Source organism: Phragmites australis, chromosome 6 (assembly GCF_958298935.1).
Source record: "Phragmites australis chromosome 6, lpPhrAust1.1, whole genome shotgun sequence".
Taxonomy (NCBI): Eukaryota; Viridiplantae; Streptophyta; class Magnoliopsida; order Poales; family Poaceae; genus Phragmites; species Phragmites australis.
The window spans coordinates 36,421,212-36,559,677 of NC_084926.1; the positions used below are offsets into that span (position 1 = coordinate 36,421,212).

Here is a 138,466-nt window from a genome sequence, read left to right on the forward strand (position 1 = left end):
AGAACCGATACTGATACTTACTATTAGTAGTGGTTTATGGCTATAACTAGCACTGATACTGATTATCAATGTCGGTTCATGGCTAGAACTGACACTGATATATCAGTGCTGGTTCGTGATTAGAACTGGCACTGATACAATCACTATCAGTACCGGTTCGTATCTAGAACTGGCAATGGTGTATCAGTACCGGTTCCAGCCAATAACCGACACTGATAGTGACAATCGGCGTCGGTTCTTAGCTCCTCAGTCATTGTTCACACGCGAGAGTTTAAGAACCAGCACTGATACATCTTCAGTAACGGTTACTGTTGAACCGATATTAATGGGACATTACATATGTGGTGTTCTGTAGTAGTGGAGGTCATTGATTTGCGAAACAACGGTATCACAGGCTAAAATTTAGGACTACATTTGAGACTACTCTCCCACATCCTTGTACGAGTTGTCATTATCATACAACTCATAATATTTATTTGTTCCATGCATAAATTAACAGGTTATGAAATTACTATGAGACAGCTAAAAAAACAATCTATAATATGAGTTGCCTGTTAAATCGTCTTAAGATAACATGTCAAAGTATGAGACGGCATAGAAGACGATATCAATGTACTTTCTTTTACACACATTATTTAATTACTTCATTTTATGTGGCATATGAGTTTTCTGCTATTATTCTTGGTAGTTTTCTGAACTTAATTAGTAGAATTAGTGAGTGTGACAAGACCATTTAAAAGGAAAGCGAGATTACCCAGGAGGGAAAATTACAAATGTGTCTTGATAGTGGGGTTGAGGGGTCGGCGAGCAACCAAGGGCTGGGTTTCCTTGAGAGAGTTAGAATAAGGTTTCGAATCTGGTTTCATCATATGTTTTGTTTTCGTTTAGCTGTTGTGGGGCAAGGTGAAAAACGGAGAAGATTACCGGAGGTGAAAATAAGGACTTGGTTGTGTTTTTTTAGTAATTCTTTTATTTTCCTGGGACCTCTATGTAATATGGGATGTATTTTTATTCTATTTTTAATACAATTCTTGTCCGAAAAATATGAAGAATATAGACACCCGAAATTGGAGTCAAAATTGGCTCAAATCAAGGTAGTGGGAGCGTACACACCAAGAGATCTCTTTGTGTCCAGATCGATCTTTTTTTTCGGGTAATCAAGGACCATTTTAATTATCCATGCCGGCTTATGATTTTGTAAATGAGGGCGAGCCCAAACTTTTCTTTTTCCCGTTGATTTGGCTTTGATGCCATTACATTTCACATTACAACAAAATGCTTGACCTAACAGAAACTAACGGCAATGCCATAAACATTAAACACCTGACGGAGGAACGGCATTAAAGCAGCAAAATCTCCGGTAAGGGCAGTTTGAAGAACAGGGTTACGTTTGTGTGGCAAATACATGATTTCTTTTTCCAAGATGAACTTGGTGTCAATGACCAGGTTATGCTTAACGACCAGGTCCGGGAGCATCTTCCATGCTTTCCAAGATGAACTTGGTCATGTGCAAGGCCCGGGGTCCAAAAGCGGCTCAAAGTCTACTCACATATTAAGGGTCTGTTTGATAGAGCTCTCTCTGATTCAAATTCTCTACGGGGAGTGATTCTTTGGAGTAAGTGATTCTGTTGCTGAAAGTAATTCTCTAGTAATTCTCTAAAATAAAATATATGGAGGAAGTGATTCTATGCGGGAAATGAATCAGTGGAAGCTGCTTTTTTCAGCTCCCAACTTTTAGTTCATTTCAAAGAATCACTCCCATAGATTCCACTCAGGGAGCTAAAAGCTGAAAACTGTTGTTTGGTAGAGCTCCCCCTGATTTCAGCCAGAAAGCTGATCTGGGAGCTCTGCCAAACAGACCCTAAGTATATCGGAGTGCAAAGGAAGCTCAAGCCTACTTAATTATTACACATTTCGTTTTTGCTTCGCGTAAAAGGTTTAGCCCAAGCTGCCACTCTTCGAACAACTTTCTATGGGCCTGTTTGGCATAGCTCCACTCCCTGATTCTCTAGCTCTAGCTCCTGATTCTCTGGTGGAGTGATTCTAAGTGATTCTTTGGTGGGAGTGATTTTGGCTGATAATCGTTTGGCAAGCTGACTGTGAAGTAATTCCTAAAAGAGAAGATTATGCTGGAATTGTCCATAGTACCCTTGGTTGTCTAAACTAATGTCTGCAAGACATATCATGTACAGGGACCAATTTATTTGATACATTTATGTAATTTTATGTGTAAAGACCAAACTGTGACTACAGAAATTCGTCATATAAAATATATAAAGTGCATACATTAATTAATAATAGATAACATCATATTGTACGGTACAATCACAAGATCCAAGGTTCCATATATTACAACAAAATGTCCAAAAGAGAACAAAATAATCCCATACAATGCAAGAAATTATGCCCTAGATAAAGTGATTGCCCTAGAAAGGTCATCACGGAATCTATCCATAGTCCTATCGTTGGCTTGTGAGGTAGACACATCCGAGGCATTGTGAGAAGGGGCATGTTTCCTATACCTTGTTGGTATGGTGGGTACATAATCTGGGTCCTGATCACATCTATGAAAATCGTTGTCAAGTGTATGATTTTCACGGATAAAATTATGGAGACACATGGTAGCCGCAACAATCATCTTTGCTTCACCATCGGATAGCTTGGCATCTTGAGAAGAATTCTCCATTTCATTTTCCATACACCAAATGAGCGCTCGACAACATTACGAAGACTTGAATGCAAATGGTTTAAGACTTCTTGCTCACCACTAGGCGCCGGACCGCTTCTCCAATATGGAACATGGTACCTTTGACCTTTATATGGTGATAAGTATCCAGGTCTATTTGGGTATCCAGCATCAACAGCATAATATTTTTCTAACACGAAGTTGTGCAAAGTCAATATAAAGTGTTGACAGAAGAAAGAATGAATGATATGAGACAAAATCACCAAGAGGGGGATGTGGAAAGATATCTTCATCAGCTTGAAGAGCATTATAGAGAACAGTAGTGTCGTGCATAGAGCCCGGTTGACCAATAGATGTATAGGTGAAGCGCATGTCAAAATCAACCACCGCCATCACATTCTGTGTTGCTTTACCGGACCTCCCAAGATATCTAAGAAAATCTTTTGGAGGTGGTGTTGCACTAATATGAGTCCCATCAATATCTCCAATGCAATCTTTAAAGTGTGGCCACATCCTTTGATCATTTCTTATCCTATTGTTCACATTATAAAAGTTTGGATCCGCCACATCCTTTGATCATTTCTTATCCTATTGTTCACATTATAAAAGTTTGGATCCTTAGGTCTGATATAATGCTTGGACATGCCGACTACACAATTTAGAACCTCAAAAAAATTCCTACTAATTTTCTCCCCATAATGCTTAAATTTGTTCTGAACAGCACCATTTGACCAAGAATGACCACATGTGAGGAGAAATATAGCAAGTGATTCCATAGAGCTCATATGAATAGAGGAAGTTAACCCATAGTCCCTCACCAATATGTCATGCAATTGGTAAAAGAGAGGTGCATCCATTCTAAACATCCTATGGCTTTCACCTGGAGTGTTCAATGTTTCCATTAGCCAAGCAAAACCAAGTAGCTGTGAAGTCCTTGGCGGATTCTTGTCATGATAGGTTAAAAAGTAATTGTTTATGAGACATGCAGTAAGAGACAAGTTTGATTGATTTTATCTCATAAGTTGCATGACCCTCATATCAAACAATTCGTCCTCTTCTAATTCACTGCCATCCATATCACTTTCAGAAAAAGACATTTGTATAGTAGCAAATAAGGAACAGATCATTACATTTGACCACTAGGACATCAAACAAATAAATAATAGGTCATTACACATACATGGATATGAGAGGCTAACAAACAAATAAGTACCAGATAATTAAAGAACACATGATAGAAATAACTAATAGGTCTAGAGAAAAATTAAAGAACACATGATACAGATAAACATACAGCATGCATGTAACTCACAAGCTTCCACTACTTAGCCCTTCTTGTTCCCAGTCATCCCACTCATGCTTCATTGACAGCCAATTAAAGCGTTCCTCGGGCGTATCCAATGTCAAGAACATCTCTCTTTCAGTTTTCTTGGTAAATATTTGAGTTGCAATGAAGTGCTCTTTTGTGCCAGCCGTAGCACCACATGCCTTCACTAATTCAATTATATCTTTTATGGAATAGCTAGGTGTGTCTAGTGTTCTTGCCAAGACAATAGATTCACAAGATGCAGTTGTTCTCTCATTCAATTCTACAATTTTAGCCATCTGTTCTTGCATCCATTGTCCTCCACTAGTCTTTGCTTTTTTAACCTTCTTTTTGTCAACCACACGACGTCTTTTTGCTTTAGAACTAGAAGGTGTGCCATCCTCGCCATCACTATCATCATCATCGTCCATGTCGGCATCCTTATTATTGTCATCTTCTGGCTGTCCTTCAGTACCTTGGGGTAGGTCACCACTAGTTGGGGCCCAATGATCATCACCTGTGTTCCGAAGATCTTCAAACATGACAGACAATTCATCTTCATTTTGAAGTGCTCGGTCTTTAAACTTGGATATGCCTTTGAATTGCTGCACACATAAAAGAAAAATGTCAGCTATATATTTACACAAACACATACATCACAAGTAGGCATTGACAGAAAACAAATACACTATAAACTTACATTGTTCGTCTTCTTCCACCACCAATCTGGAGCGGCATACATTTTCTTTACAGGGTCCCAGCCTGCCCCTGTTTTTCTTCCTAATTATTTCCAATTGCTGTAGTCTTTCTTCATCTTGTCCCATTTATTCTTGAACTGCAGCTTTGTATAAGTTAACCTAGTCCTCTCTTTGAACTGTGCAATTACATTATTGTAGCCTTGCCTGTTTAAGTGGGATCCCGATCGATTCTTGGCCCTAACTTGCTCGGCAAATAACTCACAAACTATTTTAAGGTTCTCATCACACCAATCCGCACTATCATCCTTCATGGTGCTGTTATTACACAAGCATGAGCAATCAAATAATTGCATGATAGGAGCATGTTGTCTTCAATTACACAAATCAAGCAAGATTTATTTTCTGAATAGCATCTATAGCACTAGATACTATTTTTTCCAGCAAGATATGGACCAAATGCATGCAAGTGCTTGTCTAACAACTTGACAGGGATATCAAATTCATAGTTTTTTTTATACTGACAGCGCTAGTAAATAGGATCAAATTTTCTACACCACAAATCTATACAAAAAGCCTGCGTCATGCCTCCTATGCATGGATTGGCTTATCTACCTACCAAATCAAACCTTAAACAAATATTATTCTTGCCATGGCCTACGGATCTGAGTGAGAGAGGGAAAAGCAGGGCCTCACCTTTGGCCTGGAGAGGAGTGCTCGGCTGCAGCCTGGAAGGAGATCCTGGGCTCCTGGCAGTGCGGCCCCCTAGCGGACGGCTGTGACCTGGAGACGAGAGGATAGCGGTGGCTTTGACGGGAGCGGGTGCTGGCAGCCTGTAGGGGAGCAGTTTGAGGCTAACCTTCACACAAACGGACGACAGTAGCCTTCAGGTGAGCGGGTGACGGCTTCCTTCAGGTGGCAGCTGGTCGACAATGCCGGCACAGGTTGGGGCGGCGCACGCTGCAACCCTAGTCACCACTCCACCTTCAGCACAGGTGTGAGCCGTGGGCGGCGCAGGATGCGAACTGGTGGGACTTGGGAGGATTGGAGATTTTTGCTGTCTATATACTAGTGGCAAAGGTGGGTAAATAACTCTGAACTTGAGGCCTAGGTTCGTAATTGGAAGGGTGGGGAGCAGGTGGTGGAGCGGGAGAAGCAGGTTTTTTTCACTCTCAGGTTCTAGTACAAAACGGGAGAGCGATTCACGTTGATTCTACTGTGGAGCAGCCCATTTTTTTGCTGTTTGGCTGACCTAGAGCGATTCTCATAGAGGAGCTGGAGCTGGGAGCACTACCAAACAGGCCCTATCTAAGTTGCATCATTTTTAAGCTCAACTTCCGATACTAAACCCCCTCCCCCCTCATGCACACACACAATCCTTCCACGCAATTCAAACCAGGCCGGGATGTCAAGTCATGCAACAAGCAATAAGGTGTAAAGTGGCTAAATGGGCCGGGTCAAATGGGTCAGCACGAGGCATATCCATTTCGACCCGGCCTAGGCATGACAGCTAACAGGCTGGGATGGCACGGCACGACGGCCTGGGCTAGAGCCATGGCACGGCACGGTCCATTTAAGTTTTTATATTTTTGTAATATTTTATATAATTATTTAGATCTAATATCATATAGAATATATGGTGCAATGGTAGTGTACTTGTTGGGGAAAGGCTTGGACCTACAAAAGAGCTCATGTAGCAAAGCAGCCCATGTAAATGCTCAAGGACCTCTTTGTAATATTTGTACCCTACTAAGGGGTGGAGAGGAAGTTTCACCTCACCCTCACATATATAAAGGACCCAAGGGGTCAAGGGTAGGGATTCCTCCCACCTCTACTCTCTCTCTTTGCCTGGAATAAACCTCTTTGGCATTGTAGCTGAAAATAGTTATAACAGTTGGCGCCGTCTATGGAGATCGAACCCACGACAACGTGTAAAGCCCCCGTCTTTTTTTTCCTTGAACTAACATGCATAGATAAACACCTTCGTGTGGGCTTTCTGCAAGACAAGCCTCTATTCGCTCCTCGTGCGGGGCCTCAGGTGCCCGCCTTCGGACCAGGCCAACCATGCGTGCTGGACTTCAGACCGGGCCAGCCTCCAGACCACGCGTGCTGGTCCAGGCCTCCGGATCTCGCTTGCATCGCGCATGGGCTAGGTGGGCTTCGCAACCTCGCGCGTGCGTCTACATGTTCGGACCAAGCGTGCTTTGCTCCTCATACGTGAGCCATGTTTTTCGGACCACGCTCATGGCTGGTGAGGCCTAGTCAGCCTTCGGCCAGAGTGATCCTTCCTTTAGGCCTTCGGACTGAGCTCACGGCTGGCGAGGCCTAGCTGGGCTTCGGTTGGCGAAGTGGGTCTTCAGCCGGTGAGGCCCTGTAGACCTTCGAATGGAGGCTCAGACTTCGATGTGCGAGGCGGGCTGGGCTTTGGCTGGCACGGCATAGGCCTTCAGCGCGGGCTTCGGCTGGCAAGGACCCAGCCGTGCTTCGGCTGGTGCACGAAACCTTGGGCTGGCGAGGCCCATTCGGCCTTCGGCGGGCGAAGGCCCAGCTAGGCTTCGAATGTCGAAGGGCACGGATAACCTTCGATGCCTAGTGAAGGGTGCGGCCTATGAGGTAAGCCCACATCCATCCCACCGGCTATTGTGTGTTAAATTCACAAAAAGATTACCGTGCGGTGGATGTCCTACCATTGCACTACACACTACGAGAGAAGCAGAGACAGCTCCAGTTTCTCAGTTGGGCGCTGTCCAGCTTCGTGCGCACATGTTTATTTTCCGCACGCTTGCATTATGTGTGCATCAAAGCACTAACATTATTCGCAGGTGCCAAAGCATTTACTTTTATGCGCACGACACGTCTATTAGCCGAAGTGCTTATTTTTTGTGCATTTGTGTTACATATGCACCAAATTAGTTACTCAAATATTAACCTTCGTGTGCTCGCTTTACATACATGCCGGAGCATGCTATTCTTTCAAATGTGCATTTGCAGGATTCTTAACCTTTGCAAAAATATTTATTATTCGTGTGCAGCTCTTTACCCTTCGCATGAGGAGATTTGTTTCTCAAAGTGCAGGATATACCCTTCGCGTGAATGAATAAACAAATGAGAGCTCTTTACTGAAGTATTTATCTCCACATGCATGCATCGCATGTATGTCGAAGCCCTTATTTTTCACGTGTTTGCGTTACATTTGCATTGAAACACATATTTTTCGCATAAATGCTGAAGTATTCACCTTCTGCGTTTGCATAGCATAAACGAGTCGAGTACTTGTTTTTACCTTTCGCAAGTATATATGGGTTTTTATTTTCCTCTTGAGGTGCTATTTCTCCCTCCCATACAGGTACTTACCCTTCGTATGATATTGCTCAATATTACATGCTGAAATGTCTACTCTTCGCATACTCGCATTGAAGGTGATATGCTCTATAGGCAATCATAGAGATGATTGTATCACATGTCTATGTTCATGTACTACTGAATATTATGTTATTCAAAGAATGAATATCGTTTACATTGATTAGCAAGTATATGACTTGTTCATTAAACTCTTTGTTTATATCATAATGTTATTCTTAGTCGATCCCTAGTCACATATCATTGTGATAATATATAAGACCAGCACATGTACTTATTGATGATCATGTTTCTTGGATCATGGGTATAGAGATACCAGGTTAATAATATGGATATTTCTGTTAGAGAACATGATGTTGGATAGACCCACCTTAAGATATTGTTAGTATTGTTATTTATGATGTGCTATCAATTGTTATCTCAAATGGTGTACCTGTAGGATCTCTAGACCTGATATCGTCATTGATTCCCAGAATGTGTAGTGGCATACTTTGAGGCTGCCAAACGCTATTCCATAACTAGGTAGTCATAAAGGTAGTTTTCGGGTTTGTCATGAAATATATCGTGGGGTATGAGCGATCAAGATGGAATTTGCCCCTCCTTGATAACGGGAGAGATATCTCTAGGCCCCTCGAGGTAGTTGGATTGAGAAAGTGCATGGCCATGCCAATATGATTAAAGAGTTAATCGTGATGAATCCACTACTTGATCGAGTGAATGGTCGGGCTATCACAAGGGTGGCACGTATCTCGCCTTAAGCTTGCCTGGTATCATGAGAAGAAGGGATCGGTGCATGTGTATATCAAGGTTCAGCCGATATGATCTTTAATGTATACTCGAGAGTCAACATGTCCTGCTAGGGACCGCTATTGATTTCGGTTTGGAAAGAGTTTGAGTCGTAACCATTTCTATATGAACCTAACGGGTCACACACTTAATAGGTTAGAACAAAACATGCGAATTGGATTCGTATATAGGTTTTGTTTGGATTGTGATCCATTAGAAGTTAGAGTCCTAAAGGGCTTCCAACGTAGGAGCCTATTGGCGAGCTCTATATAAGAAGAGGTGTAGGTAGGGTGTGCTGAGGTTGAGCCACTCCGAAACCCTAGCCGCAGCCTTCCACACGATCTTCCAAAACCCTAGCTGTGCGTGCGGTGCTAGCACATCGGCGCTTGGCATTTCTGCCCAGTATGTGTGGATACCGTAGAGGTGCTACGGCTATTGTGGCGCTAATCTTCTCATCGAGAAGCATGACCACCTTGATCGAAGTTAGTCGAGAAGCACGACCACCTGCTCAGAGTTGGTCGAGGAGCATGACCACCAACTCGGAGTTGGTCGAGAAGCCTGACCACCTGCTCGAAATTGGTCGAGGAGCATGACCACCTACGCGGGGCTGGCCGCGGATCTGATTGAGAAGCTGTTTGAGGATTTTAACGCGCACGACGTTAGATTGGTCTACTCCAACTCTTCTTCTGCTGCACTGCGCGTTGAGCGGTAACGATCTATGATCTCCTACTAGCATGATTTTCTGGGTGAATGCGGTAGCAAAATTTTGTTTTAGGCTAGTGTATCATACCCGTTCCCCAACACGCATCACATGTGCGCGTATTGCACGCGTGCCAAAGCATTTACTCTTTCGAATACGTGTACTAACCCTTCGCTCGAGGAACCTCATTCCTCGCTTGCAGGTTTTGGCCCTTCGTATAGGGTCTTTACCCTTCGCTTGAGAGTTCTAATTCTTCGATGCATCAAAGCATCCATCATTCATATTTGTTTTATTTTTTATATGGAAAAAATATGCTTCATACATCACATTTATGTGCCGAAGTGTTTATTTTTTGTGCATTTGCATGAATACATACTTCGCGCATATATATGCTTCACACGTTTTGCATTGTATAAGTGCATCGGGATATTTAGTCTCCGCGTATGTTTACTTTTTCTTTATGCTTGCATTACAGATGCATCGAAGCGTTTATTCTTCACACAGTTGCTGAAGTATTCATTTTATTTATGCTTGTATTACTTATGTGCATCGAAGCAGCTATTCTTACCCTCTGCGCGTGCGAAGCAAGTGTTCTTCAGGCGCTGGCATTACATATGCATCAAAATGTTCACCCTTCGCTCATATGGCGAAGCTTTTATTTTTCACGTGCTCTCGTTACATTTGCGTTGAAGTACATATTCTTCACATGAATACGGAAGAATTATCTTTTGTATACTAATTACATAAATGCATCGAAGCATTTGTTTTACGCATATGCAGATTCTTACCCTTTGCTCAAGGGAATATTTGTTCCCCATACATAGGGTTTAACCTTCGCATAGTTGTCGAGGTGCTAATCTTCATGGCGCTTGTGTTATTTACATGCATCGAAGCACCTCTTCATTGTGTATACAAGTGCCTCACCCTCCGTGTGAGAGAATATTTATTCATCATGCACATGTTTAAGCCTTTGCATGAGAAGACTCTTATTGTTCATATACATGAATTTTAAATCTTTGCAGATGGGGCTTATCCCTCATACCGAAGGTTTTATCCTTCGCTGCTACATTTATCATTATGCCGAAGCGTTTACTCTTCGATTGTACTTTTCGTGCATCTATTTAACATATGCACAAAAGACGGGGGGCTAAGAGTGCTTGCCCCCGTACCGAAGGTAAAAGAGACCTTTGGGAACAAAAAGGCGAAGTGTTGCTTGACGTTAAACAAAGGCAGTGCACCTCTCGACTTAAAACAAAAGACGGTGGCTAAGAGTGCCTGCCCCTCACTGAAGGCAAAAGAGACCTTCAGGAACAAAAAGCCAAAGTGCTGCTTGACCTTAATCAAAGCCAGCACACCTCTCGACTTAAAACAAAAGACGGGGCTAAGAGTGTCTACCCCCACACCGAAGGTAAAAGAGACTTTCGGATTACATTAATGCATTTAAGTATTTATTCTTCATGTTCACATACCGAACATACATTGATTATAATGTGTATTTCATCTCTAGAAAGGGGTGCGAAGCACCTATTGTCCTACATGATAGGAAGTCGAAGTGCCACTGGTCCTTGGGTAAAGACAGCGCATCAATCGACTTAAAAGGCGGGCGAAGGCCCAACAAAGAGGACCGAGATACCGGTCAGCTTCATGTAAAGGCAACGCTCCACTCGGACCTCAAACAACAAGTCTTGAAGACACGGCCCTTTGCTTTCCGAGAAGCCAAAGATCCTTTCGTACACGGTGCATTGCCGACCACCTTCGTCGACAATGGCTACTACTTCATCCATGTTGGCACCTTTGATATCGACTCATCGTCACCTTCGGCATCGGCATCGGCATTGACTCAAAGTGAGTCGCCCTCACCTTCGGCTTCAACAGCGTCAATGAGACTCTGAATGGAGTCTCGATGGCTTTGCCCCGTATACTTCGACTAAAGGGGCCTTCGGCCACGTCCACTTTGGCCACACCGACGACTTCGCCTCCGTTGACTCCTACTACGTCGACCAGAGGGGCTTCGGCCACAACGACTTCGCCTCTGTCGACTCCGACTACGTCGACCAAAGGGGCTTCGGTTGCGACTACTTCGCTTCGGCCGCGATGACTCCGTCTCCGTCGACTCCGACTACGTCAACCAGAGGGGCTTCGGCCGCGACTACTTCGCTTCGGCTACGACGACTTCGCCTCTGTCGACTCCGACTACATCAACTAGAGGGGCTTCGGCCGCGATGACTTCACCTCCGTCGACTCCGACTACGTCGATCAGAGAGGCTTCAGCCACGACTAGTTTGCTTCAGCTGTGACGACTTTGCCTCCGTCGATTAGGCGATGACTACGGCTGCGACACCTTTGATATGTCGACTTGGACATCGACCAAAGGGCCTACAACACACGACTTCGCCTTTGGCGGCTTTGACATCGATAGAGGGTCATTGTCAATGACTACTTTGCCTCTGTCGACTCTAACATCGGCACAGGGGCTTTGTCTTCGTCGACCATGGCGTCGACCAGAGGGGCTTCACTCACGATGACTTCACCCAAGCCGACTTAGACTATGTCAACTACGTGGCATCTTTCACCACTCACGAACACCGGCAAAAAGGGGCTACGGGGGCACCTGGATTAAAGTCTCATCCTGGGTCCCAAGAGTTTGGTTGGCGCACGTAAGCGGAGACGCAAGGACACCATGGACTTCGGTGAGCCGCGATAATAGTCTTCAAACTTGACCACCTACGTTGAAGCTGCTTCCGTCGAAGACTCGGCAACAGTTTTTGCCGAGCACTTCACCAAAGACCCCTTCGTCGGAACCCCCTTCACCGACCAGGATGAAGAGGAACCTTCAACTTCCACTAGAAATAGTTCCAACAGTAATTGACTCCCAAGCAGAAGGTCGTGTGTTCGATTCCTGGTGAGTGCGATTTTTTGTGAATTTTCTAATTTTTCACAGGCTGATGGGTTGATGAGCCAAAAAAGGCCATTGGGCCTATCGTGACATGGGCTGGCACGGCACGACCCGATTAGCTAACGGGCTTAGTCGGGTCATGGTTAAACGGGTCATGCCTAAATGGGCTCGTGCCGTGCTGGGCCCAGCCGCCCATTTGGCCAACTCTGATAAGGTGGTTAACTAGCAAAGCATGGTGTTGCTTTCGTCTCGATGCGTAGTGACACTATTAACTACAAAGAAAGCGTGGTCTATTCAAAACCTAACCGTGAAAATAATTATCTCAGTTGGTTTTCCACTTTAGGAGTCGTCAAATTATCACAATAAGTTACAAATGCATTATCCCAGTTGGTTTGTAGCACGAAACGATTGAGATGATATGGGACATTATCACAGTCGAATCGTGATACAAATCGACTGGGATAATACCTTTTTCCAATCGGTTTCCATTACAAATCGATTAGAATCATGTGGGGCATTATCAGTCGGGTTTTCATCTTAACCGATTGTACTGTGATAATACCAGTCCTATTTAGTCACCCTTCTTCCTCAAGCAACAATGATCTGAATAGTGGCTGCTCGGGGTGCTCCTCCATTATGTTGGTGCTATAGGGCCAAATTTTAGAAAAGGAGATGGAGAAGGATTAAAATAAGTGATCTACCTAGCTTATTTTAGATCTACTTTGATTGGCTATGTGTCCGTGATTTGTATGTGTTTGTGGTCTGAAATTGTGATGTGTATTTGGTATGAAATTAAAAATGTAAATATGGCCGGATACATCGCAGTCGGTCAATGCATAAAACCGACTATGATAATGATGACTACAGCCGGTTCTAGTACGAACTATAATAATCGCATGTTATCATAGTCGTTTTGTTTTAATCTGTTTAAAAACCAATTGTAATAGGGGTTATGAACCGACTGTTATAGTGTTTATGTGCTAGTGTGACCTCAATATGCACGTAAATATGCATGATCCTCCATTACATAGATGTTTGGCTGCAGCTAACATGCACCTCAATTAAGGCGATGCTTCGTGCACAAGCTCGCTTAGATGAAGATTGTGGCTATTTCTTTTTCAAATGCAAGGCTGCAAGAGCGATCTGGAGGAGCATGGACATGGAGAATTGCCGTCTAATTGCATGTTGAGGCAAAGAAATTATGGAGAAAATATGGGGAATGGAACAAGCAATACAACTGAAATGCATCACCATCCTATGGTGTTGGCGGTCGATGAGGAACAAGGTAAATTCTGAGGAGAAAAAACTAAATGTTGGTGAGGTATGTAGAGCAGTCACTTATCACCTTTCATAGTTTCAAAAACTGAAGAAGACCACCACCAAATTTCAACTACATTCAGTTTTGTCGCTGGAATCCCCTACCTGAACAGCTATATAAAATCAATGTGGATGGTGGCATGGTGCTTTCTTTCCTCAATCACATAATTCTGGCTGGGGCTTTGTTGTGCGCGATCAGTCAGGTGAAGTTCGAGTGGCAGGGGCAGGTAGCTGCCCAAGGCTGGCGAGTGCACTCCACGCTGAAACGGTAGCATGTTTACAGGATCTGAAGCAAGCGGCGATTATGGGAATGGAACGGGTTATTATGGAGACGGATGCGTCCAATCTGGCTAAAGCTATGGAAAGTGATGAACTGGATCGGTGCGAGCTGGGTGCACTGTTTCGAGAGATCAGAACACCTTTAATGTGTTTGCAATTTTCAGTTTGTAAGGCTCAGTTTGCCCAAGGGCATGTAATTGCGTTGCTGACAGTCTAGCTACTTTTGGGGTCAGTTTACAGGCTAATGAGCCTTCAGTGTGTGGGTGGAGCATCGAGCGTAACACCCGAGTTTGTTTCTGCTCTGGTCTGGTCTCAGGGCTAATGAGCCAGTCGTTAATGGAATCGTGAATTCCGTCTCAAAAAAATATAATAACAATGCGATGCTTCGTGCAAAAGCATCAGTTCTACACGTCTCGTGGATCCATGCCGTGTTCTTAGCTTCGGTGCCCGTGCCGCGGTTAACACAAGTTGATCAGCCCATCCACCTCGAGACCGTCGTTGATTCGTTGTACACATATGGAGCTACGACTTCGTTTCTGTCAGGTCACAGGAGTATATATCTTGAGAACAAAGCAACATCCTGTTCTCGTTTTGACCGATGCATATATTGCACCGTACGATCCGATCGAGAGAACAATTAACCACCCTTCAACGCATGCGTGCGTGGCACATTGCCACATGCTAGCCATAGTAGTTGTTTTGAGTGATACCTACTCAAAGAGGATTCCACGAACTCGGATTACTTTCCAGGCTATATATAAGATCATCTTCAATTATATTCCTTTTATTCGGTTCCTTTCTTGAATTTCTTTTCCGTTTCTATTCCTTCTATTTTCTCTCATCTTCAACAGTTTTCCTTCGAAGGGAATCGCGAAGGGAAAGGAGAGAGAATCCCGTTCTGAAGGAAATGACTTTAGGAATCCTTTCGTAACGGAAACCATGAAAGAAAACCGTTTAATAACAATAAGTAAAGGATATTGATCAATAATTTTCAAAAGTATAATTCGTACCATGTTGCTCGGACCCTCTAAGACGTGATAGAAGGGGTCATGTGGGTGCCGACACTGAAGAACATCGGTGCACGTCTGACGGCCGAGATGACTCGGCGTGTACATCACTCGTCCTGGGAGACGGCCCTGCTACATCTGTGGTAGATCGGCAGGAGGTGAGTTTCAGGGCGCGCGTCGTCTTGTCGAAAACCCGTCTAATGAAGCTCGCAACATCCGACGCACTTAGGTGATGCCCTTGCCGGACGCGGTCCATGGCAGCAGCTGCATCCCTATTTACATCATAAATGATATCTGTCTGCGGATACGAACAATGGTGAACAATTAAAGTATACGGTTATGTTCATTCAATATAGAGTACGGACTTCAAAAAATGACTTACTGTTAAAGCGGCGTCCTCGTCCCAATGCACCGGGTATGTCTCCGTTGTCGATGCGACGTGGCCCCGGACATCATCAGGGGTGTAGGTGACACGAGTCCGCGTACGAGGTACGTACCACCGTAGGTACTCCCTAAAGTTTCCCTCGGTGTGGGGACGCGCCTCATCAACGATGTCCTGTAGCGCTTGGGCCCATGTTGCCACGTAAGGGGCCAAGCGGTCCGCCCAGATGTGGCCAGCTGGCTGGCCTTTCCGCGTGTACCTGCATTGAAACCACGGTAAATATAAGTCAAACTGAAACGAAGGTTGCTCAAACTAAAATTTATCAAATGTACCTGTGGACGTGCAAGGGGACTGTACGGATGGGGACGAGCGGGAATGCCTGGTGACGGCCAAACTGCCGCATGATGCGCTGCGGTGAGTACTCTTCGACGTAGATGTCGAAGACAAGGGGCGCCTTGGTGAGCCAGTACTCCTCGTCACGGGTGCACAAGGGTGACAATCCCAACCCTGCACGTGTATGAACGGACCGAGCGTTGTATGGCTCCCATACCACATCGTTAGGACGTAGCCTGTCAAACTGGGTACGAAAATGCTCGTATGCGCTGCGAGGCTGCTCGTGGGCCCAGTGTGACTGAGTGACAAACATCAATACAGATATTTAGAGAGTAACATAGTACTAACGAAACTGTTAATGTAAATTACGTACCCGTCGACGACACCACAGCGAGGCCATTGTTGGTGTGTCTTCGTCCATCTCGCCGTACCACTCCTCTGGGTACGGGGAGTGATCCACCACCGGCCTACCTATGGCGAAATGCTCGTACGACCATAGCTGAAGAAGAAGTGGACACCCGGCAAAAGTGGCTAGCGCCTCCTTCTTCGTGCATGCGTCGCAGAGCGCCCGATACGTCGCAGCAAGAACAGCTGATGCCCAGCTGAACTGCGGTACATCATCTGCATGCGCGTCCGCTATCGACCGGGCATACGGCACAAGGGTCCTCGTAACCAGGTGGCCTTGGCCACTAGTGAACATCACCCACCCAAACAACCAAAGGAGGTAGGCCTCCAAATGTCTCGAGACCGCGTATGCGTTGGCTTGTGGGTGGATGTACGCCGGCTGCATATATGACTGGTGTCAGAAATAATCATTATGACATAATTTGTTAGTAATCGATAGGTTGCATGTTACCGTACCTGGAACTGTAGGATCCACTTCTTCGTTGGCCCTCGTGTATCGGCTAAGAACTCAGGCACGTACGGGGGTGCATCCGCCTTTCGCTCCACCGGCCCAAATCGCTGATGCATGTCGTTCATCCAGTCAGCCTGCATATCGATCACCCCAACCGCAGCTCCCGCGTAAGGAAGGCCTAAGAGGTAGGAGACGTCCTGCAGGGTCGGGGTCATCTCTCCGCACGGTAGGTGGAACGTATGTGTCTCCGGCCTCCAACAGTCGATCAGTGCTGCTATCAGCGACCGATCGAAGTAGAAATGACGGGCCGCAACCTCGGGGTTCTCCGTCGATCGGGCCTCGACCAACCGGCAAAGCGGTAGGAGTCCGGCCGCTCTCAACCTATAAGTATTGTAGTACATCAATAATATGTAACAACAGCAGCGAAATGATATGTAACACTATCAGCTTTTCTAAGTACCTGTGGGTCCAGCGCTCGTCTACCGTCAGCAGCTCTCCGGGGCCTCGTGGGCGAAACACTCCTAGCTCCGTCTGGTGCTCGGCGGATAAGAAGCTGCGATGCTTCTTGTCCACGGCAGGGTCCAAAAGCTCCGAGGTCGAAAGCTGAGCCATCTCTGCATTTGAAAGACATGTACATTAATACATTGAGAAATAAATACAAGAACAACATACTTCGAATGCAAATTAACCATACGCGAAATTAACACATATTAAAATGGTACAAAACTAGCTGACCTAGACAACAGGTGCATCACCGCCTGCACTTTTGGGACAATATTTGTAAGTGTGACCTACTTCATTGCACTGACTGCATCGCTTAATCCTAGGGCCAGCCTCGGATTCATCTATATCGTTACGAATCCGCCAAGATTGTCTTCGGCCCGGTGCGTTCTTCATCTTTCCCAAATCAGGCACATATATTCTTGAAGGCCCTGAGTTACTTGTAAAAGTGTCAACAATGCCGTAACCATACAGCTCCTAGTTCCAGGTGTTCAGTACTTGATCTTTCATGAAATATTGTGACACATATTGCCTTGGAAGCATATGGTGCTCCGCGCACGCAGCTATGACATGTGTACGAGGTTTGTGGAGTAATTGTGGCTTCTGACAACTACATATGTATGTCCCACTCCTTAGCACACACTCTTGAACATGCCGCTCACGTCTACCCCCCTCCGACCCTTATCCCGACACAGGACACTAAACCTGTGCTCTGTTGTGCCCTCTTGATTTGCGCGATGCATGTGGGCCTTCCTATTTGCCTTCTCCATGTACTCACATAGCATCCGGCTATAAAGCATACGATTGTCCTCCATTACAACCTTAGCAGCTGCAAACCGATCAATGAAGTACTTGCAGGTGACATGCAAAATGCCTTCTACAATTCCAACTAGTGGTAGGGATCTTATTCCTCGCATGACCCAGTTATAAACTTCTGCAAGGTTTGTAGTCATTACTCCATACCTGGCACCACCACTGTCGTACAGCAGAGCCCATTTTTCATTCGGCTCATTGCATATCCACTGTGAAAAGCTCCTAATAGATGAGCCCGATCTCCTTACAATCTGCGGAGTATCGGTTGGGAGCCGACCGAGAGCTATTGGTTCCTCACGGTTAGGTGCGGTCTCCGCAGTTTGTTTAAGAGTCAGTTCATCAAGTCTTGCCCATAATGCATTGAACTTACGTTGCTGGTTCTGACTGCACAACTTCTTGAAGAGCTTTATTAACTCTTTGTTTTTAAACTGTCTGTAGAAGTTCGCACCCATATGGCGCATGCACCACCTGCTTTTGAGATCTGGCCACTGTACTGGTACACCCCGTCGCACGCTACCGTGTTGCATATCCAGCAAAACCTGCAACAATCCTGCATGTCTATCATGAATGAGACACACATCTGGTCGGTCAAGAACAATTGCATGCTTCACCCGCTCTAGGAACCAATACCAATTGTCCCCATTCTCACTCTCCATGAACGCAAACCCTAGTAGCAGCACTTGGTTGTTACCGTCGACCCCTATTGCAGACAATATCTGCCCTTTGTACTTTCCAGTTAGGAATGTTCCATCTAGGCATATGATGGGTCGGTAATATCTAAATGCTTTGATAGTTGCACCGAATGCAAAGAAAGCACGCTGCAACACTCTTTTTCCGCTGTACTCCACATCAGTAGAGGGGTAATGCTTGATATCATAGTAGCTGCCTGGATTTCTTGCACAAATTGTGGCTAATTGACGAGGTAGATTGTGATACGAATCTTCATATGTACTGAACCTAATCTCAATAGCATTTTGTTTCGCCCTCCATGCCTTCGTATAATTTATTGTGTACTGGAACCTTTGCTCAATAGCACGGATTATTGATCGTGGCTCATACCTTAGGTTGTCCACAATCTCTCCGTACATAACATTTGCAATGAAAGCAGAAGACAGGTTCCGATGGACGAACTCTATTTCCTCAATATGACAATTATGTTCCTTAACTATTGAGCATTGCCAGTAGTCTGCCCATTTCCCTCTAAATGCGTGCACCCGCCAAGGGCACTCAGGAACCAAGCACTTCACATCGTACTCTCTTTTACTTGATTTAACAACCTTGAATTGCCTACGAAGAGACAACGACCAAAATTTCACAGCATCAATAACTGCCTCTTTTGTAGGGTACATAGCACCCAGTGACACCTTATTCTCATGGTATGGCCACGGTGTCTGGTCAGCCTCGCTAACCACCAACTTCGAAAATTCTTGATCCTGCCACTCTGCAGGAACTGCAGCATTACCCTCCTCATCAGAAGAATCCCCATTGGCAAGGCCTTCCTCCAACTCTTCATCCTCCAAATCCATATCTTCAATGATGCTAGGGATGTGCTCCCCTTCATCAGCTACACCCATCGGCTGCAGGTCTGGAACATCACCAACCTCCTCTCTGGACCCTACATTAGCCGCCTCTGACTCATCTTCCACTGCCTCACTTGGTCCTGCTGCTGCTTCTTCAGAGTTCACCTCATTTTGATCTTTCAGGTACGCCGCAGCTAATAAAACAAGCGGCATGCCACGTTCACAGCATATATCTACATACTGCCTCCAAGTTGATGTGGCTTCGATGGGAACAAGCTCACCAAAGTATCCATGACTAGCACGGCTCAGAACATCTTTCAACTTCAGCTCATATTGCTGCGGATCCAGTTGGAAAAACCACATGAGCCATTTGCACACCCCCACAATAGTCCTTTCATTAGCCTTACTAAGCCCCTTCATAACATGGTGAAATCCAGAGAGATCTACACCGTTGGGACCGTACATAATTTCACCCTCACCATAATATATCTGAAAAATTAATTTATCTCCCATTCCTGGAAACACCCGCAAACATAACACATGTTAAGACAACAAACTATATTTCTGATTATCGGATAAAATAGTTTTTAAATGCTACCCTAGGTTCGCAAATTATCATCTACTGTTGACTCATACGTCCGCATGTACAAGTAATATACTATAAACTATATACTACAAACAACATACTGAAAATAATATACTAAAAATAATATACTACAGGTAACAAATTGAAAATAATATACTAAAAATAATATTCTATATTCAACTATTATCGTGCAATTTTCTAACTAAATTTTACAATTTTCTAAACCCTAGATCTAAATATCTAAAATCTATGTCATATACTACTACTTCACTAATTAACAACAATAAAAAGGATAAAAAGATTAACATGAATTTTTTTTCCAAATCCGCAGCCCAAATACAGCAGGGCTTCGCCGATCTCTCTTCCTCCCCTCTCCTCTCCTCTCTTCTCCTCTCTCTTCTCAACTTTTCTTTTTTTTCCGAATTTTATGGTTTTTTCTCTATTTTTCGGGGTTTTTATAGACTCAGGGCGCAGGGGGCCGGCGCGGGGCGGCGGGCGGGAGGAGCCCTTACCCCCCCCTGAGAGGGCGGTAAGGACCTGAGGGGGCGGTAAGCTGTGGGGCCCGGGCGGGAAGGCATACCGCCCTCTCAGGGGGCGGTTAGCACCCGTACCCGCTCTCTGAGAGGGCGGTGGGCGCCTACTTTTGCAAATCTTTTCGTCGGGAATCTATTTATTTAAATTTAAACTCGAAAAAATAAAAAAATAAAAAAATCATGACAGTAATAGTCTGCGGACCCTTACCTTGTGGATGGGCCCATCTTTAGGTCTTGTTTGGATGCTAGGGAGGAAAATTCATACGGTAATAAATCATGATTACTGATCTGTTTTTTCAATTTCTGTAGAAGCATTTTGATAGACCGTGATGGGATCTATAAAATTATCTTAGTTGGAAAAAAATTATATTAGTTCACCACAACGAAATGGAATTAATTGATCTTTCGGCAAAAGTATATTCATTTTGCTATACTTTCCTAACATTTTTTTGCTAACATATAGTATGGAAATTAAAGCAATGGCTAAAAAGAAAATTAGCTCTGAAACAGGCAAACCGAGGGTCTATTTGGATAGCCGAGACTCCTTGATATAAAAAAACTTAAATGTTCTGGTACTAAAAGTCCTGGGTTAACTCCGCAATAATTTAAACAAGTCCTGGTGCTAAAAGAGTGAAATTTTAGGAAACTCTTCAGGTGTAAATGAACCGTGTTTTGAAATGTGCAAACTCTGATATGAGCAGTCCGACAACATATATAAGAGGTTAGAGAATTTCTATTCCTCGAGAGAATCATCACAGAACTTAAATTTCTCAAAGTATCTATCCCCAATTTCACGTTAGAGGGAGTAAACAAATTCAAACGACAGATGCTGATGAAACGACCCTGAGTATTGACAAGTGTCGTGTCTTGGTGTCACTCACAAAAATTTCACACAAATTAGTTCAGAAAAAAGGGCTAAATATGCTTCTTCGCCTAATGCTTGCACGTGTTAATTAGAAAGCAATCATGCATTCACAAGCTGGAATACTTCTCTCTAGAGGGACATTGCAAGGGGGTAATAATAGTAGTCAGACAACCGACACGTTGACCGGCAGGTACTAAATAGTGGTGGTAGCGGCCGTAATTACGTCCGTAATAACAATTGCGCCCGCAACAGCAGCAACAGAGTATAAACATTACCGACATGAGGTAACAGTCAAAAATAACAGATAAGAACTTAACGTCCGCTATAATGTTTCTTAGACCGCTATAGCATTTGTAAGACTGTTTTAGTGACCACTGTTTGGTCATGGTAGCGGTCTAATCCTAGCATATTATTTATTTAATTTTTAAATTTTAATTTTTAAAATTTTTGTTGTCTTATTACCTTGTTCTATATTTGTATGTCCAAGTTATGCTTCTAAACTCTAAGTTTTCATTAAATAGTACATTTTGTATGATTTTTATGATGGGATAAAGTCATAATATAAAAAACACTAGGTATTTTTCAAATACCGTTATTTGAACTTAGCACCACTATATAATCCGATATCTGCTACTTATTACTCCACCTCGTTGACTGGTAGATACGAGAACGTACTCATCAGAACCTAGGTACTACAGGCAAGGTTTGAACTAGTGTGTGAGTGTGTCTCCCTCGTTTTGAAGAATTCCAAGCATACTTGCAGTTCCATTTCAATGGTCATTGCATGCATTTTTGCGCATAACAAAAGTAACATCCAAATATATAAAAATACGGTAGAAGCAAAATAAGAGTTCTTTTTACATTGCTTGTAACTTTTTTTGCAAAATATACAGGTAAACCTTTTTAAACCAAACTTACGTTGACATGAAGAAACAACAGTTTGAACAAACGCTTGCAACACGTGTATACATACATAGAAGAGGATGCACGGGAATGGTGGTGAGTAGCAGAGGAGATCTCGCTTAGACCATCCTTAACCATATTTTTTTCATTTTGTTCTCTTTTTATTCTCTTTTTCATTTTTATTCTTTTTATTTTTCTCTCATCTCTAATAGTTTCTTTTCGAGCGAAATCGCGAAAGGAAAAGAGAGATAATCCCATTCTGAAGGAAATGATCCTAGGAATCCCGTCGTGACAGGAACCGTAAAGAAAAATCGTTAGAACGCTGAAGAAAACAAAAATCACCTCTTAAGAGAATTCCTTAGGGCTAGTCTTAGATGTGGAGGAAGTTGGCCTGATGCTTCATTTTCGGAGGCCACATTCAGTGCCTGCTCGCAGCTGGCCGCAGCACTTGCACGTAACCGGGATACTGCATCGATCGATCCCATTATCCCAACCTTTTGGTTTCATATGCATGCAGTTGTGGATTAGTTCGTCTGGTGGTGATAGATAGAACCAAATGCCATTGCAGAACTGTGTACACACTGAACATCAAGGGCCTCGTGCACCGCCTCACCGGCAGGTCCGCCGCGCAGGCTGAGGCCGTGCCGAGCCGGCGGGAGGAGTGCTGCCGCTGGTCCGCAAGGCACCAGGCGGGCGGTGAAGTGCGCTCGGCCGCCGCCGACGGCCCCGGGCGCGCTCCGCCGTGCCTGGAGGACACGTACGAGACGGGCGACTTCGCCGAGCTGCTCTACGCCAGAGCGCGCGAACGGCCCCTTTGGGCATGGTGTTGGCTACGGCGATTTCCCATATTGATCGACGGCCATGGTCGGTCGCGAATGGCTTGTGAGAATGAATTATGTACAAATCATTTTGCGAGTAGCCATTCGCTTTCAGTATAGTGTGCGTACAGCTGTACTCCGTACTTGTACCGCTATATTCTTTTGTAAATTTTTAAATTAAACGATAATTTTGGCTCTGATGAAATACTCTGAATCCTGAAACTGAACCGCCTCGATTACATTCAAACATGTGACCAACTCGTATAAAACAAACAGCCTTATGCTAAGATTTACAAAATTCACACTATTCACTTTTAAATTTTGCTACGTCACAGTGACAGCTAATGTACATGGATGAGGATGCGTCAGCAGCGTAACACGCATGTAATCGTTGTATCAGTTGGGCACCATCACGAAAGACAAACTTCACAAATAGTCACCAACAGGTCAGGATTGAAAAATTCGACTCAAGAAATCAGAACAGAGACTCCACTGATAAGATTGATCAATGTTGAAAAAAATGGGCCGATCAACCAATTAATCAGCGGAGTAACTTGTGATCGGTGAGCTTCCGACTCAATTTTATGGTTATCGGAGAGAAAATTGAGATGACCAGTTAATTGGAGTTAATCGACCGACTACTTGTAAAACCATCGTTAATCGGCTAGCCCGAGCAGCCCGCTTAGGGGATTCGCACAGCCAATTGCGCGGCCACCGTCCCTCCAACATTGCGCTGCGGCTCCACCCCCCTTCCTCCCGCACCTCTATGTTGTTGTGCTGCTCCCCCCCGTCTCCTACGCCATCGCCTCCCTCTCTTGATTGACGCTACCACCATGCCTCCACCGCCTCGACACCAACGAGGTAAGCCACCGCTGCCCTGCCCTTTTTCCTCCCTCATCAGAGCTACCGTCGACCCTATCCGTCATCGCTGCCAAACCCTATTTACTGTCATATGTGCATGTGAGGTAGAGAGAGATAAGGAAGGGAGAGAGGTGGGCCACCGGTCCAAAAAGAAAGAGGCTCACCGAGAGATATGTCTATTTTAATATTTTCTTTTTATAACATATCTATTGTAATATATTATATTACTAGATTACATAAAAAATAAGATATATTTCTTCCTGACCAACCAATTAATAGTTGACCAATTAATTCAGTTAATTTCTAATTAACCAATTAATCCCTACTCCTAGCCGGTCAAACACCTACGGATCATCGATTTTTTGAACAATGAGACCATCATACCCAAGAAACGAGAATTTCACCGAAGAACTAAAGTCGAGGAACCAACGTCAAATTATGCTGATGCTCTGCAGTTACGAGATCAGCATTTTTGACAGCGGGTTAAACACCTGATAACCAGAGTGCCTACAGAAGTCTAGCCGCTACCGTATCCTATATATATGCTGTAAAGTCACTGCTGATGGATCAAAGCTTCACTTGATCGACTGATTACATCGAGCATTCGTCGATCTTGCTTTTGGTTAGCTGGAAAGCTGGAATCACCCAGGTACCGCAGGTGCACTGCATGCCAGCCCAGTTGAACTGCCCCAGTAGAGCTTTGCATCCCATGCAATAGAGCTTATGTGAAACATATCCTTCCTCCACTGCAAACAACACACGGTTTACACGAAAATATCAGATGCTTATGATGAATATTCTGTAGCAAAAAAAGGGTTAAAGAATCCTGGATGGGGGAACTAACCATGCTGCATCCATTTCATTGGCTCCACAAAGATGCACATACATTCAGGTTGCTTGTCATCCACATCCACATGGAACCTTTTGCGCGTTTTGAAACTCTCCTCACCCTCACCTACTTCATGGGCAACAATAAACTCTTGAGTTGCCACCATTCTCCGACACCTTTTGCAGCGGTAAATAACACCTGGATCAGAAGTTTGCTTTTCTGGGTTAACATCAGTTTCCGCAACTTTCTCCTGGCATGTTTCCATGGGCTTTTGATTAACCTCCAATCTTGCCTCCAGATCAGCTTGCTTTTCTGGGATAATATCAGTTTCCACAACTGTGTTCTGGCATGTTTCCACAGGCTCTTCATTGACCTCGGATTCTGGCATCTCATTAGGTTCCTTTTCTGGGTTCACACCATGATCTACAGGATTTTGATCAACCTCTGATCCTGGCTTCCATTGGACTCCCGATTCTGGCATCTGACTGGTTTCCATCTCCTTTAAACCACATAATATCAGTCATACAAAATATGCTGACATGCTACAACCCTACGGTACAATATTAATTAGCTTACCATGCTGTTTAAACTCGAAAGTAAAGCCTCCACAAGCGTGCTGAAAATTGATTGGATTCTGTTCACACCTGCAGTGCTAACAGAAAAATCATAAGAGATCATGCATAGCGCTAGTAACACATAAAGCACAAGTGCCAGACATATTGCAAATTAAACAGAAATTTAAAAAGTAACTGCTAACATATTATTGATGCATGCGTGTAAAGTTATGAAATGAATGTGTTCAGCTATCCAGACAACAGTTACAGTTAAGCACATGAGTTATAGAAAAAAGCATTTCATAACTTGCAGAAGCAGAGTCGTTCTGTGATTTATATGCACTGTTGTCCTGTGATTTGAGTGTAAGTCATCATGATATTGTGAGTTATGAATGTTGTACATCCTATTATCCTCGAATAGTTTCTCCAAGCATTATTACCTACGATTTTGACAATTCAAGTCATCATGCGACAATGCCCAGTACAAGAAACTCTTTTACATAAAACCAAGTACAAAAAATTCTTTTTAAGTGAAACCAAATACAAGAAACTATTTTTAAGTGAAACCAAGTACAAGAAACTATTTTTAAGTGAAACCAAGTACAAGAAACTATTTTGAAGACCAAAACTCTTTTTAAGTGGAACCAAGTACAAGAGACTCTTTTTAAGTGAAACCAAGTGCAAGAAACTTATTCTGTACCAAGATTTTTTATCATACTCCCTTTCAATAAATAATTTACTAACAATGTCCATTGATATTTGTCAGGCTCAATCATCTGAAAATAAACCCTTAGGCTCTTGTTATTTAAATAACCTGAATTCCTGAACAACATAAGTTGGACACAAACTGGAATGAGGGACAGTCCAATAGGCAAGATGAAACAAAAAATCCAAGATCTTCGAAGACGCGGCGAATCTCATATCCTTTTATCCAAATCTTTCAACATTATTGCTGATGCAGGGTAGTTTGGTTCATGAAGTGATCTTTCTTTTATCTGGTCACCTTGTGCGGTTCACTGCTATACTTCATTAGCCCTACCTAGTACCTAGACAGCGCAGATGAACAACTAATCACCAAGCTGCAATCCAATCATAGAGCACGCACATCAAATCCACATTTTCTTGGCACCACTATATTCTGCTAAACCAAACAATGGCGGTCTGTCGGTTAGTACAGGAACGAAATATCAGTATCACCAGTTCCTTCCAGCTGATTCAGAATGCCCCAATCAAGCCCTGAATCGACTCTCCACCCGATCCAGAAGCGGTGCAGGGTTCCACGTCGGCCTTTCTTCCAAAACACAACCAGAAACTTGCAATTAGGCGCATACACGCAGCGGGATTCCCAAAGTGATCCAACCCCAAAACCTCACCTAAACCCAACCACCAGACGCAAGGCAAGACTTACCATGCGCCATGGGGGTTCAGTTGAACCCCAAAGCTCTTGGAAAATAAATCGCACCCGCACCTTGGCTCCCAACTCCTACGGCGTCAGTGGAGACCGATCCATCTTGCGCGCGGTAAAGAATAGGATGACGAAGAAGCCTAATCGAACCGAGCCGGAGCCATGGATGGATGGGAACAAATTCGCTACTATCCGATGGATAGAACGAAAGGATAATATCCGATTGCTCAAAGCAATTGAAACATCTCACGGAACATTACAAAATCCACAATTAAAGAGGAGGGGGAAATCCATCCAAGCAAGTTAGGGTTCCTCACCAGCATGAGAAATCAACCAATCAATCCCGAGTGCGGATGGATTCTCCACTCCATGCCAACCCAGCACCAGCAGACAGGGGAAGAGGAGGGCGGCGAGTCGACGACGACGACGACTGCGAGGGCCGGTGGCTGGCGCGCTTCGGTTGAAGCAGCCTGGACTGGAGGGCTAGTTAGGCGGCGCGGGCGCGGGCGACGGCGGCGTGAGCCGTGTAAAGCTGTGGACGGATCGAATACGTACGGACGAAGCGTGGCCGGGGCGACGGCCCGTTTGGATCCATCTCTGCGCAGGCCCAACCAGGTTAGGGCCCAGGCAGCCGTTTTGTGGGCCGGCCCGGATCGTTTTCTCGTTGAACGATCCACTAACACCAAAATTCCGTTAGGCCATATGTATTAGATGAAATACCAATCAGACAAATTATATCGACAAATATGTAAATAAAAAAATTATAAAATATATAAGAGAACCAACACCAAAGTTCATTTATATTAAAAAGTAAATAAAAAATTATAAAATTTATAAGAGAACCAATCAGACAAATATGTATTAGATGAGAAGAACGAATAGTCGAAATAGAAGCTACGTAGAAGTTGCATTCGCCAAGGATCCACGCATGCAGCTAAGGATATGAGATGGGCACGCCGCACGCACGGACTCTGATGTCGCTGACGCACCACGGCGGCACGGCCTCCTCGCTCCTATCCTCTCCCTCGCACGTGTCAGCTCCTATCCTCTCCCTCGCACGTGTCAGCTCCTATCCTCTCCCCCGCACGTGTCAGCTCCTCCCTACACGCGTCGCGCTCCGGCGCCATGCCAACCTCGGCCGATCAAACGCGAACCGCTCAACGCCGATATTATAAGCCTCCCGCCGATCACGCTGCCGATCACCAAGCCGCCCGCAGGCCACTAGAGGTCACTCACTACCAGTGATCAGCTCACGCTACGTCCAACATAGCAACCACGCCCTACTCCGACCCTCGAAGCACTACCGCGGCTTCGCCGGCCACCTGCGATTCGGACAATGGCGTCGCATCAAGAAACCAGGAAGCAGACCACGAAGGGCCGAGAGGAGGAAGGTCAAGACCAAGCGATGAGCCTAGAGGAGATCGGCAAGTACCGCACCGAGGCGCAGCAGCGCTCCACGGACGCCATCCGCGCGGCCGAGGGGCGGTTTAACAAGGCAAACAAGGCTGAGCATGGCGGCACCAAGGGAGCGGTGGCCGTGGCCCAGCAGGCGCCCGGCGCCACCACGGTGGTGTCGTATCAGGAGACAATGAAGCAGCCCGCGAAGCAGGGGGAAAGCCAGGGGATGGGCCAGGGCACCGAGGCGAAGCAGTGGCTGGCGGACGCCTCCAGCGAAGCCAGGGAGCGGTGCAACCGGGCCCTGGGGACGAGCCCGGCCGCGGCGCACGACGGCAAGGGGGCGGAGGCGGCCCACGCGCCGGCAGCCGCGGCTCCACTCCAACAAGCCAAGAAGTCGTCCACGGAGCAGGAGGGTGGTCAAGCCTGCAGCCATCTGACGAGGCAGGAGGAGATGGGGAGGCACGGCGGCGAGGCGCACAAGAGCTCGGCCGCGGGAGAGAAGCATGATAAGGGCACGGAGGCCGGCGCTGCAGCCGGACACGGAACGGAAGGCACGGCCACGAACCCGCTTGGCGCTACGGCGGACTACGCCGCGGCAAAGGGCACCGAGGCCAAGGACGCCGGGGCGCGCGGCGCGCAGGCCACCGAGGAGAAGACCAAGGAGGCCGCGGGGACCGCCGTGGACTACACCAAGCAGGCGACCGCGAAGGCGAAGGACGTCACTGCCAGTGCGGCGGGGACGACCATAGAGTACGCGAAGCAGGTCGCCTCGAAGGCCAAGGACGTCACTCTGAGCACAGGCGGGACGGCCGCGGAGTACGCGAAGCAGGCGGCAGTGAAGGGCAAGGATGTCACGCTGAGTACCGGCGGGACGGCCGCGGAGTACGCGAAGCAGGCGGCGGTGAAGGGCAAGGACGTCACGCTGAGCACGGGCGCGACGGCCGCGGAGTACGCGAAGCAGGCGGCGGTGAAGGGCAAGGACGTCACGCTGAGCACGGGCGAGACGGCCGCGGGGTACGCCAAGGCCGCCACCGAGAAGGCGAAGGAGGCGGCGGTCGCGACGGCAAAGACGACGGCCGGGTACACGCAGCAGGCGGCGGTGAAGGCCACGGACGTTACGGTGTCCACCGGAGCGCAGGTGGCGCAGAAGGCGAAGGAGGTGACGGCGGACACCGCGCACAGGGTGGCGGAGTACGCGAAGGAGAAGGCAGAGCAAGGCAAGGAGAGCGCGGCCCGCGCCGCCGACAAAGCGGAGGAGCCGGGCTATGACGCGACCACGCACGCCAAGGACTCAGCCTCACAGACGGCGGAGAAGGCCCGCGACATGACCGGACAACACAAAGACAGGGCCAAGGACAGCGTCGGAGACATGACGCGCAAGGCAGAGGGCAAGGCCGAAGAGACCGAGGACAAGATGAAGGACACGGCTGGATCCATGGCGCAAAAGGCGAGCGACACCGCCGGACGTGCCAAGGACACAGCAAAAGACGCGGCTGGCGACATGACGCAGAGGTCGAAGGACGCCGCTGCCCAGGCCAGAGACAAGGCCAAGGACACTACCTCACACGCAGAACAGAAAGCAGGTGAAGCGAAGGACAGCGCGACGGAGACGGGCAAGACCGGCGCCGGAGGCGTGACGACGAAGGCGAAGGTACGTGGGCGCGCATGGCCCCGTCACAACATGCGTGTGTTCGATCCGTTGTTTGTCTAAACGTGTACGTAGCTGACGTCTCAGTTGTAATGCAGGAGGCGGCTGGTGGCGACGAGGACACGACGATAGTGGGCGACGTCCTGGAGGCGGTGGGCGCGACCGTGGTCGGGTTAGCGCAGCACACCAAGGGAATCGTCGCCGGCGAGGAGGAACTGGTCCCTCTCGAAGGCGAGGAGGGGAAGGTCACCGGAGCGAAAGAAGAGAAGCGCAAGTCCCCTTGATGGAGCCGCTGCTATGCTCTTGGGTCGTCGCCGGAGTCCGGACTCGCCGTGTACTGCTTTTGCAAACACGTCTGAGTAGAATAATGTTGTTGGTGTGCGTGTGTTGCCATATCGGTGTGTGATCGTCTGTACATATGTACCTATATATCGATATAGTGTGTATTATATGCGATGCGCCGATTATGGTGTGAAGTTATTTCTTTCTTGGTATGTTTTATGCACGTAAAATATATGTGATGACCTCAGTATGCTTCCCATTTTGCATGTCGTCTCGCTTTCTGCCGTCGCGCTAATGAACCGGAAAATGCAAAACCACAACGTGGTCCGGGCCATTGGAGTGTTTTGAGGTTTGGATTGATAAATAAATCCTAAGTAAGTCATTCCATCACACTCTAAAAAAAAATCGAAAAGTTTGAGCTATTTCACCGGAATGAACTCATAACTAACCAAAACATTTACACTCCATACAAAAAAAAATTGGAAAGCGAGGCTGATTAAAACGTAGTACTACCGTATTCCATCGGAATATGACTGCACCGGCAGATACATTTACACATTTGCTATTTTCAGTACTTCTTTGGTTTGCTTCAAGATAAGTGTGTAGAAATGTACGAGTAGTGTAGATAGTAGACATGTGCACACCACGTTGTGAAATTTCCCTTTAGAATGGACCAGATGTTGCACTTCACTACCGCCTCTTCTATTTTGTGTGGCTTCACTACCGCCTCTTCTATTTTGTGTGGCTTCACTACCGCCTCTTCTATTTTGTGTGGCGACCTCGTGACCTCTTAAAAACATTTTAAGGACGCACCTTCTAAATTTCAGGTGACCGAAAATAACAATTGCAAGCTTTTGAGTCAGTTGCGCTGGCGACTGATTAGCTACGGTGGGTTTTGATTCTGGGAGGGCTCACCGATCCCAGGCTTAGAGGGAATGCCTAATTAGTGATGGGGGAGGAGTGGCACAGAAGCCACGGAGGCGGGAAGAAGGCGAAGGGACCACCGTGATGAGGAGGTTGCGCGTCCGACGCACCTCAGCTGCCGCCTCGTCTTCCCCGGACGCGTGAATAGCGGCAGGCAATACACGGGTGCCCTTCATCGGCAGTACGGAGTGTCGCTCTGTTGGTGCGCGCGTGAAGGTGAAGCTAGCGAGGGTGGCGGCACAGATTCGGATGCATCGCGGCGATGCCTGTATGCGTGCGGCTAACCGACGGGGCTTGCACGGATGCGGGGACTGGCGTGGTGGATAGACGTGACCAGTGGTGGATCCGGTCGGTCAAAATAGGTAGGACGAATTTTAAGTCGATATTATATAAAATTATCTTAATTAAGATAATAACTAAGTGAAGCTAACAAGTTCTTAACATAAGTTGATAAAATCATATAAACCAGTAAAATAAAAAATAACCAAAGGTAAACATATATACAATTAAGAAAAGTAACCAAATGTAACCAAAGACAATAGAAGTAATTAAGTAAAGAAACTTACATAATCACAACCACTAATTATGTCTAGAACTGGAAGGCTTAGGCAAATTCATCTTCCGCTTTTTCATGTCATGAAACTGGTTCTTAATAGCATTAGAATCAAGTCCTCTGAATAAATCCCGCTCAATATAATACAACATTAAGTCATTGAGTCAATCATCACATATCCTGTTGCGCAAATTAGTCTTGATGATGTTCATGGCCGAGAAGACTTTTTCAACAGATGTTGTTGCAGCTGGTAGTACCAATACTAACTCAATAAGGTGGTACACAAATAGAAACACAATATGTCTTTGGGTTTCTACCATCTTCATTGCTAGACTTGCAAGATCATGACAAACAATAAAATCTTCAACTCTTCGAACCTGAAGAATGAATGTTTCAAATTGATCCTTTATAACAGCACGATCGCTGATAGAGAAATCTATGTCATATATCTCCGTAAGTTTAGCAATCTTGTGCATATCAAATTTAGAGAATCTGTCTTTTGGATCAAGACAAGAAAAATATATAAGCAACTCTGAAGATAGCTCACTGAAACGATAAGTCATCTCTGTGTTAATAGCATCAAAAGCTACATAAAAGGTGTCAACAAGATAATGATGGTCTTGAGTGACGTTGATCTTACAAATACAAATCAATAACTGAAGGACGAGCAAACCTGAAATGAAATTCACCTCAATGGCTTAAGTCAACCAATACTAAACATGTAAACTAGTGAACGGAAGTAGCCAGTCTGCTACCCTAGCAATCGGCAATCGCAACCAATTGATGTTCTGCAGGCTGCAGTTGCAATCCTACACTCCTGCTTTACTCGGTTGGCCGCCTGCCCCAACCAATCAAATGAGCCAAACACCCAGTGCGCCGAGCGGCCGAGGGAGAGTAGCGCCTGCCTGGCTGCCTGCCTACCCAGTTGCGGGCTGCCCCTGTCAGCTACCGCCTGGAGCTGGCCGTCGCCCGTTGGTGCTGGGCCGCCTGCTTAGGCAATCCGCCGGTGCAGTGCTGCCTGGCGTTACCCGCCACCGTAGGCCATCGCCGCTGCCCGCCCGCCGTCGGGAACTTGGGAGCTAGGTTTGCGCTTGCACATGGTGGATTGGAGATTTGGAGTTGTGGTGGAGTTATGGAGATTTGGAATTTTGGAGTTTGATTTGGGGGATTCGGCCGGTTAGAGATTTACTTGTGGGTTATGGGCCACTGGGCCATGCGCCCGTGTGTCGGCCTCACAGCCCAATTGCCCAAATGATGAAATGGGTCTTGTTCTTCAGTTCTTCCTTAGCTCGGTGGTGAACTGGTGCTTCTTCGGTTCTTCCTCAGCTCTCAGCTCGGTGAATCACCAAAATCCATGGGGAGGAGGGGGGGTCCAGCCGACGGGGAGCTCAGGCAGTGACTCCGTTGTCATGACCGTGAATAACTACGGGCGATGCCCGGGGCGAGCACGCTCCGCGCGTGATGGCTGCACGGTCTCTCCCCTGCACTGCCGCTGCCAAGGGCCGCCCTCCATCCCAAGCACCCATGCGCATGCCACCTCCCCTCTTTCTACTCGACAACGCCTCCATGCTGTTCCCTCGGTCAATTCAAAGAGCCAATGGACCAGCACGCTAGGGATGGGAGGCCCTGCCGCTGGCAAACCTCCGTCGCGCGTTGTTCTCTGAGCTGCTATCTTCGAACTCGCGTGCATTCTATACAAGTCCTTTCATTTTGTAAGTTTTTTCATGCCTGCAAGGCTTCAAGTATTTTTTTTCAAAAGATCGGGAACATTGTCCGACATATATATTAATAAGAGGAAGTGCAGTTATATGCATCAGGGGCGCAAGAAGTCTCAGTCAGATAGAAGACTGATATCAGTTGAAGCAGTATGCTCCTGACTTACAACCATAAAAAATAAACAATACTACTCACTGGTTGTTGGGACAACTAAGGTTGCCAGATGTTTTGCTCCTGTTGTGCTCCATGTGCGCACTTCGTCTTGTATTTCATAGATTATTCGAGCAGTTGATTTCTCCTTATGGTTGAAAACCCTGTCATTTCGTTCCCTCCAAAGGCTCCAGAGGACAGCAATGGCTAAAGAACGCAAGCCTTTAGCTGCTGGGACGTGGAGGAGCTAATTAGGTTGTAGAACCTTTCGGCGACGTTGTCTGATGCCAACCAAAATGCAAGTGCGAGGTTGCGGCAACCGACCCAATTGCTGATGGTAGTCCAAACTTGACATGCCATGGGACATGTCACAAAAATAAGGTGGGTTGTTTCTAAATTTCTACAGCATAGAGGCAGAAGTATGCATTCGACTATTCCCTTAGCAGTAGATCAGTAATCAAAATTCAATTTTGCAGAAGCAACCATAGAAAAAACTTACATCTCGAGGGAGCCTAGATGTGCCACACCATCAATGAAAAAGAAGAGAGGAGTCCACCTTCGAATTGCATTAGGTATGCAAACTTGGTTGAATAGTCCCCCAAAGCAGATCGCGTCCAAATGATGTCGTCTTGCTCAATGGTTGTAGCATCAAATATGGACTCCTCTACAAGAGGCCATAGCTGAACATACTCTGAGATCAGTGGAACTGTAAAGTCATGAGAAATATCTCTGATCCATTGTTCATTGTGCAGCACCTTCGTTACTATCCTATTTTTTCTCTTACTCCACTGATATAAATTTGGATACATGAGGGCTGGTGAGAGTCCATCAAGCCAGCTAGATGACCAGAATTTTGTCGTGACACATTCTTGACCTAAACACGAGTAGCAGCCACAAATAGAGCTATGTACACTTCATCCATCGAAAGCTCCATTCCATTCCAAGGTCTGTCCGATTGTTTCCATTGAAACTAAAGCCAACAGTAGAAGCGCTCGGCTGAAAAATTCAAGATTGGAGATACCCACGCCTCCGTGGTTGATGGGTCGACACACCCAAGCCCAACTGACCTTACATTTGCCTCCATGTAATTGTTGGTTCCTTGCCCATAGGAAACGTTGTCAGATCTTGTCAATATCTTTGATGAACTTCTTCGGCGATTTCAAGGCAGTCAGGAGATATGTAGGCAAAGAACTTAAAATAGATTGTACTAACACACAACGACCACCCAGATTAAGAAGTCTACCTTGCCAACCTGCAAGTCGTGCTAGTACTTTGTCTTGGATCAACTGGATGTGGACCAAACGCAATTGACCGAAGGTGAATGGTAGGCCCAGATAAGTTATAGGGAAGTTGATCTGTTGACTCATGAAGGAGGACTAGACCTTGTCTAGGTTGGTTGGTTGGCACCAGAATAGAGCCACAGAGCATTTTTCTAGATTGACGCACAAGCCTGTGGCGTCCCCAAAATTATTCATGATCATCATCACCATGTCCAGATCCGTTTTGGTTGGGTTAACAAACACCACAACATCATCGGCGTATAGGGACAATTTGAGCTTGGTCTGCCTACCACACATGGGAGATATATATCCTTCATATGTAGCCATCTCAAAGACTCTCTGCTAGGTGTCAATATCTAGGATGAACAAGTACGGAGAGAGTGGGTCTCCCTGAGGGAGTCCCCTTTCATGATGAATTTTGGGCCCCGGAATGCCATTGAGCAGGATAGATGAGGAGGAGGAGGAGATGAGATCCAACCAAGCTTGCCACTAAGGAGGGAAACCTCGGTGTTCCAACAGCTCGAAGATGTACTCCCAGGAAACTGAGTCAAAAGCTTTTGATATATCCAATTTGAAGAGAGGGCAAGCGTGCACATCCGGTGGTAAGCACGAGCCAAATTGCGGACATATAAAAAATTATCTTGCATGCATCTTCTCTTGACAAAGGAACTTTGTGAATTTGAAATGAGACCATCGAGCTTGCTTGCTAATCTGATTGCCAACACTTTGGATACTAGTTTGGCAAAAGAATGGATGAGACTAATGGATTTGAAATCATTAGTTGTCTCAGCTACTTCCTCTTTGGGCAAGAGGGCCACTGATGCATCATTCAACTTTTGTAGGGGACCGGCGTGTAGTCGATGAATGCAGGAAAACCCATTGATCACATCAGTTTTGATGATATCCCAACATGATCGGTAGAAAGTTCCAGCGAAACTATCCGGCCTTGACTCCTTTTCCGATGGCTTCTGCTTGATTGCCACCCAAATCCCTTCATCAGTAAAGGTGTCGTCCAGCCCGGCTTCATCTATCTTCGGGAGGTCGAGTTCATCCCATTGAAAGGTGGATTCTCGTTGCTCCTTTGTGCCCATCATACGCTGAAAATGTACATGAATTTTTGCCTCTTTATCTTTATGTGACCATATGTAAGTTCCATCTTCGTTCTTCAGGTTGGGGATGAAATTCTTTCTACGGCGGTAATTGGCTTTGATGTGAAAATTTTTTGTGCATGCATCCCCTTGGCGCAGCCAGGTGAGGCGTGAGCACTGTCTTCTCCTAGCCCATTCTTCCACTGCTAGGCCCAAGGCCCTGGTCTTGAGATCTTTTCAAAGTTCAGCCTCCTCTCTAGTAAGTGCATGGTCATCTTGTGCCATGTCGAGGTGCAGAATCACTTCGCGCGCCATGTGGAACTACATGCGTGCGTTAGCGAATAAGGAGTTGCTTGTGAGGAACCATCCAAATAGTATTCTAATTAATCATCAGGAGGATCATTATTCATAATCACAACCTTAATGATTAACCAGAATACCATCCCGGTAGTCCCGGCACGTGTTTTATGTCCAAGCTTGGAACACATGCCTTTCCAACAAGTACATCATAACACAGCTTAAGAAAGAGCGAGTAATTAAAGTTATATTACAAGTTCTTAAGCATACAACCATTTGCAATAGTTTACACAAAGAGAAACTACGCAACGGAAGATTAAAATCTTAACAACAACAAATGGAGAGTGGAGTTATATGCCCTTAGTCTCCACCCCAAAAGCTATGTCCCACCAGAGCAAGATGCACTACTCTTTCCCACCACCTGCATTGGCGGGCATGAAGTAGCCAAACACCACCTCACCCTCACCAGCAGAACCTTAAAGCGCAGGCATGAGTACGAAGGTACTCGCAAGACTTAAACCATATAGAGCACATATACATATTTTGACTCCAAGGATTATGCATTGAGCCGTTAGCAAGAGTAGGCCACAAGGTCAAGTAAAATATATGCGATAAGCAACCTAGATACATATGTGTGAGCACCTACACTTAACCAACATGAACATAGAGAAAAGAGATCCAACATACACATATGCGAAAGGAACCATCTCATCAACAATATCCACCAACCATCATACCATAATCGTGACTCTACGACCGATACAAATGAAACAATAGCATGCTCATGACCGAGAGCGCGGTATTTCGAAATGTTTTTACAGCCTGTAGGGGGGTACAACTTTACCCACATGACTTGATGACCATTTGGCTTGTGATACTCATGAAAGTACACACAAGGGGGTACTCGTTTCAACCTTTCTCATATCCGGGACCACCCACTTGTAATGCCCCTATGGCACCGGGGTTACTGCGAGCGTGTCCCCGACACCTTCGGCTCCCCACCACCTTGCTTCTCCTTTTCTTTTTCTTTTACGAGTCATAGAGCCGCAAGGTAAGTGTCAGCACAGCATATGATAATCGGCTTACCTTACCATTAGATCAGCATGTGGTGAGTACGAAAAGTGCTAGAGCCAACTATACCGACGGACGGCCTTAAAAGATGCAAGCGGTCTATGGGATCCGGGCTCCTCTCCTGAACTACCTAGAGGACTCCTCATGGCCAGAAGATACCCCTAACACCGCCAACATCTCGCCTCAATCTCACATCTCAACCATCCATCGCAACCTCATCTTTGTATCTGTGAACAGTGACTAAGCTCTAGGCTCGCGAACAATGGCAGCACCGTCGCTCGATTTCTACCTAGGACCTAAGCATTGCTAAGCATTTCGAATAATCCTTGAAGCTAGACACCAACTATATCATCAAGGCTACAAGGATCAGGATTTATCAATAAGTCAAGGTAGAGATAATGCATCAACATATGTTCTACCCATATCAACCCGACACTGGACTCAACACATGCAAACATACATAAAGCATATTTATCAATTTAGACTACATTTAATTTGAAAAAATGGTGCAGTATGCTTAGATGCTTGCCTTCCACTCCGAGGTCTGCCCGACACTTCCTGCACAGAACTCATAGAAATGCAGAAGGTTGGTGTTGTCTTCGATCGCGCTGGCGCCACGCTCCGAACCTTCGTTCACTAATGAAGAACACATACAATGATGAGCATAAACGACATGTAATGACGGATGCTCCACAGTGCATGGTAATAGTGGAGATTCAATGTATCATGCATAAGTTTTAAAGGATTAAATTTTTTCCTTAGTTTGAATTATCGTTAAGCATTTAATCATTTCCTGGATTAATTAAGCTTAACACAAAGCTTAACCTTTAATCATACCTAACATATAGGTGATTATTTTTGCTGTACAGGGTATATTAAAATAGTATTAACAAAATTGACCTCATCAATTTGGAGTTGTTAATAATTAATTATGAATTAACAAAGCTTAAATCCATCTTTATTAACTAATGAAATTCCAGTACATAGCTCCTAGTATTTTTAACATGTAGATTATGACCATACAAACCTAACAAAATTGGTTCACAATTTTTGGAGCAACTTTCGATTTTCTATGCATTTTACAAGTTTCAGCCGAATTAATAGTTGAACAATAAATCCATTTCATGATTTTTTAAATTTAACCGAATAAAAAAGGGCCTAATCCCTTTTTGCACTCGGCACCGGCTAGCCCCTGCGGCTGACAGTGGGGCCCGACGGGTTGACCCGGGTCAAAATTGACCCGAGGCCGGCTGCACCGCGCCCCTACCAGCCGGCAAGCTCGGTTGGCCTCGCTGGCAACGAACGGTGGCAAGCCACGGCTGGAGGAGGGCAGCAAGAGCATCGGTGTATGCACGTGGACCCATTCGAGGCACACGGGACCGACGGTTATGGCGAGAAGGCGGCGAGTGGCGGAGCACAACGGTGACAGGACGGCAGCGGCTCAATTCAACACGCCAGCAGCTAGACGGCGGTGCAATCGAGCCGGACGAGGGCAGCTACATCTTCTACGAGGATGCACGGACCCAACGGTGTGCTCACCAGCTAATGGGCCCAGTCGGAACTAAGTCGGCGGCGTGCGGCCATGGGCGGTGGAGCTCGATCGCCGAGGAAAGCCACGCTGGCAACGGGCCAAGGGCCAAAGCACACGTGCACAAAAGAGAGAGGAGAGTGAGGAAACTCACTGCGGTTTCGGTAGGGCCAGAGAAGCTGTGGTCCGGCGGGTCGACGGCGAGGTACGGAGTGGGTGCGCCGGAGACGAGGAAGACAGCGCAGCGTGCCAAAATCCGGCCGGGAAACAGAGGGATTCGCGCGGGAATCGGGCGGAGAGGGCTTCAGTGACCCTCCCGTGTGCTCCTCGCAGCTCGGGCTCGACGGATTGGCCGGTGGTGCGTGCGTGTGTGTGTTCGACACTGCGCTCTGCTCTACTCTGGGCGGCCAAGTGAGAGAGAGAAGAGAGAGAGAGAGAGAGAGAGAGAGAGAGAGAGAGAGAGAGAGAGAGAGAGAGAGAGAGCGGAGAGGAAGGCCGAGGGAAGGAGATAAGGGCGACGCCCAGCACCTCGGGAAGGAGCACGGTGCCGTACTTAACTCATCCGGCGATGTGGCTGGCCTCCAAAGTTAAGGAAAGCGGCGACCAGAGGCAGAGAGCGCACAGAGAGCAGGAGAGATGGGTGATGAACAATAGCCAGCCAAAAAAATATCCATCCAACTTCTTCTATTCAGAAGAACACCTTCCCGTGGTCCAAAAATTATGGGACAAAGTTTGTGTGAAACTACAATTCATGTGCAACCTATTTTAACTTGTTTGACCCATAATGCCTGAGCCAATCTCAATTAAAATTCTCCAAAATGCAAACTTTTTTAACTTGTGGTAATTTTTATACCTTCAAAACCATTCCCAAAAATTTGGGAAAAACACTAATATTCCTCACTATCATGGACTAATTTCTAAAATTATTTCCAGTCCTATATTTCATAGCAATATTTTGAGTTGCTTCACAAAGCACCACTTCACATTAATTTTCACAATTTATGTTTAATTGAAATTGCATGTTAATAATTGCTCAAAATAATTAAACATGATGCTAATGATGCTTAATGACATGCTCAAGACATTTGGGCTGTCACATTGCTCCAGATGCGCAACGCCTTCGGTGTGTTCTGCATCTTGCGATGTAGGATGTTTAGAGCAGAGGGGCCATGTGCATGTGTTTCACAGGCCATCTTCATCGTTCCCATGAACCCAAGCACCCGTGTCCAGAACTGTTCGAACTTGAACCGTGCTTTCCAGGGCGGTTTTTGTTGTGGACACAAGAATAAAGGGCAATGATTCGAGGCATCAGATGAAAGGGCTTGTAAGCATAAGGCTGAGAATTCCTAGTCCCATTCTTTGTTGTAGAATACACGATCCAATCTAACGAGCGTTGAGATTACACGCTCATTACTCCATTTATACTTGCGGTTGTGGAGTTCAATCTCTAGTAACTCACATCGATCAAGAGTGCAGCGAAACATAACCATCAACCACCAGTTTAAATTCAAGTTGATCTTGTCCTTTGCTTCGTAAATGAAATTGTAGTCCCCTAGACAAATCCATGGTGTACCACTTTTGGAGGAACAACATCTAACAACTCATCTAGAAATCTTGGTTTGTCTCCATCCTCTAATGGACCATATACTGTTGTAAGAGAGAAGGATGAATTGGAAAGGCGCAGAGTGATTTTCATTGTCAGCGAAAAATCATGCAGCACCAAGTCTTCAGCTTGTACATAATCCGCACCAAGGCTTCAAGTATAAACATGGCATACTGTGATAACTTCACTAAACATGTTATCACTGAATTGAGACATGGTAACAATGAGACCCTTCGAAACAAGAGTTGAGATAATGATGGGAGACCAGTAAACCATTCATCATTGCAAAAGCTTGTTCGAGCTATTGCTCCATGAAACCGAAATTGGCAAGGCAAGAAAAAGACATTGATGAGGCAAGAAAAAAGTCGGATTTTCATATGCTGGCTCACTCCAGGTGTTAGTGTTAACTGTGTCTTTTTTTCAGAAATAATTGTGCATAAACACTGAAATAAGAACTTGTAACAGACATTGAAATGAGGGGTTTTACTTATAATCAGTTTTGAATAGCATATGGGCATTTGAGGCCAGTATGCTAACATCTCTTTAATTGGTTGAAGGAAACTGAACAAAAACCTTCATTTCAGTTCTTCATTTCTCTGTTGGACAAATTATTTTTCTCCTTGGACCCTGTTAGTTTGAAGCATTCACAAACTTTGGGATTTCCTAAAAGAGATTGTTTGCATATGTATAACACTCAAAGTTGCATTTTGTTAATCAACGGCAGAAATTGAGTTAATCAAACTTTGCTAAGTGTATGTGACTTTTTCTTGATTTGAAATAAGCTGATATAGTTACATAGAAGATGTTGATTGTTATATACTATAAGTGGTATGATCATCAAATATTGGCTTTACAAGAATACTTTTGTTATTTTCTTTACGGATTGCAATGGCACATGTCAATGGTGACACCTCGAGAAATATGACTACAAATTTAACTCCGGTTATACTGATGCGGTCGCTTGATTCCAGAATTAGAATTGACTAAATATGTATTGCAATATCGAATTATGCATAATTTATCTATTCGGTATGTTCGTTTGACATCTATTTGTAAGAAGTCAAAATCGAGAGTGAGTTCTTGATCTCTTTGAGGAGATCTTTTGGATAAAGATTTACCATGTACGTTAGAAGCTTTGGCTAAAATTTCACTAGATTTGGACCACGTTTGGTTGGTTTTCTAGTTTAGATTTTAAGTTCTGAGCTGCTATTTTTCGGTTTTGCTATTAGTTCAGAACTTCCGGTTCCTATCCTAAACATTTGTGAACAGTATTTTCAGCAACCAGATCTTTTTCAAACTTTCCTTTAGGTCGGTACACTAGTCGGGTAATGTTCATCTGGTCGAAGTCACTGTTCATCAGTACTATGTAGAACTACTGTTCATCTAGTCGGAGTCACTGTTCATCAGTACTGATCGGAATTACTGTTTATCAGTACTAGTCAGAGTACTATTCATTAGTACTTGTCGGAGTATCGTTCATCAATACTGGTCAGAGGTATTGTTCATCAGTACTGGTCGGAGAACTTTCGCTCTTTGCTGTGAGCGTACTTTCGGGTTGTTTTGTTGTGCATGGTGTTGTCCTCAATTATGATTCGTTCTTGTGATACATTGGGTTCGAATTATACATAGACCTTATTTTTATCGAAGAATTTTTAAAGACTCCTATTCATCCTCCCCTTTAGGCGTCGTTTTGGTCCTTCATCTTATTTTGGGCATATGAATATAATTCTGGGTATGCCAATTTTGGTAGGAAACCATTCCATATATCATGCCAAGTCATAACAGTGACACCATCTCCAATGATAGTTATTGCCAAACCCTTGTACATGTCAAGCAACTTTAACATGCCTTTCCACTTTTTTGTTGGCCCTAGGAGTTATCCATTTTTGTAGCAGTTCTCCCAAATCAGCTGAACCCAGGGTAGGTCAGCTCTGTTGAAAAACTTGTGCAGATTCTTTAAGAGTAGAGATTCATTTTGTATTCTTAGATTTAGGACTCCGAGACCACCTTGTTTCTTAGGCTTACAAACCATTTTCATGCTGCCAGAGGGGGTTTCTTGGCATTTATATCTGATCCTCTCCCTAAGCAATGTTTTTATGTATGTCAATCTGTTTGATGACTGTTGCACATGTAGAAGGTGGGTAAGGATGAAGTTACTGACTTGACCAGTGTTAATTTCCCACCTTATGTCAGATACAATGAGCTACTGACAAGTCTTGTTTCACACCTTTGCACTAAAAGCAAGTAGTCCTCCACTTTAGGTTTTGTTATTGGTACCATCAAAGATTTATTGTTTACTTTTAACACTGATGAATCTGCGAAAGTATCGAGGAAAGCTTTCAGACATAGCGGTTGTCTTGAACATCTTTTCATTATGACTAAAGTATCATATATATATTGAATAATTGGGAAATTAGTCCCTGCAACCCATATGAAGAGGCAGCTTCAAAAGCCATGGGTCCTTTGCTTTGTTGAGGATGGACTTTAGGAGATCAACTACAAGCACAAATAGCAGTGGCGATAAAGAATCCCTTTGTCTGACCCCCTTCTACAACAAAATACTTTTCTTGAAACTCCATTGAGAAGTATAGATGAGGTACCTGATTTCATGATATCTGCCCCATCCAGTTTAACCACATTTCACCAAAGCCTTTTGACCTCGTTACCTGCAGCAGAACTTGATGCTCTACTTTGTCAAAAGCTATTTCAAAATCCAGTTTTAGAATTACAATCTCTTTTTTGACTTATGGCACATGTGCAGGTATTCAAATGCCCATGCTTTCCACACTGGAGGAGCTGGTGGAGGATCGCACACATCAGTGGCCTAGTCAAAGGATCATCGCCGGTGCAAATCACCCCAGCTCGAACACGGCCACCATGTCAACGTAAAATCCTTGTCGTCTGATGAGAATCAACTGCGGGTTACTACTTTGTTGCATCTTTCTTGCAAGGGATAAATGCAAAAACCCCCCCAAAAGTCACTTGGATTTTGACTTTCCCCCCCAAAAGTTGTTTTGTTGCAAAAAACCCCCCAAAGGTTTGATTTTGTTGCAAAAACACCCCTAAAAATTCAAAAAAATTTAAAACAAATCACAAAAAATTCTAAAAAAAACTAGAGACAATTATAAGACCTTTTGTGAAATTTGTTTTCAAAAATAATATCCTTTGCATCATATTTCATAGAGAGTAAGTTTGAAAAAAAAGAAAAACGTGCAACTCATTTATTAATTCGAGTTAAATGCATAGTTAATTATTTACTAATCCAAAAATCATGAAACAAAATTTTTTAGTCTTCTTACATGATCCTCTATCTTGTAAAAATACATGAAATCTTGAAATAGTTATTGTAACGTGCAGGATTCAGTAGATGGGTTGCAGATAGATTAATTCATAACTAATCCATAACACCCCCAAAATTAGTGAAACCACTTTTATTAGTTTACTTAAATAATTATTTGTGTAGGAAAAATAATGGTAGACATGAAAAATTTAAAATAACATGAGTTAATAAATGAGCTGCATATTTTTCTTTTTTTTCCAAACTTCCTCTCCATGAAATATGATGCAAAGGATATTATTTTTGAAAACAAATTTCACAGAAGGTCTTAGAATTGTCTCTAGTTTTTTTTAGAATTTTTTTAATGATTTTTTTATTTTTTTGAATTTTTAGGGGTTTTTTTGCAACAAAGTCATACTTTTGGGGGGCTTTTTGCAACAAAACAACTTTTGGGGGGAAAGTTAAAATCCAAGTGACTTTTGGGGGGGTTTTTTGCAGTTTTCCCTTCTTGCAAATCAGAAGTGTACCTACACGAGAACATTGAAAAGTTCTCCACGTGCGATTTTCTGATGCGTCTGACTTGAGCTATACGTAGACCTGAGTATGGGCTGGGCTGGGCTGAAGAGAAGCCCAATTTATTTCAGGCCTAAAATGGCCACCCAGGCCCGGCCCCGAAAATCCCACTAGATAGCGAAAACGAGCCGTCCGTGATTACGTTGCAAAACAATTCAATTTAATGTTTCGAGCTGGGCTCGGGTCAGGGCCGATTTTTTTGGACTGAAAACTAGCTTGCCCAAGCCCATTCATTACAGTTAACAGGTCTGCCTGGGCGGGCTAAACTCGGGCCATGCCTGAGCCAGGCTCGGGCTTTTTTGGGCCCGGCTTTTATGCTCAGGTCTAGCTGTGCATCTAGTTGCAGAGTACGTACAGGGCAAAGGTGAGCGAGAATTTACAACTTCGGCGTGGTGCTGCTGGAGCTCGCCACCGGATGAGTCAGTACTGCACTGCACGATCTGGACCGTCCGATCGAAACGTAACAGTTAATATTTACTGCTACAGTATTCATAGCTACAGTACAAAGGTGCAACGTAGTATATCTGAGCATTGTGCCAACATTACTTCTACAGTGTTAAGCCAGAGAACTGTTTGTCATGCAACACGAGATACAAATCACTGTTTAAACAGTGATTCTCTGCGGTATCGCACAGGATACGGGTCCACCGAGTTCGGCAGCTGTTTGGCGAAATGACCGTGAAATTCAGGATCCATCCTACCTGAACGACATGGTGGCCGTGTTCGAGCTCGGGGTGATCTGTACTGGCGAGGATCCGCCGTCCAGACGACCGATGAGCGAGGTCCTCCACCAGCTCCTCTAGTGTGGCCGGAATCGGATGCTCCTGCGACGACGCTGCCAAAGACGTGTGTGGCGTTGATTCTGTGTGTATGGTTTGACGTGCCCTCCTGAGATATCAGTCAGGCTTTTAGACTTACCCTCTGCATACATAGTGTACCAAACTTAGATCTGAAAGCGTAAGAACATGGTTTTGTTCAAGCACAATTTGGTAACATATTGCAAATCCTTACGATACAATCCTTAGCCCACTGGCTCACGCCGCACTCGCAAGTTGTGCTTTAACAATCGCTACTTTTTCTTTCGCGGGCAGTGTCAACCTTTCAAACTAGTACTTAATTCACGACACATTTTGAAACCATTTTTTTCAAGACTAACAAATGAAGGCCCATGTTATATACATTCTAGTTTCATTATTGTAACTTGCATGTGCTACGAAAACAAATGAAAAGGGTTACAATTACAAGAGCAAATAAAACGTATTAGGAGAAACAGCAAACGTGCCACTGATTTGCAATATGTTTGAACCATCACATTCCTTACAATAACATTCCTTACGAATATGTTTTTTCTTATCAGTCTTTCCCTTTTATGAATCTCATATAATATTCTGGCTTCTTTTTGTGTTCCTTAGTATGTGGCTGTGTGCACTCAACAATATAAAGGATGAGAGTAAACTCTTATATGGTTGTATTAGTTTAATGTAATAATGAGAGTTAATAAAGCTCTACTTAAAAAAAAAGTATAAAATAAGACATATGATGCATACTTGCACAGGTTTCTCCTCGAGGGTGATACAATATGTTATGAACAATAAAAAACACTAATACTAGTGTGGCAAATAAAAAGTTCTGGTGTAGCAGCTGGAAAATATTTGAGAAACTAAGTTAGAAATGTGCTTTGTTTATTTGTAATGAGTGATTGATATTGTTATTTATTTGGTTTGATGATCTTCGATTTTGCATGAGCTTTGATGTGATTCGAATTGATTTAGGATTTCATTTGAGCATATTGATTATAGACTAATTGGAATTAGAGTTAGAGATATGTGTTTGTTTGTCTCATGGTGTGCAAGCGATGGATGCAACTTGGTGGTCGACGGTGGGATGATCGGAGCTAAGCGGAGTGCTTGGTGCGAGACGATCAAGAAGGTCGGACGGAGTCAAGGATGATCCTAGCTGAACATGCAGAGGTCAAGCAAAACATTGAAGGCGGATGAAGATGGCGTACTGACAAAGTCAAGCGAAGGGGATGCTGGTAGAAGTGACAAGGTGGCTCGAGGGATCGGGAGCGAGAGAGATTTACCGAAGTCAGGATTGCATGACAGAGTACACGTGTCGACATTGAAGCGCTTGCTTAAGGTGTAAGCAAGGCGGTGACTCACGTTTTGAGAAGCGTGCAGACGGTTTCACAGTTTGGCCTCAAAACCGTGGGAGGACTAGAGGAGTAAGTGGCACCATCTCGAAGCTTGCATCGAGGTAAAGCTAAGTCGTGAAGGCGCCGTGGCCGTCCGATAAATGTTGAAGAAAATGGACCAAAATGTTCTCGGCGATAGGTAGAAGTGTATTACAAGAGAGATGTATTTTAGGGGAAACTAGGAAACTTAGGAGCTAAGTTTACTAGGTCTATAAATAGAGGGGTAGGGGTATAGGAGAGTTTGAACCAGCCACTTGAGCCCCTTGTGCCACCTATTTGAGATCCTTAGAGTTAGGTTTTTAGATAAGAGAAGGATGAGTGCTTAGCATATGTAATAAGTGAGAGTTTTGAGAGATAAATCTTTGTAATCTGCTTAAAATAGGGCTGACCTCTTTGAGTAATAAAGTTTATGATTTTTTCATATGCTTGAATTCCCCTCCTTCTAGTTTCCCTCTATTAGCTCCCTTGCAAGTTTGCAAATTTGCGAGTTTTTCGGTTTTCAGTTTTGATTTTCGTTTTGGTTTTTGGGCTGAAATTTCAGCACCTTGTGAGGTCATTCTTCTTGTTGCTAGAGGTATAAAAACTCATATATGAGTGTATGCTCATGGGTATTGAGTATATTGCCGCTAGATCACGACTACAACAAGCACAAGAAGAAGAAGAATAAGAAGCCCTTCTTCAAGAAGAACCGTGACAAGATGGCCAAGAAGGCGATCAAGGTGGCTTCTAGGGCGTTCGTAGTGGCTCTTAGCGACATCAACACTTCTTCTAGCGAGGAGGATGAATCGCAAGAAAAGAACAAGAAGAAGTCCAAGGACTTCACCAGCTTTTGCTTCATGGTGGATGACCACAATGACGACAGCGACCTCAAGCTGGATCCCTATAAGGTATTGCCTTTCTACGATCAGCTTTCCATCCAAGTCGATACCTTGAATGATGCTCTCGTTAGCCAGGATAGATTACTTAAGAAAGCTATGTGTGAGTTGAAGGATATTAGGTATAAGTATGAGTCTGTCTCTACTGAACTTGCATTGCTTAGGTCTAGGCCCGATGTTGAGGAGTGTGAGAGTTGCCTGATTATCATGGCTAAACTTACCGAGCTTCGTAATGTGCATGCTCAAGTCGCCGGTCGGCTTGAGAGTTCCAAGAAGAAGCTCCTTGAGAAGGAGTCTATGTCTACTCTCTTAAGTGCTTGTATAAATTGCACTTTGCTTGAAAATGATGTTGATCTGAAAGACAAGCGCCTGAAGGAGCTAAAGTCTAGATTGGAGAGTGTTGGGAGTTCTAAGGATGTTCGGCCGAATTGTTCCACCTACACCATCTTTTAGGACAAACTCAGCTGAGTTAGAGGGCAAGATCAAAAGCTTCTGACTGAGAGCGAGTATCTTCTTTCTCTGGTGGATAAGTGTTCAGAGGGCAAAGGAAAAATGAATTTGATCTTGGTCAAGACCAAGATATGTGCTAACAAGGTGGGTTTAGCTCTTGGGTTGGGTTTTAAGAGTGGCTTACAATAGGGAGAGTAAGACTGTTTCATCACACCTATTACCCTAGAAGCTGAGAAGTCCAAAATCAATACCACACCACAACCCATCAAGAAACCAATTCCACAACCCACAAAAAAGAAACCCACATCACAACCCAAGAGAGATCCACAGTCTAAGATGAGAGAGCCTATAAGAGAGCCCGCGGTGACTGATGGTCGAGTTTCTAAGAGACGCTACCACTACAACTACTACTAGAGAGATAGTCACTTGGTTGGGTTTTGCTTTCACCGTAGGAGAGATGAGCGGCGTGAGTGGGAATGGAGCACTCGGGATATGTACTGCCCCTATGTTGGTGTACATGAGTCTTTTCCTCGCTTCCACTCACGAGTTCCTAGCGCTTTTCAATCTCTTCCTAGAGGTGGTGCCCGGTGTGGATTTTACCATGACTCATATAGTTTCAGTCCACGTGTAAGAGGTTTTGAAACCCAGCACTTTAGCGGACCACGTTTTCCTCATCGTGGTACTCGCCCTCAACGTGTTGGTGTTGAGTTTCCTCATCGTGGTACTCCCAACAAGAGCTGTGCTTATGCACCCTATATCATGTACATGATTGAGAGGGTGACAAAGAAAAATTTCTTCAAGGAGGTGAAGCACGAGCCTTATAGAGTGAGAATTGTGAGCTCTCGATCATCTCCTCCACCTGCAGCTCCAAGTGCACAACGCATGGCCCCTCGGCGTGTTCCATCCTCTAGAGGTTCTCAATCTTTTCTCAAAAGTGCACTCAAGGTCATTTTTCAAGTCTGCACTCATAATGCAACTCAGATTTGAGAAACCAAGATGAGGATGAAGAAGATTAAAGCAGAAGGAGATAAATACCCACCTTGGCATTCAGCCGCCTTGCTCACCAGTCATTCATGAAGCAGAAGAGAGTGAGCCAGAGTTTGAAAACCCCTAGGCTTGGTATGATGAAGCCCAAAGAGTTCATGCGGGTACCTCTCATGCTCAAAATGATGAGGAGAGCGATGATGAGGAGGAGGAAGTAGAAGAAGTCGAAGGAAGTTCTTCGGAAGATGGACATGATGATGGATCCGATGATGGTGCTGATGATGACTATGAAGAAGACAACAGCTAGTTTCTCTTTATGCTTCTCTTTCTTTTTGGTACTTGATGCCAAAGGGGGAGAGAAATCCGATTGTGTCATGTCTATCGTCTTTTTAATTCCTTCATCGTTTCCTTGGATTATCGGAGACATATGCTATATTTGTAATGAACTATGTGGTGTGCTTGTAATAGACTCTTTAAATTCATAAGACCATATTTGGTGCGAGTGTGATAAAATGATTTGTATGGTGTAATGTTTGTTTCTCTTTCTTAGATTTTGTGAAATACTATGTCATATGCATCACGTATATAAATGCTCACACACTTTGCACCCTACAAATTCTAAGATATAGGGGGAGCTCTCGCAAATCTTCTTTAAATATGTGCATTTGCTCTTAAACTCTAAATTCAAGACAATGCACACATTTAGGGGGAGCTTACCAAATATCTTAAAATTCAAAACTTTAAATTCTATTATCTTTTATAAATTTTAATCCGGTCATCATCAATCACCAAAAAGGGAGAGATTGAAAGTGCATTTAGGCCCCTTGTGGGTTTTGGATAATTGATGACAAGCGATTAAAGGGACTAATGGTTTTATCAAGTGTATGAACATGTGTTAGTCCCATTGAAAAGGGATAAAAGATGTATATGCCCCTCAAAAAGGAAGAAGAAGTGGCATGAAGAGACTCTTAAATTACAACTATTTTTAAATTTGAATTTTGAGTCTTAGGATTGTCGTATTATTAAGAGGGTTACTTTTTGTAGTTTCGGTAGTGTCTCAGTGCTCAAAATGTTCTACGAAAACCAATTTTTGAGAGACACCATCACTCACGAACACCGGGATCAAAGGGCAGTTTTGTCTGGTTCCGGAGTCTCTGAACTGGTCCGGATACTCCGGACTTGGTAGGTGTTCTGGAGTCTCCGAGTGAGACTTCATGAAGAGCTCTCGGTTAGGCGTTATTTCTGTGCCCGGAGTCTCCGGGATGGTCCGGATACTCCGAACAGTTCATTTATCCCGGATATTCCAAGTGAGTCTCCGTGAAGAGATCTCGATTAGGATTTAATTTTAAATCTCGGAGTCTCCGAGTTCGTTTGGATACTCCAGATGTTGTTGAAGTCCCGGAGATAGGCTCTCGGTTAGCGAAGGTTTTTTCTCCGAGGTCTGATGCTTTCGGATATTCCGGGCATCCTCCGAACTTGAGTTCTCGCTGGTTTTTCTCTAAGTATTACCCGGAGACTCTGGGTGAACCCGGATACTCTGGGTCAGTGTAACGGTTAGTATTGACAGGTTAGGTGCGCGGTTTTCTGTGCAACCCAGAGACTCTGAGTCTGCCTGGTTTGCATAGTAACGGCTAGTTTTTGGGGAAGAGTATAAATACCTCTTCACCCCCTCTCATTGAATGGTTGTCGAACCAATAGCTCATTTACTCTCTTTAGTGCATTCAATAGCCTTCCCAACTCTCTAGTGCTCAATCTTTGCAAAGTTTTGAGAGTTTGGTTTGGGGAGTGAGTTTTTGAGCAAGTGAGCAAAAGAAACCCTTTGAGCATTTGAGTTCTTGCCTAGCTGCAAATTGAAATCTTTTCTCTTGAAGCTTTGTGCTTCTAGACGACAAGATTAGCCCGTAGAGCACCTAATCATTGTGGAGTTCCACGGAGAGTTTGTATTACCCTTAATTTGAGTAAGAGCCCTTGCTTGATCTTTGTGGTCGCTTGGGAGAGGATAGGGTTGGAAAAGATCCGGCTCTTTGTGAGCTTCTCAACGGAGATGTAGACACTTCTTTGTGAGGTAGCCGAACTTAGGATTTAAATCCTGTCTCTATTTAAATTCTTACAAGTTATTCATTCATATTGCTATTTGAGGATTTGCCTCAATTTTATTGCTTGCGAGTATTTAGTTGTGCCTTTATTGTTCAGTAGAAAATATCCATCTTAGAGATACTGTGATACCTCATAATCTCTAGTAGAATCTCTTTAGCTTATTTTGTTTTCGAAGGTTCTGTATAGTCCGGATAATCCGAGTCAATTCGGATACTCTGGTACTTGGAGTATCCGGAACTGCTCGGAGTCTCCAAACCCTGTTTAATCCGCTGCTGAGTTTTAATTTTTAGAAATGACTATTCACCCCCCCTCTAATCGATATCAAGGACTTTCACTTTGACCTTTGTATATGTAAATGTTTAGCCCATGATTAACCCTTGGGAGAGCATATGCTTTTTTGTGTCGCAAAGGCACAACTTATTTTGGCTTTATGAAAAATTGCATATCTTGAATTCTATATTGAGTTAATAAAATGAATGATCAAGTTTTGACTTAAAATTGAATCCAATATGGTGGCTTAAAGCTTCACGTGGTTTGTCAAAGAAGTGAACCCATAGTTGCTTAAAACTAGGATAGTTAAATGATCAAATGAGAAAGTTAACTTGTGCTTTTTAATGTGCTAAGAATGATCTTTTTCATGTTGTCAAACTAAGGCTTGGATTAATATATGGATGTTTGCATAGCCCGTCAGGTTGAACTTGGTTGCCTAGTTTGAACTTGATATAACACTAGTTTCTCTAATATTTGCACTGATCATGAAATTACGTATGCTTTTGTGGTGACATCTTTTGGATAATTGAACAACATGATCAAAACTTGTTTCACTCCCGGTGCTTGTGACATGAACTCACTTCGAGACTTTGTGCGCCTTTGAGTTATATTGTTTACTTCTCATAGTGCTTTGACATCTCTAGTTTTTGTAAGTGCTTTGTGATCTATATGTGAAACTTTGTAGGTTTGCATTTCATTTGCATATCTTTTGCATAGTTTGTTATCCTTAATGTTTGCATTGTCAAAAGGAGAGAAAATATGCCCAAAAATATTATGCACAAATATTCAACAAAGGGATGTGTTTTTCGGATTTTGAGTTTTTTTTGCTCTTCTGAGGTTTTTGGCTCGTCTTTACCTCTCTTAATGTTTTTGCAACCTTTCTTATACCAAGTGACATATTTTTCTCTTTCTTGAGTTTTTGTCATTTGGATGAGCTTATCTTGTTTTAATTTCTTCAAACCAAAATCTTGATGCTTTGCAGGTTGTCAATGCACTCATCAAGAGGGAGATTGAGAAACCAAGTTGAAATGTACCTTGGTTTACTTGTGATAAGTGATTGATATTATTATTTATTTGGTTTGATGATCTTCGGTTTTGTATGAGCTTTGATGTGATTTGAATTGATTTGAGATTTTATTTGAGCATATTGATTATGTACTAATTGGAATTGGAATTGGAGATATGTGTTTGCTTGTCTTATGGTGTGCAGGTGGTGGATGCAACTTGGCTGTCGACAGGGGGATGATCGGGGTCAAGCGGAGTGCTTAGTGACAGACGATCTAGGAGGCCGGGCGAAGTCAAGGGTGATCCTAGCTGAACACGAGGAGGTCAAGCAAAACATTGGAGGCGGATGGAGACGGCGTGTTGACAAAATCAAGCGAAAGGGATGCTGGTGCAAGTGACATGGCGGCCCGAGGGATCGGGAGCGGGAGAGAATTGCCGGCGGTCATGATTATATGATGGAGTACACATGTCGACATCGAAGCGCTTGCTTAAGGTGTAAGCAAGGCGGTGAGTCACATTTTGAGAAGCGTGCAGACGGTTTCGCGGTATGGCCTCAAAACCTGGGAGGAATGGAGGAATATGTGGCACCATCGCGAAGCTTACGTCGAGACGAAACTAAGTCATGCAGGCACCGCATCTGTCGGATCAATAGAGAGTTAAATGGACTAAAATACCTTCGGTGATAGATAAGAGTGTACTACAAGAGAGGGGTATTTTAGGAAAAAGTTAGGAAACTTAGATGCCAAGTTTCCTAAGCCTATAGGGGTAGGGCTATAGGAGAGTTTGAACCAGCCACTTGAGCCCTTTTGTGCCACCCATTTGAGAGCCTTAGAGCTAGTTTTTTTTAGAGAAAAGAAGGATGAGTGTTTAGCCTATTTAATATGTAAGAGTTTTGAGAGATAAATCTTTATAATCTGCCTAAAATAGGGCTGAGTTCTTTGAGAAATGAAGTTTATGTTTTTTGCATATGCTTGAATTCCCCTCCTTCTAGTTTCCCTCTATTGACTCCCTTGCAAGTTTGCAAGTTTTTCGGTTTTCAGTTTTAATTTTCGTTTTGGTTTTTGAACTGAAATTTCAGCACCTTATGAATCATTCTTCTTGTTGCTAGATGCATAAAAACTCACATACGAGTGTATACTCATAGGTCTTGAATACCCTTACCTCTAGATCATCAACTTGGAGAGATTCTTTACCTGGTGATCTTTTCTTTGAGCTGCAGTTTCACCTTTGTAAAGTTGTTTTTCTTGATGCTAGTGGCTTAAACACTCACATACTCATGTGTTTGAGCGGGTCTTGAGTCCCTTTACCACTAGACTATCATCTTGATGGATAACCTTGTCCGGTGTCTATCTTCTCTAGTTTCTTTGAAAGTTATACGTTTGTTACATAAAGACACATGGAATGGTCTTGAATGGAACCTGTGGTTCATATTTCATCTGTAGAGTTATGTTACCATGGAATTAGTCTTCTTGCTTTGTCTCTCTGATTCTTTTACTTCTGCTTGAGCGTTTTGAGGTGCGTTGGATGAGAATCAGAAAAATATTATAAAATATCATCTATTTTGAAAGAAATTTATTGAGACACCTATTCACTCCTCTAGTCATCATTCTCGTTTCTTCAAGATTAGTTGAAGGTTGTCGGTTTTGGCTTTTAATTTATCTTTTGCTTTAGAGTTTGGCATCTCCCTTTTATGTATGCATGTTTCTACTTTTGCAAATGCGAACTAAAATTGTGATTGGCTCACGATCGTAATGAGCTGGCTTGAACTCTTATCGAGTCGAGATGAGCTAGCTTTTCTGCTCATTTCGCTAATGAACCGGACTGAGCCTAGCTCGGCATCCGTTCCAGCCCTGGGCAGGACACCCGAGGATGGAGGCTTTTGGTGCCTTGGATGGGAATTCTTTTTACCACGATCATGTATTTGATAAGGAAAGTGAAATAAGGAAGATAATGAAATAATAAAAGCTACATATTTAACTTGGGAAATCCTTTGTAAAAAGAAATACGGGCGCGCAACCGACAACGATAATGTATGTAGAGAATAACGCAGGGGATTTTACAATCAGTCGTTAGCTTATATACCATACGACTAGAAAGCTAGAGTATTTATGAGACATACATAACTTCTTACAGTTGAAGAAGGAAGCAGATATGAAAAGAGATGCGCTGGTCCTTACTTCCATGAAATTAAATTGCCACATTTCATCATCATCAATAAAATTCGGATGGCATAATCAGTACAATAGTGCGAGGGCAAGTCTTCGTAGTCGTTTCGTAGAAAATCGTTCTTAGCTATACACGTTTCCCTGTCTTTTCGTAGAAAATCGTTCTTAGCTATGCACGTTTCTCAGGAGGACGGCGGGAGACTTGACCGATGACCCGTATGAGTGGCTGGCGTTTCATCCTTTGTCCAGGCGGAGCTTACACGGTAAACCCAACTAACTAGCTAAGTCCACGGTCCACTATCCCCGCCGCAAAAAAAAAGGTCCAGGGTCCACTGCTTATTACACTCGTCTACAAGCGTGTAAATCTCAAGTCCGAAGCAAGTATTGTACAAGCTTCTGCTTCTCACAATGGCCAAACCAAGCTTTCTCGTCCTCCTCCTCATCCCCCTCTTGCTCGCTTCCAATTCCGACTCGGCACGGCCGAACGACGGCGAGCTCCGAGCTCTCTTGACTGTCAAGCAAGATTGGGGCAACCCTGCTGCACTTAGCTCATGGAAGAACCACAGTAGAGGAAACTCTAACTCCACTGCCTCCGCTTCTTTCACTTACTGTAAATGGGCTGGGGTTACTTGCAACAATGGCCAAGTGACCGCCCTATCCTTCCAGAATTTCCATATAGCAAATCCAATCCCAGCTTCCATTTGCAACCTGAAGAACCTGTCACGCATAGATCTTTCCTACAACAACCTCACCGGCGTGTTCCCATCGGCGCTCTACAACTGCTCGGCTTTGCAGTTCCTCGACCTGTCAAACAATGATTTCATCGGCTCCCTCCCGGCTCACATCAGCAAACTGTCGTCAGATATGGAGCATCTCAACCTCTCGAGCAATAGTTTCGTCGGCAATGTTCCGTCGGCTATCTCAAGTTTTCCGAAGCTCAAGTCATTAGTTCTTGACACTAATAGCTTCGATGGGAGCTATCCTGGGGCGGCCATCGGCAACCTCGTCGAGCTTGAGACTCTAACACTGGCATGCAACCCGTTTGCCCCAGGGTCTATTCCCGGCGAGTTCAGCAAGTTGAAGAAGTTGAAGACAATCTGGCTATCGGGGATGAACCTGACCGGCGTTATCCCCGAAGCTCTCTCGGTGCTCAGTGAGCTGACCGTGTTGGCCTTGTATCAGAACAAGCTTCATGGTGACATCCCAGCGTGGGTTTGGAAGCTTCAGAAGCTGCAGTACCTGTACCTATACGCGAACAACTTCATCGGCAGGATTGGGCCGGACGTCACCGCTGTCAGCATGCTCGAGGTCGACCTGTCCGAAAATAGGCTCACCGGAACCATACCGGAGACTATCGGGAACATGAAGAAATTGAGTCTATTGTTCCTGTACTCCAACAACATCACCGGGCCTATCCCGACAAGCATCGGGCTGCTCCCGAACCTGGTGGACATCCGGCTATTTAATAACAGCCTCTCCGGCCCCCTTCCGCCCGAGCTCGGGAAGCACTCGCCACTCGGGAACCTAGAAGTTTGCAATAACTTCCTCACTGGCAAGCTTCCGGAGACTCTCTGCTTCAACAATAAGCTCTATGACATCGTGGTATTCAACAACAACTTCTCCGGCGAGTTCCCAGTGAATCTCGGGGAGTGCAACACACTAAACAACATCATGGCATACAATAACAATTTCACCGGCGAGTTTCCGGAGAAGGTATGGTCCAAGTTCCCCAACCTGACAAACGTCATGATACAGAACAATAACTTCACTGGCATTCTACCAAATGAGCTGTCCTCTAACATCTCAGGGATTGAGATAGGGAACAATAGATTCTCTGGCGCCATACCAGCATCTGCAACAGGCCTACATGTGTTCACCGCAGAGAACAATTGGTTCTCCCATGGGCTACCGATGGACATGACCAAGTTCACCAAACTCACCGAGCTGTCCCTTGCCGGGAACCAAATTAGTGGCTCCATACCACAGTCCATCGTAGCCTTGGAGAGGCTTACTTACCTCAATCTTAGAAGCAACCAGATATCAGGAGTGATTCCAACAGCTATCGGGTCGCTTCCGGTGCTCGCCGTCCTAGACCTCTCAAACAACGAGCTCGTGGGCAGGATACCGGAGGACTTGAAGAACCTCCACCTATCCTACCTGAATCTCTCGTCCAATCAGCTCGCCGGCGAGGTTCCAGCCTCACTACAAAGTGTGGAATACTACGGCGGCTTCCTTGACAACCGTGGCTTGTGTGCCAGACGGAACTCCGGCCTACCCCTCCCGACGTGCTCTGCAGGCGGAGATCATAACTCTAGGAGAAAGATCGCCCTCTCAGTTTCAATCTCCAGCGTTGCTCTTGTCGCCTTCGTTGCTATTGGATGGCTCATCCGCCGGCGCAAGAAAGACCAGCGAGATGTTACATCGTGGAAGATGATACCATTTCGAACTCTGGATTTTACCGAGCACGACATACTCAGCAACATCATCGAAGAGAATGTGATCGGCAAAGGTGGGTCAGGAAAGGTATACCGCATCCATCTCGGTAGCCAGAAGACAGGGGAAGGCAGCGACGAGGCTGGCCACTCGGTGGTGGCCGTGAAGAAGATCGGGAACGCCGGGAAGCCAGACACAAACCTTGACAAGGAGTTTGAAGCGGAGGTGAGGTCACTAGGCGGTCTCCGTCACGGCAATATCATCAATCTTCTCTGCTGCATCTCCGGAGAGGACACGAAGCTGCTCATCTATGAGTACATGGAGAACGGGAGCCTGGACCGGTGGCTGCACCGGCGCCGCAAGCGCGCCCGCGCATCGGGGCCACTGGACTGGCCAACGAGGCTGAGCATCGCCATCGACGTCGCGAGAGGCCTCAGCTACATGCACCATGACTTCACGAGGCCGGTCATCCACCGCGACGTCAAGTCCAGCAACATCTTGCTCGACTGCGGGTTCAGAGCCAAGATCGCCGACTTCGGGCTTGCTCGGATCCTTGCCAAGACCGGCGAATCCGAGTCGGCGTCGGCTGTCTGCGGGACATTCGGTTACATTGCTCCAGGTTACTACTTTGTTGCAATCTTTCTTGCAAACCAGATGTGTACCTAGTACCTACACGAGAACATCGAAAAGTTTTTTCCATGTGCGAATTTATGGTGCGTCTGACTTGAGCTGTGCGCCTGGTTGCAGAGTACGTGTACAGGGCAAAGGTGAGCGAGAAGGTGGACGTCTATAGCTTCGGCGTGGTGCTGCTGGAGCTCGCCACTGGACGGGGGCCGCAGGACGGCGGCACGGAGTCCGGCAGCTGTCTGGCGAAATGGGCGTCGAAGCGCTACAAGAACGGCGGCCTGTGTGTCGACTTGGTCGACGGTGAAATTCAGGATCCGGCCTACCTGGACGACATGGTGGCCGTGCTCCAGCTCGGGTTGATTTGCACCAGCGAGGATCCGTCGTCCAGGCCGCCGATGAGCGAGGTCCTCCACCAGCTCCGTCAGTGTGGTCGGAATCGGATGTCCAGCGACGAAGACGCTGCCAAAGACGTGCGTGGCGTTGATTCTTTGGAGTATACGGTTTGACGTGGCCTTCTGAGATGTCAGTCAGCACTTGCAGCGCAATCCACTATGTAGCTGTAATACTGAATTTTTTTAGAAAAAAGAAAGAGATAGAGTTAACCAAATAATGACTTTTTGGGTTGCTCGTATGGCCGATCGGAGACCGTGGTTGCGTTCATCTCGTCGAGACGAACCCATTTTGCTATTCATATGTCCGTTCTGGGTACTTTGATACCCATAGCGAGTCCAACAAATTTAGACCGTTCATTGTTTAAAAAAAAATAAGAGAATAAGTACTGGATGGATCGGTCCTCAACCCGATCTATCCAGACTCTTCAGCGCTCACGCTTTTCTCTCTCTCGCGCGTCTCTCTCTCTTTGTGTCGCGCGCCTGTGCTCATCGCCGAGCTCCTACCGCCGGCCGCCGTGCGCCGCCGCCGGCTACCGCACTCTCTCTCTCTGTGTGTCCTGTCCGAGCCCGCCAGCAGCAGCAGCCAGCGCCGAGCAAAGGAGCCAGGAAGAAGAAAGGAAGAAAGGAAGAAAGAGAAAAGAGAAGAGAAGAGAAAAAAAAAAGAAGGAGAAAAGGAAAAAAAAAGGGGGGAAGAAAAAAAAAGAGAGAAAAAAAAGAGAGGGAAAAGTTGGAAATTTCATAATTTCGTCGGATTCGTCGTCAATCTTTCGAAGGAGATTTTTCGGTAATTTCTGGACGTTTGTGGTTAGATTAAATCAAATCAAGCAATTCGTGTCGTATCATTTTATGTGATCAATAGTTTGATTCGTTTCGATAATCATTATTGATTCGAAGATACGACATCCGAGTCGAAGTATTCTTTTCATTCATCGGAGCGAAGTCTAATTAGTGAGAACTTTGGTTCGACTCTGAATTGGAAATAGTGTATCATTTCATGTGATACAGTTTTCTGTTTAGTTTTCCGAAATATAGGTGTACCGATGGCGTGGACGTTATTCTTTTTCGGTAATTGGGTTATGTGCTTTTGGCTATTTGGAGTCGGTGTCCGCCGAGGTTTAGCTGTACGTTGTGGCTTATTCTTCGCTCTTTGTCTAAGCTAGAGGGGGGGGGGGGGTCTTACTCGGCGTCTAGCAAGCTAGTTGGTAAATGTCTTTGAAGCCTTCGGTTGTCGAACGCTGGGTTTTGGCGTATTAGCGTGCATCCTCTTTTATTTCGTCGTTGCGGCGTCGTTGTGCTAATGGTGTGTTTGTTCAGGTGGTGTGACCTCACATCACGACTAGCGCCCGGCTTCATCGTCGGTAAAGGCAAGTGAATGTATTGTATGACTACGCTTTAACCTATTATTGGGTTGCCTACATTCTTTAATTACAATGCATTCATCTGATCTGAATAACCGATTATGAGCTGGTTACTATGTTGTTTACTTTTCCAGAAGTTTACTCGATGATTGATTTATGAAGTGCAGTAAGTACGATATGCCATTCTGCAGTTTGTTCATTATTGTTTTATGCAATGTTTTTTAAGTCTCAAGCATTTTCCGGGAGTTATGTTGATTATGCTTGAAGCATGTCATACATATACATCTCATGCATTGGAAGTTTGTCGTCGTCTTCTGGCCGCGACCATACCAGTACAGTACCGTATGTCACCCGAGGAGGGGTACGGTGCACACCCTTACGTTACCCGAGGAGGGGTAAGGGTGAGGAGAGCATGTCATGTGCATGGTTATGTCTTCTTATGAAATTCAATGAATCATTCGCATCAAATCTTATTTCCTTTAGTTAGCTTGTATATAGATATATACGCGGCTCTGAAGGCTTATACCAACCGAATGTTAAAATGTTTAATGTTATCGTTGGACTTGCTTAGTCATAATTGTTTCTCCTAGTGTTGGCGGTCTGTTTCATTACTAGTTTCTATTTAGAATTGTTAGCACATTCAACTGTGGCTAAATAGCTTTTTGTTAAAGTACCTTTCACTTGCTGAGATTTTTGAATCTCACCCGTGCTTTCTTTCCAGGTTCCTTTTGAGGTGTCAAACGCTTACGGGATGGGTAGCTACACGTCGCCTGCGTGTTCCCTTTTTTTTGGGCTAAAATTGATGCCCTGTAAGATATTGTCTTTTACCCTGTAATGTATATATAGTGAGTTTGATTGTGGTTCAGTGGTTTGGTCGAGGCTTGTATCTCGTTTGCTAGGATCTTATTTTTTGCTAGTGTGATATTCTATATCTGTTCTATCTGGTTTGTTGTTGCCTATTATACCTCCACTTTCAGGGGAGGTACTGCCAAAATTTTCCCTTAGTTTTCGGCAGATTTGTAGGTTGGTCTAAGTGACCTTCCGAGCTTGTTTTGGTCCCCGGAGTATTACAGTTGGTATCAGAGCCTAGGCTTTAGGTCCTAGGTAACTGAATGATGAACTTGACACACTTGCACAAATAGGATGGGTATGGGATGCATTTCATTGCATACGTCTTGTTTATCTTTGTTCGCTTATGTTCACTATCTCAAATAAGTACTATTGAAGTTACTTGTTTGATTTTCCACATATTCTTTAGTGTTTTATCATTGATATATATATATATATTGTTAAGTTGTTGGAGTCAGTTCCGTTGGAATGGTGAAATTGTCAAGGCGTTAAAATGGTTACCTTGGTCATTAGAACCTGATACGCTTCAGAGGATCAATAGCATATTTGTTATATGGCACTGCAGATGGGTTAAGTGGAGGGCCCCCATGATGCCTTTTCTGCATTGCCAGGTGAGGTTGACCAAGAGTTAGGTTTGCGATCCAATTATCCACATACAGAGCGAATGTTTTGGGTACGAGATGGACTGGCACCCATGTCGTTGACCCTAACTATTCGTTCTCGGAATGTCGGAGAAATGGATCGATGTGTGCCTTACCATAGAAGATAAGGTGATAATGTTTTCAACCTAACCATTAGAATGGTGTAGGATTTTTTTCCCCATGGAGTCAGGGCGATCTTTTGCCGATTGTGTGAAGATGTGTTGATAGTGAGATCCTAATAGGGTTCTGGGAGTTTTTCTAATCTTTTGCTAGACTTGTACCCTAGTTGTTGATGTTTTGAGGGTTAGTTAACACCTCGTGTTTAAGTTGAAATATTTACATATCTTATGTGTCAGTTTCTTTAATATCTGAGAATAATCTTTTGTGGTTGGAATATCTATGCATGTTTTGAAATGATTATTTGAGGTAGTTATTTTGGTTAAGTTAGCCTTTGTGGAATAGTCCACTGGCTATGGGAGGTGGAGATATCGATTGCGTTGAAACAACTGATTTGTATCGAAGTGATGCTAATGGAGCGACACCTTCCTTAAGGAGGCATCAGTTGTTTCAAACCTGTTTTGTGAGGTTTCACGATTAGAATACCTAAGGTTGGCTCTTGCAGGGCTGAGGTAGAGATTTTGGTTGAATCGTGTTATGTTTCTGATATCGCTTAGCTAAACCTGTCATTTGCTTTGAAGCTTGAAGCCAAGAATATACTTGGGTTGTAGGAGCATTGGCGTTGCCAAGGGTTTGCTGAATAGTCTATGACCTATAACATCATGATAGGATGCTAAGTTGGTTTGTCACCATGGGAGCATTATCAATTGAACCTAGTGAGTTTTGCTCGTTGAAGTGAATGTTGAAACTTAAGGTCGCCAGAACTTTTCCTGACCTAATAACCAAAGGTGTCGTTAGGGCTTATCATGGTGTTTTATTGACAGATTTTTAATGTGATACATCATAGAACTTTGTTTTTTGTTGGCTCTTGTGGAGTGAATGAAGTTAAAGAAGTAATTGACTAGCTTCTGACTTGAAAGTTTTGGATTTTTGTTGGTGACCCAGTTCTCTCTAAGAATGGAGATTTGATTGAGAGATGCCTGAGTAGGTTTACATGCTAGAAGTTTGTCTCTATTGGGAGTAAGTCTATCCAAACCCTGGTTCAAGGGAAGAGTGGGGTTCATTCCGGAATTTAAGTGCTGAGATTAGAGTTATGTTTGGGAGCTAAGGGTTGCTCCCCTGTTTAAAGGAGTGTTGTGAAAGAGGATGAACCATTAGGGTGTATCTTTGTAGTTTTGTTGCTGTTTAGGAGAGGGTATGCCTTTTAAGGACTCGGAAAGAAGCATTGTATGCTAACGCTCAATCCGTTGACGGTAAACTGGTGTTGCAAATGGTGCTTGCTAAACTAAATTCGCAAAATAATTAAATTGGAGTTGGATTAACAGGGTTGAGTTTGCAGAAGTCATATTTTCAACCCTCTCCATGAGCCTTCCGCAGTGATCATCCTGTCGGTTAGATTAACCGATGTCTTTGCAACTTTTGAGGAGGATGTGTTTTGTATGCAATTTTACTTTGAAGAAGTTGTGGCGTGGTTACCAATAGTATGACTGTCCTAGGAATGTGAGCAAGATGTGAAGTTCTTTAGTATGCCAGTTTGGCATGTTTCTGAATGTACCGGTCAACACAGCTTACCTATTGGTGCAACTGCCTCTGGATGGAAGTGTTTTGGTATTCAAGATGGAAAGTGCAAGTCTAAACCTGTACCATGAAGGACAAGTCGTTAGATGTTTTGGAAGGATTGAATTAGGCAAGTGGTTGTAATCTCCTGATCACCCCTTCTAGACTTGGTGATATATCGGGATGAGAATGACCAACTAGAGGTTTATATTCCTATTGGGGGTTTCGACCCGAGTTTGTGGAGTTAGCCAAATAATATTTTTGGTGTGATTGCATCCACCAAAAAGGATGTTTCTGGGCAACTAATGCCTTGTTTAGAACTAGTCGAAGAGAGTATCTCATAATTGGCTGGTATAGTATTAGTAGAAATGTTGTGTATTCTTGGATTCATTTTCCCTTCTAAGAGTGAGAAGGCAACGAAATGGTAAAGTCCATCCAATGTAACAGAGATTCGGAGTTTTCTTGGATTCGCTGGCCGTTACCGACATTTTATACAAGGTTTTTATTTTATTGCAAAACCTATGATTAGACTTACCGAGAAGTGTGTTCCATTTGTATGGACTGATGAATGTGAGGTCAGTTTACAAACATTAAAGAATAAGTTGGTGAACGCTCCTATTTTAGCTTTGCCCGAGAGTGGTAAGCGTTTCACAGTTTACACTGATGCTTTTCGGATTGGACTTGGCTGGGTGCTTATGCAAGAAGGTCGGGTAATTGCATATGCTTCCAGACAATTGAAAACTCATGAACAGAATTATTCCACTTATAACTTAGAATTGGCTGCAGTGGTTTTTGCCTTGAAGAGTTGGAGGCATTACCTGTATGGTGAGTCATGTGATATTTTCATTGATCATAAGAGTCTCGAGTATATTTTCACTCAAAGAGATCTGAATTTGAGACAACGAAGATGGTTAGAATTAATCAAAGACTATGATCTGACAATTCAGTATTATCCCGGAAAGGCAAATGTGGTAGCTGACGCCTTAGCAGAACAGGTGTACCTAAAGCAATAATGTCTTTACATTCGGACTTGGATCGGATGGGGATACCTTTTTGCTTTGCTGGCACTGTGCAGAAAGAAACTCAAATGATCATTCAATCTGCTGTACCTGAGCGTGTACGTGAAGCTCAACAATATGATCGTCTTCTTTTAGAAGTTCGAAAGAGGACTTCGATGAAAAAATTCAAAGGAATTTACCATTGATGAGAATGGCGCAATACGCTTCAGAGGACGTCTTTGTGTACCACAAAAGGCAGATGTGAAAATGAATATCTTGAGAGAGAGGCCCACTAGACTCCTTATACAATCCATCTGGGTGGAACCAAAATGTATCGAGACCTAAAACAAAAATTTTGGTGGAAAAGGATGGAAGTGGATATTGCTAAGTATGTTGCAGCTTGTGGTGTCTGCCAACAAGTAAAGGCTAAGCATAAAAGACCTGCAGGATTAATGCAATCCTTAGAAATTCCAGAATGGAAATGGGAACATATCACTATAGACTTTGTTGTTGGGCTGTCTCGTTCACCTCGAGGCAGAGATGCTTTTTTGGGTTGTCGTGGGTAGGCTTACCAAATCCGCACTTTTCATTCCAATGAAGACAACCAGTTCGGCACATGAGTTGGCTCCCTTGTATATCAGGGAAATAGTGAGGTTGCAAGGTGTGCCAAAATCGATCATTTCAGATCGGGATTCCAAATTTGTATCCCAGTTTTAGCAGAGTTTGCTTATAATAATAGCTATCAAGCAAGTATTCGGATGGCTCCTTTTGAGGCCTTGTATGGCCGAAGGTGTGTTTCCCCTTTGTGTTGGGATTCTATTGGAGAGAGATCACTTCTTGGTCCGGATATGGTTCAGCAAACATCAGAAAAGGTGCACCAAATATGTCAGAACCTGTTGGCTGCTCAAAGTCGACAGAAGAGCTATGCAGATGTCCGGAGACGAGACCTAGAATTTTCAGTTGGTGACTATGTTCTTCTCAGAGTGTCGCCAACCAAAAGTGTTGTACGTTTTGGTATCTCTGGGAAGCTTAACTCGAGATATATTGGTCCATTTCTAATCACAGCCCGAGTAGGCAGTTTGGCGTATCGTCTTGAATTACCAGACTCAATGAGTGGAGTACATAATGTCTTCCATGTTTCTATGCTAAGAAAATATCTGAGAGACCCTGAGTATAAAATTGATGTTGAATCAATCACAATAGAGAGAGACCTGACTGTAAAGTGCCACCCGATACGTATTCTGGATTCCTTAGAGCGAGTTATGAGGAGGAGGACTATCAAGTTTGTGAGAGTCCTTTGGACAAATCAAACAGAACGAGAAGCAACTTGGGAACTTGAAGAACAAATGCGCAAGGAGTATCCTAAGCTCTTTGAGACTGGTGAGTCATAAGTTTTGAAATATTTTACCTCCATTCCTTAGTTACCATGGAAGCGGCAGAATTCGGGGACGAATTCCTTTAGGGGGGGGGGGAGAATGTAATACTGATTTTTTTTAGAAAAAAGAAAGAGAAAGAGTTGAACAAATATTGACTTTTTGATCCGTTGCTCGTATGGGCGATCGGAGACCGTGGTTGCGTTCATCTCGTCGAGACGAACCCATTTTGCTATTCATATGTCCGTTCCAGGCACTTTGATACCCGTAGCGAGTCCAATAAATTTAGACCGTTCGTTGTTTTGAAAAATAAAAATAAAAAAAGAGGATAAGTACTGGATGGATCGGTCCTTAACCCGATCCATCCAGACTCTTCAGCGCTCACGCTTTTCTCTCTCGCGCGCATCTCTCTCTCTCTCTCTTTGTGTCACGCGCCCGTGCTCGTCGCTAAGCTCCCGCCGCCGCCGTGCCGTGCGCCGCGCCACTGCATGCGCTGCCATGCTACGCCGCCGCCGCGCCTACTGCGCGCACGCCGCGCGCCTGTGCCGGCCGCGCCGCTGCTGCATGCGTGCGTCGCCGCCGCGCGCCGTCGTCGTCCTACCACCGGCCGCCGTGCGCCGCCGCCGGCTGCCGCACTCTCTCTCTCTCTGTCCTGTCCAAGCCCGCTGGCAACAGCCGACCGAGCAAGTAGTAGCCAGCGCCGAGCAAAGGAGCCAGGAAGAAGAAAGGAAGAAAGGAAGAAAGAGAAAAGAAAAGAGAAGAGAAAAAAAAGAAGGAGAAAAGGAAAAAAAAAAAGGGGGAAGAAAAAAAAGAGAGAAAAAAAGAGAGGGAAAAATTGGAAATTTCATAATTTCGTCGGATTCGTCGTCAATCTTTCGAAGGAGATTTTTCGGTAATTTCTGGACGTTTGTGGTTAGATTAAATCAAATCAAGCAATTCGTGTCGTATCATTTCATTTGATCAATAGTTTGATTCGTTTCGATAATCATTATTAATTCGAATATACGACATCTGAGTCGAAGTATTCTTTTCGTTCATCGGAGCGAAGTCTAATTAGTGAGAACTTTGGTTCAACTCTGAATTGGAAATAGTGTATCATTTCATGTGATACAGTTTTCTGTTTAGTTTTCCGAAATATAGGTGTACCGATGGCGTGGACATTATTCTTTTTCGGTAATTGGGTTAGGTGCTTTTGGCTATTTGGAGTCGGTGTCCGCCGAGGTTTAGCTATACGTTGTAGCTTATTCTTCGCTCTTTGTCTAAGCTAGAGGGGGGGGGGGGGGTCTTACTCGGCGTCTAGCAAGCTAGTTGGTAAATGTCTTTGAAGCCTTCGGTTGTCGAACGCTAGGTTTTGGCGTATTAGCGTGCATCCTCTTTTATTTCGTCGTTGCGGCGTCGTTGTGCTAATGGTGTGTTTGTTCAGGTGGTGTGACCTCACATCACGACTAGCGCCCGGCTTCATCGTCGGTAAAGGCAAGTGAATGTATTGTATGACTACGCTTTAACCTATTATTGGGTTGCCTACATTCTTTAATTACAATACATTCATCTGACTGAATAACCGATTATGAGCTGGTTACTATGTTGTTTACTTTTCCAGAAGTTTACTCGATGATTGATTTATGAAGTGCAGTAAGTACGATATGCCATTATACAGTTTGTTCATTATTGTTTTATGCAATGTTTTTTAAGTCTCAAGCATTTTCCGGGAGTTATGTTGGTTATGCTTGAAGCATGTCATACATATACATTTCATGCATTAGAAATTTGTCGTCCTCTTCTGGCCGCGACCATACCGGTACAGTACCGTATGTCACCCGAGGAGGGATACGGTGCACACCCTTACGTTACCCGAGGAGGGGTAAGGGTGAGGAGAGTATGTCATGTGCATGGTTATGTCTTCTTATGAAATTCAATGAATCATTCGCATCAAATCTTATTTCCTTTAGTTAGCTTGTATATAGATATATACGCGGCTCTGAAGGCTTATACCAACCGAATGTTAAAATGTTTAATGTTATCGTTGGACTTGCTTAGTCATAATTGTTTCTCCTAGTGTTGGCGGTCTGTTTCATTACTAGTTTCTATTTAGAATTGTTAGCACATTCAACTGTGGCTAAATAGCTTTTTGTTAAAGTACCTTTCACTTGCTGAGATTTTTGAATCTCACCCGTGCTTTCTTTCCAGGTTCCTTTTGAGGTGTCAAACGCTTACGGGATGGGTAGCTACACGTCGCCTGCGTGTTCCCTTTTTTTTGGGCTAAAATTGATGCCCTGTAAGATATTGTCTTTTGCCCTGTAATGTATATATAGTGAGTTTGATTGTGGTTCAGTGGTTTGGTCGAGGTTTGTACCTCGTTTGCTAGGATCTTATTTTTTGCTAGTGTGATATTCTATATCTGTTCTATCTGGTTTGTTGTTGCCTGTATACCTCCACTTTCAGGAGAGGTACTGCCGAAATTTTCCCTTAGTTTTCGGCAGATTTGTAGGTTGGTCTAAGTGACCTTCCGAGCTTGTTTTGGTCCCCGGGGTGTTACAGTAGCAATAGAATTTCTCAACTTCTAGTACTTCACTGCAGTTAGTAATTAGACTTTGGTGAAAATAGTCGTCAATCTGGATTTTTTTAAAAAAATATTATTTTGTTAGAAAATTGTAAAAATAATAGTTAAAATCCAATATTTGCAGAAACAGTTACCTGTCGGCATGTGCCGACAGGTCCTATGTCACGTAGATGATATTAAAAAAATCATAACTTTTTTATATAATTTTAGATGGAGATATCTTTACATAAAAATTGTAGCTATCGACGAGATCTACAACTTCGTAGTTAAATACTTTTCTATTTCAATCTGTTTAGATATCTAAAAAGTAGTTAGAAGTTCCAGATCTAGTTTTTCAGATGTGAAATTTATAACCACCTTTTAGGTATTTAACTGATTCAAATGAAAAAATGTTCAACTAAAAAGTTGTAAATCCTATCGAGCGGCACAATTTTTATAGAAAAACCATCTCCATCTAAGATTATATGAAAAAATTATAAATTTTCTTTGAATATCATCTGCAGGATATAGGACCTATCGGCTCGGTATACATTTTGCTTTGAGACTGCATCATGCTTCTCCCCAAAGCCTCTCCCGCCTCCGGAATCCAAAATTCCTCACCTCAGTTTGTACTTTCCGACCTTGCCACGAGCAGAACAACGGCGAGGAGTCCCAGCGCTGCCCCGGCGTTGCCAAGCCTGTCTGTCATTCTCAAAATATCCCTACCAACTGTCGTCCTCTGGTAGCTCAGCCAAATATATGACTACATGGAGCTAGGGTTTAGTGCGGTGGCGCAACTGAAATGGTATGCAACCAAGGTGGTTCCTGGTTCTGTTACTCCCCTTTCTTCTTCCTCAAGATTACTATTCCATTTGATTTGGTTGATTTCCTGTATGAAAGCTTCTTTTATGGTCCCCACTCGTGCAAGTTCCTTTCTTTTCTTATTTTTTGGCTCCTGATTAAATCCCCATTCGTGCAAGCTCCTTTCTTTTCTTTTCTTTATCTTTTTGCTTTTCTGATGCTCATTCTACATTGCTGACCTGTAGGGTTCCTCTCTTGTAGCTGATGATTTGGGACTACTAAGCATTGGTGGACCAGCAGAAAGACGCCAGGCACGAGGATTAGAGAACTGAGAAATTGTGGACTGCAAGACTCTAGGAGGGATTAGCATAAAGGTATTCTAAGTATTCAATTAAGAGTTTGTGTTTCATTTGCTCCTTTGTTTCTGGATTTAAACAAGAAATGTGTGCACTGTAGACATCCTTTAGCTTGCTGGGAAGTGTCGAAGCTTGGTCATTTTTATGCAATCTTAGTTTACGATCTGATGCCCATGCCCATATTAATATTTTCCCACTGAAATTAGGAGAAACATACTAGGACGGAAGGTGCGCTACACCGCGCCCGTCGTGCATTTCATGATTGAACTATATATTTTTTTTAATAGAGCATGACAAAAAAGACTAACAAAATTGAGTTCAACAATTTTGGACATTTCAGGATTTAGTTATGAATTTATTAATATTTAACACATTCACTTAACTATAGGGAAAATAGTAACATTTTCATTCATGCACAAAATTTTAACATGCAGATGACAGTAATATAAACTCAACAAAATTGGTTTCATGTTTTTTTAAGCTCCAGATATTTTTCTATGCATTTTAGATTATTTTAGTCGATTTATCAATACAACTAATATTCCTTTTGGCATTTTCTGAAATTTTTCATGATTGAACTATATTTTTTCTGCACAGAGAATGACAAAAGAAGACTAACAATATTGGGTTCACCTATTTTGGTCATATCAAGATTTAGTTATGAATTTATCAATATTTAACACATTCACTTAATTATAGAAAAAACAATAGCAATTTCATGTATGCGCACAATTTTAACATGTAGACGACAGTAATACAAACCTAACAAAATTGGTTTCATATTTTTTTATCTCTAGATATTTTTTATACATTTTGGATTATTTCAAAAAAAATTATCAATACAACTAATATTCCTTTTAACATTTTCTGGATATTAGTTGTAGAGATATATCTATTATCCAGAATGTCTGTGTAGAGATAGATCTTACACCTGGATATGTCATATAATATGCGATAAATAGAGCATAAATATTATTCCATAAACACAATTACAATAACAGAAATTCGAGCTACCTATACACATGACAAAGCAACTGATCAACTGTAAAAGGACAGTAGCAACATTATCCAACATGTGTACCTTAAATAGCCGAATTGAAAAACAAATCATATGAGCAATTACTCCAAAAGAATGACAGCACAAAGATAAAAAGAAATATATTGCTCTCAAATTTTTGCATAATAATTGGCTCCAAGACTTAAATGTCTTGCCCCCTAATTGTTCTATTGATTTCATCAGTGATTGGGCTATTGCTAAGATCTCAACTAGCAAATAAAGCTTGGACACTATATCAAAATAAAGCACTGGACAATGAGCTGCAAAGTAACAGAGGGCCTCCAACCGAATGAATTTTGCCACAACAGAACTAACAAAAGCATACAGGTAATGAAACCTACAGAAGCTTGCCATCACCATATACATCCAGTAAAGACAAGAACTTGCCATCTCTGTATAGCTACGGCCAATGGTCAGAACAACAGAAGCAGTATAGTTACGGCCAATAATCAGAACACCATCAGCAGCTCACAAATCCAGAGCACCACAACCCTAATGCTATTGTTCTTAACTAATAGCCCAACCTCATATCACAATAATCATCACAGAGCAGAATGCTGTCCAGAGGGATAAGGGAGGAGAATACTCACAGCGAAATTCGACCAAAATCGAAAAGAAGTGAGGCTAGGCACGGCTCGTAAGCCGCTGTCCCAGAAAACATAGCACCCGCCGTTAACGGGGGTGTGAAGGAGATCGGAGATACAAAGCCTCTCCACACTGCCATGGCACGTGTGGTCGAGCTTCAGCTGTGCAGCTCCGGTCACCAACGAGTTCCTCTTCCCGGCCCCAAGAAATCAGATCGAGCACCCAAGAGACAGGGCTCAATCTCCCCAGTGCAAGCCGGAAAGGAACCAGGGAAAAGGTGAGAAAACTCCACTCAAAAACGTGTCCACCAAAGGAGAGGAGGAAGCCAATAAAAAGGGAGGCTCACGCCGCACGTCGAGGCCAACAAATCCCCTCCGAACCGCATACGCAAGGTATCCGGACTTGGCCGTTTCGCCGCCACTGCTGCTGAGCTTTCCCCAGGCAATCTCGTCCTCATCCACCCGTGTACACCCGTTGCTCCCACCCTAGAGCTGGCTTCTGCTTTTTGCAACACGACTGAAGGCCAGGGCCAAACAAAGGCAAGCAAGGCCGGCCCAACCAGCTATCTGGGAGTCGGCCCACAATGTTAAAATTTCTGCAATTTACAACATTCCCCACCAAATTTTAATGTTGGAGATATCCGCTTTTATATACAGGATTTGAGTAAAGTGTACCTTTCGAGTTTGAACACAATACCTGGTCATATAGACTTTGGCTCGAACAGACAGAGGAGGATTACACCTTGATCCTCTATCTTGGTGTAAGAGCTTCCATCCATATAACACTCTATACTAGGCTGCCAAGCTTTTAGCTCTCGGGTTGGACTTTATGGTCATATCTAGGTATCTAATTCATGAGTGCCACAGAGAAGTACCCATCTTCTCTATAATTGTGACTACACAATCACACTCATATAGGTGAATTCTCCTAGATGTCCTGTAGGACGACATCTATTGCCATACGACACTGAATTCATTAAGAGCATAAAGCTCAACCTCTCCTACAGAATAGCAAGGCAGCAAATGGGATCAATTTGCTCTTGTATACACACAGCTTGTTTTCCTAGAGCCTAGTTCACGGGATCTCCGATATTCTAGGATAGGTTACTACCGACATGAATCTTTTCAGTGGGTAGTAATCCTATTCCTCTCGATGCTGCCTGAATGACAGTTCTAGCCATTCCTTTGGTGAAAGGGTCCGCAAGGTTCCTTTCAAACTGAATATAATCCACAGCGATTATACCCATCTCTAGTGCATACCTGAGCGACTTGAGTCGCCGTTTTATATGCTTCGAAGACTTCATATTGTCCTTCCTACTCTTCACCTTAACCAGAACGGTTTGGTTATCGCAGTAGGTGAAAACAGCCAGAATTGGCTTATCCAATATCGGCATGTCAGAAAGGAGTTCTCTAATCCATTCTGCCTCTACGGCTGCTGAGTCTAGCACCACTAGCTCAGCCTCCATCGTGGAGCGAGTAAGGATGGTCTTCTTAGATGACCTCCAAGACACTGCTCCGCCTGCTAGAGTGAAAACATATCCACTCGTAGCTTTCATATCATCCGAGTCACTGATCTAGTTGGAATCACTGAATCCCTTTATGACTGCAGGATGGCCAGAATAGTGAATCGCAAGGTTCTTTGTCCCCTTCAAATACTTGAGTATCCTCTCCAGTGCTATCCAATGATCATCTCCTGGATTAGACGTATAACGACTCAACCTACATACTGCATATGAGATGTCAGGCCTAGTTGCACTGGCCAAGTACATGAGGGAACTTATCACCTGTGAATACTTTAACTGGTCTTTTCCATGACCTACATTCTTCTTCAGCTTAGCATTTGGATCATAGGGTGTGGCTACAGGCTTACAGTCTATCATACCAAAACATGTAAGCACCTTGTCCACATAATGGGATTGACTAAGTGTTATCCCATTCTCGCCCTTTAGGAGCTTGATGTTTAAAATTACATCAGCTTCTCCCAGGTCCTTCATACCGAAGTTTTGAGATAGAAAAGACTTAGTCTGGTTAATCATCTCCAGGTTCGTCCCAAACAGCAATATATCATCTACGTATAAACATAGAATGACACCTCGTCCCCCACCATAGCGATAATACACGCACTTATCGGCTTCATTAACATAGAATCCGACCGAAGTTAGTGTAGTATCAAACTTTTCATGCCATTGCTTAGGGTCCTGTTTGAGACCATACAGGGACTTGATTAGCCTGCATACTTTACACTACTGTCTTGTTATCACAAATCTATCTGGCTGCTGCATATAAATCTCCTCATCCAGCTCTCCATTAAGGAAAGCGGTCTTGACATCCATCTGATGCACAAGGAGATTATGCGAAGCTGCCAGTGCTAAGAGCACACTGATAGTGGGTAATCTGGCCACAGGAGAATAAGTATTGAAGTAGTCCTCTACTTCCTTTTGCGTAAAACCCTTAGCCACTAGACGGGCCTTGTACTTTTCTATAGTACCATCGGGTCTGCGCTTTCTTTTGAAGATCCATTTCCAGCCGACCGGCTTGCAGCCAACTGGGAGGTCTGCTAACTCCCAGGTTCCATTAGTGATGATCGAATCCATCTCACTACGGACAGCTTCCTTCCAGAACTCCGCTTCTGGAGAAGCGTATGCCTCTGAAAGGTTTCGTGGTTCATCATCCACGACATAGGTGACAAAGTCATCTCCCAATGATTTTTCAGTTCTTTGCCTCTTGTTCCTCCTAAGTTCCGATTCAGGAACCGTGTCATAAACACTCTGAGGGGCATGATCATCAACTAAAAGATCATGGGAAACAGTCTCCTTCGCTCGTATAGGAAAGATGTGCTCAAAGAATGTCGCATCCCGAGACTCCATTATCGAGTTAACGGCAATGTCTGAGACCTCAGAATAGATCACTAGGAATCTATAGGCCGTACTCTAGTGTGCATACCCTAGGAAGACACGGTCGACAGTCTTTAGTCCTAATTTCCTTTTCTTCGGTAGGGGAACATGTACTTTAGCTAAACAGCCCCAAGAGCGAAGAAAGGACATATTTGGTTCCCTCCCCTTCCATCCTTCATAAGGGGTTACCTCACAATTTCGAGGAGCGACCCTGTTCAGGACATAGTTAACTGTGAGAACAGCCTCACCCCACCATGAGTTAGCCATACCAGAACTTTGTAACAAGGCGTTAATCAAGTCACAAATTGTTTGGTTCTTTCTCTCGGCTACTCCGTTGGCCTGTGGTGAGTATGGTGACGTGAATTCATGGATTATACCACTTTTCTCACAGAACTCAAAGAAATCCCAAGGAATATATTCCCCATCTCTGTCAGACCTCAGTCTCTTAATTGTCTAACCCAGTTGGTTTTCCACCTCGGCCTTATAGATCTTGAAGTATTCTAATGCTTCATCCTTTGTTCTAAGCAAATAGATATAGCAAAACCTAGTAGCATCATCTATAAGAGTAAAAAAGTATCTCTTACCACCCTTAGTTAATATTCCATTTATCTCACACAGATCAGAATGGATTAGCTCAAGTGGCGAGGTGTTTCTCCCCTCAACCGTGTGAAACAGTTTGCAGGGCTGCTTAGCTTGCACGCACACCTTGCACTTATGGATCTTGTCATAGTTATATGAAGGAATAAGATCCATCTTGCTCAAACGCACAATTGCTTCATTATTAACATGACACAAGCGAGAATGTCATATATCAATATTCTTATTGGAATATGAAGAATAGAAAATATTTGCAGAACTATCAAGAATAGAAATGCGGAACATGCCTCCGTAATCATAGCCTTTTCCTACAAACGACCCACACCTGGTCATCACTACTTTATTTGACTCGAAGACTAATTTTATTCCTTGCCAGCACAGCATCGATCCACTGAGTAGATTGCGGGTCATGGCAGGCACAAACAACACGTCCTTCAGGACAAGAGTCTTGCCGGAAGTCAGCTTCAGGCTCACTTGTCCTACTCCACGCACTACTTCTGAGACCTCGTTCCCCACCAGTACGGATCCACCATTTGCGCCCTGGAGAGAAGTAAAACATGTCTGATCAGCACAAATATGCCTTCTAGCACCTGCATCAACCCACCAACTTACTAGTGAATTTGCCATAAAGGCCTCAGGTACATACCCACTAGTGGAGTCACCTTTGCTGGTATTATCGGCCGTTGCAACCGCCACATGCACTTGGGCTTTGGCTGCCTTCTGCTGGTCAGGTGTCGGCCCCTTGCCCTTACGGTCGCTGCATCTGTTGGCTTTGTGATCCAACCCGCCGCAGACGTAGCAGACAATTTCGAGCTTCTTCTTCTTCTTCATAGCATTAGCCTTCGGTCCCAAAAAACTAGGCTTGGTCTTCTCTTTCTTCACATTCTTCCCAGGATGGTTCTTGTGCTAGACAAGGTTAGCTTGAGCGACCGCCTTCACCCCACCATAGCCTGCCTTAGACTTCTCCTCGACATTTATGGCAGCAATGAGCTTATTAAGAGTCAATCGCTACTTTAAGTGCCGACGTGCAGTGACAAAGTCACGCCAAGAAGTAGGCATCTTGACCAGAATGACATTAACCTGAAAGTTCTCCGAGAGGACACAACCATACTAGTCTAAGTCACGCACGATCAGCTGTAACTCATGGATTTGTTCCATGACTGACCTGCCATCTCCCATACAAAAGTTCAGGTAGCTTGCCACCATGAAGGACTCGTTGCCATTGTCGCTTTCAGCATACTTATCATTCAGCTCCGTCCACACCTTCCGTGCTTCCCCGAACCCCACGTAGACGTCGAAGAGCCTGTTCGACAGGACGGCCAAGAGACGTGCTAAGGCTGAGGCATTTGCCTTCTCCCAACGAGCCCTTAACGCGTCGAGACGCGTTCTTTCGACCTTGTCTAGCACGGCTTCCCCCTGAGGGGCGGGTGGCTCTTCGGTGAGGACCCAGAATAATCCAAGCTCCATCAACCATAGCCTCATCTGGGCCTGCCAGCGCTTAAAGCTGGTTCCATCGAAGATCTCAGGTTTAATCGCGTCCGAGGACGACGGTGGTAGGGCAGAGGAGCCAGAACTAGCCATATCCGAAGCAATACTAGGTTTTCTGGATTGTCATATAATATGCGATAAATAGAGCATGAATATTATTCCATAAACACAATTACAATAACAGAAATTCGAGCTATCTATACACATGACAAAGCAACTGATCAACTGTAAAAGGACAGTAGCAACATTATCCAACATGTGTACCTTAAATAGCCGAATTGCAGAATAAATCATATGAGCAATTACTCCAAAAGAATGACAGCACAAAGATAAAAAGAAATATATTGCTCTCAGATTTTTGCATAATAATTGGCCCCAAGACTTAAATGTCTTGCCCCCTAATTGTTCTATTGATTTCATCAGTGATTGGGCTATTGCTAAGATCTCAACTAGCAAATAAAGCTTGGACACTATATCAAAATAAAGCACTGGACAATGAGCTGCAAAGTAACAGAGGGCCTCCAACCGAATGAATTTTGCCACAACAGAACTAACAAAAGCATACAGGTAATGAAACCTACAGAAGCTTGCCATCACCATATACATCTAGTAAAGACAAGAACTTGCCATCTCTGTATAGCTACGGCCAACGGTCAGAACAACAGAAGCAGTATAGTTACGGCCAATAATCAGAACACCATCAGCAGCTCACAAATCCAGAGCACCACAACCCTAATGCTATTGTTCTTAACTAATAGCCCAACCCCATATCACAATAATCATCACAGAGCAGAATGCTGTCCAGAGGGATAAGGGAGGAGAATACTCACAGCGAAATTCGACCAAAATCGAAAAGAAGTGAGGCTAGGCACAGCTCGCAAGCCGCTGTCCCAGAAAACCTAGCACTCGCCGTTGCCGGCGGCGTGAAGGAGATCGGAGATACAAAGCCTCTCCACACTGCCACGGCACGTGTGGTCTAGCTTCAGCTGTGCAGCTCTGGTCACCAACGAGTTCCTCTTCCCGGCCCCAAGAAATCAGATCGAGCACCCACGAGACAGGGCTCAATCTCCCCAGTGCAAGCCGGAAAGGAACCAGAGAAAAGGTGAGAAAACTCCACTCACAAACGTGTCCACCAGAGGAGAGAAGGAAGCCAATAAAAAGGGAGGCTCACGCCGCACGTCGAGGCCGACAAATCCGCCTCCGAACCGCATACGCGAGGTATCCGGACTTGACTGTTTCGCCGTCGCCGCCGCTAAGCTTTCCCCAAGCAATCTCATCCTCATCCACCCGTGTACACCCACTGCTCCCACCCTAGAGCTGGCTGCTGCTTTTTGCAGCATGACCGAAGGCCAGGGCCAAACAAAGGCAAGCAAGGCCGACCTAACCAGCTATCTGGGAGTCGGCCCACAATGTTAAAATTTCTAAAATTTACAACAGGATACACTTGCAAAGGAATATAGACTAAGCGGGTGTTCAACTAGATAAGTGCGTGAAATGGCAATAAAAACATGCAAAAATTCAGAAATTGTTTCACCCACTAAAACTACTTATTGCATGCTTACCTTAAACTTAGAATACTATAAATATGTAATTTTGTAGAAGTCACTACAAGACTAACAGTTTATTCCCATGATTTCTTTGCAACTGGACAACGGTTTATAGTATACTTGGTCAACTATCTACCATATCTGTGGATAATGAGTTTGTAGCGAATTATGTTGTTAGTAATTTGCTGAAACTGTATGGAAGGATTACAATTTATATTAGAAAAATTGTCGGTCACTTGAGAGAAATAACAAATGGTAAAAAACTGCAGGAAAATATTGAATCTTGTCGCAAGTGTACTATAATATTAAACTGCATGTAGAAATATGTGGGTGTTCATTAGATTAGAGGATGAAATGACAAAAAATCATGCGAAACTCAGAAATTGTTTTACCAACTAAAAAAAAGATCTTGAAGGGTATTTGATGAACAGATAATGGGTGAAATGACATAAATTTTCTTACGCGTTCAAATATCTCTATCTCTATATTACTGGACGCCGTCGCGTTCTCTCACATTTGATTGGCTGGTACGCCCGGGCCATCCGATCCCGAAGGAACAATCAGATCTCTTCTGGAGGGGGGAAACTTCCTGATACTCCGTGGCCTCGCCCCCTTCCTCGCCCAACGCTGCCACGACTGCCGCGCAGTCGTCCTTCCCCTCGCCTCCTCCGCCCCCCACCGACGCCCCCCTCTCTATCTCCTCACTCCTTCCACGCTGCCTCTTGCGCCCTCCTCCCACAGCTCTAGGCCTCGGGATCCACTGGCAGTGCCCTCCTCACACGTCGGCCGCCGTTGGTGGTCATCACCGTCGACGGGTGCAGGTCACCGAAGAAGCAGCATGCAGCGGGGGCAGGGATGCCACCGCCGCCTCCGGCCAGGTTCGCGCCCGGGCTAATGAAGCATCCGCCGCGACTGGCATCAGGGGTGCAGCAATTTGCGTCTCGAGTGTTGATGAAGGTGCCGGAGGGGGCAGCGGGGATGTAGCCGGGGCGGATGACGCGGATGCAGTCTAGCGCGTAGATTGAGCTCTGTGGCCAAGGCCGTCGAGCGCCGCTTCGATCGTCTATCTGCGCTGCAGGACCGACGAACTCCTCACGGTCCTCCTCCCCCACCTGCTGGCCAGGGGCGGATCCACCGCTAGGGCGAGCCCGGGCGGCCGCCCGAGCTCCCCGACGGCGGACTCCCCTTCCCCTCATGGATTTCAAGAGGATTCATCAATTTTCGGCGGCGTGACTGCGTGAGGCTTCTCAACTTGCTCCCGCTCAGAAAGGTATCTCCTTTGTCTATTTTCACAAATTGTCTCGAATTAATGGAGCATTAGGATAGCATGCAGTATTTTTTGCTCGAAACCAACAACACGCAATTTTGAAGTAGTATATTGGCCATCTTTTTCTAGCCAACTCAACTGCTTAAGCCTTTTGATATCAGTTCTCTAAAACTGCTAAATGGGATACCCTTGCGTGTTTCAGTACCTTTTAGGTTGTTACAGGTTTGAAGATATATGCATCAACACTTATTTTCTTTCATTTATATGTCGCACCTGATGATTTGCATAATATTTTCAGTCTTTGGTCATAGACTATAAATTGACTTGGATTGTGAAGTGGCACTGCTGCACAGGGCACTCCGGCACTGGCTGCCGCCGCGAGCCACAGATTCATTCGAGGTAAGGTACTAAACTGGTTAGCTATCAAACTGATTTTGCTTGTCCAGTTCAGTTGTCTGTGTTAGAGTGTGTGTGACTGTGTGAGACAATTATTGATTGATTGATTGATTCAGGACATTAATTTTTGATTAATTCCAATTGTGAGTGTGACTGTGTGAGGCATTCAAATTCAGGATTTGAGTACTGATGATGAGCAATTGAGAACTCTTTGCTTTGTGCAAGTGCAAAATATGCAATTTGCATTGTGCAATGAATGAATCATGAATGAAGAGATTTCTTACCGTATGTGTTGTGTGCTTTGTAGGATATCAATTATTAGATCATCAAGACATCAATAATAAAGAGATTTTTCAAACCAATATCTTTGGATATCCGAAGTAACAGGGAGAGTGAAGTTGGTGATAGACGTGATGCAGAAAATGAAACAGTAATTCTCACTCGGCCACTCCTGCTCCTGCAACTACTCGTATAAAATACAAAGGTATTAAGGATTTTGTTAGCTTCGCTTAATTATTGAGATTTGTTCGCTTCACTTGATTATTATTTTAATTAAGATTTTTTTTAATCTTCCTTAAAGTTCTTGCTAGCTGCTTTGCCCGGCTGGATCCGCCACTGCTGCTGGCCACCCCCTACCTTCTTCCTCCCTCGCGCGACGAGCACAACGCGGCGTGGAACGTGTCCGGCACGCACGAGTTCACGATCCGGCGGTACAGCCAGACCAAGGTCATCGGCGTCGGCAAATCCATCCTCTCCCGGTACTTCACCGTCGACGGCCGCACGTGGTACGTCCGGTTCTACCCCGACGACTACAGCCCCCAGTCGCTGCACGTCGCCTTCTACGTGCAGACGGTCTACAAGCCGCAGCTCTGCGCCGTCCGCGCCAACTTCACCTTCGAGCTCCTCAAACCCGACGGTAGCGTCGGCCACGCGCGGCGCTCCGACCGGCCTAGCAGCTTCGAAAGGTACTGCAACAGCTGGGGATTCGGCCTGTTCATCACCCGGGAGACTCTCGAGGGTGTAGGCCTTGTCGTCCTTCACGATGACTCTTGCATCCAAGGTGTTTGATGATTTGCTCCTTTGGTTACAGGCTCTGTTAATGAGAATATTCAAAGCCACTTCTCAAATTTCAGAATGTCGCATATGTTAGCTTCTAAGCTGAACCTGCAACAGGTTATTCCATATCTGAAGATATTCAGACAAAGCAACATACATTGGTTAAGTTACCCATAAAAATATGAAGTTTATCAATGCTGTAATGCTAAATGAGGATTGCAGAACTCTCATAAACCACATGGGTTAAGTTATACAAACAAATACAAAAATGTGATCAATTCGGTGGCCATGAACCTAAGCCTGTTACTTAAAATTTTCAGGTGGGTCTACTTTAGGTTGCTCATGGCTGCTGGATTTGGACTGTTTATCAGTGATGAAGTCTTAAATGTTTGGATCTGTTCCTTGTATGGTACCTTTAATGTGACTTTGTACTTCCCTTTTCTTACTTCCTCCGTTTTTCAATACTTGTCATTTTTTACTATTTTATTTATTTTTAAATACTTATCATTTCACGTTTTTAAGACGTAGTTTCTAATTTTACCTTTATAAAATATCTTTTACCCACCTATTTACGATAGGTTCTAGAATATTTAGGCTAGTTTTTAAGAGTATTTTTGTCATTTCCTATTTAAAATTGATACTACCCTTAGTATATCTTGGTATACATGTTTGATCAAAAGTGACAACTATTGAAAAACGGAGGGAGTAGTAAATACTAACTACACACTGTGTTTTATTATTTTAACTCATTTATTCATGCAGGGGCCTCTATATTAGCAATATGATCCTATTCTATCTAGGGATGCTTTTTAGGCAAACTAGAGCATCTGAAGACATAAGCAGCAAGGTGTGACGTAGGGATTTATGTCATTTTTTCATACTCACTGATTAGTTCTTTAACCTACATTACACATATCCATTTTTGCAAAATTATGACATGAACTGTTCTTGCCTCAGTGATATCTAACCACAGTTATCCTTTTAGATCGGAATTGGCTAGGAGAAAGTATGGGAAACTAATTGGCTTTGATATACTTCTGAACTCTCGCAGCGTTTTCTCAAGAATTTCTATCCCTGAGTAAATTAATAAAGTGTTAAACTCTGTAGAGTATTACATATACAGTCAATGCATGGAAGATTTAAAGACAATAGATTGTCGAATTTGTTTAGCACTTCAAATTGTTAATGTCTGTCTTGTTAACTGCAGTTACGTGATTTCCCATTGCAGCAATTCTTTACTGACCAGGGAGCTGTTGGCTTGGGGTTACGTTTATTGAGTTAAGAATTGGAATGCTTTTCATTGAAAAACTGGTTTATGTGTGTATAATTTTCTCATGTCTTGATATTATTCTATGTAACAAGACACTTCATTGATTTTTCTCCATACTCCTCACTCAAGAAATTGATTTTTAATAGGATCTCCCACCGCGCTCGCGGGGGCACTTTTGTCAGATCCTTTCAATATACGAAAAGTTACTCTAGGAAAAAACCATTTTGTTACACATTAGTTGAACTTTCCATTGGACAGTTTGAATATAGAGTACATGCTTTTCAGATTATACCTAATGTGCAGTAATTAAGAAAGGTATATGCATATCTGTATATATGGCATTTGTATTCTATCTTCTTTAGCATATTTCTGCCATTAATTTTTCATGCTTACAATACTGAATATAAGTGCTGTTTTTCATGGAAATATGAGGTTCTAGAGTGATTTAGTCCTAATCACTATCATTTTACCTTCTTTTATTCAAATGTTTAGTCTAATATATGGATGCCAAAAACTGAAACCAACATCATCTCTTGCGATTAATATCTGTCATTTAGCTCCCACATGATCACATTATGTCATTTCTAAACCTGAGACTAGTATCTGGTAGTACTAAAGCAGCACGTATGTTCCTCAAACTGCTTTGTGTGTAATATATACACTATGGACCTTTATATATGTAATATATATTTGTATTGTGTAAAATATATGCTACATAACTTCTTAAGTATGCTACCAGACTTATATGTAATATCTGCAACTTATATAAATGTGTAATATCTATTATGATAAAACTCTATATTCAGATCTAATGCCAGCAGTATTTAAGTATATGCACAATCATGACTATGTGCTCAATGCAAAGATCAAAACAACAGGGCTCGCACAAGAAAGAGCGCTACGCAACGCCGCGCGAGATTTCTAGTAGGGCTCCTAATTTTTGTCTCGCCATATAGCTTCGAAAATGTGAGTACCAGTCCTGCCCAGAAGGACACAATGGAATATTTAGGTACGAAGCTTGAAGATTGCAACACATTGTTCAAGTTCTAGGCGATCGAGACAAATCTTTTATAGGAAAGAAGAATGCCCTCCAGGCTCCATTGCCCCAGACGTTGCGGATGTTGCGGCTGCCGCGTAGTATCTGCGTCTTGTGTCCTCTCAGCGGAGGCGTCACCCGGAGTACAGGATTGGAGGTGCTGCAGCAGGGGCGAAGCTAGAGCACAAACTACGGGAGTGTACACTTCAACATACATATGCCAATCAAAATTTAACAAAGAAGTAACTATAGAAATACTTAAAAAATGAAGGATCACATAACATTTGTTAAAATAGCATAATAAAGATAAATAACGCTGAAATTGCGAACAAAATATAATCGGCATTAGCAAAATCTACCATTCAATCTCGATGACCTATAAAATATGTAAAAAATATGAATTTTAACATTTTTTAATAAGAAACTGAATTGAGAAGAGCAAATAAAAGTAATGCATTACCTTCTAGTATTTACGTTCTTTTAACGTATTGAAGCGATGAACCACAACATTATTTGTAATTTTTTGCACTTCTTGTTTCTCTACATAGCAAATGAGGTTATTACTCATGTATTTATCACCAATACGAATGTGTAAATATGTTTTTACAATTTTATGACTGAAAAGCATCTCTCAACTATAGCAGTGGCGATAGACAATATAAGTACTAGCTTCAAAAGGCTGATAAACTAAAGGATAGCAAAGGTGTTTTCTTGTCTCTACTATTTTTTTTAAAGCTCGGCAATAGTTTGTATGTTGAAGAATCTATCATCTTCCCTCACATCAGCAATGTAAAGAGAAAGAAGATGGTTAAGTTCCCTCAATTCTCCAGCATCAAAATTATTGGGATATAATTTAGCTAAGCTTATCAAACTCTCTACATTGAAATCATGAAATGAATCTCTTAGATTGAAAGCAGCCGAACAAACAAGCAGTTGAGAGGTTGTCTCGTTGAAGTGACTATCAAGCAGCCAATCAAGAACGTCATTAAAGCAATCAACTTCAAAATGATGCTTGTTAGTAATTTCAGATTTTTTACTTGGCTTCTTTGGGTTAATATATGTCTCACCCATGTCCAATTTGGAAATATCATGTTTGTCACAAAATGCATACACCTCACCTAGGATTTTCTCCCACCCATCTCTTCTAAGTTCATCCAAATGGTTTCTAGTTGCTTTCACACAATTAATAGCATTCACAATATCTTGATCTTTCTGTTGCAATGCAATTAACACGGTGTTTGTGATCATTAAAATAGTCAACATGAGATGCAAATAGAAGATAAATGCAAAAAATTGAAAGTACACTTGAAGATCACATGCTTATTCTCTATTTTTTCCCATCCCAATCTTCTTTCTCCACAAATTCTAACACTTTGACAATTGTTGGGAACAAGTCAACCTATTTTTAAGAGATTTATAGTGAGAACTTTAATGAGTATCTTCGGATCTTTGAAGACATTGCTCTTGATTTAATCTTGTCCCAGTTTTAAGCAACCTACAACCTAAGGCTTTATGCACTTCTTCAATATTGAAATCTCGAACTATGTCCCTTTTCTTTGAAGATCCATCCATCATATTCAACAAGGTAGAAATCATACTAAAAAATGCCAATACATATATGCTTTCTAACAACAGCTACAACTACTAGTTGAAGTTGATGAGCGAAGCAATGCACATAATACCATTGAACTCACCTCACATGTTGCTAGCACCATCGTATCCTTGGCCTCTTACTTGCTTCAAGCTCAACTTAAACTTTGCAAATAGAGAATCAATAAGTTGTCTCTTTCACATGGACGAGACCAACGAAGCTCTCTTTGACAACTCCACAATTATCAATATATCTCAAGACCACTGCTATTTGTTCTTTACAAGAGACATCTTTGGATTCATCAACTAGCAAGCAAAACACATCATGTCCAATGTCTTCAATGATATAATGTAAAATTTCATTTACAAAACATTTAATAATATCTTTTTGGATATCAGAAGACACCATAAGACTATTATCTACAATATCAATTGTCAATGCCTTGCCTAAAGCTGCATTCTGCTCTGCTAAGCAAGCATAAAGTTCCCTGTAGTTCCCTTTGTTGTAGGCTTTGTTTGACTCATCATGGCTCCGGAAAGGTAATCCTTGCTTCAGTAGCAATCTGGAGGTATCAATTGTGCCATTAAATCAAACAAAATATGCATTCTTAGATGTTTCACTCTGTATATTAATAGCAACATCAATGTGTTGTTCTCTTTGCAACAAAACATCACAATTTTTCAATGCTATATTGTGAGGGCTGTCAACACCACCTATATGATCCCTCAGTCTATCTTTATTAGGCCAATTATTCCAACCATTTACAGCAAAAGACTTATATTTGGCCTCCTTCTTAGTGTGGTCTCTCATCAAGAAAAGTAAAACAATATGCTCTATCTGTGGACTCACTATACTCAAGCCAACTTCGAAATTCATCAAACCATTCAAGATTAAACCTTCTATTTTTTTCCCCAATTCGAGTCCATGAAAAATTAGGAGTGCGAGGTTGACAAGACCCATTTTCTAAATACCTTGTTCTTACCACTTCTCTGATATTAGGATGGTAAGTAGTTATTTCTTTCCTTTTACCCGGATTAAATTGGATCTCCTCTTCCCAATTGATATCTTATGGAGTTGAATTCCTAGCATTGATATCTTGTTGATGAGAATTATCACCATTATTAGCATCATCTGGCGCTTTCCTTTTCAACCATCTTTCTATAAGTTTACTTGTCATTACACATTATTCAAAATCTCAATTACATATTGTATCATATGTTAATATTCAAGAATCAAGAGAAGGAAAAATTGATCAAATGTTTTGTCTGAGTTCAGAACCCCTTCAAAAAATGTGATGCTCTAGCCTCTAGGAAAAACACAATGCTCATGCTCTAGTCTCCAGGAATTCAACACTACCAAGTATCAACTACTCCGAACGATTGAACTAAAAGTCCCAAATCAAAGGAAGCCTCATTAATTTTTTTTTTCCATCAGTTGGGAAAGGCCATGGATCAGATTATCAGAACTGAAAAAAAAAAGGGATGGATCTTTACTAAGAAGCAAGGAAAAATCAAAGATTGCAGCCTTGTGGCAAGCCGGCAATAAGGCCTACGGGGACTTTCCAAAATTACCGGAACCGAACCAAACCATTTAGAACCTGCGGCAATGCGGCCTTGCGACAATTCGACATGAATCAAAGATTATCATGACCGAAAAAATGATCTTTACCCAGAAGCAAGAACTAATCAAAGATTGCAGCCTTGCGGGTTTACGGCAATGCGGCCTGCGGGGACTTTTCAAAATTCCAAATGAAGTGCTTCCTCACTGTCCCAATTGAGGCCGCTTGCAGCAATTTCGGCGAGAAGGCACGCTCGCCGCAGTGACCGGTGATGGTGTCAGCGGCAAAGCCGTGAGCACGGTCAATTGGTATTCCTGGGCTTTCAACTTTCGCAATTATAGGCGAGCAAGAGCGAACGACTTGGTTCCAACTCTTCATAAAGGGATAATATTTGCGTATGTGTTCCAGCCCAGTGGGAACTGCCGGACTGGGCCGTGGCTTACTTCTGCTGTGCTTGTGAGGAGTCCTGAACCAGAGGCAAGCTGGGTTATGGGCCGTCCCGCGCACGGAGAGCGCGGAGCGCCTGCTGGGCCAGCTCGGTGGCTAGGCCTGGTCTGCAAGCAGTCGGATGGACGAATGGTAGTGCATAAATGTCACGGAACGTGGTGCACTAGTGGTAAAACTGAATGGCTAATAGACAGTGCACAAAAATTTCTCTGATGCCGGTGTACTCGGGTGGTACATAGTAGCTTCGCCCCTCGCTGCAGCTATCTACGGGGTACATGCTGCGGGAGCAGGGGAGCCCCGTCTGCCAAAACATGGCCTGACATTCACATGCTTTATTTATACACAAACACAACAGGCTCCACGTGTCGTAGCGGTGCACATTGCATTCAAACGGTCTAGAATGACCAGCAGAAAACCAGCTGTAAGGGGATTTTTTATTTTATATATTTCAAATCCAAAATTTGCAAATATTGAAGTTTCGCAATTCTATACTCCTATCGCCCGACGGAAAGGTGACATGGATATGTCACATAGTAAAAGGACGATAAGTACGTGTCGCCCTTCCTACGGGCAACAAGTAGATGAATTTATTTAATTTTTAAATGAAATTAGAAATGATTATGAAATAGAAATTTCTGATTTTTTAAATTGTCGTGAATCCATTCTAGAGATATTTTAAAATAGATTAATCGGACGAGGAGAATAGAAGATAGCAATTTGATTCGTAAAGGTGAACATCTACAATTAATACAAAGTCCGTGGTATACGGTTGTTGTCAACGATGGGTGAACAGCTGATCTTACGAATTTGTAGAAATAGTGGGGATGCTTCGATTAGACGAATCATATAACACATAGAGAGTTTTTATACAGGTTCAGGTTTCTCTTACGATAATAGCTCTACGTTCTGTTGGTCTTTTATTATTCTCTAAGACTGTTAAAGGGGATGCGTGGCTAGTCTAAATGAATCTAAACCTAGTTGGACGACTCTCTTGCGCGTAGTCGGGGAGAGATGCTAATACAGATCTAATTGCAGAAGTCTTGTAGGGTCCCTTGACTCCGTATATATAGGGGGCGTCGTATGGCCTCTGAAGTTCTTCCTTCTTGTTCTTGAAGATAAACTTCTCTGTTTACGAAATATTCTGGGTATCTGAGGGCAGTTTTTACGCATCCAGGGATTCCCTTCTCAGGGAAAGAGATATGCCCTGAGAAAGACGGAAAATCCTAAGGTATCCAGATATGGTAGTTCTATACTACTTATCGTCAAGCCCGCACCAGTACATGAAATGAGGCTTCGACAGATCAAAGACTTGGTCAGTAAAGATAAGTATTTTGACCGACCATATCATCGAGTAGAACATTTGTGGCTCGATCCAAACCCACAATTAATGCATCGTATCTAGCGATGGTCATAGCATTTCCATGTTGCAGAGAAAAAAATTTACTCCCGAAAAATTGTATTAGTGGTACAACTATCCACTAAACAAATTTATTCTTCCATCACTAAACAAGTTTATTCTTCCATCTGATTGCTTCATGTAAAATATCTATATATAAGAGAAAATTCAGTATGAATTTAATTCATATATATTGTTGGGATCGAAGTCACCAGACAGCAAGGAAGGCCTTCGGTTAAGAGGGAAAGCCGAAGGCTTCGAAGTGTGACACGTACCTGAGGGTGAAATAATCTTAATTCCTCCATCACCTCAGTTACAGTGCTAACCTATTTATAGCCCGTACTCAACCACTCCACGCTAGGATTTACAGTTTCACCCCTCCAACTGCTACATTCCCAGCATATTTGGGGCATTATGGTACCATCAAGTATATCTGCATATTTACAACTATACCCTAAGTGGCTACACGGGCTTCGACGCCCTCCGGGCACTTTCGAACAGCCTCGGCGCTGCACCCCGAGTCACCATTCGGTGTCCATCCGAAGGTTTGCCAGAGTCTTCGCCTATGCTGATCCCCAGCGTAGCGGGTCGACCTTCGGGCTCCGACCGAAGGCTGCCAGAGCCTTCGCCTATGCTGAATGCTGGCACCGCGGATCGACCTTCGGCCTCTGACCAAAGGCCCACCAGAGCCTTCATCTGCACTTCTTGAAACACAACTGCAATGTTCATCAGTGCTCAACCACTGGCGGACTTCGACTCGCCATTCGAATGGGTACGGGAGATCATCCCCCCAACATATATAATACATACAATGTTGATTTCATTGAGTATAATATCTTGAGGGACACTATTGTATATAGTGATATACAATACATAACATCATGTAGGATAATAGTAGGCTTATGATATTTAGGAGATGATTAGAAGACTAATTGAGGTCTCCAAACGTATCCTAGGAAGTAAATTCCACAAGCATGTCATATACACTGGGGAGATCCTCCTTCTAGACCAAACTTGTGAGGAACCGTCTAAACAGTATTCTAATTAATCATTAATTCAACCATTTACTTAATCATGACTTCAACGATTAAGCAGAATATTATCCCGGTAGTCCCAGCACGTGTTTTGTGCCTAAGATCGGAACACATGCCTTTCCAACATAATCAATCACAATCAAGCTTAATAAAGAGCGAGTAATTAACATTATATTACAAGTTCTTAAGCATCCAACCATTTACAGTAATTTACATCAAAAGAGATAAAACTACGCAGCGGAAGATTTAAAACTAACTAACAACAAAAAGACCGGTGGAGCCATATGCCTTTAGGCTCTACCCAAACCTCGCCACACGAGTAGATGGCACTACTCTTGCCCGTCGCCAGCACCGACGGACATGAAGTAGCCAGAAGCTAACCTTTCCTCGCCTGTCAACCTAAAAGAGCAGCATGAGTACGAAGGTACTAGCAAGACTTAAACCATATAGGAAACATATAAATTGCCCGGCTCCAAGGGTTATGCATTGAGTTATTAGCAAGAAAAATATCACAAGGTTAAGTAAATATTAATATACGTAAGCAACCTAACATCTATGTGTGAGCACCTATACTTAACCAAAACACATATCCAATCTACCCTGTAAACACCAACCTGCACATAAATGTAAAAGGATCCATCTCATGTAACCAAGGATCATCACCAACCATACCCAACATACCCTCCATACCAAACATCCCACATTCGTCACTCTACGACCGATGCGGATGGACAAAAGCTTGCTCATAACCGAGAGCGCGGCAATTTGAATTGATTTTACACACTGCAGGGAAGTACTCTTGAACCCACACGATATGACAACATCGCCCACACAACCCGTCAGTTGCGAGTGATGATTCACGCACCAACCGTTCGTGTACCCACCCCAAACCTTTGTTCCCATGCCCGATGCATATGGAGGCTACCTAGACCCCATGCGTATGGAGGCCACCTAGACCCCATGCCCGATCTCAGATGCCTCTACAAGCCCTTTCTCACACCCCGAGCGCATGAGTTAAATGGACGCGGTGACTTACGGTACTTGGCTTACCCGTCCCATATTCGGGTATGTGGTGAGCACGAAAAAGTGCTAAATCCAACGGCACCGACGGATGGTGCTTAAAAGATGCAAGCGGTCTATGGCATCTGGGCTCCTCTCCCAACCTACCCCTAGCACCGCCCGCATCTTGCCTCATTCTCACATATCATCCAATCCGACATCATAATTATAAATGTGAACAGTAGTAAGTAAACCCTAAATTCACGAACAACAGCTGCACCGACGCTCGATTTCTAGCGAAGACCTAAGCATTACTAAGCATTTCGATTAACCGTTGTAGTTAGACATCGACAACATCATCCTAGATTACAAGGAATAGGGATCATCAACAAATCAAGATAGAGGTAATGCAACAATATAGGTTCTATCCACATGACCCGACATCGACTCGCTAAACATGTAAACATACATAAAGCATTATTTATGAATTGAGACTCTATTCAATTTGAACAAAGGATGCAATATGCTTAGTTGCTTGCCTTGTTGATCTTCTTCAAATCAAGGTCAACCACAAAACATCCTCACGATAACCCGCTACTCTCCGGTTCGATGATCACTAAAGAAAAGAATGCATCGCAATAAGCATATGATGAGATACCATAAAATATATTTTATAATGAATGAAAATATTTTTCCTAGTTAGACAAGTCATAAGAAGACTAGAAAAATTGGTCACCCTAATTTTGGACTTGTAAAGAATTAACGGTGAATTAATGAAGCCTTAACCTAATTAATTTAACTTAGAAATTTAATTAATTATTTCATAGCTAGGGATATTTTTAATAGGTAGAGGAGATTATTATGAAACAAAAAAAATAGTTTCATAATTTTTGGAACTACAGAGAATTTATTATGAATTTTACAAGCTATCAACAAAGGTAGGCAAATAGGAAAAATCTCTGATGAACAGTAAACCCAGATACTCCGGGTTCCGAAGTTTTAGGGTGACCCTCCGGGTGGGGGTCCTCGTGTTTTTCTTGCTAGGATCACCCGGACCCTCCGGGTGTGACCCGGATACTCCAGGTAGCTCTAGAAAAGGCTGATTTTTGATGATTTTTCAGCCGATTCGACTTGCATATCGAAATCTAAGCCCCCTAAACATGTAAAAACACTAATGCCAGAGTTCTAAACCTATCTTGCTCACTTTACAACCACGAAACCCTAGCTCAACCTCATCTAACAATTCTTCTGACTCTAATGCCTCATGAACACATGGTTGCTTCGCCACTCTTCGATTGCAGCTCATAAACTCCTAAAACAACCATCTAATTCATACATTCTCTCCAAGGGTACCTAAAGGATTTACCCAATGTGCTTTGCCAACCTTGTGGCGGTTGATTTGGGAAGAATTCAACGGGAGAAGCTTGAAGAGGAGATGTACAAAGTGCTGAAATTTTCAGAACAAGACAAGTGACAAAAATGAAATGTGTATCACCCAAAACCTCATGCATGCAAGAGATTTTTGGGTGGATAGAAAAATAAGAACATGGGGAACACCATGGTGTGACATGCATACCTGGATTCCAAGTGCTTGAGGGGGATTTTGGGTGGAAAAGTGAGTGTTTGAGAGAGGCAGGAGAGGTCCTGCTTGCTGCCTTGCTGTTAGAACGTGAGTGTGGGAGAGAGAGGGTGCAGTGGGGGAGGGGAGAAGGGCTGGTGCTGCTATCCAAGAGAGGGAGGAGTGTGGGCCATCTAGGTGGGTCCCGCACAGAGACTTTTTGGTCCATCAAAGACTCATTTGTAGATGAGTTGGATTTGATATTTGCAAGCAAAAAGACAAGCCCAAGTTCAGCTGAAAATCTACTTCTTTCTCTCCCATTTCTTTCCCTCTTTTCATTAACCCAAAAAGGTGATCTAGAGCTCTAAAAATTCTACGGATTTTTGTGTCACAAAATATAAAACGAGATGAACAATTTTGAAAGGATTCGCTCACGATGCATACGCAAAGGTTAAACTAAAGTAAAAATCTAACGTGGGGTATTTTTACAACTCGAAGAATTTGCTTAACAACCATTAGAAAAACAAACACTCATCAAATGCTTAGCAATAAAACATTATGCTCATGATGTGACTATGCTTAATGACATGATTAGGAATTTAAGATGTGACAAAACTATTCTTCACCATCTGAGGAATGGTTTGAGAACAGTTCGCTACCAGAGTGTCTTCTGGTCGTGCATTGAAGTGAGCTTTAAATGTACCCCTTGAACATGCTTGCCTTTCTCAATGGATTTGAGATACAAATCCACAAAATATTTGTGAATCTGGTATTTGTACGATGATTTGTACATCCACACCATTGACATACTTGAAAGTTGTATTTATTATCATTTCAGCACTTAGCCTTTGTCAATTCCACTCTTTTTCTGTCTGTTGGAAAACTGCCACTTTTCCCTTGGATTTCTTGTTGTTCCATTTGCGACCACAAAATTTACTTGTATTTTAAGTGTTAGCATGTACTTCAGGAAGAGGTGTTGCACCTGTTAGGCGATTTTGATGATTCTTCATAAGTTCATCATATTTTTCTGCCTGTAGTAATGTATATATCAACTATGAGTACTTATCGTATTTCTGTTGGCGATATTGCTGTTGCAATACCCAGAAGGATAGATGAAAAGTGCATAAAGTTTTCTCAATCATATCTTCATCTGAAACTATGTGATCACAGGATCTCAATGTAGAACAGATCTTGTGAACTTGAGAGTTTTAGTCTACCACAGAGTTAAAGTCCTGAAAATGAATGATAAGCCATTCACGTTGAGCTTTGGGTAAGATAACAATTTTTTGTTGATCATAACACTCTTGAGAGAGTTCTAAAGAGCGAGTGGATCATCCTCCATTAAATACTCATATTTGAGATCTGGATGGAGGTGATGCCATAAAAAAAAATGTAAAGTTGCATATTTGGAACGCTCAAGAATATATTCAGCATTCTCTGGTGGTGGAGTTATGGTGGCAATGTATTTCCATGCAGTCAAATGCATTTTAACGTTTTGAGCCCAGGTTAAATAATTACTACCATCCAAAGCAAGTTCTGAAAATTCTTTTTTAAAATGCCAGCTATGTCCGGCATGAAATGACATGCATTAATTTACTAATAGAGTAAATTAATGGAAAATGTTGCAATTGATTAAAAATGCTAATCAAAATATGTCAGTAATGACAAAGGATTTAGACCTTCAATATAGAGCATGTGATAAATCGTTGCTAATATGCTGGACACTATCCCTGATGGAATAGGTGAAACTACAATCACAACCAACATATAGACTTTGTACTAAAAATGTGGAACAAGAGCGATGAAGGTAGTCACCAATATGATATAGACCTCGCGGTATTGGGCAAGATGACTCACTGCTATTGATATGGACTCCGTCCAATTGAGGTGGACGACACTAAAGTTGCAGCCAATGTCACAGTCTCCAATACCTTGTGCCATGCCAACATTATAAAAATCAATTTATATGTATTTTTAGTAATTTTCTATGAATTATTTAAGCAGGTGATCAAATAAATAATAACAAAAAATATTATTCCAATTAAAAATGTGCAATAAAAGATTGCATTGAATAAATAATAATGTGTAAAAACTGCAATATATTGATCATATTACCGAGGTAATATAATTACAATACAGTAATACACAAAATCCCGCAAATATTCAAAGTCTGAAGGACTAAAGTGCATGGATCACCATATAATTGATAGTATATGTTAAAGCAACACATAATCTTGATAAAACCCGAGGGGTTTTTGGTAAATGTACGATGGCTTAATATGAATTGACCCAGATGGGCTGTTTTTTGGCCTGTTAGTCGAGCCAACCCAGCCTACCACGGTGCGGCCCAGCGCAGCCCAATCGACCCAGGCGGCAGCGCCTTTATAAAGGGGTGGGGAAGGAGGGGCCATCTTGGCCTGTTAGCCGAGCCAGCCCAGTCAGCCATGGAGTGCCCCAATTGGCTCGTGTGGAAGCATTATAAGTGGCAAAGGGGGACCGCTAGGGTTAAGGTTCCTAGCCCTACCCTCTCACTCTTGTGCTCGTTGCACTAGTGGTGCGGCCGAAGCAAGAGGACCTCAGTTGCCTGACTTGGGAAGGGCTCGGCTGGAACAAGCCAGTCGAGGCTAGCCGTGAGGGCTGACATGGACCGATGATGGTTCTGGAGGAGGCCGCCAATAGCTGCTACTGCCAGGTCTAGCCGGCCACTACCTTATGGAGGCGGCGCTAGTGCCAGATCTGGTTTGGTTGACCACCATATTTGGCGGTGTGGTTAGCCACTTGAGGGTGGACGCCGATGGTGGTCAAAGTAGCACCGCGAGAGGGAGAAGGAGTGTTGTCGTTAAAGCGAAGGACTAATGGCGTCAATGTCCCGAGCATGGTCTGGCAGCCACCACCGAGGAGAGTGCGAGGCGGCGGTTGTGACGCATCGAAGGCGACACCGCCTAGCCGGTCTCGGCAACATCGCTGTTAGTGGGTCCGAGCTGGCAACGGTGAAGGAGAAGACTTTGGGGACTGAACGAAGGTTGGTCTCCAATTGTGGATGGGGAGCACCTAGAGCTGCCAGTGTCACTATGGTGGCGGTATCTAGTTCGGATGTGGCGGGCTTGCCATCTCCAGGCTATAGTGGTTGTTGTAGCAAAAATGACCCTATTAGGTTATGATTGTGATTTTGGTGATTAATGACAATATAGTCAATAAGACTAATATGTTTGTCAAGAATATATTTTAGTAGGGCTCATGGATGTAATACATTAAGAAGTCACCGTAACCGAGACAAAGTTTGATTGAATTAGAGAAGTCCAAGGAAAAATGACTACACCGGAAGGTCCGGCGCAGAGGAGTTGTGAGCGCCGTAGTGTTTTCTTGCCGGGTGTTTTTACACTCTGGATGATCTGACGATGTGGAGATATGAACGGTGGAGCATTTCTGAAAAGCCCGACGATGGTACACGCTGGAAGGTCCGGTGATTGAAGAGTTAACGCCGGAGTATACATCGGAGCAATTGTTACAGAGATGATTACAATAGTGGGAAGATTGAAGGACTACACGTCGGAAGGTCCGGCGATTGAAGTGTGCACGTCGGAGTATACATCGGAGCATTTGTTACAAAGAAGATGTCAAAGTCCGGTTTGGTATAGTTTAACACGCCGGATGGTCCAACGATGAAGCAAAGCAATGCTGGAGTATTTTGCACTGAGGAAGGTGCGGGATGGCTCAGTTGAACACGCCTTAAGGTCCGATGATGGAGCTGGTGAACACGTCGGAACATTCGATGTTCACATTGGTTTTCAGTGGAGTTCCAACGGCTAGTTTTTGGAAGGTGTACATGCCAGATGTTCCGGTGAGTACAATTTGTCTACACCAGAACATCCAGCGTATACAAAGAATTTGAGCTGTTGGGGCAATGGCTAGTCCACGGGGTTGATGCTCTAAATACCCCTACACTCAGTCATTTGAAGGTGCTGGAGTACGGAGAAGCCTATACCTTCTCTCCACATCGCCTTGGTGGCTTAGTTGCTCATCATGATTGAGGTATTACCTTGGTGGCTTGGTAGCTTAAGAGCCATGATCAGAAGAGTCTTGGTAACTGGGAGTATATCCTTTGTGAAGCTCGAACGTGGATTAGGGGTGACTTGTGTGTCACTGATACCACATGATCAAAATCCCTTGTGCCGAGTTTGCTCTCTCTACCTTATTTATGTTTCCGTATTTACATATTTGCAATTTACCTTTCTAGAATAGGTTGTAAACCTTTTGAACGGTAGGTAGATACATTAGATAAATCTAGAGCATATTTAGATAGAAATTAATATAAGTTTATCTTGTGAAGTTTTTAGAACCATTAGTTTGTAAGTGTTCTAATTCATTCTCCCTCTTAGGATGTCACCGTTACTCATAGTTGCCCGAAAGAGTGCCGCCGCCATCTAGGGCATGTGGAAGTGTTGACTGTGATGATGGCGAGGAACACGACGCAGAGGACAGAAGATAGCACCGGCGGGGAAAGCGATAGGGAGTACCAAAAGAACCGCGATGGTGATCGTTATGGGGATTGAAGGTACATCTGAATCCATCCTTGTGTTCTTGGCCTTTCTCTGTTGCCTCTATGTTCCTGGTCTTTCTCTGTTGCCTCTACGTTCCTGACCTTCTTCTCAGAATGGAAGGCAAATGTGCTAATAACGCATTGAATGACGAAAGTAATTGAGACAATAGAACTTGATAGAGTAGTGAATTCTTGTATTCATTCCATTAATTGATGGGTGATTATATACATAACGAAGAGGTCCTGTTGGGGAGACGCTCTCTCCCCCAACAGATACTAATATACAACCGTGGCAGTCAGGGGTGGATCCCTACCTGCATGTAACTCCTTTAGGGAGAGAAGGTGATGTAGAAGAAGAAGGAAGAAGAATAAGAGGAAAAAGAGCAAAAGGAGAAGAACAAAGAAGATGGATAAAAGAGATCTCCGCTAGCTCAGCCCCTGGCAGTCGTTGATCAATTCTCAACATACATAACATGTGGGGGGTTCCTCGATCCAAGTCAAAACATTAGATCTAGTTGCAGCACGGATCTCTAGGCGCCTGCCTGCTGCTTCGTGCCGTCCTTCGATCGGTGTGAAGTAGCCGTTGAATGATAACAGCGTATGTACATACAGATACAGTCGTTACACCTTCCCGAGGAGAGACGTACGTACAATACAAGCTCACAATTTTTTTCTCAACTGCTTCCCAATGCTGCTCGTGATGCTGCATTTTTGCAACTTGCAACTGGATATTACGCGTGATTCAAAGTCCCAAAAAACATGTCCGTCACAAGGTGCAATTGAACGTTTTTTTTTTAACAGTCCCAGTAAGAACCACAAACTTCACAGAGCCCAACCATGTTAAAAACTTGTTTTTTGTTTATTTTTTGAACGAAAGCATGTTAAAAGTTGTGAAGCACCAAGTTGCGGAGTGTCCCTTCTGGAATCTGGAACTAATTTTGTTCATTGTCTCTTCTTGGTCGCAATGTTGTTTGATTTTACCACGGGCTAAAAGTTAAAACGAATCTTTATTTCAGCAGTACAAAACTAGAGATGTACTGAACTGGCTCAAGTTGGCTCATTTGGTACTTCAAATTTTTTAAGCGAGTGGGAATTAGGGTTCAGAAAACCGTTGAAAACCAGTTGAAATTCGTGATATTCGATCAATTCGGTCCGCACCACATTTTGAATTTGAATTCAAAAAATTCTAAAAAATATAATAAATTCTAAAAATACTAGAGACAATTCTAAGATCTTCTATTAAAAAAATCAAAAATAATGTTGTTTGCATCATATTTCATGAAGAGGAAGTTTGAAAAAAAAGAAAAATGCTGAAATGGACCGTATGAATAGGATGATTTGGCCCATCACGTTAAAGAAAATCTTAATATACAAACACATTTTTTTTAGCGCATATCTTAAGAGGATCTTTAAAATTGTTTTCACTTTATTTAGAGTTTTATTAATTTCTCCATAATTTTTACAATGTTCATAAGTATAAAGTGAACATGTTAAGAAATAACATTGTAATTAATTTTTTTATATCTACCATTATTTTTTCTACATAAATCATAGTATAAGTAAACTAATAAAAGTGGTTTTCATTAATTTTGAAGGTGTGATGGGTTAGTTATGAATTAATCTAGTTACAGCACATTTACACAATCATGTATGTTACAATAACTATTTCATGAGTTCATGTATTTTTAAAAGACATAGGATCATGTAAGAAGACTAAAAAAATTAGTTTCATAATTTTTGGATTAGTAAAGAATTAACTATGCATTTAACTAGGTTTAGAATATATATATTTTCTCATAGAAAAAAATCAACTTTTTTACGAGTATAAATGCTTTTATCATGTTGATCATGTTACGAGGAAACCAACAAAATTTGTTTCACTTGATTTAAGCTCAGATGAATTAGTTATTAATTTTACAAGGTTGAGCTATTTTTTGGTTTTTTAACTTCACTCAAATTCAAGAAATGCATTCGGTAAATCGGAAAATTCGACCAGTTTTTGACTAATTCGTTCAAAATACGGAAAATTCGGTCGGTTTTTGGTTGAATTCGAGCGGTTACCAAATGTCGATTCAGCCGAATTTTACCTCCAATTTACATATTTGACCGAGTGAATTTGGCCGAATTCTAACCGAATTTTGAACGGTTTTTCCGCATTTCACGAATTTCAAAAATTCATTGGGAAGTGGTTTTCGACCCTAACGATTTTGTTAACCCTGGTGGGAATCACTCCAGGAACCTCGGCCATGGTTCGCGTTACCGACCGGAGGTCGGTTACCGACCTCCGGCGGTAACCGAAAAACCGCGGTAACCGCGATTACCGGTCAAAAATTCAAAAAAATTCGGAGAAAATTCATTCGGCAAATTTTAAATTTTTGCGAAAAAATCATGTTTTTGCCCTCTCGGTAACCGAGCGGTTTGGGTCGGTTACCGAGCGGTTTGGGTCGGTTACCGAGCGTTTTTCTCGCATTTTTGATTCGGTCGGTTACCGAGCGGTTTGGCTCGGTAACCGCTCGGTTTTCTCGATTTATCGAGCGGTTTTATCGAATTTCAGCGCAGTTCAACAAAAAACCTAAAAAAGGGTTCAATCTTGTAAAATCAATAACTAATTCATCCGAGCTTCAAATCAAGTGAAACAAATTTTGTTGGCTTCCTTGTAACATGATCTACATGATAAAAGTATTTATACTCATAAAAAAGTTCAAAATTTTCTGTGAGAAATTTTATTTGTTAAACCAAGGTAAATGCATAGTTTACTCTTTGCTAATCCAAAAATCATGAAACTAATTTTTTTAGTCTTCTTACATGATCCTATATCTTTTAAAAATATATGAACTCATGAATTAGTTATTGTAACATGCATGATTGTGTAAATGTGTTGCGACTAGATTAATTCATAACTGACCCATCACACCTTAAAAATTAGTGAAACCACTTTAATTAGCTTATTTATATTATGATTTACGTAGAAAAAATAATAGTAGACATGAAAAAATTAATTACAGTGATGTTTCTTAACATATTCACTTTATGCTTGTGAACTTTGTAAAAATCATAGAGAATTTAATAAAACTCTAAATAAAGTGAAATCAATTTTAAAGATTCTCTTAAAATACGTTTTATACAAGAAAAATATGTGTTTACATGTTACACTTTTCCTTAACGTGAGTTCATAATTGAGCCGCGCGCTTCAATTTTTTTCATTTTTTTCAAACTTTCTCCCTATAGAATATGATGCAAACGACATTATTTTTGAAAAACAAATTCATAGAAGTTCTTAGAATTATGTCTAGTTTTTTTAAGATTTGTTTTGAATTTTTTTGAATTTTTTTATTTTTTCGAATTTTTTGAATTCAAATTTCGGTTACTGAGCGGTTTTTGAAACCGGACCGGACCGGGAAGGTCGGTAATCGCGATTTTTGAGCGGTTACCGACGGTTTTTTAACCCTGACCTCGGCTAGTTGTTCTTGGCCTCTAGGTTGTTGCAACTTCATTTTCACCATTGTAAGAACGAATTTTTTTTTGTTTGTTTCAGATGGACCAATGCAATTCAAACTGGCTGTACTTGCTTCACGAGTACCCAAAAAAATTCTTTACAACTCACAGTTTAAAACGAGTTGATATGGATCACATGGAAAAAGAATAGGGCTCATGGGCTGCTAATTCAGTGCTAACCACATGGCAATAGCAGGAAACCATACAATAGTAAACGAATGCTAAACCAGATCAGCAGTTCATCATTGGTCCGAACTTTCAACTCCACCTGCATGCACTGTTTTCAAATTCTTCCATCCAAGTCACTGCTAATTTTAGTAGATTAATTAGATCCATGTTATTATAATTATAATTTTATCGATTCTGTTAAATGCCATTACAAATATTGAAATTGAAAACATACCATTACAAAGGGAGCAAAGTTAGAAATATGCCATTATGGACGAAAATGCCCTTGTCTCTTTCTTCTTCTCTCCCCCTTCATTTCGTCACAACCGACGGAGGCCGCCGCCGCCCAAATCCGCCCCTCGCCGCCGTAGCCAAACTCTGTGATCGGCCGCTCGCTGCAGCATCACTCCTTCGCCTCCCCTCCGAGTGATGCCCCTCACCAACTCCGGCGCCGCCGCCCCTCCACGTCTCCGATTCAGATCCACCCGGTCCACCTCCCACACCGCCACTCTGCTCCCCTCCAAATGCCTAGCCCAGCCAGAGGCTACCCGACGTGATGGCGTAGTCCTGAAGAGTGCGCGTGTGGCGTCGACGAGGCGGGCGCGGTGCCTGACAAGCGTGCCGGCAGCGTCAACGAGAAGGGCGCGGGCCCGGCCGTCCCTTGGGTAGCGGCGCAGGATCTGTCTTGGGCTGCTCTTCGTCTACCACGGTGGTGCACCTGAGCGAAGTACGGAGCTTTGTGGCCACCGGGTCCAGCCCGAGCTTCACTTCGTCTCCCAGGGCGGAGAGCAAGCATGGAGCTCTCGGGCCGCATTCACGGCATCGCATCGGGGCAGACGAGTGGAGGCCGAAGCAGAGAAAGGGTGGAGCACGCTCGCCGGAAGCTCATGGGACGCCGGAGATGCAAGAGTGGGAGTGGGGAGGAGCAGAGAAGGTCACCGAGGAGTTGGTGAGGCAGAGGCATGTCCGGAGGAGATGAGCTAGGGGAGGGAGGAGGTAGAAGACAAGGGCATTTTGGTCTAAAATTTGTGCATAATGGCATAGTTACAATTTTCATAGGAGAGCAGTGGCATGGTTTCAATTTCGACCTTTATAATGGTATTTTTCAAAATCGACAAAATTGTTATGGTATAAATCTAATTAACCTAATTTATATGGGAGATTCTTCTCCACCAACCATATATGCCATGTCCACTACAAAGATAGTTGTTGGAACTATTGCAATTGTTTACACTTGACAGCTAGAAATTTACATGTGTGTACTGTGCAGATACAATTCCACCCACAGCTCATTTCTGCACAATAATGCACACCATGTTCAGACAAAAGCTGCAGTTAAGAATCGCAAAACTGACAGATTTGTAACCAGAGAATCAGAAGCTGCTCAAAAAGACAATCTGTATCACATTTCCGGAACACAATATACATGATCATCTGTGAGTTACATTTTTCATACTTATATCACACCTTTGTACCCCACATCAACGAATTCAATCAAATGGAGATATACAAGTATGCAACATTGGAACTGTATGGAAGAACTACTTTCCCTGCTCCATTTTTTCAGTGTGCTACTTTGATACTCTCTACAACAGAATTGCTCAGGAGGACTGGATGATTGGTTGGTCCGCAAAAGGACCGTATAGCCAGCCTTTGGCGATATGGCGGTAAGCAGCCTCTGTCAAGTGAATGCCGTCCCAGCTCCAGTGGGTTGTCGGATCAGCACAGGCAGTTGCACCAGGCTCACCACATTTGGCCGTCCCATTGAAGTTGTAAGCGGCTTTCGCAGGAGTCGACGGTGCCCCACAACATGCCCTAGGTAGTTGCTTGTAAAATCCTGAATTAAAAATCATAAGTTGTTAGGTCCTTGCATAAAGTGCATTAAAATCCAAGGACTAATGCTTGAAAGAAAGGTGCCTTCCATTTTAATCGAAAACAACACATCTGCCTCCTTTTTCTCTAGCAATTGAGACATAAAAACTGTCTCTGTCAGCAAAATTATGTTGGTGAATGTATGACTAATAAAGTACTCAATGTGTTACCTGCTACAAGGCAACGATGAATGGAAATTCTACAAATCAGGTACATGTGATCTAGTGATGACATAGACATGGCCTAAGCAAATCCCATCCAACAATGCGCATAATGACAATTAACTATATAAAAAGATTTCCTAGTTCTAGAAGCTGATGGCTGTTATTCCCCTTTTACTATTCTTTTGATTAAAAAAACAAGCGTAAAGCCAAATCGAGGTCTATTGTCAGCAAGGAAAGAAAGCAACAGATAGAAACAAAAGTGATCGCCCAAAACGATGGCTTAGCTAACCAAGCAATTCCTAGATGTTTGTACTTGCCACAACAAGGACTTATTAAAATTTGTGATTCAGCTATGCCCTATGCTCAGAAAGTGGAATAGCAAAAGAAGGTTTGGTAGCAAAGTTTCATCATTTTATTAATTGTGATCGTGCATCAGCACTTTTTTTGTTATGAAATGTCTATCTTAACAACACTTGGAGAAGTAAACTTCCCTAATGAGATTCTAATACCCAAAAAAAATGATGCTACCATTCGTAGAGTATGTGTGCTTTTCTAAATTAGGTATACAAGGACATCATAGTAGCTAGTCCATGCCAAAATGAACAGGGTTGCCGTGACAATGATTTTTAACCAGGTAAGAGAACCACTGTGCTGCAAGTTCTAATACATAATTAGACTGCCTAAAGAAAAAACTTGGGCTCAGGTCTACATAGTTTACATCATAATCAAACCATCCTATTGTTAGGCCCGAATGACCCATTCTGGTGGAATCTAGTTTTCATTGAAAAGGCCTCCTCTCTCAAGTAGACAACTATTAATTGGGAAGCTCTCAATAAAGTGTACTAAAAGCAGTGGTAGCTAATAGCCCCTTTACGGACTGAGATAACAGGTTCTAAATGAGCAAGGTGTAACTTTGCTTTCAAGATACTCTGAAGATGAAGCAAGCCTGACTGATTTTGAACTCACAAATTTTGTACTATCCATTCAAATCATGATTGGTATATTCTGCAATGTGCTACTAGAAAAGAGTAAAGTCACCTCTACCAAGGTCTAAACTATCTAATTACAATATGTTATGTCTTTCAAAGAGAACAGTAGGAAATAGTTGACTCTGAGTAAACAGCTGACTCGACATCTAAGCAAAAAATAGCACATAAACAAGATCAAGAATCTAAGGACTCACCAAACTTCTCGGGCTGAAGCATGAACTGGATAACTGGTGTGTAGTAGTCGCCATATATGATCCTCACATTAGGGTGTTTAGGCCGGAGCTTCTCGAGTGCAGCCTTGAGATGTGCATTGTGCACCCAGGAGAATGTGTTGAACCGGCGGACGCACCCGCTGCGGGTGCCATATCCAGCTGCGGGCTCATCAAGCATGTTCAAGTACACCGGGAAGCATCCCGTGGGCATCACCCCAGGCACAATCAACTCCACTGCCCCCTCAGCTATCAATGCCTGCACCCCGCACGAACAATTGCAATTGGAACCACATCCCACGACAATAAACATTCAACAATATACACAACACAGGGAAGCAAGCGCTACCTCGACACCATCGGAGATGCCCTGAATGACATCCGGCATGAACTTGTAGGCCTCCGTGATGCCCTTCCCTGCAAATATGGGCGCGTTGTAGTCGTTGCCGCCGAACTCGCCGACCACGAACAGCGACTTGGCAAAGAACTCCTTGCATTCTACAAAAGGAAAAGCATCAATCGAACCACGATTCACAAGCAATCTCCCAATTTCTCCATCTCGCATCACCACTGGCATAGGTAAGCTACAAAAAGTGGGATTTTTACACTGACCCTGGGTGGAGTTGCAGAAGAAGGGCTTGAGATCGCGGAACCATTGGATTTGGGTCATGAGCGCACCGGAGTTCCAGATGACGGCGCCGAGCCCCTTGGCCTCGAAGTAGGGCGTGTCGAGCGCCGTGGCGCCGGTGATGGCGAAGTTGGCCCCGTGTGCGAAGCTGGCGTTCTTGGCCTTGGACGGCGGCAGCAGCGGCAGCCCGAACTCTTGCGCTGCGGACCAAATGCAAGAACCCATATCAGCAACAGAGCGCACCAAATCTGGGGCTGGGAGGAAGCCAAGAGAAGAAAGCAAGGCACCGTACCGAGGTGGTCGATGACGAGGCGGCCGTCGGAGCAGCGGCCGGTGGCTCTGCCGAAATAGGTCTGGCCGTAGGGCAGGCGCGCGGTGACGAGGATGTCCGGGGTGCCGTTCTGGATGAGGTTGCCGGCGTCGGCCAGAGAGTCCCCAAAGTTGAACAACGCGTGGTACCTCCCCTTCACCGCCGCCTCCGCCGCATCAGCGCCGCCGGCAGCCGCCGCAAGAACAACAAGAACCGCGAGCATCGCGCCCCTTGCTCCCATCACCGCCCGTTCCCTAGTTTCCTAAGCTTCTTGGATCCCCGAAAGAACAGAACAGAATGGGCAAGAAGGAGGAGGAAGGGGCGAGGAGGGAGAGGGGTGGGAGTTAAGTAGCCGTCGGCGGTCGGGTGGGGGGTTCTTGTAGTTGTAGGAGAGGAAAAGGTTGGTGGTAGTGCGGCGCTTTCTTGGCTCGGCTTCCCTTCCTGCTGCTGCTGCTGCTGCTGCTGCTGCGTGTGTGGTGGCGTGGTTCACTCGGTGTTTGGCCATTAATTTAGTTAGGCGTGGTTGAGTCATTGCGGAGGTGGGGGGAAATGGAAGAAACGAGGAAGAAGATCGTCGGTCGATTGAACACCGAAACGTGACCAGGACACCTGGTTGGGTGGTTCCATGAGGAGAAGTCGTGTACACGGTTTGACTCTGAGCGTTTTCCGGCTCCCAGTCCATTTTTCGGCCTAAATTTATTTGACTTTGAGTCTTTGAGCTTCAACCTAACAAAAAAACATGATTACTAGGCTATGTTTTTTTTTCTTTACTAGGTCTACTTAGCAACCACGTCGAATCCTACTTAATAAAAATCAAACATGAATTCAGGCCTAGTAAAAAAAACTGAAAAACATTTAAATACATGATGGTGCCCAAACAAGATTTGGAAAAGATACATGATCGGTAGTACTCCACTTAGAGAACAGTGTCAATCGTTGTTTAATATTGTATCTTTCCACATACCCATCATAGGAGATAAGCTTACCGCATAGCATAGCCTAATGACTAAGCTGGTTAATATACATTATCTCAAGGAAGGGATATTTGTTATAGAATCTACATGCGAACAGACATTTTTTAGTCCAATCTATGTATCAATATATGGCTAACAAAGGAATATCCTTTTCAAGAAATTTTTGTGGCAATTAAAGATATCATTGAAGATAAAGATTTTTCTTTGATATGTGAGGAGAGGAGTTATCTTAACCAAAGACAATTTAGTAAAATGCAATTGGAACAGGAACCTTAAATATTGCTTTTGTAATGATAATGAAAGCATAGAACATTTATTCTTTGGTTGTCATCTCGCTAAATTAGTATGGCGGATTTTTAAAATTGCTCTTGATATAAACATACCTAGGAACATATCATATATGATGGGTGATTGGCTTAAGGGTATTAAAAAACATAAAAAGAAAGTATTTATTGGTGTAGTTGTCTTATGTTGAGCTATATGATTATGCTACAATGATATCGCCTTTGACAAACATATAAACATTTCTTCCATATAAACATATAAACTTTTCAAGAGAACTTATTAGCATATTGGACACTATTGCAGAAAGAGAAAGAGAGGGAGGATGTGCGCAAGGTGTGTCATACAATAGAGGTCACTGCAATGAAAGTCTTCGCTAAGAATGTGTGACGATTTAATATCAGACTATGTGGTGCATGATATTTTAGATATCATGTAGTTTGTTTATTTATTTTTCTATTCAACATCCCCACTTACCATAATAATGATAGAATAATGAAATAGACTGTGTGCAACACATGATTCAGAGGCTGGAAACCTTTTCACATTTTTTTTTAAAAGCAAGCCAATACTCACCCGTGATGGCGGCGGCGAAGCTGAGGTTAACATTAGTGTTTAATGGTCCGGAAAAATGTGAGGTGGAGAAGGAGAAGGAGGAGACCCTGCAGCAGCAGGTTGGTCAGAGAGCATGCAATGCCATCATAGATAACTGGATAGGGGCGGGCCGGCACAGAGGAGGCAACAAAGGAGCAGAAGTGTGGTGATAGTGTTCAGGGCAATCACAACATCGGTGGCAGCATACTCAAGATGAGTCAAAAAAGTCCCCAAGTGCCCTCTCTATTATTCTTACAACCTATCCGATCCATCTTTTTCTGGGCAAATAAGTTAATAACCAGATATAATTATAATTTTAACTGAAGACAAACTTGGCACAAACAGTCTTTGCGCTCATCAGGTGATATCAGATAGTTTTGGTTGATACTCAGTTGTCGAGTTTAGTTGCATTGTATTTGGCCAACACATTTTTGTTGTTTAAAAATATCTAGTTTAAGGTGACTTAAAATTTGCAAATCTTTACGTTACCTATCCTAAACCGTTGGATCTAACAGCCCAAATCAACCTCCTACCCTTATCCTAAACCTAACCTCTCTTCTGGTTTTGCAAGATTTAAGTCACCTTAAAACTTGCAGAACTGTTAAAAAAAACTAAATTACTAAAGTAAGGGCACAAATAAACGTTACTTGCCATTTTCCACTACAAAATCACACTGTTACAATGTTACATTGAATCCTAAAACCTGCCCTAGAAATAGATGGTGGTCAAATTTAATCATACTCAGTACCAACTGAAAAAAAAAAGATACAATGTGCACCAACCAAAAGAAAAAAATGTTTCCTTTTGAAACAAAGAGAACAAAGCTGGAACAGCGACAGTTCATTGAAAAGAATTAAAACACAACACTGCGAGTCAAGAACAAGTGTTTTCTTTCTTTTTTTGCAAAGAGTCAAGAGCAAGTTTTATCGGTTGAAATTTTTATGTGAAGCAATTCTTTCGCAGCTACCATCCCACAACATGGGCCACCGAGTCAGCTGCATCGCAAAACCGATTCATGGGCTGGTTTAATTAGTCGCCATGTTTAATTAGTCCCTCTCCTTAAATATCATTTCTTCTAATCTGAGCATCAATTCCAATTCATGGGCTGGTTGGTGAGGGGTCAGCAGCCAGCACCAAACCCTTCCAAAGGGACGCGACCGATCGAGTTGGCGCAACCGTAAAAAAAAAAAAGAATTGGCAGCTTGGTTCCCTCTCCAAACATTGTTGTCAAGTCGCTGCGAAACGCACGTCTAGCTCTTGTAATGGTGCTGCCATGTGCAGCTCGTTCTTTGTTGCTGTAAAATAAAGCTAGTGCAAAACCTAATCTGATAGCGGCTGCGTGGCCAAATGATTGATGCATGCATGAAGCAGATGGCCTGTTTGAGAGGATAGACGTGGAAGAAATTTGGCAGATTATGAGAGACCTTGGTGGCAAGCTTTTGGGAGAACCAGCAGTTTGGTGTGTGGTAATGGTAACCGGTTATATATGTGTAAGTCATTTTAGGATTTGGCAAATTTTACTAGAGAGCACACGATGCTGGACACTAAAATCTTCTATCTTTAGGACACTGCCAAAAGGTAATTATTTGCCAAGAGACATCACAGTGGTTATTTGCAAGGAGACACTAGAATTAAAAAAAATGAAAGGATATGAAAGGAAAGGTGAAGAGAGAGGGGCCTGATGTGTGGGCCCAGCAGGTCAAAAGTGTATTGGGGTATTTTAGATTCTCTCCTAATCAGCAAAATATTACTTCATCAAATCCGAAATAATTGTCATTTTGGACATCGATACGGTCACTAAAATCCAACTTTAATTACTACTTTTTATTGTAATATATTGATAAAACATAGCAAATGTATGCTATTATGAAATTATTTTTTAGAAAAATCTACCAGTGTTATTTTTAAGTATCCATACTCAATACATCAAAAGTAATTTGTGACTAAAGTTTAAAATAGTTTATTACAACAACCGAAAATGACATTTATTTTAGACTAGATAGAGTATATTTTAATGAATACGGTGTCTTCCAGCAAATAGCCATTTTTCGAGAGTGTCTTCCCTAAAGATAAAAGATTTTAGTGTCCATCAGCAAAAATAAACGAAGTCAGAGTGCCGTCTAGCAAAATTTGCCTTAGGATTTTTGTTGGTCAGAGGGAGTATTAACACCTGTTGAAAACAAAGATTCTACCGGATTAATTGCTAATGAGTAAAAAGTGGGTTAACTCTATTATCCTTGCAGATTGGCCAATTGGGTACAGTACCATTTACATAGGAATGCATGCGAGGCCTACGCATAATCTTGGTCCTACATTAGCTTGCACATTTCGTTTCGCATCATAAAATGCAGCCCGTAACAGCTCACAAGAAGTTTCCCTTCCTCCGAGTAACCCAACGCATCTGACGTGCCGGCATCTCAATAATGTAACACCACGTTCCTTGAAAAGAAAACGTAACAGCACGTTGATTTGCGTTTTGTTCCTACGCTGCGTGTAAGCTACCGGTCCGGACTTCACAGGAAACAGGAATTAATCCACGAGTACCATCATGTGTCGTGCATCGTGTACTTGATTGGTTATTTAGCATTTTGTAGTGCTCGTGCGGCAGCTCATGTTCCACTATTTTGTCGGGAGGTGAAACTAGGGTGCTTTTGAGGACCACTTCACCGGATCATAGGCCCGGTTTGTTTTAGTTAATTGTTGGCTTTTGTTTTTCAAAAACTAAAAGATAACATAAATAGATTGATTTATTATTGATTTTTGAAAAACTAATTTCTGATGAAATAAATTAAACCTGATAAATTGTCTGAGTGTAGCTTTATTAGTTTTTGATGTGCTGAGAATCTAATTTTTTTTTATAAAAATCAATAACCAAAAGTCATAAGCAGCTTTCAGAAAAACTACTTTTCAAAAAAGCTATAAATTTCAACTATACCCAAACAAGGACATAGTCCTGTGGACTGGCTTATCAGACCTCTTCGAAGCAACCACACCAATTGGTTGCATGTTTGCAGCTGCAGCCCAGCCTTTACGTATGTTCATCACACCAAGCAGTTCCTGCCCCACGCCTCCGGCAAGCAGGCACCTCGGCGCCTGCATGGATCAATTGGTCGTTCGAAAGCCGAGGGGCAGACAAAACGTCACAGCAGCGCAACAGCATTTTACCTCGTCTCAAATTGACCAAATTCAATGATGCAAACGAACCATGAACATAGATGCTCCCTGCTGCCCATTCAATAAGTTGAACCACCTTTTGCACAGCACAATCGTTTCCATGTAAACACTCTATCACCCCAGAATAGACCGGGCCAACAGTGGCCATGATGATTAGATCCACGGCATCAGTAAATTTTATCCAAATCAAGGCTAATAATTTACAACAATGTCAGTAAAACACAGTTGACGCTGGACGGTAATAGCCAGAGCATTACCTGGTATTCCAGAGAAGATGCAGGGCTAAAAGGTAAATGGGGGTTATATGACTTGTCAATGTTCAGTTCAAAAAAGAAAAAAATGACTTGTCAATCCATACAGCAATCACCTTCCTACATACTGCAATCATCGCAGCTAAACATAATGCTCAAGCTGCAGCTAATGTACAGGCTACTGAGCCAAAGGGCTCCTACAGATAAATAAAACAGTGTACAAAGAGAAAAAGTGTCAGCAAGCACGTCTTATTAGGCGATACACCCCAGAACCTAGAAATTGCTGCCGTCAGCCGGGTAATACAGAGGATTTTCTTAAGCCAGAGAAGGTAAAACATGTTTTTTTACTGATGCATTGTCATGTCAAATACAATTAGTCGGTTATTGTCTACTCAACAAACTTCTGAACCTGCAAATCAGCAGAAGGTAATTGTTATTACAACTGAAATTATCTTAGGAGAATAGAAGAATCATTGCGGAAACAAGTCAATAAATCAAGTACAGATACAGTTAAATAGACAGTTGTGGAAAAAATAGTGGAAAAATAATTCCATAGAATCTTAACAATGAAATAACAGCCCAAAAATCATAATTAACGGTATGATTAACTCTGCAGAGTCTGCACTCACAGCTGTATCAAGAAATTACAGGACTAACTTTGTTCCACCACGGCAATGACTCTGACTCCATCCAAAAGACTTCTAATCTAGTTCTAGCGATGCAAATTATAGGCACACTAATTGTCCAGAGGTAGACACGAATTGCTAAGATGTGCACGTATTTGTTTGCTTTATGACATACTACACTTTGGCATAGCCGCATAGGCTAACTCAACTCTCTTAGACGATTATCAGGTCCTTGAATTGTTTATGATAACAATACTCCCTCCAACCTTTCATTTTCTAATAGACTACATAAGAACTGATGACATCAACTACAAGAAAGATCTAGGTATGACATGATGAGCAAAACTGCAGAAGTCAAATTCTGTGGTGTTAACACCATAATTTCTACCAAATGTGACTGACAAGCGTGCAAATATCTTATAACGTTGTTATCATGTGATCTGTGATGCGCACTAGCAGATGATCACGCATTAGCAGATAGCACGAACCCTCGCCTTCCTATGCTCAAGCTCTCCCTCCACCACCTCCCTCCAACCATAGCCACCTCACCTCTTCCACTGCCGCACCCCGCCCCTCCCTGCCACAGCAACCCACTGCCACCGGCGCCACAGCTGCCCCTTGTGCCGGCCTAACCTCACTGGCATCCATTTCAGGAGGAAAAAAAGAAGGTATCTGAAAGGTCCATTTTAATTTTAAAGTACCCACCAAACAAAATCTTGAAGCAGCAACTATGCGCAAAGCATAATTCCACATATATATGCACTCTCTTTGGCTGCAAGTTCTGAAATGAAGCTCAACGCAAAATCAAAACAAAACTAATAACTCAAAAAGCAGGACTGAATTGGTTCCGTGAATCCTCTAAATGAATGGATTTAATTCAATAACAGAAGTATAAGAGTGCAAAGCTATTGTCTAATGCATATGATGCCTATGGACAAAATGCATCCTTCTTTTCATAAAATAAAACACCAAGGCCTCATTTTGATGGGTTCAGAAGAGACCAAAATAAGTAAGAAAACTTTACTAATAGAATAAAACTTGGAGCATCATCTTTTCCTCTACTCATTATTGTCCCATTCTAATATAACTGGAAAGCAGGATTCCGACAATATGTTGACCGTTTCGGTGTTTCCAGCTAACAGGAAGAACCTCTCCTATAAAAGGACCAAATCCAAAACAAAGGACGCTAGGATAGGTAATATAACCATTCATGTGCTAATAAATTTCCTTATGACAACCAAATGATCCTCTGTTTTTCACTTTTGGGGGATTTGATTCAAAAATTAAACAAACCAAGTCTTCTGTTTCACAGTACAGTTGAAGTTCTTATAATGTTTTTTCTCTTCTTAAAATAGTGCATGAAGTAACACCAAAATATATAGGGTTTTCGCTATTCCAGCAAGGTAATGCTACAAGAACAATAGATCATCCTGAAAAAAGATTAACTACCATGAAAGCAGATGGAGAATCTAGAAAGCAATGTCGGCTCAGTGCAATATTTGATTGATTGAACAGATAGACCCACTGGATGGTTCTCCAGAATGAAGAAATGTTTAATGATGTAGTCGTGTAATTGTGTATATCCTATCTTTGTCTCATTTAGTAAGAATCACACTGTGTGCCTACGCGGTAAGGGGAGCACTAACCCATTGATCTGTGGGTCAGGAGGCTCTTCCCCATGCAGTCAAGACAAAGCTCTGAGGCCAAGCATGCAGTACAGGATGGAAGCCATAGTTGAATTCCTAGGAGGTAGGATAATGGCAATAGGGCACGATGGCAGCACTGCGCTGCGCAAGAGGAGGCTACCAAGGCTTTGCTGCCATCGGTAGCAAAGGGAGACAGCGAAACACCAACCCTTGACACAACGTGGTGCAACAGTGTTGGGATAAATGTGTTGAAGTACCCATCTGATATGCATCCGCCACCACAATCCACCCATAAATAGCCCTGGGTAGGTGATGCCAAGAGGACAACCATGGAGCCTGCTCCTGGGCTATGACAACAATAATTCCTTGCTTCTTCACATGGCTTCACAAAAAGACATCAAGTTCGCCAAATCGGACATGATCTTGTCAAGCATCCATGAAATTAGTGGAGCCCGAGTGTTACGGATGAGAACTAGCCAAGGATAGATCACACGCCATTGATCAGTTGTGCCAGGCTCATTCTGATGCTGCTTAAAACGCTCTAACGCCATGCGAACGAACAGGGGTGGACCACGAGAAGAACAGCACGTCTGACGAAGTTTCCAATTTCATCTTTGCTTGACCATAAAAAAGGATCACATCCTATGGTTGTCAACAACTAATGGAAACTAACTTTTAGGAAACCTCACAATCATGGATTATCTTTTCAGGAATTTTTCTTAATTACGAGCTGAAACCTAACAGATGAGAGCTAATTCACTGATAACAAAATAACTGAACTTCATATTTATAAACCACCGGAGTCATATGCTAGTAGCGAGAAACTAGACCAAAAAAAGGGACACAGCATAGAAGTCACGAAATTTTAAGATAACAAGATCTGTACTGGAATTTTTTATCTTCTACATAACTAGTATTTTTTTAGTCTACTCTGGTTACAATTTCCAACTACACTTTCATAACATTATCATCCGGTTTGATACCATATTTGGTGGCATACAGTGAATGTGCCATCCCAGACCCCAAATAATCAGATAGTTAGATGGTCACATAAATGTTGCATTGAAAGGTGGCGATTAACCAAGTACTGGCAAAAAAAATTAGAATATTGCACTTTGCCATATATATATTCACAATATCCATGTTAATTCCTAACAAATACTTTTGATTAAGCATGAAGTATCAGAGAATACCAGATTTTTCTATGCGTCAAAAATCAGAGATGCAAAATTATAACTTTCAGGTGATCCCACACAACATAGTATAACAAAATATTTAGCTGTCGCTTTCAATGTTCTTTGAAACAACAGTATTAGTATTTGCATGGAAACAGTTTTAAGTGAATTAAACAACGGGAAAATTGAAGAAACAAAATGCACTTTAAATTAACTTGTGGCGATGTACATTAATGGACACACACTAATAGCTCATACACGTCACATTCATCACTAAGCAATCAAAATTACAGTTAACTAGGTACAACCGTGACAACAAACAACGTTCTTATTGGTACATACCTATATCTCAAGATGAATTGGCAGCATCAGACCCATCTGAAGAGGAGCTATCACTGTTTGAGTCTGCCAACAATGGAATTGGCAAGTGATTAGGTTATCATGCTGCTAGCACATCTAATCACAAGTAATGCAAACACCAGCATGTAGCAGTTATGAACTAAAACTAAAAGTCAACAAGAGATGTGAAAGGAAGTATTACCACTAAAAGACGATCCTGAATCTTTGCTGGAGCTGCTTGAATTGCTTGAAATACTTATGTTCTGTCTATTATTATCATTTTGGTCCGGCGCAGAAGTTGCCAATTGCTCGCTTACCATCAAATCTGTTTATAACGAAAATTATAAACTTATTATCTTACTTGTAATGTGCTTTTAAGATAAAGTAGAAAATAGACCAAACCACTTGCACTTAGCTTTGGAGATTTTTCACCAATATTACGTTGTTGGGTGACTAGGATCTGCAACGCAAGAAACTGAAATTTTTCAGTACCAACAATAATTTTGCTCACCATAGTACTATTGCTAAAGATGAATAATTGAATGCTCATACTGGTTGTGGTTGTTGTGCAACATGGTGTGCACGTAACCCTGCATCTTGTTCGGACAATGTTAGAGGGATGGCTGGGAAGGATGGTCGGACCGGCGGCGGTGAGCGGGACGGCAAGGTGGTTATCCATCACGATGGTGGATAACCACTGGTGGGCGAACAAGGTCGGTGGGAGCATCAGTCATTGTGTTTAGCAAGGTAGAGGTTGGTGGCGGGAGACGAAAGAGAAGGGGCTCACCGGTGAAAATTGAGGGAGGACATCGAAGAGGGAGGAGGAGCTCCGGTGAGCCTCGCCAGCGCCAGAGATCGAAGAAAAAGAACTGATCTGGACGGTTAGATCTAGATTGAACAGTCCTAAAAAGTGACTGAGATCAATACAATATTTCAGGCACCCGAGAAGATGATCCTTTATGTAAATTCCTAGAGTTAGGAGCCTCTTCTGCAGAATTTAAAATCCATGACTGGCAGTTTAAAATCCATGACCGACCAGTTTACTCCTAGCCCTCATTTAAGGTTGCGACTAGAGATAAACTGACGACCTCTCCGAACAGGCACACGCTTTCCCATTATTGTGCACTTGTATGTTCATATATAAGCATGTGACTGGCCCCTCGTTGAAGTGCACCCGTGAGAATATAAGCGGGCACCATCAGCAATATTTAGGGGCGCACTAGGATCCATGTCAATTGTCAAACTACCTTTGAGGTGTCCTGGCGGCCATGGCAGCAATTGCCGATTAAAGGGGAATGACAGCCATCGCAGGGGCATGTCCTATTCCTCCCTTGTCAGTGATCTAGGTTATCATCGGACCACATATACTGTTGTACCCATCCAAACAGGCCCTTGGGGATGCTTTGCTTTGCACTAGCAATCCTCCGAAAATGACAGTCTTGTAAATTCCAAAAAGATTGACACAAACACCATCTGATTTTCCACCTTGACCAATCCCTTCCCAGTTCCAACACGCTTTCGCAACAGGCGTCCGCGACTTGCGTTTTCTGATGCTTCTGTCATGGAACCGTTTCCCTAGTTTTACATTCATGTCATTCACACACAACACACCCACACACACGCGCGCGCGCGCACACACACTATAATAACATAATTCAAATTTCAAATTTCAAAAGTAAAAAAATAAGATATATCTTATCAACCTCAAATACACAAAACTATCGAATACACCAAGCACTCAAAAGCCAACACCCTTAATAAACTGGAGCACAGATTTTTGGAGCACCTAGGATACACTGTTTTAACCAACCGGTTTTGAAGCAAAAATAATAAAGACCCTGGGCATATTTGGTTGCTTACCTCAATCTTCCCCGCTTTGTGCCAGCAGCAATTTTTTGGTGACCAGATACAAAATTGAAAGAGACGAGCCATCGACAATCAGGTTGAGGTAAGAAAGTGTGTCAAACCAAACTTGTGTCGGCTACCAAAATCTTGCCACTTAAGTATAAAATCACCTACTATGACTGTTGCACATTTTGTCAACGAACCAAACACCCCTTATCCAGTCAAATATGCTTGGAGGGAGGAACAGCAACCATACACTAGCACAAAGTCAGTAAGGAAGCACCGAAATCAAAAGCATGAACATTTTTCTGGCTTCCAGTGACAACCTAGCACTACCAGCTACCTAGGAGTTTTCCTAAGCGAGAGAAGATAAACATGTACAATCTAACTAGGCATTGCCATGCCAAATACAATTCATGGGTTATGGTCTACTCGACAAACTCCTGAACCTGCAAATCAGAAGACAACTGTGATTAAAGTTGAAATCAACACGACAAAATAATACAATTAGTTCCATAAAGCCATTATGAACAGCTCATTCCACAGAAATGTCAACATTGAAATAGTATCAGGAAAAAAAGTGTTAGTACAGCATTGACTGACTCCGTCTAAAAGACTTCTAGTATACTTCCAGAGACACATAATAAGATTTATGGTAATTTCTGACCCTCTAATCAGAACATAAACACAGGAAATCTCTCATAGGAAAGAAGAAAACTAAGTTTGAAGAGGACTGAACCTAAGGTTCCACTGATTCACAATGTCCCCGTATCCAACAATATGACAACAAAAGCCAACCAAGTGTTTACCATCAATTACTAATAAAGCAACTGACACATCAAAGCAAATCAAGATATACAATGGAGATGGAACTCACTATTCTTCACATGCAGCAGGAGAGAAGGCATGAGATTACAAGAGTACAAATTTCTAATTGCTATTATTGCCCATAAGTCCAAAACTATGCCCAAGGGAAAAATACAATTGACCAAACAATGGTCTGTGCTCAAATGATTCACTGCAAGAGTTCTTGAAGGAAAAGATACCAATGCCATTAATGGGACTGACAACAACCCAGATATAACAATTGAAAGAGGCTAGTCAACAAGGCAACTGTAGCCTGCACACACGAAACGCGAAACAAGCACCCACACAAAACAAATACTAGTGTCGAGCTGTGCAGCTTCACCGACAGGAATGGATCAAGCACCAACAGCTAACTCTGTACCATAAGTGACACATCCCCATTAAATAGGCTTTGGCATCAGCGAGTGGGTACATTTTAGAAAGAAGAAAGGTATGTGAAAAGTCCATTTCGGTCTCTATTTTTATCAGAGTTTTTTACTAGAAAAATTTTAGTCATACTATTGTAGCAAAGAAAAAAAAAATCCTCGAACAAGCAATTACATGCAAAGCAGTAGTCACAAATATATGCACTCTTTTGACTGAAAATTCACAATGGAAACCTTCAGATAATAATAGAAATGAAATTTAATGCAAATGGAAGCAGAACTACTGACTCAAAACCCGGCTCAGATAGACTCCATGAATCCTGTTAAGTCTATATAGAAAGTATAGTCCATGAACTTTTTCTTATATCATCTTTCCTTGACAATAAAGATAACATTCTTCTCCCTTTTAGAAAACCCAGCCCAGATAGACTCCATGAATCCTGTCAATACAAAACTCTACCACCAGAACTTTTTCTTATATCATCTTTCCTTGACAATAAATATAACATTCTTCTCCCTTTTAGAACACCGATCTCTATTATATAGAAGCCGAATAGCTGGAAACTAATCATTTTGTATAAGATCTAAAGCATCCCAAGGCCAGTGCCATAAAATTTTACTCCTTTTGTGGATAGATAGCCAGCTCATCCTAGAGCTCTGAGCTTGTAATACAGGAACGAAGCCACGGTTGAATGCCTGGGAGATGGGATAATGGAAACAGGGCAGTGGCAGTGCCACAATTCACAAGAGAGCTCTGGCAAGGCTCTGGTGGTAGTATGGGGTGAGAAGTGAAACAACGAAGGAACACTTTATACCTTATCGTGGCACAGTGTTGCGACAAACAGGGCAAAGGTGCCATTCTGCCTCTACGATTGACACAGCAGAAATTGGAATGGCCCCGTTCAAGACATCAAACATCTTGCTTCTCAGCCTGGCTTCGTACTAAAGCCATCAAGTTCACCCAAATCAGACATGCTTGTTGAGCATTGCCACCAAGTTACATGTGAGGCCTGGCCAAGCATATGGCACTCACCATTGTCAGTTGGTTTGGCTCTTCCTCATGCCATTAAACCATGACTTTGAGGCCATGCGGAGTTGCGTACAATATGGGGAAGACTCCAAGAACAACAGGGCGTCTTAAACCTTTTCTTAGTTTATCTCTGCTTGACCATAAAAATAAGGACCACCTCCTTTATACAGGTCCCTAACAATTATTGGAAACTAACTAAGGAAACCTAATAAATAGAAACATCTTTTACGAAACTTTTCTCTATTACATGAAAACCAAAGAGGTGAGAACTAATCATTTCCTAACATAGTATCTATATATTCTAATAATAAAATTTCCAAATCCTGCGCTGTTAGTAATGAGTAACCAGACAACATGGGAGCATAAATACAGATCATGAAATTTTAAGAAATCAAGGTCAGTATCGGGATTTCTTCCCTAGAACGAGTTTGATAAAATAATCACCGGGTTGACATCATAATTGGCAGTATACAATGAACATGACTTCACATTTCCAGTGTGATCTGATCGCATGGTAAGGCCTTATGATTGGTTCTTAGTTACCTGATTTATGAATTGTTGGGTTCGCGCTACATGATCATGGTACGCCACTTCAACAAATACAAGGTTCGCTAGGGGGTATACATCTTTAGTTCATGAAGCAGGAAAGGGGTTCGCAAGCCTTATAATTTCTGGTTCACTATAGAGAAATATACAATAAAAATAGCAAACATAATATAGGATTACATGATAGTGCATATGCAGAAGCAAATAGCCACATAAGATCCCTAGATGAACCCTAATATAGAAAATAAAGAAAGGAGACAGCCAGAACATTTGGCCAGCACAGCCAAACAAGACCATGTGTGGCCTTCTCTCCCTATCGGCATGCCCTAAAACAAACGGCCACCGCTCCCTTCCTTTTCAACCCTGACACACCCCTTCCTGGATACTCCTTCGCTACATGTACCCACCAACCAGAGCCACCTACACTCCTCCCAGCTCTCACCATGCCACCCACACCTTCCTCCACTCTGCCGCCTCCACTACTCCTGGCCCCAACCATGCAACCGGCGACCTCCTCCACTCCTCCCACAATTCCGTGGCCTCCCTCCTCATCGAAGATGACGAGGGAGACCAGGGTGGTGAGATGCTGCAACGGTTAGGACTTAAGAGCCTAAGAGATCTGGCATGCTCCTTTCTTCCTCTCTTCTCTCCCTTGTTCTTTTTTAAGTACTTCATCTGTTTTACGTTCACCCCCCACGGCGAATTGTAATGCGAACCAGCAGCGATTCAGATACTGTGCTAACTGTAAACTGGTTCATACAATCAGAATCGCAGTTCACAGAGTGTTAGCGTGAATCTGGTAACTATGGACCAATCAGTTAAACTATACAAGGATGACCGACCAAGGACCGGCTACAATTTTTTTCAGAACATTGCGCTCTACCATAAATACTCACAGCATGTGTTGATGACTAACAAATACTGTTAACTTTAGCATGTGCATTCCAGATTCTCCAAACGTAAAAAGAAAAAAGAAAAAAAGAAACAGAGATCTGAAAACATAACATATAGGTGATTGCACACAACATAATATAGATAATACCTAGCAATTCCTTTCAAAGTTCTTGGAAATAACATCATACTATTTGCGCAAAAACAATTTCATTTTGGTAAAATATCATAAAAAGTGAAAAGACAAAACTCTACTAAAAGGAAATAGTGAGATACAAAATAAACGTGCAAACAATAACATACAAATGCCTTACATTTATTCACTAAGCAATCAATACAGTTAAATAGGCACAAATGAAAAAACACACTTTTCTCATTGGAACTTACCTATATTTCAAGATGACTTGGCAGCACCCAGTCCATCTGTCGAGGAGCTACCACTGTCTGAGTCTGCCAAAAAAAAGAATGTTAAGTGATTTGGCTATAATGCAATACATATATCTTATAAATAGTCAATAATAATATAAGCGGCAAAGCAGGTATGAATGAAAAGCCAACAACAAAAGCAAATGGACAAGAAATATACCACTAGAAGACGACCCTGAATCACTGCTGGAGCTACTAGAACTACTTGCATTCTGTCCATTAGGGTTCGGCACCGAAGATACCAATTGCTCGCCCACCATCAAATCTTAGGTAAGAAAAATTATAAATGTGTTAATTTCCTTGCAATGCTCTTCTAAGACAATTGTAAAAAACACAGCAAAACTATCTTACTTTGCTTTGGAGACTTTTCACCAATACTAGGTTCTTGAGTCTGTAATAAAACAAAATTGTAATTTTCAGCACCTACGACAATTTTGCTTACAATAGTACTACTGCAAACTAGTAATGATTGAATTCTCATACTGTTTGTGGTTGTTGTGCAGAATGTTGTGCACACAATTCTGCCTCTTGTCTTGCAAGCATTTCACGCTCAGCCTTTCTCTTTTGCTTGCTCAGGTTCTTCTTGTAGTTAGCTACAAACCTATCAAGGTCCCAAAGTGTCTCAGCATCCATGCTATCAATTTCAACCTCAATCTCATCATCATGCTGCCTAACTGATAAATTCTTGTTCTTAATGATTTGCACAACAGCATCAAGCCTCTCTTGGGGCAAGTTCTGGAGATTATCGCTAAGTTTACGCTTCTCTTCTATTGTCATGTCTCTCTTATTTGGATCCTTTGCTCTGGGCTTCTTCATTGATGGAGTCCGGGCATAGGTGGGAGTATGACTTATCGGCCTTGAATTGGAGTCTAACGCAATATGGTGTCTCACGGAATCTGACCTCTCTAGGAAGCGCAAGTCAATCGGGGGAGGTGGAAACTTCTTTGGCAATGGAGGACACGATGCAAGATAATCAACCTCAGCTTCAATCTCTGGCCACTGGGACTCAAAGATTCCTAACAACTGCTCGGCCATGAAATGCACATCCTGCCCCTTGGGGTTATATGTCATGGCATTCTGGAAAGTGAGCCGCACATCCTCAGCAAACTCCTTCGGGTTCGTGTAATGCCCATGGCTGAGCCATCCCCTTATCGTTCCAAGATCCATCGGATGCTTGATAATTGCAAAATAGTCATGCAAGCCAAGTGCAACTGGATCGACAGGCTTGTTGAACACCCACGCAAATTTGTGCTTCAATAGTCGGCTCAGCAATGACGAAGACTTTTTGAACGCATGAGAGTATAACCTCCGCTCAGCATCGTAGCCTGTGCCATGACCTTCTACGGACCTGTACTTCTTGTGGTGCTTGGGTTTCTTGCGTCCATGTGAGTCTACGGGTGGGAACTTATCTTTGGCAAGCAAGAACTCCGAGTTTTGGTATAACTGATTCGCCTTTGGTGTCCGTTTCTCCTTGTCGAAGGGTTCTATATGAACCACCGACACAGTTAGTGGCCCACGCTGCTGCAGCGAGCGGACAGGAGCAACCGTGGTGGTTTGGACAGGTACGGGCCTTACTGGACCAATAGGTGAGAACTGTGAGCGCATGTACCCAGCGTCCACCACCTGCGACGGTGGCACCACCATGGCCAAAGGCATGGTCACTGAACCCTCCTGCGCCAAGGCCTCAGCAGCCACCTTCAGCCGCTTGGAGAGCACACGCACCTGGTCAAGCTCCGACGCAAGCTGCCGTCGCAGCTCACTCCTCGCCCTGCGCTTCCGCGCCTTCTCAGCCTTCTCAGGTGCGACCACCGCCCGGTCATTGCCATGGCCGTTGGGTACAGCACCCCCGTCCCGGTTAAACCCCGAGGAGATGTCGTCGGAGGCGGGAGTGGGTTCCCCAGGTGGCGCCGGGGCGGGAGGCGGAAGGGCAGGGGCAGGGAAAGCACGCGCCGGCAGGACGAGAAGTGGAAGCAGAGTGGAACTCGGCGCCGCCGAATCGGGCCGCACCGCCGCAGCAACCTCAGCCTCCGGGCGGCGAACGGAGCGGTGAATCGAGGATAGGGTTTCCGAGAGGGGATTCGGGTTGGGGCTAGGTTCCGGAGGAGGTTTAGGGTTTTTGCGCGGGTATTTGCGGGAGTAGACCTTGATCTCCGACGCCCACCTCGACCTGGCTGGACCGGAGGGGGTGGGAGCGCGGGAGGGGGCCGGCACGGGGCCCGCCGCCGGCTCCTCCCCGCCAGCGCCGTCGTCGCCGGGAGGGGCCGAATCCATGCATAAACCCCAAATCCGGGACCCCGGCGGGGCCGGATTGAGGGGTGATTCGGGAGCCGGGCGGTGGGGTTTGAACCCTAGAAAATTTTTACGTTTATGCGGCGGTGGTGCGGGTGGGCTGGTGGCGGCGCCGTTCGTTTTGTGGGCGACGGCTCGGAGAGAAACGGGGGAGTGGGCGAAGGCACACGTGTAATCTTGGCCGTTGAATCTAATGGGTATCGGGGTAGAGCCTAAAAGCTCCGGATGAGATTTGATTTTAAGGACTTTCGGATGAGATTCAAGTAATTTGAGATATTTGAGCCTTAGAAATGACAAGAGGATGAGAGCGTCAGATCGACAACAAGGCATATATGGTAGAGTGTAATAAGGATGGTGGGAGGTGTGACAGAGGGGTGTATCGATACAGAGGGTTGTCAGACGAATGCTACAAAGAGTCGGGACACGGGACATATGACCCTCAGAGGTATCAACCCTCTCTGATGTAGGGCATCACTACAGGAAACAAACTTTGCCGTGCGTAAGGAAGGAACGTGAGGGACAAGGTACATTGGTCGGGAGAGTAAGAAAGATTTGAGATAGGGCCAATGTTGTCGTGCGAACGTGGGAAAACCCTATAGAAGATCTACGGCATGGTGATTTGTGAATTAGCGTTTTTGAAGAAAATAATACTCGCATGCCACCGTGATAATCTGTGTATGATGTTTTGCTCCAACTATGCGCAATGCTTTGAGATACGTGCCACCTATTGTATTTAGTGTTCCCTCCAATTTTTTTTATATGGCGTATTAGGATTTGAGAAAGTCTTTCAAATTATACTTTAACTATTAATTTCTCTTACAATATATTATCAATTACTACGAAATAAATAGTTTATTAAAAGATATACAAAATACGAATCTTTTCGTACATCTTTTATACATGAAACCTACACATAACTTGACTAATTATTGGTCAAAAATTATAAAGTTTGACTTTTTTAATCCTAATACGTTTTATATTTGAAACAAGGGAGTAATATTTAGCAGAATATCCATTAAAAATGTATTTAGTAGAATTATATCTTTACTTGCAACTTGTTTTCTTTGTTTTATATGGATACGGGATCTGGTATTTTGGCAGAGTTCATCAGCGAGATGATGGATAGTCTACTCTTGACGCGGACACTCAAAGCAAGCAGCCGACCGATCAGTGATGCTGAGGGTTGGGTCCCCCAGGGCTGAGCAGCTTCGAGCTCTCGTACACCGTCTCGAAAACCTCTTGCCACTGCCCAGCGATGATCGTGCTCGTGCTCGCCGCGGCGACCGGCTGGACGGGGCAGCGATCGCAGAGGGGGACGGGGAGGAGGAAGGAGAGGCAGAGACACATGATTAGCTTCATGTCGCTTGACATGTCTACACCTTAGATGGATGGATCGATGGAGACGTCTATTTATAGGTAACATTTCTGTTTTCTTTTCTTTCTTTTGAGAGGGTAAGAAAGTGTCACGATCTACATTTTGGACCGATAACCAAACACTAGCTACGGAAATTTGAACATGAATGTGACAAAAAGATTGTTAGCGCCCCCTGAAATGACCCTGTCAGAAATCTTACGATCATATTCATTCGTTAAGGGCTATATACGCAATATTAATTCTTAATAGGTTGAATTCATTTACAAATCGTACAGTCCAAACAATAAAGGCCTTAACGTTCAAAGCTCAAGCAAACAGTGATGTCTTCTGACGACAAGCTCCACTAAGTGCTCCTTTTGACGTTGTGTTTGACAGTTATAGGTCAAAGCAAAAGCGTGCAATTTTTCATCCCTTTCAAGCTAGTACAATACACCTTATCTGCGATCCATGCTCAAATTAGGTTGTTAACGTTCATAAGAACACTAGTTCTTGTCGGTTGGCCCGTTCTGGGACAGCATTGAATCAAATTGATAGGGAATTAATTTGATATCTATTTCTAGATTTCTCTTTAGAAAATCAATTCGCCTTTCAGGCTAGTACAATACACCTTATCTGTGATCCATGCTCAAATTAGGTTGTTAACGTTCACAAGAACACCCATCAATTAGGACCCATTCGGAATACAAGATTTCCGAAAGAAACCTATGAAGTTCTGTTGCTTCGTGTGAAATCTCCGTGAAATTCCTAATTTACGGAGTAGTGGAAGGGAGGAGGGTGGCCATGAACTACCCTCCAGTGCATGCAAGTGACCGTGAAGATCTGCAGGAGGAGCACTTGATGCCTGTTCCTGGCCCTTCAATATGCCAGAGGCCGGAGTGAATTTGTGAAAGCACATAGCTAGCATATCATACAATTGAGTGCTATAAAGATTCAATACGAACCGAGCTGTAACCAAGGTTCCATTTACCGACCGGAGCTCGGTTACCGAGCTCCGGCGGTAACCGAAAATGCGCAATAACCGCGGTTACCGGTCAAAAATTCAAAAAAAATCGGAGAAAATTCATTCGGCAAATTTTAAATTTTTGCGAAAAAATCATGTTTTTGTCCTCTCGGTAACCGAGCAGTTTGGGTCGGTTACCGAGCGGTTTGGGTCGGTTACCGAGCGGTTTGGGTCGGTTACCGAGCGGTTTGGGTCGGTTACCGAGCGATTTTCTCGCATTTTTGATTCGGTCGGTTACCGAGCGGTTTGGGTCGGTAACCGCTCGGTTTTCTCGATTTATCGAGCGGTTTTATCGAATTTCAGCGCAGTTCAACAAAAAACCTAAAAAAGGGTTCAATCTTGTAAAATCAATAACTAATTCATCCGAGCTTCAAATCAAGTGAAACAAATTTTGTTGGCTTCCTTGTAACATGATCTACATGATAAAAGTATTTATACTCATAAAAAAGTTCAAAATTTTCTGTGAGAAATTTTATTTGTTAAACCAAGGTAAATGCATAGTTTACTCTTTGCTAATCCAAAAATCATGAAACTAATTTTTTTAGTCTTCTTACATGATCCTATATCTTTTAAAAATATATGAACTCATGAATTAGTTATTGTAACATGCATGATTGTGTAAATGTGTTGCGACTAGATTAATTCATAACTGACCCATCACACCTTAAAAATTAGTGAAACCACTTTAATTAGCTTATTTATATTATGATTTACGTAGAAAAAATAATAGTAGACATGAAAAAATTAATTACAGTGATGTTTCTTAACATATTCACTTTATGCTTGTGAACTTTGTAAAAATCATAGAGAATTTAATAAAACTCTAAATAAAGTGAAATCAATTTTAAAGATTCTCTTAAAATACGTTTTATACAAGAAAAATATGTGTTTGCATGTTACACTTTTCCTTAACGTGAGTTCATAATTGAGCCGCGCGCTTCAATTTTTTCATTTTTTTCAAACTTTCTCCTTATAGAATATGATGCAAACGACATTATTTTTGAAAAAAAAATTCACATAAGTTCTTAGAATTATGTCTAGTTTTTTTAAGATTTGTTTTGAATTTTTTTATTTTTTCGAATTTTTTGAATTCAAATTTCGGTTACCGAGCGGTTTTTGAAACCGGACCGGACCGGGAAGGTCGGTAACCGCGATTTTTGAGCGGTTACCAACGGTTTTTTGAACCCTGGCTGTAACTCAGTGGTTGGAGTGCCCACTGTGGCCTCACCCGCTTGGGCTCAAATCCGGATGTCGTACATTCTTGTTATAAAAAATGTGGTGGGGTGTCTCCCCCTTCATCGAAAAAAGCATATCATACAATTGAGTGCTATCAAGATTCAAGACTAATGGATCTCAAGTGTACATTCCCAATACTAGTGCAGTTCCAGCTAGCTCTGCATTTGTGAGAAAATAAGACCCTATAAAAGCATGTACACACTTGTCTAAGGAAAGGAAAAAAGCATTGGGAAATTCATGCTTGGGACAAAGGTGTTATGCCTTCCCAACAAGGGCAAATTAAATGTCATGTGAAATTTTGTGGAAACACACAAAAGTTTACCATACGTAACAGAAGTTATGTTCTATACCTTGCGGAGTTTCAAATCATGCCAAATCACATTTGCAACATAAAGAAAGGAAAATACTTAGCAAATTATTGATTGCGCATTATTTCTGTAAGGGGAACACTGTTTAGAAGACGCAACAATGATAATCAAGCAAATTTCGTCCCCGACCGTCGACCTCCTTCTCAAACATCATTCCACATCCTCTGCCTACGCCTCAATAACGTCATTGGAAAATGAAAAATTAAGAAAAACTAGGTTTTCAAAACCAAGCAATTGAAACTATAAACATGAAATCTAAACTTTAACCTAGAGGGTCAACTTTTGGTTTCACGCTTCAAGTAGAAATTTTTTTAACATTTAATAGGGTAAATACAATTTTTAACAGTGCTAAGCTGAAACTTTCAATAGGAAATAAAGTTTAACTAAACACAATTGAGGTCTTTCCATCTGACATTTATTTTGTGAGGTAATCAAACTCTAGGGTTGTTGAGCACGATAGAAGTTCCATTGGGATTGGATATTTCGGCTTACAGCTGTTGCGGCTGCTCGGTTGTGCCGTCAGAGATTGGTGGGCTTGGTTTTCTCTATCTATCAAAATTAAGTGTGCAATTATGGAAGAGGAAAGCCGATTGTGATGGTGTCTCTCCATGGGTGCTGGGAAGTACTATTTAACTGACAAGCTTCTATCACTGAATTCAGAGGAGGGATTTCCCCTAATGATATTTGGGTTAGCTGAGGAGGAGGCTGTGTCATTTCTAGCGACAAATGTTGGCATCTTCATGCTCTAGCTAGAGTAAATGCAATTTAAGCACCCTTCGATGCCCTGGCAATCTTTCGAATTGTTATACCTCGATTCTGTCATCTATTCGTAAGTATCTAAACAACAGGTAACAACATACTTTTATATTGCAATTGTAATGACATAAGTTATTTTTGCACTTGTAGATGGAATGCTTTTCATATATTTGGATGTTAAACTAACAATATAAATACAGGTCACATCAGTTGTATTTTGCCCCTTGATGGTCTCTTAAACATATAGCTCTGTTGCTTTCCATGAGCACAAATATTGTTCTAGTTCTTTTAAGGATAACAGAACTAAAGTTTATTGTTTCTTGTCTATTGTTGCATGCAAGAAATTTTCTTACAGTAGCATTTTTACGTGCATATTTGTAGCATAATTTCTTTTCCATCATGAGGTACATAACTTTTCCTTTGAGTGTTGAACAAACAATTTAAACTCAGGCCATATTATTATTTTCTTTTGCTCCTTGGCGAACTCTTAAACATATAGCAATATTTTTATCTATTAATACAAAAATTGGCCAATTATAATAAAAATAATAGAACTGAAGTTTATCATTGCTTGTGTATTGCCGTATGTAAGAAATTTGTTGAGGTAATAGTATTGATATGTGCTTTGCTGTAGCTGCCTCCTCTTTTCCAAGATTAGATACATAACTGCAGTACATATAAAACTAAGCTTGAAACACCTGAAATTTTAAATGAGCAACTTAGTTAGCACATTTCGGAAGCATAAAGCTTGTTACATCATTTCATCCAATACTTTTTAGTCTCTACCAATATTGCTTATAGTTAATTCCATAACAATTACATTGTGTTTATCTCTATGAACTAACAACTTATTATTATCACTTGTTGAAGAGCTCTACGACAAGTGGGTTTTATCTTTATTCAATTATGAATATAATGTGAACTTTATAGGCACACGGGCAATCCCCCCCCCCCCCTCTCTCATTATGTGCCCTGCGATCCATGACCCGCTTTTGGATTCATGGTTGGGTCTAATAGCAATGAAATTATATAGTGAGCAAAATCATGCAGTAATAAGCCTGAAAAAAAGCTAAGGGAAAAACTAGGAACCTATGGTCGATGGATTAGCCCCCTGAACTATGCTTTTGTCCTGTTTACTTAGTAGCAGCACCCATTAGCTTTGGGCATGTGTTGGAAGTCTAGGTTGTGGCATGTATCCATATGCACTTGACATATATAGTGTTATTAATAGTCATGTTGCTGAAGTTTATTATTCTAAGTTATGTTATCCACTTGAGATGATGGGAAACAAGCTCAAGAATAATTTTAGATAACTACTCCTTTCTGATCAGTAATAGGCTAGAGTGTGCACGTTCTTCATTACGATATAGATGATTGTTTTGATGAATGTTTGTTGCATTTAATAGTACATGTGGTTTTGTTTATTTATTCCTAGCAACAAATGGGTTGTTTTTCTCAAATTACAAATGTGGGTTTTTCCAAATATCTAACTTTCGCCCTCTCATATCTATTTGGGTTTATGTTGTAATGTCATTGAAGGTTTACTTGTGCTTATAGGCATGGGCATTGGTGGGGAGCAGGATGGAGTTGAACTGTTGCAGAATACAATAAATAACATGGATTGTCTAGCTTGATGTGTTAGTTGAACAGGTAATGTGAGGTTGTATTTCGATTGTAGGTTGAGCTATCTAATATCTTCTTTTGGTTTTAAAAAAATCGCCTGCCCCTGTGCTTCCATCTCTAAAGCATCAAACTCCAAGAGAAGATTCTATAATCCTCTCTACATCTCTTTTGCACAGTCATTTCTTCTGACCTCCCATTATGCTTTCTTGGCAGGCTGCCCACTGTCTCCCCATTTGTTTCCTCATAATCTTACTTTACCATTTCCCTTCGCTTGTATCTATTTATTTTCCACCACCTATCTCCTGGATTTGCTCTTTTTCTTGCCCTCAGTTCCATTAAGCTGTCCTGCTACAATTTTCTATCCCAAATGAGATGTTGATATGGTTTGTGGGTTGTCTATATTTTCAGCTTTGATCCCTAATAGATATTTATGAATTGATAGTGACCATATGAACAAATTGACATGACTAGATGCATTGAAAAAGTGCTTTCATGTTTTGTCATATCATAATTGTATATTTTGCTAACAATTTATGATAAAAACCAGTAGCCAAAGTTTTGTTTTGATAAGGTACAAAGTTTTTAAAATAAAGGTGTATATTTTGGACATAAGAAAGTATCAATCAATAAGTGTATAAAGCATCCCATTGAGAGAATTAAGAATACGCTGTTGGAAGATCCCAATTTGATATGCATGATTCCTTGCTTCAAGCATTTAAATATTTGATGCAAGGATTTATTGACTTAAACTTGTTAGTAATTGGCTATGTCTTAACATTTCTAAAAGAGTATGCATATGAACTACATATTTCTAGTTTCCAATCCATGCGCCCTTTCCCCTCATATGCTTGTGAAATAGAGTGTAGTACATATGATTTGATAAGCGAGGTAGTTTAGTATTTCCCCTTAATTGTGGCATTGAATCACTAATCTTTTATGAGCCATTGAGATCAGATGTTGCACAAAACTTGAGAACGTTCCAATAATATAATCTGAAGGTATTGCAGTATAAATTAATCGCTCTTGTATTGGCTATTGGTGTTCTCTGTTTCCTGTTGTTGGTTTTGTGTAATTATGCTAAGATCATTCGAATTCGGAGATTTAGGTACAAATCCTAGTGTCCTACGATGGTAAAGCTAATGCTAATTGTTTGAAGCCTAGCAGCACAAATTGATTTTGCTGATGAGGTTTATCGTCCCACAAGCATCTAAAGTCACGTTCTCATGTTCCAGCTACCGATCGAGATGCATAAAGTGGCTTGCTGGTTTTGGTTCCTCCATTTTGTTTTGTATGCTGGCCTGGCCTAAGATGTAGTATCCATACGTAAATATATTTGACCTTGTGTGTAGCATGTATTAGTTGCGCTCGCTAGGCCATGAACTCAAGACCTCTGACTCTAATACCATATTAAATTTCATGCACCAACAAACTCACTCAAAACCTTAAGATGATAGGAATACATGTGTAATTCACTTATGTCACGTCCCAAATTCCATAATCACATAATTAAGCATAATTATACTTCTTAAGCATTATGTTAATTTTATGTAATTTTGTTTTATAACTCTAGCGCAATTCGTTTCATGTCAATCGGATGAGAGAATCGAATTCGAGAGAGAAAAGAGTGAAATTCGCAGTCAAAATGGCCCCTTTTCTCTAAAGCGTGGGCCCCACATGTGGGCCAACCACTCCCTCCACTTGGGCAGCAGCTCCACCTGCCCCTCTCTCTCTCCACTCCCGTGCTCCCCACCAGCCCAAGCAAGGGAGCAGCCCCCTATCTCCTCTCTCAAGCACTCTCTCTCTTTCTCCCTCAAATCCGCGCTCTAGGAGTCGAATCAAGGTATGCATGTGGTACCATTGCGATCACAAGCTCACAAGCATTCCATTCCTCCAATTTGTTTGCTCATTCCCGAAGGATTTGAGCCAATTTGGATGTCTTTTGGTGTTAGGGTTGAAAAGTGAAGAACGCCGGAATTCTTCGATTTTCCATCGTTTTCTTTATCAACCGGCAGCCACTAACCTTCACAAGTGTTGTGGGTAAGTGTCTTAGGCTCCCCATGGCATGAATTCGTGATTCGATTGGTCGATTTCGCAAAAGAGGGAAATTCATGAGTTTTTGTGAGTTTAACTCTAAATTGAGGAATTGGATGAATTTGAGTTAGGAATAGAGTTTCTAGGTTGTTAAATGAGTTCTAGAACCCTTGAACTAGCTCAAACATGTTCCCTTTTGGTTTGGAGAAGATCGCAATTCGTTCCGGACATTTTTCCCCTCAAAACAGTCCAGTACTGGAGCTTTCCCGGAGTATCCGGCCTTCCCCAGACTCTGGGTGAGCCCCAGCCGAAAATAACCGACAGGGTGCTACCGGAGAGTCTTTCGGAGTCTCCGGTACCCCAGAGTATCCGGGTTTCACCGGAGTATCCGGGGGATACTGTTCATCAGCCTCTACTGATAACTTGTAAAATTCATAATTAATTCATATGAACTCCAAAAATCATTAAAAAAATTTTAGTTGGTTTCATAATAAACTACTCTATCTATTAAAAATATCCCCAGCCATTAAATGTTGAATTAAATTTTTGAGGCTAATTAATTAGGCTTAATCTTCATTAATTCACCATTAATTCTTTACAAGTCCAAAATGGATGAAACCAATTTTGGTAGTCTTCTTATGACTTGTTCTAGCTAGGAAAAATATTTTTCTACATTTTAAAATATATTTTCATGGTGTTTCATCATTTGCACCTTGTGGCTTACATTGTTGCATTTTATTTATACTTATCATTGCACGCGTTATGTTTCTTAGAGCACGCCGATCCATCGATCCCGGAGACCAAGGTCGATCCCGAGGCGCCGCATCTTTGTGAACCAGTGCATCTAAGGCCAGCATCTATCATATTGAACTCTGTCAGTTAAATGGAATAAAGTCTAAATATTCATAAGTTATGCTTATGTATAGGTTTGCATATATAGAAAGTCGATGTCGGGCTTTTATGGGTAGAACCTATGTTGATCGCATTGTTCCTACCTTGAATTATTATTGATCTATATCCTTGTAGCCTGGGTTTATTCATGATAAGGTCTAATTTAAAAGTGATGCGAGATGCTTAGCAATGCATAGGTCCTCGGTAGAAGTCGAACGGTGAAATGTCCCATCGTTCGCGAGCTATAAGTTAAATTACTTTCACAATAGTTACCGTGTTGGGTTGTTGATGTTGGTTGTATGAGTGGTGAGTATGAGATGAGATGTGGGCGGTTCTAGGATGGTATTTTATCCTGCCCGGATGTGGAGTTCCCCTGGGTAGGCCGGTAGAGGAAGATCGGACACCGTAGACCCCTTACATCGTTTAAGGCCGATCGTCGGGGTAGTTGGCTTTAGCACTTACCTTACTCATCACATGCCGATCTAATGGTAAGGCGAGTCGAATACCTTCGCAGCTGTGGCTTTGTGGGGCCTGAACAACGACAGTGTGAGCGGGCGGGCTTGTAAGCGGTACTAGTTTGCTCCAGGAGTAGTTCTGGTACCGCCATGCCGAGCGTTGCATGTCGCATACGGTTGGGGCTGGTTGGGAAAGGTTAACACGGGTACCCCTTGTGTGCACTTTAACGGATGGCACAAGCCGTATGGTCCCAGAGTCGTGTGGGTTTAGGAGTATCCCCTGCAGGGTGTATAAACAGTTCGAACTGCCGCGCTCTCGGTCATGAGCATGCTATTGTTTCATTTGCACCCAGTCGTAGAGTTCTCGTGGTTGGTTCGGTTGTGTGGTTCGGTTGTGTGGTTCAAATATGTGGTTTGTGGTTCGAATATGTGGGAGGTGGTCGAGATGGTACTTGTTATACATTGATACTAATGTGGTTTCAGTTCCATATGATCAACTAGTAGTTGCAGGGTAATTTCATATATGTTGATTAAGTTAGTTGCTCACACATATATCTAGGTTGCTTACCGCATACGTTTTACTTAACCTTGTGGCCTACTCTTGCTAACAGCTCAATGCATAATCCTTGGAGTCGGGATATTATATACCCATATTGTGTAAGACTTGCGTGTACCTTCGTACTCAGGGTGCTGCCCTTAAGTTGATGCAGGTTCACAGGTCAGCGAGGAGGGGGCGGTGTTTGGCTACTTTGTGCCTGCCGATCAGGGTGGCGGGCAGGAGTAACACACTCTACTCCGAACTCAGTGTTTTGATATGGAGCCTAACGGCATGTGGCTCCATATCCTTTTGTTGTATAGTTTATTTTCTTCCGCTGCGTAGTCTCTTTTGTTAGTTAGGAGTTAAGGGGTTTTGTCTCCTCCTAGCTCACTTTTGTTGTAGATTATTGAAATCAGTTGCATGCTTAATATTTGTAATATAAATATTTATTACTTGCTCTTTATTAAGCTATGTTGTGATGCACTATGTTGGAGGCATGTGTTCCGATCCTTGGGCACAAAACACGTGCCGGGACTGCCAGAATAGTATTCGGGTTAATCGTCGAGATTGGACTATGAATAATGATCCGCCTGATGATTAATTTGAATACTATTTGGATGGGTCCTCACAACTTATACTTCAATCGTCTTGTACATCTATCTATATGTGCTCTTGAGTCATTAGTGCAAAGGCTAGCTTATTCTTTGTCCCTTTTGGTGACAATGCACAGGGCAGGGAAGCAAGGGTCCCAGGCTCCCATGACCAGGTCCTACTTTCTCGTCAAGAGGGGAGCAAGAGATTTGAAGGAAGGGGATAGCAGAAGGGAGCAACAAACAGTCGTGAGGAGGCTAACAAATGCACAAAATAGCAACAGAAAAAAAGGTGATGCTCACGATCACTAAAATGCAACTTTGGACACCATTTTCTATTTTATTTTAGAGTATATTATTTTTCAAAACCATAATAAACTTATAGAGTTCCATGCTCACTAATATGTTGTACTGGACGTCCAAAGACAACTCTAACAACTAACTTATGTTATAATACTTCTTCCAAGAATAAAAGAGTGACTTTAGGAACTGAGGGTGAGGGTGTGGATGTATACCTAGATCATCCAAATTCGAATTCGCTTTGAGCGAATTTAGGTGCCTATTTTTTCTTATTTACGATACCACTTAGTTCCTACTAGATTGGTTGAGTTTTTTTTATATAAAAAAGTGACATTTAGGTGTTGACAGTGTCTCCAAAACACAACTTTGACTAATAATTTTTACTATAAAACATTTTTTAAACAATGGTTAAATTCTATGATTATAAAAAAAAAATTAAGACAAATCTATCGATACAATTTTTCAAATGTTCCGTCTCAATGTACATCAATTAATGGATGATCTGAGAAGTGTATCTAAAAAACCCAATAAATTTATCATATCATGAAAGTACTTCCATAGGAATATGAATATATTTCGATATCTACATTCAAAGTATCAAAAGTTTAGTTAGGTGTATGAATATGCAAAGTTTAGAAAGTTTGATTGTGCATCATTTTTGTTTCGTTGAAACATCATTTTCATCTAAAAGGAACACTTCCTTTTTGTATCTATGGGGTACAAAATAGGCACATGTATTCTAAATTTTTAGGCGCAACCAGCAGGCCACGTCACTCAAATTTTCTTAGCCATCCATTCCACCTATGCAGCGTCCGGCATAGGCCTCGGGTGTGTTCTGATGCAAGAGGGCTGAGTCGTTGCCTATGCATCCCGTCAGTTGAAGCACCACGAGGAGAATTATCTAACTCATGATCTGGAGCTTGCCGCTGTAGTGCACGCTCTAAAGATCTGGCGCCACTACTTGATGGGTAATTTGTGTCGAATTTACACGGATTACAAAAGCCTCAAGTACATCTTCACGCAGGCAGACTTGAATATGAGGCAGCGAAGGTGGCTCGAGCTGATCAAAGATTATGAGCTAGAGGTGCACTACCACCCCGACAAGGCAAATGTGGTCGCCGATGCTTTGAGTCGGAGAGCTCATTGCCATTGTCTTACAGTCTCGCTTGGGGACTCACACTGTGTGATGAGTTCCATCGGCTTGGGCTTGAGATGGCCACTGATGGATTTGTTGCCAACCTGGAGATCAAATCCACTCTTCTAGATGAGATCAAGGCAGCTCAGAAGAATGACAAAGGCATGGCCCGAATCCGAGAGAAGATGAAGATCGGTCAGGCCTTATGCTTTTCTGAAGATGAGCAGAGCATTCTGTGGTTTGTGAACCGTCTCATGGTTCCGAAGGTTGAGGCTTTGAGGAAGAAGATTCTTGATGAGGCTCATGACTCGTTGCTGTCTATTCATCCCGACAGCATGAAGATGTATCAAGACTTAAAGCCCCGCTTCTGGTGAACTTGCATGAAGCGAGAAATTGCTCGGTATGTATCTGAGTGCGATGTCTGCCGACGAGTGAAGGCCGAGCATCTCAGGCCCGCTAGTACACTCCAGCCTTTGCCCATTCCTTCCTGGAAATGGGAGGAGATCGACATGGATTTCATTACCGGCTTACCGAAGACCTCGAATGGTTATGACTCCATATGGGTGATTGTGGACCGGCTCACTAAGTCCTCCCATTTCTTGCCAGTCAAGACCCAGTACAATGCGAAGCAATATGCAGAGTTGTATCTCACTCGAATTGTGTGCCTTCACGGAGTTCTGAAGAAGATCGTTTCTGATCGAGGCACGCAGTTCACCTCTCATTTCTGGAGGAGCTTCCAAGAAGCTATGGAAACCGAGCTCTTCCATAGTACAGCGTATCACTCTCAGACGAATGGTCAGACGGAGAGAGTGAACTAGATTCTAGAAGATATGCTCCGAGCTTGTATTCTCACTTATGGGAAGAAGTGGGACATACCTGCCATTCGCGAAATTCTCTTACAACAATAGCTTCCAGGCTAGTATTGAGATGGCGCTGTTTGAAGCTCTTTATGGCCAGAGATGCCGAATGCCGCTAAATTGGTCCGAATCCGGCGAACGGGCTTTCCTAGGTCCGGATTTGGTCAAGGAGGCAGAAGATCATGTTCTGAATATCCGCAAGAGTCTTCTCATGGCTCAATCCTGGCAAAAGAGCTATGCGGATCATCGCCGCCGAGACCTCAAGTTTGTAATTGGAGATCATGTGTATCTCAAGGTTTCACCGCTCAAGGGTGTTCGCCGATTCCAAGTCCGAGGCAAGTTAGTGCCTCGATACGTGGGACCATTTCAGATTGTTGCTCGACGTGGAGAGGTGGCATATCAACTGGACTTGCCTTCGTCCCTCTCCGCCGTGCATAACGTCTTCCACGTGTCACAACTGAAGAAATGCCTCCGAGTTCCAACCGAGATCATTGATGTTGCACCTCAGGAGTTGCAGCCGGATTTGTCATATTGCGAGCAGCCGATAAGGATTTTGGGAGAAGCCGAGCGCAAGACGCGGCAAAGTTCTATCAAATTCATCAAAGTCCAATGGGGCAACAACTCGAAAGACGAGGCAACTTGGGAGCCTGAGGATAAGATCCGCTTCGAGTATCACGAGCTCTTTGAAGGCTTGGAAAAGTCGTTGTAAATTTTGCACAGTTGAAACATTTCGCATGTAGGTGTTCATCGTCTTGTTAAATGGAAATGTGCATTGGATTCTATGTCTCACAGCATGGTTCCTAAACTCATCGTGCTCTTCCCCGACTCGTACCGAATCTCGGGGCGGGATTCTTTTTAAGGGGGGAGGTTTGTCACGTCCCAAAATTTTTAATCACGTAATTAAGCATAATCATACTTTTTAAGTATTATGTTTATTTTTGCGTATTATAATTCGGAATATTAATGCAATTCATTTGGATGAGAGAAAGAATCCGGGAGAGAAAAGGATTGAATTCGCAGCGAAAATGGACTCCTTTCTCTAACTCGTGGGCCCCACAAGTGGCAACCCCCACCTACCCACTCTCTCTCCTCCTCACTCTCCCTCACGTCCCCACCCGAGCTCCCTCTCCCTTTCACTCCCCTCTCAAGCCCTCTCTCCATTTCTTCCAAAATCCGAACTCAAGAGAGGGATTGAAGGTATGCATGTGGTACCATTGCATTCTAGAGCTTATAAGCTACTCACCCATCCAATTCATTTTCGTTTTCTTGAAAGACTCAAACCGGATTTGATGTCTTTTGGTGTTTTTGGTTGAAGCACAAGGAACACCGGAGTTCTTCGATTTCCCTCCATTTCCTCCACTTCTCGGCGGTCACCCAACTCCCCAAGCACATTGAGTAAGTCTCTTAGTCTCCCCCATGGCAAGAATTCGTGGTTTGGTTGGTCGATTTCGAGTTTTAGCAAAGTTCATGAGTTTTTGAGGTTTTGGACCAAAATGAGGATTTAGATGAGATTTGATTTAGGAATTGAGTTGCTAGGTGGTTAGTTAAGTTCTAGACTCTCTAAACTTTCCCAAACATATCCCCATTTGGAGTGGAAAAGATCGCAAATCGATTTGGCAAAGTTTCCCCTCAAATAGGAGCAGTTTTGGAAAGTCTGAAACCTCCGAAAAATTATCCGGAGGTTCCGCAGTCCGGAACCTCCGCAAAAAAGTGCTGATAGTCCACAAAAGTGCGGAGGGTCCGTAGTTACTATTCATCAAGCGCGTTGAGGCTTGTAAAATTCATAATTAATTCATCCGCGTGTTAAAAATGTTGGAACTCCAGAAAATATTTTTGAGAATTAGTGAGTTAATTAAATGTGTTTTAGCTTGTTTAGGTCATGGTTAGTTGTTGCCATGTCCTAAAATTATAAAATCACTTTTGTTAGCCTTGTATTAACATGCTCTACACATTAAAAATACTATAAGCCATGAGATAAGTGTTTGAATTCTGTTGGTTAATGAAATACGCGCTGAGTTTTAATGAGTCATCGAAATGGTTTCAATCTTTACGTAATTAATTGAATCTAAACCCCTTATATAGTGTATGATCATGTTTAGGTAGAGTGTGTCTAGTGTTCAAGTTGAATCGATCAACGAGTCGGCGAAAACACATTTTCTGTCAATGTCCGGAGTGTCCAGACAAAGTCCGGAGGGTCCGCACATGTCCGGAGTATCCGGAGAATTCTCCGGATAGTCCGGAGTTTGCCTGAGTTGCGCAAATATCCGGATGTTCCGCATAATTTTGCGGATAGTCCGCATATGTCCGGAGGTTCCGCACTTTCGGCAACTTTTCAAATTGGTTTGAGTGCCAATTTTGTTCTAGCTCGCATGTTTGCACTTTTAGCATGTTTTGCGCATCTTATGGCATGCATTGTTGTATTTCTTCCATACTCATGGCATTGCACGTGTTATTCTTTTTAGAGAACACCGATCCGATGATCCTGGAGGTCGAGTTCGATCCTGACGCACCCCACCTTTCTGATCCAGGGCAGCAAGGCAACCAACTAACATATTTCACCCAAGTCAAATTTGAAAGTCTCAATTGATGAATATGCTTATATATGTATGCATGTGTCGGGTACCCTTGGGTAGAACCTATGCCGATTGCATCTTTCTATCTTGGTCAATTATTCAAGTAATTTCCTTGTAGCCTAGAGATGGAGTTATGTCTAGGTATGAGTACGATATACATGCTTAGCAATGCTTAGGTCTTTCGGTAGAAGTCAAACGACGGTGTTTTCCGTTGTTCGCGAGCATAGGGATTACTAATGATTACAAATACATGCTGATGGTGAGATGGTTGGTGAGTGGTGAGTATGAGACGAGATGTTGGCGATGTTAGAGGTGTCGTTTGCCTCGGTGGAAAGTCCAGGGGGCAGATCGTGAGAGGAAACCCGAGCACTATAGACAGCTTGCATCGTTTAAAACCAATCGTCGGGGTTGTTGGCTTTAGCACTTACCTTACTCACCACATGCCGATCTAATGGTAAGGCGAGCTGAATACCTTCGCAGCTGTGGCTTTGTGGGCATGAACATTGATGGTGTGAGTGGGCGGGCTTGTAAGCGGTACTAGTTTGCTCTGGGAGTAGTTCTAGTATCGCCGCGTCGAGCAATGCATGCCCCACACGATTGGGGCTGGTTAGGAAATGTTGTCACAAGTACCCCCTTGTGTGCACTTTGACTGGTGGCACAAGCTGAGTGGTTCTCGTGTCATGTGGGTCCAGGAGTATCTCCTGCAGGGTGTATAAACAGTTTAAACTGCCGCGCTCTCGGTCATGGGCATGCTATTGTTTCATCTGTACCCGGTCATAGAGTTTTCATCGTGGATTTGTGGTTCGGGTTTATGGTGGTGGTATGGACATGGTAGATATTTGGGAGTGGTCAGAGTTGGTACTTGTTATACTTTTGATTCACATGCTGATTACATTTACTTATGTTCGGTTGGTGGTGCAGGGTAGTTTCATATATGTTGGTTAAGTTAGTTGCACACATATATGTTTAGGTTGCTTACCGCTTTAATTCACTTAACCATGTTTAACCCTTGCTATTAGCTAATGCATGATCCTTGGAGTCGAGCTATGTATACGTGCTCTATATTATGTAAGACTTGCGAGTACCTTCGTACTCAGGGTGCTGCCCTTAAGTTAACGTAGGTTCGCAGGTCGGCGAGAAAGATGCGGTGTTTAGTTATTTTATGCCTGTCGATCAGGGTGGCGGGTAGGAGTAGCACACTCTACTCTAAACTCAGTGTTTTGGTATGGAGCCTAAGGGTATGTGGCTCCATATCCTTTTGTTGTATAGTTTTCTTCCGCTGCGTATATCTTTGGATAGTTAAGAGTTGATGGGTTTTGTCTCCTCTTAGCTCGTTTTTGTTATAAATTGTTAGAATCAGTTGCATGCTTAATATTTGTAATATAAATGTTTATTATTTACTCTTTATTAAGTTATGTTGTGATGTACTATATTGAAGGCATGTGTTCCGATCATTGGGTATAAAACACGTGTCGGGACTACCGAAATGGTATTCGGGTTAATCGTCGAGTTTAGATTATAAATAATAATTTTTCTGATGATTAATTTAAATACTGTTTAGACGGTTCCTCACACTATCCAGGTTGAGTCAATTTAGATTCTCGGAATATACCCACAGATGTGAGTCGATAGAAGAAAATGGGACAAACCATTCCGTGCAGGACCAGTAGTCCGCATAAAGAGTACTGGTTTTTTAAGTGTTCGTCTGATGCTCTAAAAATCAAAATAGTGATCTTTTATTACACTAAAAATGCTAAATAATTTTATACGTGTTCTATAATCTATGGACAACCTATTTTAATTAGATTCACTAAAATCTGTGTACAATTTAAACTAAATTCTTAAAAAAATGCTACTTTTATAGCTTCTACCAATTGTTAGGGATCCAAATAAATTTTCAAAAATAACACAATATTTTTCTTATATGATGGACTAATTTCTAAAATTATTTTCAGTCCTATATTATATAATGAAAAAGTAGATTTATTTGTAACACTTTATTTATATATTTTTTTATCATCCTATATAACTCATCCAAGATCAACCTATTTAAGATAACAAACATAATCTCATACCAAATTATCCTTATTACATATAACCAACTGAATACAGTCTCATACTGTTCCATACATCTAAACAAATAATCTATTTATACCACCTCATCTAAAACTATCACATCTAAGATGATCCCATCCTAGCTAACTTAATTCATCCAACCAAACTCTACCGACGGAGAACGATGATGATGAATAGAAGACGGAGTTACTACCTACTGCTGAATTGCCTGTGATGGAGTGGCCCAATTAGCTTCCTTTTTCTTTTGTTCTCTTTTGGCCGGTCGGCCGTGTACTTGGCTTTAAACCATCATGATGTAATAATAAATTATGTACTCTTAACATTGTTGGAAGCAACCGGATTGAATTCACTCAGCTCGCTCGTCTGACGAAAATCAGACGGATTTAGATTCAGCTACAGTACCTGACGAAACTGAATAAGTTCAGAGAGGTTTTTGCGCTACGAACTGCTGCAGCCTTTTCATGTTTCCTCTTCTATTTATTATGCAAAACGGAACAACGTGCACAACCATGAATCGGCGAATTGGGATCGGGAGGCAAGTGACGCGCACGAACCGCACAATCCGTGGCCTCTGCTCAACAGACTCAGACCAAGCTAACTAACTGAAACTTCCTAAGACCCGGACTAACTGCAGCAAAAATCGATTAACTAACAACGTTGATGTATGTAAATGATGCTATCGTGGAACATGTGGATGTGCGAACTAGCCTATTCCTGATACTAGTGTTCAAGAGGTACAAGCAATTTGGTTCGATATGAGAGACTTGGGTGCGTTACAATTATGAGGGGTTTTAGGTTGTCAGTTGGAAAATTTGAGAACTTTCACCTAGGTTTTTGTAAATGGAAGAGAAGTGGAACGGAATGGCGCAGGTGCGCTACATTGAGACAGCCAAACCCTTGAAAAAGCCTCACAGAGCAGAGGCATGGACCTG

At 42.9% G+C, this 138,466-nt stretch overlaps 5 protein-coding genes, 1 long non-coding RNA gene and 1 pseudogene across 7 annotated transcripts; 3 read left to right on the top strand and 4 right to left on the bottom strand.

The window, feature by feature from the left end:
* Window positions 1–3,994: 3,994 nt before the first annotated feature.
* On the bottom strand, window positions 3,995–5,001 carry LOC133923179 (L10-interacting MYB domain-containing protein-like; annotated as a pseudogene).
* A 19,407-nt stretch (window positions 5,002–24,408) lies between these two features.
* Window positions 24,409–27,321, bottom strand: LOC133922338 (probable inactive dual specificity protein phosphatase-like At4g18593). Of its 2 annotated transcripts, none has more exons than XM_062367630.1 (4): window positions 27,109–27,274; window positions 25,409–25,476; window positions 24,848–25,331; window positions 24,409–24,749 (listed from the first exon to the last, which is right to left on the bottom strand). In XM_062367630.1, the coding sequence occupies exons 2-4, from the start codon at window positions 25,409–25,411 to the stop codon at window positions 24,595–24,597; spliced, it is 642 nt and encodes a 213-aa protein (XP_062223614.1). In that variant the 5' UTR covers window positions 25,412–25,476; window positions 27,109–27,274; the 3' UTR covers window positions 24,409–24,594. The 2 variants fall into 2 exon arrangements, with proteins under 2 accessions (XP_062223614.1, XP_062223613.1); XM_062367629.1 differs by having other exon boundaries at window positions 24,410–24,749; window positions 25,409–25,484; window positions 27,109–27,321.
* A 689-nt stretch (window positions 27,322–28,010) lies between these two features.
* Window positions 28,011–30,280, top strand: LOC133923180 (embryonic protein DC-8-like). Its single transcript, XM_062368610.1, has 2 exons — window positions 28,011–29,840; window positions 29,936–30,280. The coding sequence occupies exons 1-2, from the start codon at window positions 28,128–28,130 to the stop codon at window positions 30,119–30,121; spliced, it is 1,899 nt and encodes a 632-aa protein (XP_062224594.1). The 5' UTR covers window positions 28,011–28,127; the 3' UTR covers window positions 30,122–30,280.
* Window positions 30,281–54,199: 23,919 nt separating this feature from the next.
* On the top strand, window positions 54,200–57,879 carry LOC133922339 (receptor-like protein kinase 5). Its single transcript, XM_062367631.1, has 2 exons — window positions 54,200–57,271; window positions 57,400–57,879. Exons 1-2 carry the CDS (start codon window positions 54,628–54,630, stop codon window positions 57,783–57,785), a joined length of 3,030 nt encoding a protein of 1,009 aa, XP_062223615.1. The 5' UTR covers window positions 54,200–54,627; the 3' UTR covers window positions 57,786–57,879.
* Window positions 57,880–78,696: 20,817 nt separating this feature from the next.
* Window positions 78,697–80,597, top strand: LOC133920617 (uncharacterized). The gene is made up of 2 exons (XR_009910147.1): window positions 78,697–79,550; window positions 79,909–80,597. It is a non-coding gene; the product is annotated as an uncharacterized LOC133920617 (long non-coding RNA).
* Window positions 80,598–99,619: 19,022 nt separating this feature from the next.
* LOC133922340 (GDSL esterase/lipase At5g45910-like) lies at window positions 99,620–102,973 on the bottom strand. Its single transcript, XM_062367633.1, has 5 exons — window positions 102,393–102,973; window positions 102,085–102,300; window positions 101,822–101,970; window positions 101,458–101,731; window positions 99,620–100,075 (listed from the first exon to the last, which is right to left on the bottom strand). Exons 1-5 carry the CDS (start codon window positions 102,649–102,651, stop codon window positions 99,840–99,842), a joined length of 1,134 nt encoding a protein of 377 aa, XP_062223617.1. The 5' UTR covers window positions 102,652–102,973; the 3' UTR covers window positions 99,620–99,839.
* Window positions 102,974–113,209: 10,236 nt separating this feature from the next.
* Window positions 113,210–119,835, bottom strand: LOC133922341 (transcription factor GTE4-like). The gene is made up of 5 exons (XM_062367634.1): window positions 117,925–119,835; window positions 117,793–117,832; window positions 117,602–117,706; window positions 117,403–117,465; window positions 113,210–113,765 (listed from the first exon to the last, which is right to left on the bottom strand). Exons 1-4 carry the CDS (start codon window positions 119,710–119,712, stop codon window positions 117,410–117,412), a joined length of 1,989 nt encoding a protein of 662 aa, XP_062223618.1. The 5' UTR covers window positions 119,713–119,835; the 3' UTR covers window positions 113,210–113,765; window positions 117,403–117,409.
* Between the last annotated feature and the right edge of the window lie 18,631 nt (window positions 119,836–138,466).

Excerpts from the sequence above, each read along its gene's own strand:
- LOC133922340 (XM_062367633.1), bottom strand. The coding sequence starts at position 102,651 with ATGGGAGCAAGGGGCGCGATGCTCGCGGTTCTTGTTGTTCTTGCGGCG. Across the intron at positions 102,301-102,392 it reads CCTCGTCATCGACCACCTCG|CGCAAGAGTTCGGGCTGCCG; the intron begins GTACGGTGCCTT and ends TTTGGTCCGCAG. Across the intron at positions 101,971-102,084 it reads CTTCTGCAACTCCACCCAGG|AATGCAAGGAGTTCTTTGCC; the intron begins GTCAGTGTAAAA and ends TTCCTTTTGTAG.
- LOC133922339 (XM_062367631.1), top strand. The coding sequence starts at position 54,628 with ATGGCCAAACCAAGCTTTCTCGTCCTCCTCCTCATCCCCCTCTTGCTC. Across the intron at positions 57,272-57,399 it reads ATTCGGTTACATTGCTCCAG|AGTACGTGTACAGGGCAAAG; the intron begins GTTACTACTTTG and ends GCCTGGTTGCAG.
- LOC133922338 (XM_062367630.1), bottom strand. Across the intron at positions 24,750-24,847 it reads AATGAAATGGATGCAGCATG|TGGAGGAAGGATATGTTTCA; the intron begins GTTAGTTCCCCC and ends TGTTGTTTGCAG.
- LOC133923180 (XM_062368610.1), top strand. The coding sequence starts at position 28,128 with ATGGCGTCGCATCAAGAAACCAGGAAGCAGACCACGAAGGGCCGAGAG. Across the intron at positions 29,841-29,935 it reads GCGTGACGACGAAGGCGAAG|GAGGCGGCTGGTGGCGACGA; the intron begins GTACGTGGGCGC and ends GTTGTAATGCAG.
- LOC133922341 (XM_062367634.1), bottom strand. The coding sequence starts at position 119,712 with ATGGATTCGGCCCCTCCCGGCGACGACGGCGCTGGCGGGGAGGAGCCG. Across the intron at positions 117,833-117,924 it reads CTGCACAACAACCACAAACA|ACTCAAGAACCTAGTATTGG; the intron begins GTATGAGAATTC and ends GTTTTATTACAG. Across the intron at positions 117,707-117,792 it reads TGAAAAGTCTCCAAAGCAAA|ATTTGATGGTGGGCGAGCAA; the intron begins GTAAGATAGTTT and ends TTCTTACCTAAG.